A 129028-nucleotide genomic window follows, 5' to 3' on the forward strand; every position below is an offset into this window, starting at 1 on the left:
GCCAAATGACCAATTTTTTTTAATTTTTTTTTTGTATACAAGATCGAGGCTCGTGAAAGAGCTAACATTAATCACACAAAAAGTCAACCGACACATAAAACACAAAATAAGGGGAGTGGAACACAAGATGGGGAGAGAGGGGGAAGGACACAAACACAACATTTGAGAGCAAGGACATCGAGAGAAATGTGAGAGGAGGAGGGCTTGGGGGGAGGGGGAGAGGTATAAAACATATGAACACTGCAAGGACTTCCAGGAAAGAAGTTGGAATTTAAAAAAAAGTGTATCTGGGGTGAATTAGCGGGGGTGGAAAAGATCAAGGTTTTGGATGGGGGAAGACAAGAGATGGTGGTGAACAGCTGTTGAAGAGACCTTGAGGGAGGAATGGGATTGAAGGGAGTGGGGGAGTTTGTTCCAGAGGCGAGAGAAAAGGGGAATGAAAGAGTGAAGGTGAGCAGAGAGCCCAGATTTTGGCAGTTCAACCAAAAGAGGGTTGCTGGCAGATCTTGTGAGACCTGTGGGAATATTAGGGGGACAGAGCACAGAGAGAGCTGGGGGAGCAAGGCCGGAGAGGAGGCGGTAGAAGACAGAAAGACCACCAACCTGCCTGCGGTGAGTGAATGAAAGGCCCTTGGAGTTAGCTTCATCGCAGGAGATTCCAATAGTTAGGCAGTTAAGAGGAAGCATCGTTCATTTTTTCAGGAAAGCACCAAATTTGGCACAGATGTAGTATGGACCTATACAATTGTTTTCCTGAGGGCGCCCAAAAATTCAGAAAATTCAAAAAATCCAAAAAAATGTCCTGGGTGCCGTGAAAAAGGGGAGAAAACGGGTATTGATTCGAACTGTAGATTCTGATATTGTGGTCTTGGCAATAGCACACTACTTTACCTACCAGTCACACGGTGTGGAGGAACTCTGGATTGCCATTGGCACTGGTAAAAGCTACCGCTACCTTGCCATCCATAAAATTGCCACCGGCCTTGGCCGCAGGAAGTCCGAGTCTAGAAAGATATGTTGCCATCCTCTATGACCGGACTACCGAGATAAAGACAGTGAATGACATGCGCCGACACTTGTTCACGAAGAAGGCAAGAACAATTGATCACATTCCCCCAACAGCAGATGCCTTCGAGCAACACCTAAAACATGCATGTTTTCAGGCTGGACACGTATGGAGTCAGGCACTTGTGCCCTACCCAGAACTTCCATCACCAGCTGATTGGGGCTGGATGAAAACAGGGACTTCTTGGACACCAATTTGGACCACAATACCACTGATACAGGAGGCATGTTCAGAGCTTACAAGCTGCCATTGTAAGTCGGCCTGTAAAGGCAACTGTAAATGCTCCAGGGCAAATCTCCCCTGCACATCACTGTGTGACTGCGATGGACAGTGCTTGTAGTACTACGCGTCTGTGCGAGAGCCTCCACCTTTCAAGTGCCCACAATATTTTAAGTTAAAACTGCAACTGTGTGTAACTTTGATTAATTAATACCATTTCATTGTTATCAGAGACCAATAAAACAATGTGTATCACTTGGAATTGAAATTTTACCGAAAATACTATGAGAGATTCAAGGAAAATGGAAACACCATGGCGGCCATCTTGAAATTAAAGATGACGGATGCCAATCTTTATGCAATTGATCCCATTGGATTCAGAGACCATGAAAACATGGGGTAAGACACTGGAACTGTGGTGTTATCGCTCATAGTATAGAAGTTATTGAGGGAAATAGGTCACAGAGGGCGGTCATGTTGAAATTCAATGTGGCGGCCACCAGGGGTTTAGAATTTTTGGGCGCCCCTCAGGAAAACAATTGTATAGGTCCATACTACATCTGTGCCAAATTTGGTGCTTTCCTGAAAAAATGAACGATACGCCCTATTTTTCAGTCTTAACCGCCTAAGTACAATGATTCTGAAAGCTTTGGTTTCAACAGCGTGAAGCCAAGCTATGTATGAGGGAGGAGCACCGGTGTAGGAGGATAGAATCACTCCCAGGGATAAAATTCACTCGAGAGTGGTGTTATCCTAGGACAGAATCACTCTAGAGTGAGATTTTAGGGGAGTGAGAGAATCCTGCTACACCGGCACGTGTGGGCGCTGGACACCTTCCTTCCTGCGCTACTTCCTCCATAACTTCTTTGACCTCACTTCAAACAACATGCCTTTTGCGGTGCGTTGTTATTATGTGACCTTTTACACCAGTGGTTCTCAAACTTTTTTGGACTACCGCCCCCTTCTGCCATCTTGGACCGGCCCAATGCCCCCCTTGTCCTATCGTTCGTGGTCGGACACCTGGAATTTATGTAGATAGGAAACAAAAATAACAGAAGCCAAATATTTTCTGAATAATATTTTACTTTATTTTACTTTACTTTTTATTTTATTTTGCACGACCTACAATGTTTCAGCAGAAGAGGTCCAGGTGAGGCAAACTGGGATTCTGTTATCACAGGCCCAAATACCGTTAGTGTGAAGGGTGGGCCTGGTGACTCGCTGCGAGATTACGAACGTCTGGCTCCATCTCAGAGAGGTGGAGATGCAGATCGCCCTCTTGGTAATTTCAAGGCGGTTTCGATACTTGGTCAGCAGCATCATCACAGTGCTGAAGCCTCTTTCAACGAGGTATGATGTGGGGAACGCCCTCAGCAGCAGTTCTTCCTCTGTCCACATTGCGGGGTATTCGACCAGCTCCAGAATCCAGAATTTGCTGTATTCATGCTGCGAGAATCTTGCCTTCGCCTCATCATCATTGTGGAGGTTGATAATTTCGTCCTGTAATTCGCGCTTCACATCTTGAATGTCACATTTGAATGGGTTGATCACCCATGCTGGCACCGACAGTTCTAGCATGTCTCTGAAACGCTGCTCCATATCTCCACGAATCTTCTCAAGGTGATTGCAATAAACGAGCAGCTCTTCATCAGAAACAGCAGTTTCCTTTGCCAACCGGGGAAAGTGGTACATCTCTACGGCCGAGGGTTTTCCTGTGCAGAGTCGCCTTGGTTACGAACGCGCCGATCACTTTCTTTGCTTTAATCAGCGTCATATGGTCACCCTGGAGTTGTTTGTTGACATCATTCAGTGTACTGAATATGTCCGTGAGGTAAGCCACATCATGGTCAATCGCATTCACTTTCTCCGATAGCTCCGTATCAATTTCCGCCAGAAACTCGACCACTGTTGAGAAGAGGGCATGGAAACGGGTCAAACAAGCGCCTTTGGACAACGATCGAACTTCGGTATGAAACAGCCGCTCAGATGCCTCATCATTCTCCTTTCAAAGCTGACGAAACAGCCGATCGTGCAGAGACGACACCTTGATTTTATTCACTGCTTTGATTACTGTTTGGAATGATGTATGAAGTCTGGTGCTGAGAGCTTTTGCTACAAGATGCTGGCGGTGCATAACACAGTGAATGGCGAACACGGACGGTACCTGGTTCTTCAGAAGCGCAATAAAACCACGCTGGCGGCCAACCATCGCTGGGGCCCCGTCCGTCGCGCAAGCGAGAATGTTCTCCATCGGTATGTTCTTATCAGTAAAGTACTTCTCCAACGCTTGGAAGATGGAAGAACCCTTCGTATCGGTCTGGAGAGAGCGGGCAAACAACATTTCTTCCACCATTTCCTGATCACGGATGAAGCGAACGTTGCAGAGTAACAGGGCTTCACTGTCACGCAAAGTGGACTCATCCAGCTGGATAGCGAAGTGCGTGCTTCTCAGCTCACGACACAGCTTATCTTCTACATCTGATGACATTTCATCAATCCGCCTGGCCACGGAATCAGTGCTGAGCGCAATCGACGAGAGAACTGGTTTCGGATCCTGGCCCATAACGGTTTTTATCACTTCCCCAACAGCTGATTTGATCAACTGCTCGCCGATTGAATACGGTTTTCCAGATCTGGCGATGAGCAATGACAGCTTATACGACGCTTCCAGTCCTTTATCCACGAGCTTTTGGCTGGCTTTGAACATCGTCGTTACCGTGGATCGCTTCTCAAATTTCTCTTTCAGCGATTGGAAATAGCTGACCTCTGCGCGAGCCTTATCACTGTGCTTTTTACTCAGGTGCTCGCTCAGTCGAGATGGTTTTATTGCTTCATTGGACAGCGTGATACCACACAACAAACACATTGGTAACTGTTTGTTCGTCGGAGATGGAATGAATCCATACTTGATGTATTCAACGGAATACTGATGACACTTTTTCTTTGAGGCCGACATCTTGAAGCCGACGGGACGTGAAGCTTTTTTGAATAACGAAATCAACACGCCAAAATGTCGAAAGACTAACACCAGCACTAACACTGACTGTTCATACCTGCCCAATGTCTGTGCTGATCAGGCCAGGCTGTAAAGTTGAACCAGGCACGTTGAATAGTCCAGCACGAATGTATTATATCCCGCATCCCGCAAGAGTGTATTATATCCCGCATAAAAAGATTCTTGCAAGCCGATTGGTTGAAATGGCACCACGTGAAAAAATTAATGTTGTACTATTGGCCGCATTGGTGGCCAATAGTATTTCGCTGGTGTCATACACTATCATGTTTGTTGCGTGAGCATGTATGGACAAGAAAATACCGACACGACATCAGCGAATATGTGATCATAAAAACCATGCGGAGGGGGAAAGAATGTGGTCGTTGATTGGATGGCCAATTTGCCGAATGGCGCCGGGTAACCTGTTCAGACTGCAGGAAGCCCAAAGAGCGCTCCAAATCGCCGCTGCGCCTCTAAATCGACAGTGCCCCCCAAATCATTGCCAATGCCCCCCTAACACCCGTGGACTCTGGAGCGCCCCCAAGAAAGTTCCCAGGTAGGGACCACTTGGGGAACCTATATTTTACACCATGCTTAAAACGCAATGTTTCCTCAAAAGTTGTACAGCAAAGCAACTTGCAATCTCCTGTCTGGCATGCACACCGTCCTCTGTACTATCTCCTCCAACATGCGTCCACACCCGCTATACTCTATGTGCTCCCAAATGCGTCGACACCGTGCTGTCTGACACCAGTGTCCTGCGTGCTGTGCGCTGCCTCTTTCGTGGTGTTTCCATGTTGTTGTCAGGCCGTTCAACAACTACATTGAACATGTTGCTCTTACGTTTCTTTATCAGGCGGAAGAAATAAAAAATTCCCCGCATTCCAATCCTAAAACTGAAAGAGCACCGAAAAGTCCTTGCCTCTCTCAATGATAGGTTCAAGCGCATTCTAAAATGGTACAACAAGTGCACGGCCACTCCACCAGACTAAGTAACACACAAGTACAAATACATTCAAAGTACACCGCCCCATGCCAAATAATTAAATATGCTGCAGAGCGGCATTGCCGGGGCGCCTCCGGCACCCGGCAATACCGCAGTGCAGCTCATTGAGGCTGCATTGGGAGGGAGAGGTGTACACTAATTGATTGATTAATTGTATAATTAAAATCAATAAAAGATTATCACAAAATATTTTCATAATCAATTGGCTAATCGCATAACTAAACCAGTAGTGCTTCAGCCGAAGATGTATCTTTTAGAAATTTAATTAAATAAGTCATTTATAAAAAATTAAATAATTAATTGATTACTCAATAAATAATTAATCGATTAATCAATAAATACTTAATAGATGAAATGATTAATCAATAAATCAAAAATATCCTTGATAGCCACATCACTTGGTCACTCATGTCCAAATATTAAATTCCCAGCTCAAAAGGTGCCTGAGATATTGGCCAAATGAGAAAGAAAATAAATAAATGATTAATAATGAAAATAAATAAATAATAATCATAAAAAAATTAAATTATTAATCAATTTGGTCAGAGAACACATAAACTACCACTATTTCATCAGAATCTGTAACTTAAAAAAAAAAATTTTTTTGTCATTAATCGAATAATTAAATAATTAATCGATTAATTGATTAATTAATAAATCAAAAATATCCTTTGCAGCCAAATCACCTGGTCATTGGCATGTCCAAATATCAGCTTCCTAACTCAAAAGGTGCCTGAGTTAATAATGGTCAGCAGAGAAATGAAATTTAATTAATTAAATAAGTACTTAATTAAACGCTAATAATTAAATAACTCCTCAATTAATTGATTATTCAAAAAACAAAAAATATCGTATTTGACAAAGGACTTGCTCACTACTGTGCCGAAATTTCAGCTTCCTAGCTCAAAGGATGGCTGAGATATCGTCCGGACAACCAAGAAAACAAGAAAGAAAACAAGAAAACAAGAAACCAGAGTGAAAACTGAGTACTCTCTTTCAGCGTGCGTCACTGCCGAGCCCCCTTCGGTGCCCAGCAATGACGATTTGCAATGCCTGGAGATGGCATAGGAAAGGAGCGGTGTACAACAAGAAAGCAAGAAAACAAGTACACATACACTCAAAGTACACCGCCCCATGCCAAATAATTAAATATCCTGCAGCGCGGCATTGCCGGGGCGACCCCGGCGCCCGGCAATACCGCAGTGCAGCTCATTGAGGCTGCATTGGGAGGGAGAGGTGTACACTAATTGATTGATTAATTGTATAATTAAAATCAATAAAAGATTATCACAAAATATTTTCATAATCAATTGGCTAATCGCATAACTAAACCACTAGTGCTTCATCCGAAGATGTATCTTTTAGAAATTTAATTAAACAAGTCATTTATAAAAAATTAAATAATTAATTGATTACTCAATAAATAATTAATCGATTAATCAATGAATAATTAATAGATGAAATGATTAATCAATAAATCAAAAATATCCTTGATAGCCACATCACTTGGTCACTCATGTCCAAATATTAGCTTCCCAGCTCAAAAGGTGCCTGAGATATTGGCCAAATGAGAAAGAAAATAAATAAATGATTAATAATGAAAATAAATAAATAATAATCATAAAAAAATTAAATTATTAATCAATTTGGTCAGAGAACACATAAACTACCACTATTTCATCAGAATCTGTAACTTTAAAAAAAGAATTTTTTTGTCATTAATAAAATAATTAAATAATTAATCGATTAATTGATTAATTAATAAATCAAAAGTATCCTTTGCAGCCAAATCACCTGGTCATTGGCATGTCCAAATATCAGCTTCCTAACTCAAAAGGTGCCTGAGTTAATGGTCAGAAGAGAAATGAAATTTAATTAATTAAATAAGTACTTCATTAAACGCTAATAATTAAATAACTCCTCAATTAATTGATTAATCAAAAAACAAAAAATAGCGTTTTTGACAAAGGACTTGCTCACTATTGTGCCGAAATTTCAGCTTATTAGCTTGAAGGATGGCTGAGATATCGCCCGGACAACCAAGAAAACAAACAAACAAGAAACCAGAGTGAAAACTGAGTACTCTCTTTCAGCGTGCGTCACTGCCGAGCCCCCTTTGGTGCCCGGCAATGACGATTTGAAATGCCTGGAGATGGCATAGGAAAGGAGCGGTGTACAACAAGTACACATACATTCAAAGTACACCGCCCCCATGCCAAATAATGAAATATCCTACAGCGCGGCATTGCCGGGGCGCCTCCGGCGCCCGGCAATACCGCAGTGCACCTCATAGAGACTGCATTGGGAGGAAGAGGTGTTCGCTAATTGATTGATTAATTGTATAATTAAAATCAATAAAAGATTATCACAAAATATTTTCTTAATCAATTGGCTAATAGCATAACTAAACCAGAAGTGCTTCATCCGAAGACCTATCTTTTAGAAATTTTATTAAATAAGTCATTTATAAAAAATTAAATAATTAATTGATTAATCAATAAATAATTAAGCAATTAATCAATAAATAATTAATAGATGAAATGATTAATCAATAAATCAAAAATATCCTTGATAGCCACATCACTTGGTCACTCATGTCCAAATATTAGCTTCCCAGCTCAAACGGTGCCTGAGATATTGGCCAAATGAGAAAGAAAATAAATAAATGATTAATAATGAAAATAAATAAATAATAATCATAAAAAAATTAAATTATTAATCAATTTGGTCAGAGAACACATAAACTACCACTATTTCATCAGAATCTGTAACTTTAAAAAAAAAAATTGTTTGGTCATTAATCGAATAATTAAATAATTAATCGATTAATTGATTAATTAATAAATGAAAAATAGCATTTGCAGCCAAATCACCTGGTCATTGGCATGTCCAAATATCAGCTTCCTAACTCAAAAGGTGCCTGAGTTAATGGTCAGAAGAGAAATGAAATTTAATTAATTAAATAAGTACTTCATTAAACGCTAATAATTAAATAACTCCTCAATTAATTGATTAATCAAAAAACAAAAAATACTGTTTTTGACAAAGGACTTGCTCACTATTGTGCCGTAATTTCAGCTTCTTAGCTTGAAGGATGGCTGAGATATCGCCCGGACAACCAAGAAAACAAACAAATAAACAAACAAACAAGAAACCAGAGTGAAAACTGAGTACTCTCTTTCAGCGTGCGTCACTGCCAAGCCCCCTTCGGTGCCCAGCAATGACGATTTGCAATGCCTGGAGATGGCATAGGAAAGGAGCGGTGTACAACAAGAAAGCAAGAAAACAAGTACACATACACTCAAAGTACACCGCCCCATGCCAAATAATTAAATATCCTGCAGCGCGGCATTGCCGGGGCGACCCCGGCGCCCGGCAATACCGCAGTGCAGCTCATTGAGGCTGCATTGGGAGGGAGAGGTGTACACTAATTGATTGATTAATTGTATAATTAAAATCAATAAAAGATTATCACAAAATATTTTCATAATCAATTGGCTAATCGCATAACTAAACCACTAGTGCTTCATCCGAAGATGTATCTTTTAGAAATTTAATTAAACAAGTCATTTATAAAAAATTAAATAATTAATTGATTACTCAATAAATAATTAATCGATTAATCAATAAATAATTAATAGATGAAATGATTAATCAATAAATCAAAAATATCCTTGATAGCCACATCACTTGGTCACTCATGTCCAAATATTAGCTTCCCAGCTCAAAAGGTGCCTGAGATATTGGCCAAATGAGAAAGAAAATAAATAAATGATTAATAATGAAAATAAATAAATAATAATCATAAAAAAATTAAATTATTAATCAATTTGGTCAGAGAACACATAAACTACCACTATTTCATCAGAATCTGTAACTTTAAAAAAAGAATTTTTTTGTCATTAATAAAATAATTAAATAATTAATCGATTAATTGATTAATTAATAAATCAAAAATATCCTTTGCAGCCAAATCACCTGGTCATTGGCATGTCCAAATATCAGCTTCCTAACTCAAAAGGTGCCTGAGTTAATGGTCAGAAGAGAAATGAAATTTAATTAATTAAATAAGTACTTCATTAAACGCTAATAATTAAATAACTCCTCAATTAATTGATTAATCAAAAAACAAAAAATAGCGTTTTTGACAAAGGACTTGCTCACTATTGTGCCGAAATTTCAGCTTCTTAGCTTGAAGGATGGCTGAGATATCGCCCGGACAACCAAGAAAACAAACAAACAAGAAACCAGAGTGAAAACTGAGTACTCTCTTTCAGCGTGCGTCACTGCCGAGCCCCCTTTGGTGCCCGGCAATGACGATTTGAAATGCCTGGAGATGGCATAGGAAAGGAGCGGTGTACAACAAGTACACATACATTCAAAGTACACCGCCCCCATGCCAAATAATGAAATATCCTACAGCGCGGCATTGCCGGGGCGCCTCCGGCGCCCGGCAATACCGCAGTGCACCTCATAGAGACTGCATTGGGAGGAAGAGGTGTTCGCTAATTGATTGATTAATTGTATAATTAAAATCAATAAAAGATTATCACAAAATATTTTCTTAATCAATTGGCTAATAGCATAACTAAACCAGAAGTGCTTCATCCGAAGACCTATCTTTTAGAAATTTTATTAAATAAGTCATTTATAAAAAATTAAATAATTAATTGATTAATCAATAAATAATTAAGCAATTAATCAATAAATAATTAAGCAATTAAATGATTAATCAATAAATCAAAAATATCCTTGATAGCCACATCACTTGGTCACTCATGTCCAAATATTAGCTTCCCAGCTCAAACAGTGCCTGAGATATTGGCCAAATGAGAAAGAAAATAAATAAATGATTAATAATGAAAATAAATAAATAATAATCATAAAAAAATTAAATTATTAATCAATTTGGTCAGAGAACACATAAACTACCACTATTTCATCAGAATCTGTAACTTTAAAAAAAAAAATTGTTTGGTCATTAATCGAATAATTAAATAATTAATCGATTAATTGATTAATTAATAAATGAAAAATAGCATTTGCAGCCAAATCACCTGGTCATTGGCATGTCCAAATATCAGCTTCCTAACTCAAAAGGTGCCTGAGTTAATGGTCAGAAGAGAAATGAAATTTAATTAATTAAATAAGTACTTCATTAAACGCTAATAATTAAATAACTCCTCAATTAATTGATTAATCAAAAAACAAAAAATACTGTTTTTGACAAAGGACTTGCTCACTATTGTGCCGTAATTTCAGCTTCTTAGCTTGAAGGATGGCTGAGATATCGCCCGGACAACCAAGAAAACAAACAAATAAACAAACAAACAAGAAACCAGAGTGAAAACTGAGTACTCTCTTTCAGCGTGCGTCACTGCCAAGCCCCCTTCGGTGCCCAGCAATGACGATTTGCAATGCCTGGAGATGGCATAGGAAAGGAGCGGTGTACAACAAGAAAGCAAGAAAACAAGTACACATACACTCAAAGTACACCGCCCCATGCCAAATAATTAAATATCCTGCAGCGCGGCATTGCCGGGGCGACCCCGGCGCCCGGCAATACCGCAGTGCAGCTCATTGAGGCTGCATTGGGAGGGAGAGGTGTACACTAATTGATTGATTAATTGTATAATTAAAATCAATAAAAGATTATCACAAAATATTTTCATAATCAATTGGCTAATCGCATAACTAAACCACTAGTGCTTCATCCGAAGATGTATCTTTTAGAAATTTAATTAAACAAGTCATTTATAAAAAATTAAATAATTAATTGATTACTCAATAAATAATTAATCGATTAATCAATAAATAATTAATAGATGAAATGATTAATCAATAAATCAAAAATATCCTTGATAGCCACATCACTTGGTCACTCATGTCCAAATATTAGCTTCCCAGCTCAAAAGGTGCCTGAGATATTGGCCAAATGAGAAAGAAAATAAATAAATGATTAATAATGAAAATAAATAAATAATAATCATAAAAAAATTAAATTATTAATCAATTTGGTCAGAGAACACATAAACTACCACTATTTCATCAGAATCTGTAACTTTAAAAAAAGAATTTTTTTGTCATTAATAAAATAATTAAATAATTAATCGATTAATTGATTAATTAATAAATCAAAAATATCCTTTGCAGCCAAATCACCTGGTCATTGGCATGTCCAAATATCAGCTTCCTAACTCAAAAGGTGCCTGAGTTAATGGTCAGAAGAGAAATGAAATTTAATTAATTAAATAAGTACTTCATTAAACGCTAATAATTAAATAACTCCTCAATTAATTGATTAATCAAAAAACAAAAAATAGCGTTTTTGACAAAGGACTTGCTCACTATTGTGCCGAAATTTCAGCTTCTTAGCTTGAAGGATGGCTGAGATATCGCCCGGACAACCAAGAAAACAAACAAACAAGAAACCAGAGTGAAAACTGAGTACTCTCTTTCAGCGTGCGTCACTGCCGAGCCCCCTTTGGTGCCCGGCAATGACGATTTGAAATGCCTGGAGATGGCATAGGAAAGGAGCGGTGTACAACAAGTACACATACATTCAAAGTACACCGCCCCCATGCCAAATAATGAAATATCCTACAGCGCGGCATTGCCGGGGCGCCTCCGGCGCCCGGCAATACCGCAGTGCACCTCATAGAGACTGCATTGGGAGGAAGAGGTGTTCGCTAATTGATTGATTAATTGTATAATTAAAATCAATAAAAGATTATCACAAAATATTTTCTTAATCAATTGGCTAATAGCATAACTAAACCAGAAGTGCTTCATCCGAAGACCTATCTTTTAGAAATTTTATTAAATAAGTCATTTATAAAAAATTAAATAATTAATTGATTAATCAATAAATAATTAAGCAATTAATCAATAAATAATTAAGCAATTAAATGATTAATCAATAAATCAAAAATATCCTTGATAGCCACATCACTTGGTCACTCATGTCCAAATATTAGCTTCCCAGCTCAAACGGTGCCTGAGATATTGGCCAAATGAGAAAGAAAATAAATAAATGATTAATAATGAAAATAAATAAATAATAATCATAAAAAAATTAAATTATTAATCAATTTGGTCAGAGAACACATAAACTACCACTATTTCATCAGAATCTGTAACTTTAAAAAAAAAAATTGTTTGGTCATTAATCGAATAATTAAATAATTAATCGATTAATTGATTAATTAATAAATGAAAAATAGCATTTGCAGCCAAATCACCTGGTCATTGGCATGTCCAAATATCAGCTTCCTAACTCAAAAGGTGCCTGAGTTAATGGTCAGAAGAGAAATGAAATTTAATTAATTAAATAAGTACTTCATTAAACGCTAATAATTAAATAACTCCTCAATTAATTGATTAATCAAAAAACAAAAAATACTGTTTTTGACAAAGGACTTGCTCACTATTGTGCCGTAATTTCAGCTTCTTAGCTTGAAGGATGGCTGAGATATCGCCCGGACAACCAAGAAAACAAACAAATAAACAAACAAACAAGAAACCAGAGTGAAAACTGAGTACTCTCTTTCAGCGTGCGTCACTGCCAAGCCCCCTTCGGTGCCCAGCAATGACGATTTGCAATGCCTGGAGATGGCATAGGAAAGGAGCGGTGTACAACAAGAAAGCAAGAAAACAAGTACACATACACTCAAAGTACACCGCCCCATGCCAAATAATTAAATATCCTGCAGCGCGGCATTGCCGGGGCGACCCCGGCGCCCGGCAATACCGCAGTGCAGCTCATTGAGGCTGCATTGGGAGGGAGAGGTGTACACTAATTGATTGATTAATTGTATAATTAAAATCAATAAAAGATTATCACAAAATATTTTCATAATCAATTGGCTAATCGCATAACTAAACCACTAGTGCTTCATCCGAAGATGTATCTTTTAGAAATTTAATTAAACAAGTCATTTATAAAAAATTAAATAATTAATTGATTACTCAATAAATAATTAATCGATTAATCAATAAATAATTAATAGATGAAATGATTAATCAATAAAGCAAAAATATCCTTGATAGCCACATCACTTGGTCACTCATGTCCAAATATTAGCTTCCCAGCTCAAAAGGTGCCTGAGATATTGGCCAAATGAGAAAGAAAATAAATAAATGATTAATAATGAAAATAAATAAATAATAATCATAAAAAAATTAAATTATTAATCAATTTGGTCAGAGAACACATAAACTACCACTATTTCATCAGAATCTGTAACTTTAAAAAAAGAATTTTTTTGTCATTAATAAAATAATTAAATAATTAATCGATTAATTGATTAATTAATAAATCAAAAATATCCTTTGCAGCCAAATCACCTGGTCATTGGCATGTCCAAATATCAGCTTCCTAACTCAAAAGGTGCCTGAGTTAATGGTCAGAAGAGAAATGAAATTTAATTAATTAAATAAGTACTTCATTAAACGCTAATAATTAAATAACTCCTCAATTAATTGATTAATCAAAAAACAAAAAATAGCGTTTTTGACAAAGGACTTGCTCACTATTGTGCCGAAATTTCAGCTTCTTAGCTTGAAGGATGGCTGAGATATCGCCCGGACAACCAAGAAAACAAACAAACAAGAAACCAGAGTGAAAACTGAGTACTCTCTTTCAGCGTGCGTCACTGCCGAGCCCCCTTTGGTGCCCGGCAATGACGATTTGAAATGCCTGGAGATGGCATAGGAAAGGAGCGGTGTACAACAAGTACACATACATTCAAAGTACACCGCCCCCATGCCAAATAATGAAATATCCTACAGCGCGGCATTGCCGGGGCGCCTCCGGCGCCCGGCAATACCGCAGTGCACCTCATAGAGACTGCATTGGGAGGAAGAGGTGTTCGCTAATTGATTGATTAATTGTATAATTAAAATCAATAAAAGATTATCACAAAATATTTTCTTAATCAATTGGCTAATAGCATAACTAAACCAGAAGTGCTTCATCCGAAGACCTATCTTTTAGAAATTTTATTAAATAAGTCATTTATAAAAAATTAAATAATTAATTGATTAATCAATAAATAATTAAGCAATTAATCAATAAATAATTAATAGATGAAATGATTAATCAATAAATCAAAAATATCCTTGATAGCCACATCACTTGGTCACTCATGTCCAAATATTAGCTTCCCAGCTCAAACGGTGCCTGAGATATTGGCCAAATGAGAAAGAAAATAAATAAATGATTAATAATGAAAATAAATAAATAATAATCATAAAAAAATTAAATTATTAATCAATTTGGTCAGAGAACACATAAACTACCACTATTTCATCAGAATCTGTAACTTTAAAAAAAAAAATTGTTTGGTCATTAATCGAATAATTAAATAATTAATCGATTAATTGATTAATTAATAAATGAAAAATAGCATTTGCAGCCAAATCACCTGGTCATTGGCATGTCCAAATATCAGCTTCCTAACTCAAAAGGTGCCTGAGTTAATGGTCAGAAGAGAAATGAAATTTAATTAATTAAATAAGTACTTCATTAAACGCTAATAATTAAATAACTCCTCAATTAATTGATTAATCAAAAAACAAAAAATACTGTTTTTGACAAAGGACTTGCTCACTATTGTGCCGTAATTTCAGCTTCTTAGCTTGAAGGATGGCTGAGATATCGCCCGGACAACCAAGAAAACAAACAAATAAACAAACAAACAAGAAACCAGAGTGAAAACTGAGTACTCTCTTTCAGCGTGCGTCACTGCCAAGCCCCCTTCGGTGCCCAGCAATGACGATTTGCAATGCCTGGAGATGGCATAGGAAAGGAGCGGTGTACAACAAGAAAGCAAGAAAACAAGTACACATACACTCAAAGTACACCGCCCCATGCCAAATAATTAAATATCCTGCAGCGCGGCATTGCCGGGGCGACCCCGGCGCCCGGCAATACCGCAGTGCAGCTCATTGAGGCTGCATTGGGAGGGAGAGGTGTACACTAATTGATTGATTAATTGTATAATTAAAATCAATAAAAGATTATCACAAAATATTTTCATAATCAATTGGCTAATCGCATAACTAAACCACTAGTGCTTCATCCGAAGATGTATCTTTTAGAAATTTAATTAAACAAGTCATTTATAAAAAATTAAATAATTAATTGATTACTCAATAAATAATTAATCGATTAATCAATAAATAATTAATAGATGAAATGATTAATCAATAAATCAAAAATATCCTTGATAGCCACATCACTTGGTCACTCATGTCCAAATATTAGCTTCCCAGCTCAAAAGGTGCCTGAGATATTGGCCAAATGAGAAAGAAAATAAATAAATGATTAATAATGAAAATAAATAAATAATAATCATAAAAAAATTAAATTATTAATCAATTTGGTCAGAGAACACATAAACTACCACTATTTCATCAGAATCTGTAACTTTAAAAAAAGAATTTTTTTGTCATTAATAAAATAATTAAATAATTAATCGATTAATTGATTAATTAATAAATCAAAAATATCCTTTGCAGCCAAATCACCTGGTCATTGGCATGTCCAAATATCAGCTTCCTAACTCAAAAGGTGCCTGAGTTAATGGTCAGAAGAGAAATGAAATTTAATTAATTAAATAAGTACTTCATTAAACGCTAATAATTAAATAACTCCTCAATTAATTGATTAATCAAAAAACAAAAAATAGCGTTTTTGACAAAGGACTTGCTCACTATTGTGCCGAAATTTCAGCTTCTTAGCTTGAAGGATGGCTGAGATATCGCCCGGACAACCAAGAAAACAAACAAACAAGAAACCAGAGTGAAAACTGAGTACTCTCTTTCAGCGTGCGTCACTGCCGAGCCCCCTTTGGTGCCCGGCAATGACGATTTGAAATGCCTGGAGATGGCATAGGAAAGGAGCGGTGTACAACAAGTACACATACATTCAAAGTACACCGCCCCCATGCCAAATAATGAAATATCCTACAGCGCGGCATTGCCGGGGCGCCTCCGGCGCCCGGCAATACCGCAGTGCACCTCATAGAGACTGCATTGGGAGGAAGAGGTGTTCGCTAATTGATTGATTAATTGTATAATTAAAATCAATAAAAGATTATCACAAAATATTTTCTTAATCAATTGGCTAATAGCATAACTAAACCAGAAGTGCTTCATCCGAAGACCTATCTTTTAGAAATTTTATTAAATAAGTCATTTATAAAAAATTAAATAATTAATTGATTAATCAATAAATAATTAAGCAATTAATCAATAAATAATTAAGCAATTAAATGATTAATCAATAAATCAAAAATATCCTTGATAGCCACATCACTTGGTCACTCATGTCCAAATATTAGCTTCCCAGCTCAAACGGTGCCTGAGATATTGGCCAAATGAGAAAGAAAATAAATAAATGATTAATAATGAAAATAAATAAATAATAATCATAAAAAAATTAAATTATTAATCAATTTGGTCAGAGAACACATAAACTACCACTATTTCATCAGAATCTGTAACTTTAAAAAAAAAAATTGTTTGGTCATTAATCGAATAATTAAATAATTAATCGATTAATTGATTAATTAATAAATGAAAAATAGCATTTGCAGCCAAATCACCTGGTCATTGGCATGTCCAAATATCAGCTTCCTAACTCAAAAGGTGCCTGAGTTAATGGTCAGAAGAGAAATGAAATTTAATTAATTAAATAAGTACTTCATTAAACGCTAATAATTAAATAACTCCTCAATTAATTGATTAATCAAAAAACAAAAAATACTGTTTTTGACAAAGGACTTGCTCACTATTGTGCCGTAATTTCAGCTTCTTAGCTTGAAGGATGGCTGAGATATCGCCCGGACAACCAAGAAAACAAACAAATAAACAAACAAACAAGAAACCAGAGTGAAAACTGAGTACTCTCTTTCAGCGTGCGTCACTGCCGAGCCCCCTTCGGTGCCCAGCAATGACGATTTGCAATGCCTGGAGATGGCATAGGAAAGGAGCGGTGTACAACAAGAAAGCAAGAAAACAAGTACACGTACACTCAAAGTACACCGCCCCATGCCAAATAATTAAATATCCTGCAGCGCGGCATTGCCGGGGCGACCCCGGCGCCCGGCAATACCGCAGTGCAGCTCATTGAGGCTGCATTGGGAGGGAGAGGTGTACACTAATTGATTGATTAATTGTATAATTAAAATCAATAAAAGATTATCACAAAATATTTTCATAATCAATTGGCTAATCGCATAACTAAACCACTAGTGCTTCATCCGAAGATGTATCTTTTAGAAATTTAATTAAACAAGTCATTTATAAAAAATTAAATAATTAATTGATTACTCAATAAATAATTAATCGATTAATCAATAAATAATTAATAGATGAAATGATTAATCAATAAATCAAAAATATCCTTGATAGCCACATCACTTGGTCACTCATGTCCAAATATTAGCTTCCCAGCTCAAAAGGTGCCTGAGATATTGGCCAAATGAGAAAGAAAATAAATAAATGATTAATAATGAAAATAAATAAATAATAATCATAAAAAAATTAAATTATTAATCAATTTGGTCAGAGAACACATAAACTACCACTATTTCATCAGAATCTGTAACTTTAAAAAAAGAATTTTTTTGTCATTAATAAAATAATTAAATAATTAATCGATTAATTGATTAATTAATAAATCAAAAATATCCTTTGCAGCCAAATCACCTGGTCATTGGCATGTCCAAATATCAGCTTCCTAACTCAAAAGGTGCCTGAGTTAATGGTCAGAAGAGAAATGAAATTTAATTAATTAAATAAGTACTTCATTAAACGCTAATAATTAAATACCTCCTCAATTAATTGATTAATCAAAAAACAAAAAATAGCGTTTTTGACAAAGGACTTGCTCACTATTGTGCCGAAATTTCAGCTTCTTAGCTTGAAGGATGGCTGAGATATCGCCCGGACAACCAAGAAAACAAACAAACAAGAAACCAGAGTGAAAACTGAGTACTCTCTTTCAGCGTGCGTCACTGCCGAGCCCCCTTTGGTGCCCGGCAATGACGATTTGAAATGCCTGGAGATGGCATAGGAAAGGAGCGGTGTACAACAAGTACACATACATTCAAAGTACACTGCCCCCATGCCAAATAATGAAATATCCTACAGCGCGGCATTGCCGGGGCGCCTCCGGCGCCCGGCAATACCGCAGTGCACCTCATAGAGACTGCATTGGGAGGAAGAGGTGTTCGCTAATTGATTGATTAATTGTATAATTAAAATCAATAAAAGATTATCACAAAATATTTTCTTAATCAATTGGCTAATAGCATAACTAAACCAGAAGTGCTTCATCCGAAGACCTATCTTTTAGAAATTTTATTAAATAAGTCATTTATAAAAAATTAAATAATTAATTGATTAATCAATAAATAATTAAGCAATTAATCAATAAATAATTAAGCAATTAAATGATTAATCAAAAATATCCTTGATAGCCACATCACTTGGTCACTCATGTCCAAATATTAGCTTCCCAGCTCAAACGGTGCCTGAGATATTGGCCAAATGAGAAAGAAAATAAATAAATGATTAATAATGAAAATAAATAAATAATAATCATAAAAAAATTAAATTATTAATCAATTTGGTCAGAGAACACATAAACTACCACTATTTCATCAGAATCTGTAACTTAAAAAAAAAAAATTGTTTGGTCATTAATCGAATAATTAAATAATTAATCGATTAATTGATTAATTAATAAATGAAAAATAGCATTTGCAGCCAAATCACCTGGTCATTGGCATGTCCAAATATCAGCTTCCTAACTCAAAAGGTGCCTGAGTTAATGGTCAGAAGAGAAATGAAATTTAATTAATTAAATAAGTACTTCATTAAACGCTAATAATTAAATAACTCCTCAATTAATTGATTAATCAAAAAACAAAAAATAGTGTTTTTGACAAAGGACTTGCTCACTATTGTGCCGTAATTTCAGCTTCTTAGCTTGAAGGATGGCTGAGATATCGCCCGGACAACCAAGAAAACAAACAAATAAACAAACAAACAAGAAACCAGAGTGAAAACTGAGTACTCTCTTTCAGCGTGCGTCACTGCCGAGCCCCCTTCGGTGCCCAGCAATGACGATTTGCAATGCCTGGAGATGGCATAGGAAAGGAGCGGTGTACAACAAGAAAGCAAGAAAACAAGTACACATACACTCAAAGTACACCGCCCCATGCCAAATAATTAAATATCCTGCAGCGCGGCATTGCCGGGGCGACCCCGGCGCTATTTTTTGCAGCTCATTGAGGCTGCATTGGGAGGGAGAGGTGTACACTAATTGATTGATTAATTGTATAATTAAAATCAATAAAAGATTATCACAAAATATTTTCATAATCAATTGGCTAATCGCATAACTAAACCACTAGTGCTTCATCCGAAGATGTATCTTTTAGAAATTTAATTAAACAAGTCATTTATAAAAAATTAAATAATTAATTGATTACTCAATAAATAATTAATCGATTAATCAATAAATAATTAATAGATGAAATGATTAATCAATAAATCAAAAATATCCTTGATAGCCACATCACTTGGTCACTCATGTCCAAATATTAGCTTCCCAGCTCAAAAGGTGCCTGAGATATTGGCCAAATGAGAAAGAAAATAAATAAATGATTAATAATGAAAATAAATAAATAATAATCATAAAAAAATTAAATTATTAATCAATTTGGTCAGAGAACACATAAACTACCACTATTTCATCAGAATCTGTAACTTTAAAAAAAGAATTTTTTTGTCATTAATAAAATAATTAAATAATTAATCGATTAATTGATTAATTAATAAATCAAAAATATCCTTTGCAGCCAAATCACCTGGTCATTGGCATGTCCAAATATCAGCTTCCTAACTCAAAAGGTGCCTGAGTTAATGGTCAGAAGAGAAATGAAATTTAATTAATTAAATAAGTACTTCATTAAACGCTAATAATTAAATAACTCCTCAATTAATTGATTAATCAAAAAACAAAAAATAGCGTTTTTGAAAAAGGACTTGCTCACTATTGTGCCGAAATTTCAGCTTCTTAGCTTGAAGGATGGCTGAGATATCGCCCGGACAACCAAGAAAACAAACAAACAAGAAACCAGAGTGAAAACTGAGTACTCTCTTTCAGCGTGCGTCACTGCCGAGCCCCCTTTGGTGCCCGGCAATGACGATTTGAAATGCCTGGAGATGGCATAGGAAAGGAGCGGTGTACAACAAGTACACATACATTCAAAGTACACTGCCCCCATGCCAAATAATGAAATATCCTACAGCGCGGCATTGCCGGGGCGCCTCCGGCGCCCGGCAATACCGCAGTGCACCTCATAGAGACTGCATTGGGAGGAAGAGGTGTTCGCTAATTGATTGATTAATTGTATAATTAAAATCAATAAAAGATTATCACAAAATATGTTCTTAATCAATTGGCTAATAGCATAACTAAACCAGAAGTGCTTCATCCGAAGACCTATCTTTTAGAAATTTTATTAAATAAGTCATTTATAAAAAATTAAATAATTAATTGATTAATCAATAAATAATTAAGCAATTAATCAATAAATAATTAAGCAATTAAATGATTAATCAATAAATCAAAAATATCCTTGATAGCCACATCACTTGGTCACTCATGTCCAAATATTAGCTTCCCAGCTCAAACGGTGCCTGAGATATTGGCCAAATGAGAAAGAAAATAAATAAATGATTAATAATGAAAATAAATAAATAATAATCATAAAAAAATTAAATTATTAATCAATTTGGTCAGAGAACACATAAACTACCACTATTTCATCAGAATCTGTAACTTTAAAAAAAAAAATTGTTTGGTCATTAATCGAATAATTAAATAATTAATCGATTAATTGATTAATTAATAAATGAAAAATAGCATTTGCAGCCAAATCACCTGGTCATTGGCATGTCCAAATATCAGCTTCCTAACTCAAAAGGTGCCTGAGTTAATGGTCAGAAGAGAAATGAAATTTAATTAATTAAATAAGTACTTCATTAAACGCTAATAATTAAATAACTCCTCAATTAATTGATTAATCAAAAAACAAAAAATACTGTTTTTGACAAAGGACTTGCTCACTATTGTGCCGTAATTTCAGCTTCTTAGCTTGAAGGATGGCTGAGATATCGCCCGGACAACCAAGAAAACAAACAAATAAACAAACAAACAAGAAACCAGAGTGAAAACTGAGTACTCTCTTTCAGCGTGCGTCACTGCCAAGCCCCCTTCGGTGCCCAGCAATGACGATTTGCAATGCCTGGAGATGGCATAGGAAAGGAGCGGTGTACAACAAGAAAGCAAGAAAACAAGTACACATACACTCAAAGTACACCGCCCCATGCCAAATAATTAAATATCCTGCAGCGCGGCATTGCCGGGGCGACCCCGGCGCCCGGCAATACCGCAGTGCAGCTCATTGAGGCTGCATTGGGAGGGAGAGGTGTACACTAATTGATTGATTAATTGTATAATTAAAATCAATAAAAGATTATCACAAAATATTTTCATAATCAATTGGCTAATCGCATAACTAAACCACTAGTGCTTCATCCGAAGATGTATCTTTTAGAAATTTAATTAAACAAGTCATTTATAAAAAATTAAATAATTAATTGATTACTCAATAAATAATTAATCGATTAATCAATAAATAATTAATAGATGAAATGATTAATCAATAAATCAAAAATATCCTTGATAGCCACATCACTTGGTCACTCATGTCCAAATATTAGCTTCCCAGCTCAAAAGGTGCCTGAGATATTGGCCAAATGAGAAAGAAAATAAATAAATGATTAATAATGAAAATAAATAAATAATAATCATAAAAAAATTAAATTATTAATCAATTTGGTCAGAGAACACATAAACTACCACTATTTCATCAGAATCTGTAACTTTAAAAAAAGAATTTTTTTGTCATTAATAAAATAATTAAATAATTAATCGATTAATTGATTAATTAATAAATCAAAAATATCCTTTGCAGCCAAATCACCTGGTCATTGGCATGTCCAAATATCAGCTTCCTAACTCAAAAGGTGCCTGAGTTAATGGTCAGAAGAGAAATGAAATTTAATTAATTAAATAAGTACTTCATTAAACGCTAATAATTAAATAACTCCTCAATTAATTGATTAATCAAAAAACAAAAAATAGCGTTTTTGACAAAGGACTTGCTCACTATTGTGCCGAAATTTCAGCTTCTTAGCTTGAAGGATGGCTGAGATATCGCCCGGACAACCAAGAAAACAAACAAACAAGAAACCAGAGTGAAAACTGAGTACTCTCTTTCAGCGTGCGTCACTGCCGAGCCCCCTTTGGTGCCCGGCAATGACGATTTGAAATGCCTGGAGATGGCATAGGAAAGGAGCGGTGTACAACAAGTACACATACATTCAAAGTACACCGCCCCCATGCCAAATAATGAAATATCCTACAGCGCGGCATTGCCGGGGCGCCTCCGGCGCCCGGCAATACCGCAGTGCACCTCATAGAGACTGCATTGGGAGGAAGAGGTGTTCGCTAATTGATTGATTAATTGTATAATTAAAATCAATAAAAGATTATCACAAAATATTTTCTTAATCAATTGGCTAATAGCATAACTAAACCAGAAGTGCTTCATCCGAAGACCTATCTTTTAGAAATTTTATTAAATAAGTCATTTATAAAAAATTAAATAATTAATTGATTAATCAATAAATAATTAAGCAATTAATCAATAAATAATTAATAGATGAAATGATTAATCAATAAATCAAAAATATCCTTGATAGCCACATCACTTGGTCACTCATGTCCAAATATTAGCTTCCCAGCTCAAACGGTGCCTGAGATATTGGCCAAATGAGAAAGAAAATAAATAAATGATTAATAATGAAAATAAATAAATAATAATCATAAAAAAATTAAATTATTAATCAATTTGGTCAGAGAACACATAAACTACCACTATTTCATCAGAATCTGTAACTTTAAAAAAAAAAATTGTTTGGTCATTAATCGAATAATTAAATAATTAATCGATTAATTGATTAATTAATAAATGAAAAATAGCATTTGCAGCCAAATCACCTGGTCATTGGCATGTCCAAATATCAGCTTCCTAACTCAAAAGGTGCCTGAGTTAATGGTCAGAAGAGAAATGAAATTTAATTAATTAAATAAGTACTTCATTAAACGCTAATAATTAAATAACTCCTCAATTAATTGATTAATCAAAAAACAAAAAATACTGTTTTTGACAAAGGACTTGCTCACTATTGTGCCGTAATTTCAGCTTCTTAGCTTGAAGGATGGCTGAGATATCGCCCGGACAACCAAGAAAACAAACAAATAAACAAACAAACAAGAAACCAGAGTGAAAACTGAGTACTCTCTTTCAGCGTGCGTCACTGCCAAGCCCCCTTCGGTGCCCAGCAATGACGATTTGCAATGCCTGGAGATGGCATAGGAAAGGAGCGGTGTACAACAAGAAAGCAAGAAAACAAGTACACATACACTCAAAGTACACCGCCCCATGCCAAATAATTAAATATCCTGCAGCGCGGCATTGCCGGGGCGACCCCGGCGCCCGGCAATACCGCAGTGCAGCTCATTGAGGCTGCATTGGGAGGGAGAGGTGTACACTAATTGATTGATTAATTGTATAATTAAAATCAATAAAAGATTATCACAAAATATTTTCATAATCAATTGGCTAATCGCATAACTAAACCACTAGTGCTTCATCCGAAGATGTATCTTTTAGAAATTTAATTAAACAAGTCATTTATAAAAAATTAAATAATTAATTGATTACTCAATAAATAATTAATCGATTAATCAATAAATAATTAATAGATGAAATGATTAATCAATAAATCAAAAATATCCTTGATAGCCACATCACTTGGTCACTCATGTCCAAATATTAGCTTCCCAGCTCAAAAGGTGCCTGAGATATTGGCCAAATGAGAAAGAAAATAAATAAATGATTAATAATGAAAATAAATAAATAATAATCATAAAAAAATTAAATTATTAATCAATTTGGTCAGAGAACACATAAACTACCACTATTTCATCAGAATCTGTAACTTTAAAAAAAGAATTTTTTTGTCATTAATAAAATAATTAAATAATTAATCGATTAATTGATTAATTAATAAATCAAAAATATCCTTTGCAGCCAAATCACCTGGTCATTGGCATGTCCAAATATCAGCTTCCTAACTCAAAAGGTGCCTGAGTTAATGGTCAGAAGAGAAATGAAATTTAATTAATTAAATAAGTACTTCATTAAACGCTAATAATTAAATAACTCCTCAATTAATTGATTAATCAAAAAACAAAAAATAGCGTTTTTGACAAAGGACTTGCTCACTATTGTGCCGAAATTTCAGCTTCTTAGCTTGAAGGATGGCTGAGATATCGCCCGGACAACCAAGAAAACAAACAAACAAGAAACCAGAGTGAAAACTGAGTACTCTCTTTCAGCGTGCGTCACTGCCGAGCCCCCTTTGGTGCCCGGCAATGACGATTTGAAATGCCTGGAGATGGCATAGGAAAGGAGCGGTGTACAACAAGTACACATACATTCAAAGTACACCGCCCCCATGCCAAATAATGAAATATCCTACAGCGCGGCATTGCCGGGGCGCCTCCGGCGCCCGGCAATACCGCAGTGCACCTCATAGAGACTGCATTGGGAGGAAGAGGTGTTCGCTAATTGATTGATTAATTGTATAATTAAAATCAATAAAAGATTATCACAAAATATTTTCTTAATCAATTGGCTAATAGCATAACCAAACCAGAAGTGCTTCATCCGAAGACCTATCTTTTAGAAATTTTATTAAATAAGTCATTTATAAAAAATTAAATAATTAATTGATTAATCAATAAATAATTAAGCAATTAATCAATAAATAATTAAGCAATTAAATGATTAATCAATAAATCAAAAATATCCTTGATAGCCACATCACTTGGTCACTCATGTCCAAATATTAGCTTCCCAGCTCAAACGGTGCCTGAGATATTGGCCAAATGAGAAAGAAAATAAATAAATGATTAATAATGAAAATAAATAAATAATAATCATAAAAAAATTAAATTATTAATCAATTTGGTCAGAGAACACATAAACTACCACTATTTCATCAGAATCTGTAACTTTAAAAAAAAAAATTGTTTGGTCATTAATCGAATAATTAAATAATTAATCGATTAATTGATTAATTAATAAATGAAAAATAGCATTTGCAGCCAAATCACCTGGTCATTGGCATGTCCAAATATCAGCTTCCTAACTCAAAAGGTGCCTGAGTTAATGGTCAGAAGAGAAATGAAATTTAATTAATTAAATAAGTACTTCATTAAACGCTAATAATTAAATAACTCCTCAATTAATTGATTAATCAAAAAACAAAAAATACTGTTTTTGACAAAGGACTTGCTCACTATTGTGCCGTAATTTCAGCTTCTTAGCTTGAAGGATGGCTGAGATATCGCCCGGACAACCAAGAAAACAAACAAATAAACAAACAAACAAGAAATCAGAGTGAAAACTGAGTACTCTCTTTCAGCGTGCGTCACTGCCGAGCCCCCTTCGGTGCCCAGCAATGACGATTTGCAATGCCTGGAGATGGCATAGGAAAGGAGCGGTGTACAACAAGAAAGCAAGAAAACAAGTACACGTACACTCAAAGTACACCGCCCCATGCCAAATAATTAAATATCCTGCAGCGCGGCATTGCCGGGGCGACCCCGGCGCCCGGCAATACCGCAGTGCAGCTCATTGAGGCTGCATTGGGAGGGAGAGGTGTACACTAATTGATTGATTAATTGTATAATTAAAATCAATAAAAGATTATCACAAAATATTTTCATAATCAATTGGCTAATCGCATAACTAAACCACTAGTGCTTCATCCGAAGATGTATCTTTTAGAAATTTAATTAAACAAGTCATTTATAAAAAATTAAATAATTAATTGATTACTCAATAAATAATTAATCGATTAATCAATAAATAATTAATAGATGAAATGATTAATCAATTAATCAAAAATATCCTTGATAGCCACATCACTTGGTCACTCATGTCCAAATATTAGCTTCCCAGCTCAAAAGGTGCCTGAGATATTGGCCAAATGAGAAAGAAAATAAATAAATGATTAATAATGAAAATAAATAAATAATAATCATAAAAAAATTAAATTATTAATCAATTTGGTCAGAGAACACATAAACTACCACTATTTCATCAGAATCTGTAACTTTAAAAAAAGAATTTTTTTGTCATTAATAAAATAATTAAATAATTAATCGATTAATTGATTAATTAATAAATCAAAAATATCCTTTGCAGCCAAATCACCTGGTCATTGGCATGTCCAAATATCAGCTTCCTAACTCAAAAGGTGCCTGAGTTAATGGTCAGAAGAGAAATGAAATTTAATTAATTAAATAAGTACTTCATTAAACGCTAATAATTAAATAACTCCTCAATTAATTGATTAATCAAAAAACAAAAAATAGTGTTTTTGACAAAGGACTTGCTCACTATTGTGCCGAAATTTCAGCTTCTTAGCTTGAAGGATGGCTGAGATATCGCCCGGACAACCAAGAAAACAAACAAACAAGAAACCAGAGTGAAAACTGAGTACTCTCTTTCAGCGTGCGTCACTGCCGAGCCCCCTTTGGTGCCCGGCAATGACGATTTGAAATGCCTGGAGATGGCATAGGAAAGGAGCGGTGTACAACAAGTACACATACATTCAAAGTACACCGCCCCCATGCCAAATAATGAAATATCCTACAGCGCGGCATTGCCGGGGCGCCTCCGGCGCCCGGCAATACCGCAGTGCACCTCATAGAGACTGCATTGGGAGGAAGAGGTGTTCGCTAATTGATTGATTAATTGTATAATTAAAATCAATAAAAGATTATCACAAAATATTTTCTTAATCAATTGGCTAATAGCATAACTAAACCAGAAGTGCTTCATCCGAAGACCTATCTTTTAGAAATTTTATTAAATAAGTCATTTATAAAAAATTAAATAATTAATTGATTAATCAATAAATAATTAAGCAATTAATCAATAAATAATTAAGCAATTAAATGATTAATCAATAAATCAAAAATATCCTTGATCGCCACATCACTTGGTCACTCATGTCCAAATATTAGCTTCCCAGCTCAAACGGTGCCTGAGATATTGGCCAAATGAGAAAGAAAATAAATAAATGATTAATAATGAAAATAAATAAATAATAATCATAAAAAAATTAAATTATTAATCAATTTGGTCAGAGAACACATAAACTACCACTATTTCATCAGAATCTGTAACTTTAAAAAAAAAAATTGTTTGGTCATTAATCGAATAATTAAATAATTAATCGATTAATTGATTAATTAATAAATGAAAAATAGCATTTGCAGCCAAATCACCTGGTCATTGGCATGTCCAAATATCAGCTTCCTAACTCAAAAGGTGCCTGAGTTAATGGTCAGAAGAGAAATGAAATTTAATTAATTAAATAAGTACTTCATTAAACGCTAATAATTAAATAACTCCTCAATTAATTGATTAATCAAAAAACAAAAAATACTGTTTTTGACAAAGGACTTGCTCACTATTGTGCCGTAATTTCAGCTTCTTAGCTTGAAGGATGGCTGAGATATCGCCCGGACAACCAAGAAAACAAACAAATAAACAAACAAACAAGAAACCAGAGTGAAAACTGAGTACTCTCTTTCAGCGTGCGTCACTGCCAAGCCCCCTTCGGTGCCCAGCAATGACGATTTGCAATGCCTGGAGATGGCATAGGAAAGGAGCGGTGTACAACAAGAAAGCAAGAAAACAAGTACACATACACTCAAAGTACACCGCCCCATGCCAAATAATTAAATATCCTGCAGCGCGGCATTGCCGGGGCGACCCCGGCGCCCGGCAATACCGCAGTGCAGCTCATTGAGGCTGCATTGGGAGGGAGAGGTGTACACTAATTGATTGATTAATTGTATAATTAAAATCAATAAAAGATTATCACAAAATATTTTCATAATCAATTGGCTAATCGCATAACTAAACCACTAGTGCTTCATCCGAAGATGTATCTTTTAGAAATTTAATTAAACAAGTCATTTATAAAAAATTAAATAATTAATTGATTACTCAATAAATAATTAATCGATTAATCAATAAATAATTAATAGATGAAATGATTAATCAATAAATCAAAAATATCCTTGATAGCCACATCACTTGGTCACTCATGTCCAAATATTAGCTTCCCAGCTCAAAAGGTGCCTGAGATATTGGCCAAATGAGAAAGAAAATAAATAAATGATTAATAATGAAAATAAATAAATAATAATCATAAAAAAATTAAATTATTAATCAATTTGGTCAGAGAACACATAAACTACCACTATTTCATCAGAATCTGTAACTTTAAAAAAAGAATTTTTTTGTCATTAATAAAATAATTAAATAATTAATCGATTAATTGATTAATTAATAAATCAAAAATATCCTTTGCAGCCAAATCACCTGGTCATTGGCATGTCCAAATATCAGCTTCCTAACTCAAAAGGTGCCTGAGTTAATGGTCAGAAGAGAAATGAAATTTAATTAATTAAATAAGTACTTCATTAAACGCTAATAATTAAATAACTCCTCAATTAATTGATTAATCAAAAAACAAAAAATAGCGTTTTTGACAAAGGACTTGCTCACTATTGTGCCGAAATTTCAGCTTCTTAGCTTGAAGGATGGCTGAGATATCGCCCGGACAACCAAGAAAACAAACAAACAAGAAACCAGAGTGAAAACTGAGTACTCTCTTTCAGCGTGCGTCACTGCCGAGCCCCCTTTGGTGCCCGGCAATGACGATTTGAAATGCCTGGAGATGGCATAGGAAAGGAGCGGTGTACAACAAGTACACATACATTCAAAGTACACCGCCCCCATGCCAAATAATGAAATATCCTACAGCGCGGCATTGCCGGGGCGCCTCTGGCGCCCGGCAATACCGCAGTGCACCTCATAGAGACTGCATTGGGAGGAAGAGGTGTTCGCTAATTGATTGATTAATTGTATAATTAAAATCAATAAAAGATTATCACAAAATATTTTCTTAATCAATTGGCTAATAGCATAACTAAACCAGAAGTGCTTCATCCGAAGACCTATCTTTTAGAAATTTTATTAAATAAGTCATTTATAAAAAATTAAATAATTAATTGATTAATCAATAAATAATTAAGCAATTAATCAATAAATAATTAAGCAATTAAATGATTAATCAATAAATCAAAAATATCCTTGATAGCCACATCACTTGGTCACTCATGTCCAAATATTAGCTTCCCAGCTCAAACGGTGCCTGAGATATTGGCCAAATGAGAAAGAAAATAAATAAATGATTAATAATGAAAATAAATAAATAATAATCATAAAAAAATTAAATTATTAATCAATTTGGTCAGAGAACACATAAACTACCACTATTTCATCAGAATCTGTAACTTTAAAAAAAAAAATTTTTGGTCATTAATCGAATAATTAAATAATTAATCGATTAATTGATTAATTAATAAATGAAAAATAGCATTTGCAGCCAAATCACCTGGTCATTGGCATGTCCAAATATCAGCTTCCTAACTCAAAAGGTGCCTGAGTTAATGGTCAGAAGAGAAATGAAATTTAATTAATTAAATAAGTACTTCATTAAACGCTAATAATTAAATAACTCCTCAATTAATTGATTAATCAAAAAACAAAAAATACTGTTTTTGACAAAGGACTTGCTCACTATTGTGCCGTAATTTCAGCTTCTTAGCTTGAAGGATGGCTGAGATATCGCCCGGACAACCAAGAAAACAAACAAATAAACAAACAAACAAGAAACCAGAGTGAAAACTGAGTACTCTCTTTCAGCGTGCGTCACTGCCGAGCCCCCTTCGGTGCCCAGCAATGACGATTTGCAATGCCTGGAGATGGCATAGGAAAGGAGCGGTGTACAACAAGAAAGCAAGAAAACAAGTACACATACACTCAAAGTACACCGCCCCATGCCAAATAATTAAATATCCTGCAGCGCGGCATTGCCGGGGCGACCCCGGCGCCCGGCAATACCGCAGTGCAGCTCATTGAGGCTGCATTGGGAGGGAGAGGTGTACACTAATTGATTGATTAATTGTATAATTAAAATCAATAAAAGATTATCACAAAATATTTTCATAATCAATTGGCTAATCGCATAACTAAACCACTAGTGCTTCATCCGAAGATGTATCTTTTAGAAATTTAATTAAACAAGTCATTTATAAAAAATTAAATAATTAATTGATTACTCAATAAATAATTAATCGATTAATCAATAAATAATTAATAGATGAAATGATTAATCAATAAATCAAAAATATCCTTGATAGCCACATCACTTGGTCACTCATGTCCAAATATTAGCTTCCCAGCTCAAAAGGTGCCTGAGATATTGGCCAAATGAGAAAGAAAATAAATAAATGATTAATAATGAAAATAAATAAATAATAATCATAAAAAAATTAAATTATTAATCAATTTGGTCAGAGAACACATAAACTACCACTATTTCATCAGAATCTGTAACTTTAAAAAAAGAATTTTTTTGTCATTAATAAAATAATTAAATAATTAATCGATTAATTGATTAATTAATAAATCAAAAATATCCTTTGCAGCCAAATCACCTGGTCATTGGCATGTCCAAATATCAGCTTCCTAACTCAAAAGGTGCCTGAGTTAATGGTCAGAAGAGAAATGAAATTTAATTAATTAAATAAGTACTTCATTAAACGCTAATAATTAAATAACTCCTCAATTAATTGATTAATCAAAAAACAAAAAATAGCGTTTTTGACAAAGGACTTGCTCACTATTGTGCCGAAATTTCAGCTTCTTAGCTTGAAGGATGGCTGAGATATCGCCCGGACAACCAAGAAAACAAACAAACAAGAAACCAGAGTGAAAACTGAGTACTCTCTTTCAGCGTGCGTCACTGCCGAGCCCCCTTTGGTGCCCGGCAATGACGATTTGAAATGCCTGGAGATGGCATAGGAAAGGAGCGGTGTACAACAAGTACACATACATTCAAAGTACACTGCCCCCATGCCAAATAATGAAATATCCTACAGCGCGGCATTGCCGGGGCGCCTCCGGCGCCCGGCAATACCGCAGTGCACCTCATAGAGACTGCATTGGGAGGAAGAGGTGTTCGCTAATTGATTGATTAATTGTATAATTAAAATCAATAAAAGATTATCACAAAATATGTTCTTAATCAATTGGCTAATAGCATAACTAAACCAGAAGTGCTTCATCCGAAGACCTATCTTTTAGAAATTTTATTAAATAAGTCATTTATAAAAAATTAAATAATTAATTGATTAATCAATAAATAATTAAGCAATTAATCAATAAATAATTAAGCAATTAAATGATTAATCAATAAATCAAAAATATCCTTGATAGCCACATCACTTGGTCACTCATGTCCAAATATTAGCTTCCCAGCTCAAACGGTGCCTGAGATATTGGCCAAATGAGAAAGAAAATAAATAAATGATTAATAATGAAAATAAATAAATAATAATCATAAAAAAATTAAATTATTAATCAATTTGGTCAGAGAACACATAAACTACCACTATTTCATCAGAATCTGTAACTTTAAAAAAAAAAATTGTTTGGTCATTAATCGAATAATTAAATAATTAATCGATTAATTGATTAATTAATAAATGAAAAATAGCATTTGCAGCCAAATCACCTGGTCATTGGCATGTCCAAATATCAGCTTCCTAACTCAAAAGGTGCCTGAGTTAATGGTCAGAAGAGAAATGAAATTTAATTAATTAAATAAGTACTTCATTAAACGCTAATAATTAAATAACTCCTCAATTAATTGATTAATCAAAAAACAAAAAATACTGTTTTTGACAAAGGACTTGCTCACTATTGTGCCGTAATTTCAGCTTCTTAGCTTGAAGGATGGCTGAGATATCGCCCGGACAACCAAGAAAACAAACAAACAAGTACACATACATTCAAAGTACACCGCCCCATGCCAAATAATTAAATATGCTGCAGCGCGGCATTGCCGGGGCGCCTCCGGCGCCCGGCAATACCGCAGTGCAGCTCATTGAGGCTGCATTGGGAGGGAGAGGTGTACACTAATTGATTGATTAATTGTATAATTAAAATCAATAAAAGATTATCACAAAATATTTTCATAATCAATTGGCTAATCGCATAACTAAACCAGTAGTGCTTCATCCGAAGATGTATCTTTTAGAAATTTAATTAAATAAGTCATTTATAAAAAATTAAATAATTAATTGATTACTCAATAAATAATTAATCGATTAATCAATAAATACTTAATAGATGAAATGATTAATCAATAAATCAAAAATATCCTTGATAGCCACATCACTTGGTCACTCATGTCCAAATATTAGCTTCCCAGCTCAAAAGGTGCCTGAGATATTGGCCAAATGAGAAAGAAAATAAATAAATGATTAATAATGAAAATAAATAAATAATAATCATAAAAAAATTAAATTATTAATCAATTTGGTCAGAGAACACATAAACTACCACTATTTCATCAGAATCTGTAACTTAAAAAAAAAAAATTTTTTTGTCATTAATCGAATAATTAAATAATTAATCGATTAATTGATTAATTAATAAATCAAAAATATCCTTTGCAGCCAAATCACCTGGTCATTGGCATGTCCAAATATCAGCTTCCTAACTCAAAAGGTGCCTGAGTTAATAATGGTCAGAAGATAAATGAAATTTAATTAATTAAATAAGTACTTAATTAAACGCTAATAATTAAATAACTCCTCAATTAATTGATTATTCAAAAAACAAAAAATACCGTATTTGACAAAGGACTTGCTCACTACTGTGCCGAAATTTCAGCTTCCTAGCTCAAAGGATGGCTGAGATATCGTCCGGACAACCAAGAAAGAAAGAAAACAAGAAATCAACCAGAGTGAAAACTGAGTACTCTCTTTCAGCGTGCGTCACTGCCGAGCCCCCTTCGGTGCCCAGCAATGACGATTTGCAATGCCTGGAGATGGCATAGGAAAGGTGCGGTGTACAATAAACAAACAAACAAGAAACCAGAGTGAAAACTGAGTACTCTCTTTCAGCGTGCGTCACTGCCGAGCCCCCTTCGGTGCCCAGCAATGACGATTTGCAATGCCTGGAGATGGCATAGGAAAGGAGCGGTGTACAACAAGAAAGCAAGAAAACAAGTACACATACACTCAAAGTACACCGCCCCATGCCAAATAATTAAATATCCTGCAGCGCGGCATTGCCGGGGCGACCCCGGCGCTATTTTTTGCAGCTCATTGAGGCTGCATTGGGAGGGAGAGGTGTACACTAATTGATTGATTAATTGTATAATTAAAATCAATAAAAGATTATCACAAAATATTTTCATAATCAATTGGCTAATCGCATAACTAAACCACTAGTGCTTCATCCGAAGATGTATCTTTTAGAAATTTAATTAAACAAGTCATTTATAAAAAATTAAATAATTAATTGATTACTCAATAAATAATTAATCGATTAATCAATAAATAATTAATAGATGAAATGATTAATCAATAAATCAAAAATATCCTTGATAGCCACATCACTTGGTCACTCATGTCCAAATATTAGCTTCCCAGCTCAAAAGGTGCCTGAGATATTGGCCAAATGAGAAAGAAAATAAATAAATGATTAATAATGAAAATAAATAAATAATAATCATAAAAAAATTAAATTATTAATCAATTTGGTCAGAGAACACATAAACTACCACTATTTCATCAGAATCTGTAACTTTAAAAAAAGAATTTTTTTGTCATTAATAAAATAATTAAATAATTAATCGATTAATTGATTAATTAATAAATCAAAAATATCCTTTGCAGCCAAATCACCTGGTCATTGGCATGTCCAAATATCAGCTTCCTAACTCAAAAGGTGCCTGAGTTAATGGTCAGAAGAGAAATGAAATTTAATTAATTAAATAAGTACTTCATTAAACGCTAATAATTAAATAACTCCTCAATTAATTGATTAATCAAAAAACAAAAAATAGCGTTTTTGACAAAGGACTTGCTCACTATTGTGCCGAAATTTCAGCTTCTTAGCTTGAAGGATGGCTGAGATATCGCCCGGACAACCAAGAAAACAAACAAACAAGAAACCAGAGTGAAAACTGAGTACTCTCTTTCAGCGTGCGTCACTGCCGAGCCCCCTTTGGTGCCCGGCAATGACGATTTGAAATGCCTGGAGATGGCATAGGAAAGGAGCGGTGTACAACAAGTACACATACATTCAAAGTACACCGCCCCCATGCCAAATAATGAAATATCCTACAGCGCGGCATTGCCGGGGCGCCTCCGGCGCCCGGCAATACCGCAGTGCACCTCATAGAGACTGCATTGGGAGGAAGAGGTGTTCGCTAATTGATTGATTAATTGTATAATTAAAATCAATAAAAGATTATCACAAAATATTTTCTTAATCAATTGGCTAATAGCATAACTAAACCAGAAGTGCTTCATCCGAAGACCTATCTTTTAGAAATTTTATTAAATAAGTCATTTATAAAAAATTAAATAATTAATTGATTAATCAATAAATAATTAAGCAATTAATCAATAAATAATTAAGCAATTAAATGATTAATCAATAAATCAAAAATATCCTTGATAGCCACATCACTTGGTCACTCATGTCCAAATATTAGCTTCCCAGCTCAAACGGTGCCTGAGATATTGGCCAAATGAGAAAGAAAATAAATAAATGATTAATAATGAAAATAAATAAATAATAATCATAAAAAAATTAAATTATTAATCAATTTGGTCAGAGAACACATAAACTACCACTATTTCATCAGAATCTGTAACTTTAAAAAAAAAAATTGTTTGGTCATTAATCGAATAATTAAATAATTAATCGATTAATTGATTAATTAATAAATGAAAAATAGCATTTGCAGCCAAATCACCTGGTCATTGGCATGTCCAAATATCAGCTTCCTAACTCAAAAGGTGCCTGAGTTAATTAATGGTCAGAAGAGAAATGAAATTTAATTAATTAAATAAGTACTTCATTAAACGCTAATAATTAAATAACTCCTCAATTAATTGATTAATCAAAAAACAAAAAATACTGTTTTTGACAAAGGACTTGCTCACTATTGTGCCGTAATTTCAGCTTCTTAGCTTGAAGGATGGCTGAGATATCGCCCGGACAACCAAGAAAACAAACAAATAAACAAACAAACAAGAAACCAGAGTGAAAACTGAGTACTCTCTTTCAGCGTGCGTCACTGCCGAGCCCCCTTCGGTGCCCAGCAATGACGATTTGCAATGCCTGGAGATGGCATAGGAAAGGAGCGGTGTACAACAAGAAAGCAAGAAAACAAGTACACATACACTCAAAGTACACCGCCCCATGCCAAATAATTAAATATCCTGCAGCGCGGCATTGCCGGGGCGACCCCGGCGCCCGGCAATACCGCAGTGCAGCTCATTGAGGCTGCATTGGGAGGGAGAGGTGTACACTAATTGATTGATTAATTGTATAATTAAAATCAATAAAAGATTATCACAAAATATTTTCATAATCAATTGGCTAATCGCATAACTAAACCACTAGTGCTTCATCCGAAGATGTATCTTTTAGAAATTTAATTAAACAAGTCATTTATAAAAAATTAAATAATTAATTGATTACTCAATAAATAATTAATCGATTAATCAATAAATAATTAATAGATGAAATGATTAATCAATAAATCAAAAATATCCTTGATAGCCACATCACTTGGTCACTCATGTCCAAATATTAGCTTCCCAGCTCAAAAGGTGCCTGAGATATTGGCCAAATGAGAAAGAAAATAAATAAATGATTAATAATGAAAATAAATAAATAATAATCATAAAAAAATTAAATTATTAATCAATTTGGTCAGAGAACACATAAACTACCACTATTTCATCAGAATCTGTAACTTTAAAAAAAGAATTTTTTTGTCATTAATAAAATAATTAAATAACTAATCGATTAATTGATTAATTAATAAATCAAAAATATCCTTTGCAGCCAAATCACCTGGTCATTGGCATGTCCAAATATCAGCTTCCTAACTCAAAAGGTGCCTGAGTTAATGGTCAGAAGAGAAATGAAATTTAATTAATTAAATAAGTACTTCATTAAACGCTAATAATTAAATAACTCCTCAATTAATTGATTAATCAAAAAACAAAAAATAGCGTTTTTGACAAAGGACTTGCTCACTATTGTGCCGAAATTTCAGCTTCTTAGCTTGAAGGATGGCTGAGATATCGCCCGGACAACCAAGAAAACAAACAAACAAGAAACCAGAGTGAAAACTGAGTACTCTCTTTCAGCGTGCGTCACTGCCGAGCCCCCTTTGGTGCCCGGCAATGACGATTTGAAATGCCTGGAGATGGCATAGGAAAGGAGCGGTGTACAACAAGTACACATACATTCAAAGTACACCGCCCCCATGCCAAATAATGAAATATCCTACAGCGCGGCATTGCCGGGGCGCCTCCGGCGCCCGGCAATACCGCAGTGCACCTCATAGAGACTGCATTGGGAGGAAGAGGTGTTCGCTAATTGATTGATTAATTGTATAATTAAAATCAATAAAAGATTATCACAAAATATTTTCTTAATCAATTGGCTAATAGCATAACTAAACCAGAAGTGCTTCATCCGAAGACCTATCTTTTAGAAATTTTATTAAATAAGTCATTTATAAAAAATTAAATAATTAATTGATTAATCAATAAATAATTAAGCAATTAATCAATAAATAATTAAGCAATTAAATGATTAATCAATAAATCAAAAATATCCTTGATAGCCACATCACTTGGTCACTCATGTCCAAATATTAGCTTCCCAGCTCAAACGGTGCCTGAGATATTGGCCAAATGAGAAAGAAAATAAATAAATGATTAATAATGAAAATAAATAAATAATAATCATAAAAAAATTAAATTATTAATCAATTTGGTCAGAGAACACATAAACTACCACTATTTCATCAGAATCTGTAACTTTAAAAAAAAAAATTGTTTGGTCATTAATCGAATAATTAAATAATTAATCGATTAATTGATTAATTAATAAATGAAAAATAGCATTTGCAGCCAAATCACCTGGTCATTGGCATGTCCAAATATCAGCTTCCTAACTCAAAAGGTGCCTGAGTTAATGGTCAGAAGAGAAATGAAATTTAATTAATTAAATAAGTACTTCATTAAACGCTAATAATTAAATAACTCCTCAATTAATTGATTAATCAAAAAACAAAAAATACTGTTTTTGACAAAGGACTTGCTCACTATTGTGCCGTAATTTCAGCTTCTTAGCTTGAAGGATGGCTGAGATATCGCCCGGACAACCAAGAAAACAAACAAATAAACAAACAAACAAGAAACCAGAGTGAAAACTGAGTACTCTCTTTCAGCGTGCGTCACTGCCGAGCCCCCTTCGGTGCCCAGCAATGACGATTTGCAATGCCTGGAGATGGCATAGGAAAGGAGCGGTGTACAACAAGAAAGCAAGAAAACAAGTACACATACACTCAAAGTACACCGCCCCATGCCAAATAATTAAATATCCTGCAGCGCGGCATTGCCGGGGCGACCCCGGCGCCCGGCAATACCGCAGTGCAGCTCATTGAGGCTGCATTGGGAGGGAGAGGTGTACACTAATTGATTGATTAATTGTATAATTAAAATCAATAAAAGATTATCACAAAATATTTTCATAATCAATTGGCTAATCGCATAACTAAACCACTAGTGCTTCATCCGAAGATGTATCTTTTAGAAATTTAATTAAACAAGTCATTTATAAAAAATTAAATAATTAATTGATTACTCAATAAATAATTAATCGATTAATCAATAAATAATTAATAGATGAAATGATTAATCAATAAATCAAAAATATCCTTGATAGCCACATCACTTGGTCACTCATGTCCAAATATTAGCTTCCCAGCTCAAAAGGTGCCTGAGATATTGGCCAAATGAGAAAGAAAATAAATAAATGATTAATAATGAAAATAAATAAATAATAATCATAAAAAAATTAAATTATTAATCAATTTGGTCAGAGAACACATAAACTACCACTATTTCATCAGAATCTGTAACTTTAAAAAAAGAATTTTTTTGTCATTAATAAAATAATTAAATAATTAATCGATTAATTGATTAATTAATAAATCAAAAATATCCTTTGCAGCCAAATCACCTGGTCATTGGCATGTCCAAATATCAGCTTCCTAACTCAAAAGGTGCCTGAGTTAATGGTCAGAAGAGAAATGAAATTTAATTAATTAAATAAGTACTTCATTAAACGCTAATAATTAAATAACTCCTCAATTAATTGATTAATCAAAAAACAAAAAATAGCGTTTTTGACAAAGGACTTGCTCACTATTGTGCCGAAATTTCAGCTTCTTAGCTTGAAGGATGGCTGAGATATCGCCCGGACAACCAAGAAAACAAACAAACAAGAAACCAGAGTGAAAACTGAGTACTCTCTTTCAGCGTGCGTCACTGCCGAGCCCCCTTTGGTGCCCGGCAATGACGATTTGAAATGCCTGGAGATGGCATAGGAAAGGAGCGGTGTACAACAAGTACACATACATTCAAAGTACACCGCCCCCATGCCAAATAATGAAATATCCTACAGCGCGGCATTGCCGGGGCGCCTCCGGCGCCCGGCAATACCGCAGTGCACCTCATAGAGACTGCATTGGGAGGAAGAGGTGTTCGCTAATTGATTGATTAATTGTATAATTAAAATCAATAAAAGATTATCACAAAATATTTTCTTAATCAATTGGCTAATAGCATAACTAAACCAGAAGTGCTTCATCCGAAGACCTATCTTTTAGAAATTTTATTAAATAAGTCATTTATAAAAAATTAAATAATTAATTGATTAATCAATAAATAATTAAGCAATTAATCAATAAATAATTAAGCAATTAAATGATTAATCAATAAATCAAAAATATCCTTGATAGCCACATCACTTGGTCACTCATGTCCAAATATTAGCTTCCCAGCTCAAACGGTGCCTGAGATATTGGCCAAATGAGAAAGAAAATAAATAAATGATTAATAATGAAAATAAATAAATAATAATCATAAAAAAATTAAATTATTAATCAATTTGGTCAGAGAACACATAAACTACCACTATTTCATCAGAATCTGTAACTTTAAAAAAAAAAATTGTTTGGTCATTAATCGAATAATTAAATAATTAATCGATTAATTGATTAATTAATAAATGAAAAATAGCATTTGCAGCCAAATCACCTGGTCATTGGCATGTCCAAATATCAGCTTCCTAACTCAAAAGGTGCCTGAGTTAATGGTCAGAAGAGAAATGAAATTTAATTAATTAAATAAGTACTTCATTAAACGCTAATAATTAAATAACTCCTCAATTAATTGATTAATCAAAAAACAAAAAATACTGTTTTTGACAAAGGACTTGCTCACTATTGTGCCGTAATTTCAGCTTCTTAGCTTGAAGGATGGCTGAGATATCGCCCGGACAACCAAGAAAACAAACAAATAAACAAACAAACAAGAAACCAGAGTGAAAACTGAGTACTCTCTTTCAGCGTGCGTCACTGCCAAGCCCCCTTCGGTGCCCAGCAATGACGATTTGCAATGCCTGGAGATGGCATAGGAAAGGAGCGGTGTACAACAAGAAAGCAAGAAAACAAGTACACATACACTCAAAGTACACCGCCCCATGCCAAATAATTAAATATCCTGCAGCGCGGCATTGCCGGGGCGACCCCGGCGCCCGGCAATACCGCAGTGCAGCTCATTGAGGCTGCATTGGGAGGGAGAGGTGTACACTAATTGATTGATTAATTGTATAATTAAAATCAATAAAAGATTATCACAAAATATTTTCATAATCAATTGGCTAATCGCATAACTAAACCACTAGTGCTTCATCCGAAGATGTATCTTTTAGAAATTTAATTAAACAAGTCATTTATAAAAAATTAAATAATTAATTGATTACTCAATAAATAATTAATCGATTAATCAATAAATAATTAATAGATGAAATGATTAATCAATAAATCAAAAATATCCTTGATAGCCACATCACTTGGTCACTCATGTCCAAATATTAGCTTCCCAGCTCAAAAGGTGCCTGAGATATTGGCCAAATGAGAAAGAAAATAAATAAATGATTAATAATGAAAATAAATAAATAATAATCATAAAAAAATTAAATTATTAATCAATTTGGTCAGAGAACACATAAACTACCACTATTTCATCAGAATCTGTAACTTTAAAAAAAGAATTTTTTTGTCATTAATAAAATAATTAAATAATTAATCGATTAATTGATTAATTAATAAATCAAAAATATCCTTTGCAGCCAAATCACCTGGTCATTGGCATGTCCAAATATCAGCTTCCTAACTCAAAAGGTGCCTGAGTTAATGGTCAGAAGAGAAATGAAATTTAATTAATTAAATAAGTACTTCATTAAACGCTAATAATTAAATAACTCCTCAATTAATTGATTAATCAAAAAACAAAAAATAGCGTTTTTGACAAAGGACTTGCTCACTATTGTGCCGAAATTTCAGCTTCTTAGCTTGAAGGATGGCTGAGATATCGCCCGGACAACCAAGAAAACAAACAAACAAGAAACCAGAGTGAAAACTGAGTACTCTCTTTCAGCGTGCGTCACTGCCGAGCCCCCTTTGGTGCCCGGCAATGACGATTTGAAATGCCTGGAGATGGCATAGGAAAGGAGCGGTGTACAACAAGTACACATACATTCAAAGTACACCGCCCCCATGCCAAATAATGAAATATCCTACAGCGCGGCATTGCCGGGGCGCCTCTGGCGCCCGGCAATACCGCAGTGCACCTCATAGAGACTGCATTGGGAGGAAGAGGTGTTCGCTAATTGATTGATTAATTGTATAATTAAAATCAATAAAAGATTATCACAAAATATTTTCTTAATCAATTGGCTAATAGCATAACTAAACCAGAAGTGCTTCATCCGAAGACCTATCTTTTAGAAATTTTATTAAATAAGTCATTTATAAAAAATTAAATAATTAATTGATTAATCAATAAATAATTAAGCAATTAATCAATAAATAATTAAGCAATTAAATGATTAATCAATAAATCAAAAATATCCTTGATAGCCACATCACTTGGTCACTCATGTCCAAATATTAGCTTCCCAGCTCAAACGGTGCCTGAGATATTGGCCAAATGAGAAAGAAAATAAATAAATGATTAATAATGAAAATAAATAAATAATAATCATAAAAAAATTAAATTATTAATCAATTTGGTCAGAGAACACATAAACTACCACTATTTCATCAGAATCTGTAACTTTAAAAAAAAAAATTGTTTGGTCATTAATCGAATAATTAAATAATTAATCGATTAATTGATTAATTAATAAATGAAAAATAGCATTTGCAGCCAAATCACCTGGTCATTGGCATGTCCAAATATCAGCTTCCTAACTCAAAAGGTGCCTGAGTTAATGGTCAGAAGAGAAATGAAATTTAATTAATTAAATAAGTACTTCATTAAACGCTAATAATTAAATAACTCCTCAATTAATTGATTAATCAAAAAACAAAAAATACTGTTTTTGACAAAGGACTTGCTCACTATTGTGCCGTAATTTCAGCTTCTTAGCTTGAAGGATGGCTGAGATATCGCCCGGACAACCAAGAAAACAAACAAATAAACAAACAAACAAGAAACCAGAGTGAAAACTGAGTACTCTCTTTCAGCGTGCGTCACTGCCGAGCCCCCTTCGGTGCCCAGCAATGACGATTTGCAATGCCTGGAGATGGCATAGGAAAGGAGCGGTGTACAACAAGAAAGCAAGAAAACAAGTACACATACACTCAAAGTACACCGCCCCATGCCAAATAATTAAATATCCTGCAGCGCGGCATTGCCGGGGCGACCCCGGCGCCCGGCAATACCGCAGTGCAGCTCATTGAGGCTGCATTGGGAGGGAGAGGTGTACACTAATTGATTGATTAATTGTATAATTAAAATCAATAAAAGATTATCACAAAATATTTTCATAATCAATTGGCTAATCGCATAACTAAACCACTAGTGCTTCATCCGAAGATGTATCTTTTAGAAATTTAATTAAACAAGTCATTTATAAAAAATTAAATAATTAATTGATTACTCAATAAATAATTAATCGATTAATCAATAAATAATTAATAGATGAAATGATTAATCAATAAATCAAAAATATCCTTGATAGCCACATCACTTGGTCACTCATGTCCAAATATTAGCTTCCCAGCTCAAAAGGTGCCTGAGATATTGGCCAAATGAGAAAGAAAATAAATAAATGATTAATAATGAAAATAAATAAATAATAATCATAAAAAAATTAAATTATTAATCAATTTGGTCAGAGAACACATAAACTACCACTATTTCATCAGAATCTGTAACTTTAAAAAAAGAATTTTTTTGTCATTAATAAAATAATTAAATAATTAATCGATTAATTGATTAATTAATAAATCAAAAATATCCTTTGCAGCCAAATCACCTGGTCATTGGCATGTCCAAATATCAGCTTCCTAACTCAAAAGGTGCCTGAGTTAATGGTCAGAAGAGAAATGAAATTTAATTAATTAAATAAGTACTTCATTAAACGCTAATAATTAAATAACTCCTCAATTAATTGATTAATCAAAAAACAAAAAATAGCGTTTTTGACAAAGGACTTGCTCACTATTGTGCCGAAATTTCAGCTTCTTAGCTTGAAGGATGGCTGAGATATCGCCCGGACAACCAAGAAAACAAACAAACAAGAAACCAGAGTGAAAACTGAGTACTCTCTTTCAGCGTGCGTCACTGCCGAGCCCCCTTTGGTGCCCGGCAATGACGATTTGAAATGCCTGGAGATGGCATAGGAAAGGAGCGGTGTACAACAAGTACACATACATTCAAAGTACACTGCCCCCATGCCAAATAATGAAATATCCTACAGCGCGGCATTGCCGGGGCGCCTCCGGCGCCCGGCAATACCGCAGTGCACCTCATAGAGACTGCATTGGGAGGAAGAGGTGTTCGCTAATTGATTGATTAATTGTATAATTAAAATCAATAAAAGATTATCACAAAATATGTTCTTAATCAATTGGCTAATAGCATAACTAAACCAGAAGTGCTTCATCCGAAGACCTATCTTTTAGAAATTTTATTAAATAAGTCATTTATAAAAAATTAAATAATTAATTGATTAATCAATAAATAATTAAGCAATTAATCAATAAATAATTAAGCAATTAAATGATTAATCAATAAATCAAAAATATCCTTGATAGCCACATCACTTGGTCACTCATGTCCAAATATTAGCTTCCCAGCTCAAACGGTGCCTGAGATATTGGCCAAATGAGAAAGAAAATAAATAAATGATTAATAATGAAAATAAATAAATAATAATCATAAAAAAATTAAATTATTAATCAATTTGGTCAGAGAACACATAAACTACCACTATTTCATCAGAATCTGTAACTTTAAAAAAAAAAATTGTTTGGTCATTAATCGAATAATTAAATAATTAATCGATTAATTGATTAATTAATAAATGAAAAATAGCATTTGCAGCCAAATCACCTGGTCATTGGCATGTCCAAATATCAGCTTCCTAACTCAAAAGGTGCCTGAGTTAATGGTCAGAAGAGAAATGAAATTTAATTAATTAAATAAGTACTTCATTAAACGCTAATAATTAAATAACTCCTCAATTAATTGATTAATCAAAAAACAAAAAATACTGTTTTTGACAAAGGACTTGCTCACTATTGTGCCGTAATTTCAGCTTCTTAGCTTGAAGGATGGCTGAGATATCGCCCGGACAACCAAGAAAACAAACAAACAAGTACACATACATTCAAAGTACACCGCCCCATGCCAAATAATTAAATATGCTGCAGCGCGGCATTGCCGGGGCGCCTCCGGCGCCCGGCAATACCGCAGTGCAGCTCATTGAGGCTGCATTGGGAGGGAGAGGTGTACACTAATTGATTGATTAATTGTATAATTAAAATCAATAAAAGATTATCACAAAATATTTTCATAATCAATTGGCTAATCGCATAACTAAACCAGTAGTGCTTCATCCGAAGATGTATCTTTTAGAAATTTAATTAAATAAGTCATTTATAAAAAATTAAATAATTAATTGATTACTCAATAAATAATTAATCGATTAATCAATAAATACTTAATAGATGAAATGATTAATCAATAAATCAAAAATATCCTTGATAGCCACATCACTTGGTCACTCATGTCCAAATATTAGCTTCCCAGCTCAAAAGGTGCCTGAGATATTGGCCAAATGAGAAAGAAAATAAATAAATGATTAATAATGAAAATAAATAAATAATAATCATAAAAAAATTAAATTATTAATCAATTTGGTCAGAGAACACATAAACTACCACTATTTCATCAGAATCTGTAACTTAAAAAAAAAAAATTTTTTTGTCATTAATCGAATAATTAAATAATTAATCGATTAATTGATTAATTAATAAATCAAAAATATCCTTTGCAGCCAAATCACCTGGTCATTGGCATGTCCAAATATCAGCTTCCTAACTCAAAAGGTGCCTGAGTTAATAATGGTCAGAAGATAAATGAAATTTAATTAATTAAATAAGTACTTAATTAAACGCTAATAATTAAATAACTCCTCAATTAATTGATTATTCAAAAAACAAAAAATACCGTATTTGACAAAGGACTTGCTCACTACTGTGCCGAAATTTCAGCTTCCTAGCTCAAAGGATGGCTGAGATATCGTCCGGACAACCAAGAAAGAAAGAAAACAAGTACACATACATTCAAAGTACACCGCCCCATGCCAAATAATTAAATATGCTGCAGCGCGGCATTGCCGGGGCGCCTCCGGCGCCCGGCAATACCGCAGTGCAGCTCATTGAGGCTGCATTGGGAGGGAGAGGTGTACACTAATTGATTGATTAATTGTATAATTAAAATCAATAAAAGATTATCACAAAATATTTTCATAATCAATTGGCTAATCGCATAACTAAACCAGTAGTGCTTCATCCGAAGATGTATCTTTTAGAAATTTAATTAAATAAGTCATTTATAAAAAATTAAATAATTAATTGATTACTCAATAAATAATTAATCGATTAATCAATAAATACTTAATAGATGAAATGATTAATCAATAAATCAAAAATATCCTTGATAGCCACATCACTTGGTCACTCATGTCCAAATATTAGCTTCCCAGCTCAAAAGGTGCCTGAGATATTGGCCAAATGAGAAAGAAAATAAATAAATGATTAATAATGAAAATAAATAAATAACAAGTACAAATACATTCAAAGTACACCGCCCCATGCCAAATAATTAAATATGCTGCAGCGCGGCATTGCCGGGGCGCCTCCGGCGCCCGGCAATACCGCAGTGCAGCTCATTGAGGCTGCATTGGGAGGGAGAGGTGTACACTAATTGATTGATTAATTGTATAATTAAAATCAATAAAAGATTATCACAAAATATTTTCATAATCAATTGGCTAATCGCATAACTAAACCAGTAGTGCTTCATCCGAAGATGTATCTTTTAGAAATTTAATTAAATAAGTCATTTATAAAAAATTAAATAATTAATTGATTACTCAATAAATAATTAATCGATTAATCAATAAATAATTAATAGATGAAATGATTAATCAATAAATCAAAAATATCCTTGATAGCCACATCACTTGGTCACTCATGTCCAAATATTAGCTTCCCAGCTCAAAAGGTGCCTGAGATATTGGCCAAATGAGAAAGAAAATAAATAAATGATTAATAATGAAAATAAATAAATAATAATCATAAAAAAATTAAATTATTAATCAATTTGGTCAGAGAACACATAAACTACCACTATTTCATCAGAATCTGTAACTTTAAAAAAAAAAATTTTTTTGTCATTAATCGAATAATTAAATAATTAATCGATTAATTGATTAATTAATAAATCAAAAATATCCTTTGCAGCCAAATCACCTGGTCATTGGCATGTCCAAATATCAGCTTCCTAACTCAAAAGGTGCCTGAGTTAATAATGGTCAGAAGAGAAATGAAATTTAATTAATTAAATAAGTACTTAATTAAACGCTAATAATTAAATAACTCCTCAATTAATTGATTATTCAAAAAACAAAAAATACCGTATTTGACAAAGGACTTGCTCACTACTGTGCCGAAATTTCAGCTTCCTAGCTCAAAGGATGGCTGAGATATCGTCCGGACAACCAAGAAAGAAAGCAAGAAAACAACCAGAGTGAAAACTGAGTACTCTCTTTCAGCGTGCGTCACTGCCGAGCCCCCTTTGGTGCCCGGCAATGACGATTTGCAATGCCTGGAGATGGCATAGGAAAGGAGCGGTGTACAATAATCATAAAAAAATTAAATTATTAATCAATTTGGTCAGAGAACACATAAACTACCACTATTTCATCAGAATCTGTAACTTAAAAAAAAAAAATTTTTTTGTCATTAATCGAATAATTAAATAATTAATCGATTAATTGATTAATTAATAAATCAAAAATATCCTTTGCAGCCAAATCACCTGGTCATTGGCATGTCCAAATATCAGCTTCCTAACTCAAAAGGTGCCTGAGTTAATAATGGTCAGAAGATAAATGAAATTTAATTAATTAAATAAGTACTTAATTAAACGCTAATAATTAAATAACTCCTCAATTAATTGATTATTCAAAAAACAAAAAATACCGTATTTGACAAAGGACTTGCTCACTACTGTGCCGAAATTTCAGCTTCCTAGCTCAAAGGATGGCTGAGATATCGTCCGGACAACCAAGAAAGAAAGAAAACAAGAAATCAACCAGAGTGAAAACTGAGTACTCTCTTTCAGCGTGCGTCACTGCCGAGCCCCCTTCGGTGCCCAGCAATGACGATTTGCAATGCCTGGAGATGGCATAGGAAAGGTGCGGTGTACAACAAGAAATCAACCAGAGTGAAAACTGAGTACTCTCTTTCAGCGTGCGTCACTGCCGAGCCCCCTTCGGTGCCCAGCAATGACGATTTGCAATGCCTGGAGATGGCATATGAAAGGTGCGGTGTACAATAAACAAACAAACAAGAAACCAGAGTGAAAACTGAGTACTCTCTTTCAGCGTGCGTCACTGCCGAGCCCCCTTCGGTGCCCAGCAATGACGATTTGCAATGCCTGGAGATGGCATAGGAAAGGAGCGGTGTACAACAAGAAAGCAAGAAAACAAGTACACATACACTCAAAGTACACCGCCCCATGCCAAATAATTAAATATCCTGCAGCGCGGCATTGCCGGGGCGACCCCGGCGCTATTTTTTGCAGCTCATTGAGGCTGCATTGGGAGGGAGAGGTGTACACTAATTGATTGATTAATTGTATAATTAAAATCAATAAAAGATTATCACAAAATATTTTCATAATCAATTGGCTAATCGCATAACTAAACCACTAGTGCTTCATCCGAAGATGTATCTTTTAGAAATTTAATTAAACAAGTCATTTATAAAAAATTAAATAATTAATTGATTACTCAATAAATAATTAATCGATTAATCAATAAATAATTAATAGATGAAATGATTAATCAATAAATCAAAAATATCCTTGATAGCCACATCACTTGGTCACTCATGTCCAAATATTAGCTTCCCAGCTCAAAAGGTGCCTGAGATATTGGCCAAATGAGAAAGAAAATAAATAAATGATTAATAATGAAAATAAATAAATAATAATCATAAAAAAATTAAATTATTAATCAATTTGGTCAGAGAACACATAAACTACCACTATTTCATCAGAATCTGTAACTTTAAAAAAAGAATTTTTTTGTCATTAATAAAATAATTAAATAATTAATCGATTAATTGATTAATTAATAAATCAAAAATATCCTTTGCAGCCAAATCACCTGGTCATTGGCATGTCCAAATATCAGCTTCCTAACTCAAAAGGTGCCTGAGTTAATGGTCAGAAGAGAAATGAAATTTAATTAATTAAATAAGTACTTCATTAAACGCTAATAATTAAATAACTCCTCAATTAATTGATTAATCAAAAAACAAAAAATAGCGTTTTTGACAAAGGACTTGCTCACTATTGTGCCGAAATTTCAGCTTCTTAGCTTGAAGGATGGCTGAGATATCGCCCGGACAACCAAGAAAACAAACAAACAAGAAACCAGAGTGAAAACTGAGTACTCTCTTTCAGCGTGCGTCACTGCCGAGCCCCCTTTGGTGCCCGGCAATGACGATTTGAAATGCCTGGAGATGGCATAGGAAAGGAGCGGTGTACAACAAGTACACATACATTCAAAGTACACCGCCCCCATGCCAAATAATGAAATATCCTACAGCGCGGCATTGCCGGGGCGCCTCCGGCGCCCGGCAATACCGCAGTGCACCTCATAGAGACTGCATTGGGAGGAAGAGGTGTTCGCTAATTGATTGATTAATTGTATAATTAAAATCAATAAAAGATTATCACAAAATATTTTCTTAATCAATTGGCTAATAGCATAACTAAACCAGAAGTGCTTCATCCGAAGACCTATCTTTTAGAAATTTTATTAAATAAGTCATTTATAAAAAATTAAATAATTAATTGATTAATCAATAAATAATTAAGCAATTAATCAATAAATAATTAAGCAATTAAATGATTAATCAATAAATCAAAAATATCCTTGATAGCCACATCACTTGGTCACTCATGTCCAAATATTAGCTTCCCAGCTCAAACGGTGCCTGAGATATTGGCCAAATGAGAAAGAAAATAAATAAATGATTAATAATGAAAATAAATAAATAATAATCATAAAAAAATTAAATTATTAATCAATTTGGTCAGAGAACACATAAACTACCACTATTTCATCAGAATCTGTAACTTTAAAAAAAAAAATTGTTTGGTCATTAATCGAATAATTAAATAATTAATCGATTAATTGATTAATTAATAAATGAAAAATAGCATTTGCAGCCAAATCACCTGGTCATTGGCATGTCCAAATATCAGCTTCCTAACTCAAAAGGTGCCTGAGTTAATGGTCAGAAGAGAAATGAAATTTAATTAATTAAATAAGTACTTCATTAAACGCTAATAATTAAATAACTCCTCAATTAATTGATTAATCAAAAAACAAAAAATACTGTTTTTGACAAAGGACTTGCTCACTATTGTGCCGTAATTTCAGCTTCTTAGCTTGAAGGATGGCTGAGATATCGCCCGGACAACCAAGAAAACAAACAAATAAACAAACAAACAAGAAACCAGAGTGAAAACTGAGTACTCTCTTTCAGCGTGCGTCACTGCCGAGCCCCCTTCGGTGCCCAGCAATGACGATTTGCAATGCCTGGAGATGGCATAGGAAAGGAGCGGTGTACAACAAGAAAGCAAGAAAACAAGTACACATACACTCAAAGTACACCGCCCCATGCCAAATAATTAAATATCCTGCAGCGCGGCATTGCCGGGGCGACCCCGGCGCCCGGCAATACCGCAGTGCAGCTCATTGAGGCTGCATTGGGAGGGAGAGGTGTACACTAATTGATTGATTAATTGTATAATTAAAATCAATAAAAGATTATCACAAAATATTTTCATAATCAATTGGCTAATCGCATAACTAAACCACTAGTGCTTCATCCGAAGATGTATCTTTTAGAAATTTAATTAAACAAGTCATTTATAAAAAATTAAATAATTAATTGATTACTCAATAAATAATTAATCGATTAATCAATAAATAATTAATAGATGAAATGATTAATCAATAAATCAAAAATATCCTTGATAGCCACATCACTTGGTCACTCATGTCCAAATATTAGCTTCCCAGCTCAAAAGGTGCCTGAGATATTGGCCAAATGAGAAAGAAAATAAATAAATGATTAATAATGAAAATAAATAAATAATAATCATAAAAAAATTAAATTATTAATCAATTTGGTCAGAGAACACATAAACTACCACTATTTCATCAGAATCTGTAACTTTAAAAAAAGAATTTTTTTGTCATTAATAAAATAATTAAATAACTAATCGATTAATTGATTAATTAATAAATCAAAAATATCCTTTGCAGCCAAATCACCTGGTCATTGGCATGTCCAAATATCAGCTTCCTAACTCAAAAGGTGCCTGAGTTAATGGTCAGAAGAGAAATGAAATTTAATTAATTAAATAAGTACTTCATTAAACGCTAATAATTAAATAACTCCTCAATTAATTGATTAATCAAAAAACAAAAAATAGCGTTTTTGACAAAGGACTTGCTCACTATTGTGCCGAAATTTCAGCTTCTTAGCTTGAAGGATGGCTGAGATATCGCCCGGACAACCAAGAAAACAAACAAACAAGAAACCAGAGTGAAAACTGAGTACTCTCTTTCAGCGTGCGTCACTGCCGAGCCCCCTTTGGTGCCCGGCAATGACGATTTGAAATGCCTGGAGATGGCATAGGAAAGGAGCGGTGTACAACAAGTACACATACATTCAAAGTACACCGCCCCCATGCCAAATAATGAAATATCCTACAGCGCGGCATTGCCGGGGCGCCTCCGGCGCCCGGCAATACCGCAGTGCACCTCATAGAGACTGCATTGGGAGGAAGAGGTGTTCGCTAATTGATTGATTAATTGTATAATTAAAATCAATAAAAGATTATCACAAAATATTTTCTTAATCAATTGGCTAATAGCATAACTAAACCAGAAGTGCTTCATCCGAAGACCTATCTTTTAGAAATTTTATTAAATAAGTCATTTATAAAAAATTAAATAATTAATTGATTAATCAATAAATAATTAAGCAATTAATCAATAAATAATTAAGCAATTAAATGATTAATCAATAAATCAAAAATATCCTTGATAGCCACATCACTTGGTCACTCATGTCCAAATATTAGCTTCCCAGCTCAAACGGTGCCTGAGATATTGGCCAAATGAGAAAGAAAATAAATAAATGATTAATAATGAAAATAAATAAATAATAATCATAAAAAAATTAAATTATTAATCAATTTGGTCAGAGAACACATAAACTACCACTATTTCATCAGAATCTGTAACTTTAAAAAAAAAAATTGTTTGGTCATTAATCGAATAATTAAATAATTAATCGATTAATTGATTAATTAATAAATGAAAAATAGCATTTGCAGCCAAATCACCTGGTCATTGGCATGTCCAAATATCAGCTTCCTAACTCAAAAGGTGCCTGAGTTAATGGTCAGAAGAGAAATGAAATTTAATTAATTAAATAAGTACTTCATTAAACGCTAATAATTAAATAACTCCTCAATTAATTGATTAATCAAAAAACAAAAAATACTGTTTTTGACAAAGGACTTGCTCACTATTGTGCCGTAATTTCAGCTTCTTAGCTTGAAGGATGGCTGAGATATCGCCCGGACAACCAAGAAAACAAACAAATAAACAAACAAACAAGAAACCAGAGTGAAAACTGAGTACTCTCTTTCAGCGTGCGTCACTGCCGAGCCCCCTTCGGTGCCCAGCAATGACGATTTGCAATGCCTGGAGATGGCATAGGAAAGGAGCGGTGTACAACAAGAAAGCAAGAAAACAAGTACACATACACTCAAAGTACACCGCCCCATGCCAAATAATTAAATATCCTGCAGCGCGGCATTGCCGGGGCGACCCCGGCGCCCGGCAATACCGCAGTGCAGCTCATTGAGGCTGCATTGGGAGGGAGAGGTGTACACTAATTGATTGATTAATTGTATAATTAAAATCAATAAAAGATTATCACAAAATATTTTCATAATCAATTGGCTAATCGCATAACTAAACCACTAGTGCTTCATCCGAAGATGTATCTTTTAGAAATTTAATTAAACAAGTCATTTATAAAAAATTAAATAATTAATTGATTACTCAATAAATAATTAATCGATTAATCAATAAATAATTAATAGATGAAATGATTAATCAATAAATCAAAAATATCCTTGATAGCCACATCACTTGGTCACTCATGTCCAAATATTAGCTTCCCAGCTCAAAAGGTGCCTGAGATATTGGCCAAATGAGAAAGAAAATAAATAAATGATTAATAATGAAAATAAATAAATAATAATCATAAAAAAATTAAATTATTAATCAATTTGGTCAGAGAACACATAAACTACCACTATTTCATCAGAATCTGTAACTTTAAAAAAAGAATTTTTTTGTCATTAATAAAATAATTAAATAATTAATCGATTAATTGATTAATTAATAAATCAAAAATATCCTTTGCAGCCAAATCACCTGGTCATTGGCATGTCCAAATATCAGCTTCCTAACTCAAAAGGTGCCTGAGTTAATGGTCAGAAGAGAAATGAAATTTAATTAATTAAATAAGTACTTCATTAAACGCTAATAATTAAATAACTCCTCAATTAATTGATTAATCAAAAAACAAAAAATAGCGTTTTTGACAAAGGACTTGCTCACTATTGTGCCGAAATTTCAGCTTCTTAGCTTGAAGGATGGCTGAGATATCGCCCGGACAACCAAGAAAACAAACAAACAAGAAACCAGAGTGAAAACTGAGTACTCTCTTTCAGCGTGCGTCACTGCCGAGCCCCCTTTGGTGCCCGGCAATGACGATTTGAAATGCCTGGAGATGGCATAGGAAAGGAGCGGTGTACAACAAGTACACATACATTCAAAGTACACCGCCCCCATGCCAAATAATGAAATATCCTACAGCGCGGCATTGCCGGGGCGCCTCCGGCGCCCGGCAATACCGCAGTGCACCTCATAGAGACTGCATTGGGAGGAAGAGGTGTTCGCTAATTGATTGATTAATTGTATAATTAAAATCAATAAAAGATTATCACAAAATATTTTCTTAATCAATTGGCTAATAGCATAACTAAACCAGAAGTGCTTCATCCGAAGACCTATCTTTTAGAAATTTTATTAAATAAGTCATTTATAAAAAATTAAATAATTAATTGATTAATCAATAAATAATTAAGCAATTAATCAATAAATAATTAAGCAATTAAATGATTAATCAATAAATCAAAAATATCCTTGATAGCCACATCACTTGGTCACTCATGTCCAAATATTAGCTTCCCAGCTCAAACGGTGCCTGAGATATTGGCCAAATGAGAAAGAAAATAAATAAATGATTAATAATGAAAATAAATAAATAATAATCATAAAAAAATTAAATTATTAATCAATTTGGTCAGAGAACACATAAACTACCACTATTTCATCAGAATCTGTAACTTTAAAAAAAAAAATTGTTTGGTCATTAATCGAATAATTAAATAATTAATCGATTAATTGATTAATTAATAAATGAAAAATAGCATTTGCAGCCAAATCACCTGGTCATTGGCATGTCCAAATATCAGCTTCCTAACTCAAAAGGTGCCTGAGTTAATGGTCAGAAGAGAAATGAAATTTAATTAATTAAATAAGTACTTCATTAAACGCTAATAATTAAATAACTCCTCAATTAATTGATTAATCAAAAAACAAAAAATACTGTTTTTGACAAAGGACTTGCTCACTATTGTGCCGTAATTTCAGCTTCTTAGCTTGAAGGATGGCTGAGATATCGCCCGGACAACCAAGAAAACAAACAAACAAACAAACAAACAAGAAACCAGAGTGAAAACTGAGTACTCTCTTTCAGCGTGCGTCACTGCCGAGGCCCCTTTGGTGCCCAGCAATGACGATTTGCAATGCCTGGAGATGGCATCGGAAAGGAGCGGTGTACAATAGCAAATGCAACACCAATTTCATTTATCCTACCTTTGGTGTCATCGGTATATGTAATAAATTATTCATGCCAAGGAGAGGGAATTGCATTTGAGTCTGTTTGTTACTTGGCAGGTTTTGTACACCGCTCCTTTCCTATGCCATCTCCAGGCATTGCAAATCGTCATTGCTGGGCACCGAAGGGGGCTCGGCAGTGACGCACGCTGAAAGAGAGTACTCAGTTTTCACTCTGGTTTCTTTCTTGTTGTACACCGCTCCTTTCCTCTGCCATCTCCAGGCATTGCAAAACGTCATTGCCGGGCACCGAAGGGGGCTCGGCAGTGACGCACGCTGAAAGGGAGTACTCAGTTTTCACTCTGGTTTTTTTCTTTTTTCTTTTTCTTGTTTTCTTGTTTTCTTAGTTGTCCGGGCGATATCTCAGCCATCCTTTGAGCTAGGAAGCTGAAATTTCGGCACAATAGTGAGCAAGTCCTTTGTCAAAAACGCTATTTTTTGTTTTTTGATTAATCAATTAATTGAGGAGTTATTTAATTATTAGCGTTTAATGAAGTACTTATTTAATTAATCAAATTTCCTTTCTCTTCTGACCATTAACTCAGGCACCTTTTGAGTTAGGAAGCTGATATTTGGACATGCCAATGACCAGGTAATTTGGCTGCAAAGGCTATTTTTGATTTATTAATTAATCAATTAATCGATTAATTATTTAATTATTCGATTAATGACAAAAAAAAATTTTTTTTTAAAGTTACAGATTCTGATGAAATAGTGATAGTTTATGTGTTCTCTGACCAAATTGATTAATAATTTAATTTTTTTATGATTATTATTTATTTATTTTCATTATTAATCATTTATTTATTTTCTTTCTCATTTGGCCAATATCTCAGGCACCTTTTGAGTTCGGAAGCTAATATTTGGACATGAGTGACCAAGTGATGTGGCTATCAAGGATATTTTTGATTCATTGATCAATCAATTAATCGATTAATTATTTAATTATTAGATGAATTACTTAAAAAAAAATTTTTTTTTCAGTTACAGATTCTGATGAAATGGTGGTGGTTTCTGTGTTCTGTGACCGAATTGATTAATAATTTAATTTTTTAATGATTATTATTTATTTATTTTCATTATTAATCATTTATTTATTTTCTTTCTCATTTGGCCAATATCTCAGGCTCAGGCACCTTTTGAGCTGGGAAGCTAATATTTGGACATGACAGTGACCAAGTGATGTGGCTATCAAGGATATTTTTGATTTATTGATTAATCATTTCATCTATTAATTATTTATTGATTAATCGATTAATTATTTATTGAGTAATCAATTAATTATTTAATTTTTTCTAAATGACTTATTTAATTAAATTTCAAAAAGATACATCTTCGGATGAAGCACTCGTGGTTTAGTTATGCTATTAGCCAATTGATTATGAAAATATTTTGTGATAATCTTTTATTGATTTTAATTATACAATTAATCAATCAATTAGTGTACACCTCTCCCTCCCAATGCAGCCTCAATGAGCTGCACTGCGGTACTGCCGGGCGCCAGAGGCGCCCCGGAGGGGCCGGCAATGCCGCGCTGTAGGATATTTAATTATTTGGCATGGGGGCGGTGTACTTTGAATGTATGTGTGCTTGTTTGTTTTCTTTCTTGTTTTCTTTCTTGTTTGTCCGGGCGATATCTCAGCCATCCTTTGAGCTAGGAAGCTGAAATTTCGGCACAATAGTGAGCAAGTCCTTTGTCAAAAACGGTATTTTTTTTTTTGATTAATCAATAAATTGAGGAGTTATTTAATTATTAGCGATTAATTAAGTACTTATTTAATTAATCAAATTTCCTTTCTCTTCTGACCATTAACTCAGGCACCTTTTGAGTTAGGAAGCTGATATTTGGACATGCCAATGACCAGGTGATTTGGCTGGAAAGGATATTTTTGATTTATTAATTAATCAATTAATCGCTTAATTATTTAATTATTCGATTAATGACAAAAAAAAAATTTTTTTTTAAGTTACAGATTCTGATGAAATAGTGGTAGTTTATGTGTTCTCTCACCAAATTGATTAATAATTTAATTTTTTTATGATTATTATTTATTTATTTTCATTATTAATCATTTATTTATTTTCTTTCTCATTTGGCCAATATCTCAGGCACCTTTTGAGCTGGGAAGCTAATATTTGGACATGAGTGACCAAGTGATGTGGCTATCAAGGATATTTTTGATTTATTGATTAATCATTTCATCTATTAATTATTTATTGATTAATTGATTAATTATTTATTGAGTAATCAATTAATTATTTAATTTTTTAGAAATGACTTATTTAATTAAATTTCTAAAAGATACATCTTCGGATGAAGCACTAGTGGTTTAGTTATGCGATTAGCCAATTGATTATGAAAATATTTTGTGATAATCTTTTATTGATTTTAATTATACAATTAATCAATCAATTAGTGTACACCTTTCCCTCCCAATGCAGCCTCAATTTTTTTTTTTTTTTTTTTTGTATACTGAATCGGGGCTCGTGAAAGAGCTAACATTTACTTCACAAACAAATCAACCAGACAAACAAAATACACAAAAAGAGGGAGCGGAAGACAAGATGGGGAGAGAAGGGGAAGCACACAAACACAACATTTGAGAGCAGGGAGATGTGTGGAAGGGAGAGGGCTTGGGGGGAGGAGGCGTGGGAAGGGGGGGGGGGGTGGGAGAAGTATAAAACACAAGGACACCAAGGACTTCCAGGACTGAAGTTGTTATTTCAAAAAAGTGGAATTGGGGTGAAATTAGTGGGGGTACAGAAGATCAAGGTTTTGGATGGGGGAAGATAACAGATGGTGGTGAACAGCTATTTTAAAGACTTGGAGGGTGGAGTGGGATTGAAGAGAGTGAGGGAGTTTGTTCCAGAGGCGGGAGAAAAGAGGAATGAAGGAGAGCAGAGAGTCTTGATTTTGGCAGTTTAACCATAAGAGGGTTGCAGGCAGATCTTGTGCGACCTGTAGGAATATTTGCAGGACAGAGCCCAGAGAGAGCTGGGGGGGGGGCAAGGCCAGAGAGGAGTCGGTAGAAGACGGAAAGTCCACCAACCTGCCTGCGGTGAGTGAGTGAGAGGCCCTTGGAGTTAGCTTCATCGCGGGAGATTCAAATTATTCCAATTGGTAGATATATCCCCTGAGGACGATTCTTAGTGACCATCTCTTTGCAATCATACATAAGGCAAATGTATGTATGTACACACAAAATTCCCCCTATCTCCCCTCACCCATCTCCCCGGTGCCAGAGAGAATGGGGAGACAACTTGCGATTTTTGCCTGTCCACAGAAAATAGTTGAGCCGCACTGCAGCATATTTAATTATTTGGCATGGGGCGGTGTACTTTGAATGGATGTGTACTTGTTTTATATTTTTTTGCAAGTATCTGGATCACTCCGGTTTGTGTATGTGTGTGTGTGTGTGTGTGTGTGTGTGTGTGTGTGTGTGTGTGTGTGTTTGTTTGTGTGTGTGTGTGTGTGTGTGTGTGTGTGTGTGTGTGTGTTTGTCTGTCTGCTCATTTATACTTGCCTCCAGGTTACAGTTTTTAACCGATCTTCACGAAATTTCACCAAATCGTAGAGTTCGTGGACGACAAATTCCTATATCTTTTTGAGGTCAAAAGGTCAACCACTTTTTTCGAATTTCTAAAATCCTCAATTTTCATCCGATTGACTTGAAATTTGAATACGATTTACATATCGGCGAACTGAATTCAACCACCATCTATTTTTGAGATCAGCATAGGCGAAAAGGTCAACATAGGCCAAAGGTCAACAACCATTTCAAATTTCTAAAATCCTAAATTTTCATCTGATTGACTTGAAATTTGAATAGGATTTACATATCAGCCAACTGAATTCAACTACCAACTATTTTTGAGATCAGCTTAGGCCAAAAGGTCAACATGGGCCAAAGGTCAACCACTTTTTTTGAATTTCTAAAACCCTCAATTTTGATCCAATTGACTTGAAATATGAATGGGATTTACATATCTGTGAACTTAATTCAACCAACAACTATTTGAGGTCCAAATGGGTCACAAGGTCAACATAGGCCAAAGGTCAACCACTTTTTTCAAATTTGTGAAATCCTCAATTTTCATCCGATTGACTTGAAATTTGAAAAGGATTTTCATATCAGCTTACTGAAAGAAAGCACCAACTATTTTTGAGGTCAACATAGGCCAAAATGTCAACATAGGCCGAATTTCTAAAATTGTCACTTTTCATCCGATTAACTTAAACTTTGAAGACGATTTGCATATCAGGTCACAGAATTCAACCAATAATTATTTTTCAGGTCAAAAGGATGCTCCACTGTGTGCCATGCTACTTTGGTCTGTTTTGCCAAGTGTCAATCTTTGAGTGATTTTTCATTACTTGGCAAAAAAAAAAAAATTATTTGCAAGTTTGTTGATCACTGCGGTTTGTGTGTTTGTTTGTTTGTCTGTCCGCTCATTTATACCTGCCTCCAGGTCACAATTTTAAACCGATCTTCACGAAACTTCACCAAATGGTAGAGTTTGTGTTCCGACAAAATGCTATATATTTTTGAAGTCAAAAGGTCAAAAGGTCAACATAGGCCAAAGTCAGCCTTTTTTTTTTCTAATTACCAAAATCCTCAATTTTAATCCGTTTGACTTGAAATTTGAATAGGATTTACATATTGGTAAAGTGAATTCAACCACCAACTATTTCTGTGATAAGCATAGGCCAAAAGGTCAACATAGGCCAAAGGTCAACCACTTTTTTTTGAATTTCTAAACTCCTGAATTTTCATACAATTGACTTGAAATGTGAAAAGGATTTGCACATCAGCTAACTGAATTCAACCAACAACTATTTTTAGATCAGCGTAGTCCAAAAGGTCAACATTGGCCAAAGGTCAACCACTTTTTTATAATCTCTAAAATCCTCAATTTTCATCCGATTGACTTGGAATTTGAATGTGATTTTCATATCAGCTAACTGAATTCAACTACCAACAATTTTGAGATCAGCGTAGGCTAAAAGGTCAACATAAGCCAAAGGTCAACCACTTCTTTTTCATTTTTCTAAAATCCTCAATTTTCATCCAATTGACTTTTTTGTTCGTCATGCGTATGCGACTCTGCCTGCAAAGTTTGGCCTCGATCTGTTCAGTCGTCTTGGAGAAAATTTGATTATAGTGGTTTTAAGGGTTTTCACTCAAAACAAAATGGCGTCCGAACCACGGGACCTACGACGTCATTTTAATTTTATGTCTGTATAAATGTATACCGAGAAGATGCTGAAGAAATTTCATCCTGATCGGATAAAGTTTTTTACTTGTCGAGTTATGACGTCATAACGGCGGAACCTATGACGTCATCATTCACCTATGTTATTCCGCATGGAGAGTTCTTTGCAATGAGACCTGTTTCAATTATTTCTGTGCAGCGGTTTTTTGAGATATCGAGCTGCAAAGTTTTTTGGTTTTTCCAAGATGGCGCCCGTACCACGTGACCTATGACGTCATAATATCCACTAAAATATTATACAGGAGGGCGCCCTCCGATGGTGGAAATTTCAGGTCAATCGGACAAACGATTGCCGAGAAAATGAATTTTTAAATGCAGACACGCACGTACGTATGTACGCACGAACCCGGATGCTTAACCCTGCGTTTCGCTTCGCAAGGACAGGGTAAAGATGACGTGGAATTTCCACAAGTGTTTGTTAAAGAATGAAGTGAAAGGTGAGAGAGAGTATGTGATGGACTTGAAAACTGTAAGATCGAATAGTCACTGCAAGTAAATGACGTCATGCATTCTTCCGAAATGACATAACAAAACGTATAAACCTGCTTTGCTTCCTGGTTGGTTGTCTGATCGTGGTCCAGATTGAACGCATCTTCGTCACGAGAGGTAAGGGATATATGGTTGTGTTACTGTATTGTGAAATAAATAGCAAATTATGTTTTGTTTTAATTTGAAATGTTGATAACCATGTTTGTTGCATCATAAAGGAGAAGATACATTTAAAAATAATTATGACCACATTATTTAAATATTTTTTTCCAGAGTCTTTTTGAAAAGATCTTTTTTCCAAGTGTATCAAGGAAATAATCCACAAAGTTGGGAATGTCGAACTCGGTGGTGTAATGGAGCGTCGGCTCTGAGTCTGGGAGGTGGGAAGTTCAACCCCGTCCGAGTCATACAAAGAGTTTATAATTGGTACGAGCTGCTTCCTTGCTTGGCGCTCAGCATTTAAAAGGATAGAGCATGGACAACGTTGGGAAGGCAATGGCAAACCACCCAGGATACACGAGCTGCTTCCTTTCTTGACGTTCAGCATTTAAAAGGATAGAGCATGGACAACGCTGGGAAGGCAATGGCAAACCACCCAGGATACACCTGGCCAAGAATCTGTCCCGGCATCACCCAATCACCCATGCTCTGTAAAACGTGTGGGACACAAATCAAAAAAGTGGGAAATCTTACATTGGTGTAAATCCGTGTAAAGATTGATTAACATCTGATTCCTCACACAAGAAAGTTCATAATTGGTTGGAAACAACGACTGGAGTGTGTGAGGGTGTGTGAGGGTGTGTGAGCGTGTGTGAGGGTGTGTGAGGGTGTGAGACAGTGTTGTTAAACTATGTAAGTGGCAATGGGAGTTTTTCTGGTTTTCCTTGTTTGTGTTTCTTTTTTTAAATTTATTTTTCCATTTGGTTCCTGAGGCTGATTTATAACTCACTGTTTATGCCAAATGTCTCCTTCACTCAACTTGTATGTGAGGATCACACAATGCCTAACACAAGGAATTGCAACAAAGGAGGAGGCCTTGAGGCCCATGAAGCCTGCACAATCGTGCCAATATCCTTGTACCACTCGACCTATCTACCACTTCATTTGGTTGTTGCCACAGTAGTCGTTCATTTGGTTGTTGTGGACAACAACACAGAACTAATGGAGGTCACGATCTATTTCCAACCTGGGGGAATGCCACTTGTTTTCCAGCTCTCTGAGTTTTTGTTTCTCACACTTCATTTAGTGAAAATACCAAAGAGTGTGCGAACGAATCTTCACAGATTGTGACGTGGCAGGTACATGGACGTTCAACAAGGTGCTAAGAACATATTTGTAGCGGTCAGCATGGTCATTAACACTGCTAGTGAAAGCTGCAGTGAGATCTCTGTTCATTTTATCTCTTGCAAATAATACTCTGTTCATTGCCCTCATGTTTCGCAGGACACATTGATGAACAATGAACTGAGGTTTGTGCAAATATATGTCACAAGTAATCCCAGAAACGTCCGAAATACCTGGAATGACTTGAAGGTCAGAAAATATTTTCCTGTGGGTGTTGCAGCAAAATACCTTCGATTCGCCTCCAGTCTCGCTTTCATCACGAACCAATCTCCTTGTGCTATTAATCAAAACATCCAAACTTCGTGTAACCTCTTATGTACTTAATAATGCCTGTTATTATGTTTAACATTGGCCATATACTTATCATATCTCCCACATAAAGCACAATGTCAGTTTGTGTGTTTGTGCAGATGTCTGTTCCCCTTCATAAGGGAAGCTTGTAAAGCCCAATCTTTTAACACGAATGTGTGTTCACTGGGGTCTATTTTTGAAGAGAAAACAAACTCGCAAAGCATTTTCCATCAAAGAGTAATTATGTCTCTTCTCCAAGAATTGTAGACGGTGGCCTCAACACTGGGGCTCAATGGCGGTGTACAAAAGTGTTATTTTAAACAATAAATACAAGGCGTGCAGAGCTAAAAGAATGTTCATTTACGTCCGTATTGTGATGAAACGAAACGCTTAACCAGGAAAACTCCGAGCATGAGCTTTTATTCACTTGAATGCAACTCATCTACAAAGAGAACACAAAAGCTGATAAGCAAGCATCCCAGAGCACCTTCATTAACATTACGGCATTACAGGGATATTCGCAAATATATAAAGCGCGTCCTTTAGCAATCTTACCAACTTGAAGGCACAGAACAGCTGAATGAAACCCCCTTAAGCACAGGTGGTATGATGAATCCCCCCACCACCCCCCCTCCCCCGTGTGGTGGACACAGGAATAGCATCATGAGTAGTGCCGGTGCGTGATAGGCCATTACTCAGATGGAACCAATGATTCACGACATGTATGATGTTTAATACGTAAAAAGATGCAAGAACACCTTGACACTAGGCCGAGGCTTCAGACTTTGGCACACTCATGAGGCTGTACCGTTGAATAAACTGTTCCAACCCATTATTTTTGATGGGCTTTTATACTCGTACATAATAAATCCCTTCTGCTTTTCATTGATAGCATTCGTTCCCTCCCTGCTCCACCATCCTGTTCTCTCTGCCTCTGGATTATACTTAACACCATCCATATTTGCTCTTTGAAGGTTGCCCTTTTCTCTGAAGCTAACTTACCTCGAGTTAGCTTCTCCAAATCAACAGGTACCCAGCTCTCTCCTCATTCCCTGAAAGTTTGCCTTCCTTAAATCCAACAGCCCGAGTCTACTATCCTGAACTCCAACACTGAACAGTATAGTTACATACACCATGTTGTGGTTACTTTTCATCAAATGATCTCCTCCCTCCTCCTTTATATTTTTTATATTCATGGTCAAGGCTCGTGGAAGGGCAAGAACACTGAACGGATCATGATGCAACAGAACAAAAAGAAGAGTAGAAAGAGGGGGGATACACAAACAGCAGGGTTGAAGGATAAAATAGAAAGAGACTTGGACAAATACTGGGAAGTGGGGAGCAAAGAGGGAGTCGGGGAGGGTGCATGGGGTGGACAAGATGGATAGTAAAAGTCTTTTTGGTTTTTGAAGCAAGCTGGGGGACTGGTATAACATTAAAGAGACAGAAAAGCCAAAATTGAGAGGATTGGGGAGAGGGGGGAGGGGTGGGAAGGCACCTCAAAAACGAGATGATTTTGCTCCCAGCGATCCAATATGTAGGCCTGAGCTACATGAAAACCAATTCGACATTACAGACAGGAAGGTACGATTTACCACGAGAAAGATTGATGAAAACACAAACAGCAAAGCAGGGATGAAAATATCACAGAAAAACACGACAGTTACAGTTTGGAAATCTTCGTGTTGATTGAGGGGGAAGGAGCAGCCGCAAATTTAACTGAGATGTCGGGCAATCTCAAGCTGGAAAATAACTTCTACCTCCTCCATAATGTTGGAATGGGAATATGGGATCATTATATTATGACCCAAGACTTTACAGACAAAAAAAAGATGTCGAAATCCTGTAACTTACTTGATGTAGACAAATTTATCTGAAAGGTCATCCCACAAAGTAGTTCAAATAATATGCACAAAACAGTTCTTAAATATTTTCGTTGCTGCAACTACAAACCGTATGATAATTTGTCCTTGCTTCTAAAAAGTAAAAAGTAGCAACGATGAATTGATTTGATTTTAGTGAAAATCCAGATCTGGATCCAGATCTGAGAATGTTTCCAGTGATTCTTCACCACTGAGTGAAAGGGGCAAAATCCATATGGAGCATGGTATCGCAAAACAATAAGGATGGATTTGGACAGGTTGAGTGTTTGTCAAAGACGCATCGAGACAATTTTGGTGAAAATCCAGATCTGGGTTCGAGAATTTTCTGAAGGATTCTTCACCATTGAGAGATGTACCCAAAATGACATATTGCGCACTGTAACATGATGTTTCACAAAGTTGTGGACAGATTATAACAAAACTTGGTGGAAGAATGTGGTAGGTGGCAATAACGAGCCAATTAGATTTTGGTTCAGGTTCAGATGCAGATCCGGCCTCTCAATGGAATACAAAACACAAACTTTTCAGCCTGGCGGAGGTGTGCACTCCACCGAGAGCCGTTCTAGTTCCTCCACCACCGAAGGGGGAAGGAGATTGTTTTCACCCCTATCTGTCTGTCTGTCAATGAGCACGATATTTCAAGAAGGAATGGACGGAATGAGACAAAACTTGCTGGACAGGTTGCGTGTGTGACAAGGACGAATTGATGAGATTTTGATTAAGATCTGGATCCGAGAAGTTTTTGAGCGATTCTTCTCTATTTAATGTTAAGGCCAAAAACCATGGACAGAATGATGCCTCAAAAAAGTTATGGATGCATGCATTCCAAGTAATGCTCGGGAAAAGTTCATATACAGTAAAGGGGTACCAGTTCCCTTGATTGTACCATATCAAATAGCTTATTGTATGGAAATCAAGGGAGGCGAAATGTGTGGGATCGTTTCTCTGGATGCAACTTTAACATGGCGGCTGAAAATTCGTTTCTTGGCTTCAACTAGATGAAATTGCCTGCAAATTGCAGAAGTAAATGCTTTGTACGTTGAGATAATATGTTGCAAGTTTCAGCAATGAGTAAACATTGAAGGCACAGAACTATTTGAATCCACTCAATGAGTTGGGTGTTAAGTATTCTTGAATTCAGTTAAGAAAACCCCCAAATTCACGATGGTGTCCGTCCGTCCATCCGCCTGTCTGCCCAAAATGTGTTGTCGCTCATATCTCAAAGGCTATACATTGAAACAAGCTGAAACAGGGTCTGGCGAATAAGGTGGATGAGGATGTCACTCAAAATGCAGGTCCTCGATTGTTGCAGCTGTAATGCGGGCAGTATGGGGCTGAGAATTGTCATGCTGGAGTAAAACACCAGTCGTGAGTAGTCCAAGACGTTTTGATCTGATTGCTGGTTTCAGATGATTTTTAAGGAGGTCCCAGTATGATGCACTGGTGACCGTGGTCCCTCTGGGCATGTAACGCCCGACAAGTGGACGTCGGCTATCCCAAAAGAGCATCAGCATCACTTTTCCAGTGAACGGCTGTGTGCGGAATTTTTTTGGCTACTGTGAAGTTGAATGGCACCACTCCTTGCTTGCCCTCTTCGTTTCTGGCTGAAAGTAGTGGACCCAGCTTTCATCCCCAGTCACTACACGCTGTAAAGCGTTGCCTTCTGTTTCATAACGTCGCAGAAGTTCTTCACATGCGTCCACTCGTCGTTCTTTCAGTTCGGGTGTGAGTTGGCTGGACACCCATCTTGCAGACTCTTTGCTGAACCCAAGCACGTTGTGAATGATATGGTATGCTGAACCATGGCTAATGTTCAATTCGGAGACCACTTCATCCAGCGTAATGCGACGGTTTTCCCTTAGAACGTGCTCAACTCCTGCAACCAATACCGGTGTGTTGGCTGTGTGAGGCCGGCCCGAGCGAGCAGCGTCTGCCACACTGGAAACTCCACTTTTAAACCTCCTGTCCCAGTCGTACACCTGCTGCAGCAAGCCCCCTCTTAACACTATTTTACCCATCACGATGGCATCAGTGGGTTAGGTAGTTGGTAGTAGGTAGGTGTAGTCGGTACCATACCGAGTAAGACTTGGTAAAAGAGAAGAGCAGACAGTCCTCCCCAATACCTACCAACAATAAATGTCACAAGAAGCTGAAGGAAGTAACTATACGATGTGCTAGCTTAGGGCCTATTTTAAGAAATTTTAACTGCCCTTAATATACGTTTTCACAGTATTTGTGTAGTCTTCTAACTTCAGTCGCTGGCAGGGCTGGTTCTCTCCGGGCACTGCCTCTTCCTCCACCAGAAGAAGTTAGCTTGCAGTAAGATCAGTGCTGACAGATCAGACGATAGCGCCGTTATTTCTAAAAAATAATTCTTCGGCAATTTTAGAATATTTGACGCCGTTTTCACCCTCCGAAATGCGTAATAAGATTTAATAAATGTTTTTTTCAAATGCTCGAATCTCATTGGTTCCGGTGTTTGGTGACGATTTTCGTTGAAGATAACCAGGCCCATGCGGGCCCGGGGAACGACGTTGGTCTTAACGTATTTTAATTACAAATTAGAGGTGCATTAGATTGTGAATCAAAGAAAGACGGGTGAAACAAACTCCAATTGAACTTTTTCGCAATTGTTTTATGCAAACTTCCGCATCCCGTCGATGGCGGCCTCCATTGCGTGATTTGGTTTTAGAAATATTTTTTCAAATGCTCGAATCTCATTGGTTCCGGTGTTTGGTGACGCTTTTCGTTGAAGATAACCAGGCCCGTGCGGGCCGAGGTTGGTCTTAAAGTATTTTAATAATAAATTAGAGGTGCATAAGATTGTGAATCAAACAAAGACGGGTGAAAGAAACTCCTATTGAACGTTTTTCAATTTGTTATGCATACTTCCGCATCCGCAGGATGGCGGCCTCCATTGCGCTTCAGAATTCTCAAGCGAAGGCATAATCTGGTTTTCGACATAATACGTACGCGTTTATTGACAACACCGGCTTCGCCGGCTATATCGTTAGTTTTTTTTTATTGGAAACGGACTTGGAAAAACACCGCGATAAAGCTAACTTACCACGGATATAGGCCTACACCTCAACTTGCAACCCCGTTGACGGCAATGGTGGGGAAAACCTGCTCGGGGGAGAAAACCCCCTTGGAGAGGGGGACAAATGAATGCGATAACCCTTACTCATCCTGTCAAGTTTGGTTGAGATTGAATAAGTAATGACGAAATATATTGCGGTCAATCGTTCATCAGTCAGACAGACACCAAAAGGCGTATTTTAGTATGATGATGGGGAAGATGATACACCTTTACTATCTCCATTATCAACATACAACTTGATTTATTTATTTATTAAATACACTTATAACATCTCCACAACCAACACACAACTTTGAATTACTTATTTACTAAGTACACTTTTACCATCTCCACGACCAAAACACAACATTGAATTACTTATTTACTAAATACACTTTTGCCATCTCCTTGACCAAAGCACAACTTTGAATTACTTATTTACTAAATGCACTTCCACCATCTCCATGACCAGCATACAACTTTGAATTACTACTTTACGAAATACACCTTAACCATCTCCACTGCTAACACAAAACTTTAAACTGCTGTATATATTTATTTATATCCCCATTCCTATGTCCACTGTGTACTTACATTAATTTAGTTGTTTAGGTGGTGATTTACATGTAAAATCTACACGTCCCATTTTAAGGTGTGGTTGGGGGGTGTGTTCTATGTGGATTTGCATTCTTGCTCATTTTATTTTCCCTCATTCTACCTTTTAATTTATTATTACCTTTAAATGATAAAATCGACATCGTTCAGGAGAAACTGAGAATGAGACTGAGAAAAGAGAGGAATGAGTCAATTGATGTCACAACCATCTTTTCTCCATCTTTGTTACTTTAGACAGGGAAAACAACTTCAAAGGATGATGTGTAATTTCCACAAGTGTTTATTTATGATAGAACCAAGTGGCTGAGAGTTTGTGGTGGACTTGAAAACCGGAATAACATTGAATAGTCACTGCAAGTAAATGACGTCAATGCATTCCCACGTGACGTAACAAAACTGAAATACCTGTTTTGCTTCCTGGTTGGTTATCTGATCGTCGTGCAGTTTAAAAGCAGCTTCGTTACGAGAGGTAAGGGGTTACTTTAAGGTTACTGGATTGTGAAATAAATAACAAATTATGTTTTGTTTTAATTTGAAATGTTGACAACCATGTTTGTTGTATCACAAAGGAGGAGATACATTCATAAATATTTTTTTCCAGGAGTCTTTTCAAAAAGATTTTTTCCCAAGTGTATCAAGTAAATAATCCACTGGTGGGGAATGTCAAACCTGGTGGTTTAATGGAGCGTCTTCTTTGAGCCTGGGAGGGTCGGAGATACAAACCCCATCCGAGTCATACAATGACTTTTTTATAAATGGTACGAGCTGCTTCCTTGCTTGGTGCCCAGTATTTAAAAGGATAGAGCATGAACAAGCAACGCTAGGAAGTCAATGGCAAACCACCCAGTTTAACCTTTGCCAATAATCGGTTTCGGCATCACCGACACTGCAGAGTATGGGACACAAATCAAAAAAGAACATCGAGTATAAAAAGTGAGAAATCTTACATTGGTCACTACACACTGGCGAGGCTCTGACTTGTTCAAAGCTCCATCTTGATTTATGTTTGAGTCAGGGACCCAGAGTCCTTGGGAGGAGAAGGGGAATTGCTAGATTGCTATCACAATTTTGGCCTGGAGAAAGGTACACCTCAAGATACACACTTCAAACAACTCTCCCAATAATACAATCCATTTGGGCAATTTTTTATTCAGGAGTACAATAGGATTGTGAAAACATGTCACTGAGTATGAATCCTCACAGCAGGTGAGGCCTGATGGGATCCCAGTCCGTTTGATTTGTGAATTTGCTTGTGAATTCAGTACCCCATTAACGATATTGTTACATTTGTGGGGGTAGGGAAGGAATACCACAGTGGAGTTCAGATCGTATAGGTTTTAGCATGGACCGTGTACGCAAAGAAGAAGAACCTTGATAGAATAGGAAAGGAACCTGTCAGGTTAAGAGTGTTTGCATGTCACCACACGGAGGGTGGTTTTGTGTTAACTATATAGGGCTTAAGGATAATTCCCAGTATGTAATTGCCTCCTGTGATTTTCCCTTCTGTTTTTTACAAGTAAAAAGGCCGGCCATAAAAACCCTGGTTCACCAACAACAACAATAACAACAACGGCCATTAAGCCGACATTGCCAACAGAAAGACGAACATTCCCGAACGACTGCTAGATTCTGCCTGCAAGGGATCATGACCGATCGGCCACACCACGAAGTTCGTCGTTGGTCAAGAGCATATAGAATGATTTAATGGCGCATGGGGATTGGTCGGGGAGTGACTTCAGCGATGAAAAAAGGAGGGTGTGTCCCTGCCCCTCTCTCCCTCTTTGGTGCTGGCTTCGTGGTGGGTGGTTGCGTTTTCTCATGTGTGCTTGAGGAGAACTGCTTGGAGCCGAGAAAACCTTGCAGCGTTGAAGCCAGGGGTGTTGTTTTGACTCGGAACTCTTCCAGGGAGCAAAGGACCGGGTGGTTCTGGCTGGGCCTGGATCGAGCGGGGGAACGTTTGGTTGCCTGCTGCATGGCTCGGTGTGCTGGTGTGTTTGACCGCCCCATTGTTTGGGCGCTTTGATGCGCGGTCCTCTCGTAGACTGACCCCACCCAAGTGCTCAACGAGGCCAGAGCTGAGTGCCAAATAAAAGAGGGGATTTTCTTTTTATTTTCTTTCATCATTCCCCTGTCTATATTCAAGTCTGAGTAGAGACGTCTCAAATTACAATATTCGTTTTTACCTCACCTTTCATTCCTATCATATTGCACTTATTTTCATTAAACCATTATTTATTGTATTTCTTTGTCATGCCTGTGTGTTCGTTTCTTTGTTTGTGGGGTTCGGATAACCCCCCTCGTGCTGATCGGCCCAGGTAAGGACCTCGTGACCTTCGGTTCCACGCACACCATAAAAGGAACTGACATTAATTTGGTTGGACGTCTCGGGAGTAGCAACGATCGGCCACCCATCATCTTGAGGTGTTTACCCCGGTGACGCGACAATATCTTAAATTCTTCATTCAAAGAGGAAACTTTTCCAGCACAGTGGAAAAAAGCAATTGTTGTCCCAATCCCGAAGACATCTAGGCCAGTTTGAAACCAATATCGTTGACTGATCACTTTGCCAAATTAGCTGAAACCTTTTCAACATGATGCATACTCAGTGACATTAAGGACAATGTTGACATCAAACAGTTTAGTAACCGAGCAGATTATTCCACCTCACACTTCCTTGTTAAGTGTTTTCATTAATTAACTTGTTAATTGTTAACAATCTATGTGAGCATGCTGACAAACAGCTAAGTCACAGCTCGGTGGTTGTAAAAGATTTCTCTAAAGCTTTTGATATAATATGTACAATGTGGTTGTAACATCCTTAATTCAAATGGGTGTCGGGGCCTGCCTTATTTTTCTGGATATGAGGTTTCTTGGATAAAAGAGTTCGATATGTTAGATACAAGGGTACCTTGTCTGTAAATCAAATCCTTGCATGAAAGGGTACCACAGGGTACCAAATTGGGCCCTCTCTGTTGTTTGGCTCAAATCAATGATGCAACGACTCAGCTTGAGGACTATGCTCATATTTTAACCTTCAAGTATGTTGATGACATGATATTGTTTGAGGATTCAAGGGGCAGGAACCTAATGTGGCACTACAATCTGCCTTGAATGTTTTTACTCAATGGGCAATTAAAATAACATGAATTTGAGCACTGATAAGTGTGTGCTTATGGAAGTTTGTTTCATGAAGCAACCTCCACCAAAGCCTCAATTTACTTTCCAAGCGACTTTACTGCAGATGTTTGATCATATGAAAATACTGGGTATTGTCATCTGATCTGATCTGGAGTGGAATCTTCACATTAGCAATATTGTCACCAGGGCAAATGGAAAGTTGTTTATTTTGAAGACGCTGAAAATGTTTAACTTAGCTGTGGAAGATTTTTGATTTGAAATTTTTTAGAGTATGCTGTGCCAGTTTGGAATGCTGGTCTCACAAACCGCCAAGATAACGAACTGGAACAGTTTCAGAAAAGGGCTCTCCGAATCATTCTAGGACAATCATACAATCATATAATCAGGCCCTTCAGTTTTGTGATATTCCACCCTTGAAACAACGTAGGTTTGAAACTTGTCTGAGATTTTCAGGCCAATTACTAACATCTAATGAGTTTAGACATTGGTTTCCAGACCTCAGGCAGGACAGGACACAATATTCTCTCAGAAATTCATCTCAACTCTCACAAATCACATGTAAAACCTAAAAGTACAAAAACAGTGCTGTGCCATACTTTAATATTGTTGCGGATCTCCAACGTCGGCTTCCCCCTTATCAAGGGGGGATTAATCCCCTTGTCTTTTTACTAGCCGACATGATCCGGGGCTATCACGTTCCTTCCGGTCGGTGTTAAATAGGGTTGTAAGCCGAATTAGTCTTATTACCGAAGTACTAACACCGGCCGTGAAGCAAGGAAATAACCCCACCCGAACCACGGTTTCAGTGGACATGCCGAGCGATAGCGAGCTGCGATTCGGGCCGTTAACGGGAACTAACCTGATTGGAGCGGTTCCTGATCATGCCACGCTTACCCAATGGAGAAATCACTAAGACGGTCGAATTAAGAGGAAAACAGGAAGAACAAGGAATTTATTACACACTTTGTACAAATAAGAAGAGGAAGAGAAGAAGAAATGTACAGTGAAGAGGAAGAAGCAGATACACATGGCAGCCTTATACAGTCTTATACTTATCCCCTGGACATGGGCCCGTTCGCACTCAGACTCATTCTCAGACTCACTCACACGGGGTTGTAGATGGTCGGGTTGAGGGTCCACCGATGGCGTCCACAGCTCGCTCCTTTCCCCGACTCGTACCACGAAGCAGATGGTGATGGTAGACGGCAGGCAAGATCATCCCATGTCGGTGGCGCGGATCGGACAATTAAACTGGGGGGGGGGGGGGGTCGGTAAGCTGGCGATTATACTGGCGTATGTAGTAGTTGTAGCGGCGCCTTATACGCGCTCCCGGTATAGCTTTGTACAATGTGCCACTCCCACAAGTCCTCTGCAATGCGCCGCTCCGGCAATGCTTTCTCAATGATGTCACCAAAGCCAAGCCAAGTCCCAGTTCTTTGCCACTGCCATATGCACGTGAGTCCTTCAATACCACGTAAGTCCTCGAATACTGGTGCCTTCCACAAAAGTCCTTCTGCACGAATGCCAAACGTGACAATCCTTTCACACGAGTCCTCACACAAGTCCTTCAGAGGGCTTTGTGCTCGCGGTTATATAGCACCGCTTAGCGAACCCTCTCGAGTCTGGGAGATGCGCACTCACCACGCCCCTTAGCCATGCCCACTCAAGCCCTGGTTGGTTGATGGGGTCTTACCGGCTCCGCCCTTGATGTCTGTTTGACGTGGCCACACCCCCGACCTCACGCTCCACCCCCTTTTTGGGCCTTACCTCATGGCATTTGGGCTGGTTTGAGCGAGCAACTGGCAGCTGACGCTGCCGGCCCAAAGCGTAACAAACTGCGAGCATCCTAATGCGAGGGGCAATGGGGTGCAGACTGGATGGTGTGCAATGGAGTCGATGGGAGGGAGGGCTGCAGAATGAACGGGGCCTACTCTTATTTGTTTTACACAACGCAGATGATAACTATTGGAAATGGCCTTATCTCACATATACGAAGAAATCACTAACGTTCTAAGGTGGAACCTTTAACCTTTAATGATGTTACCTGTGTGGGTTCTCAAAACTGCAACAATATTATTAATGAATAATATACATTGTACTCCCTTTTTTAACGATGTCCTCTTTTAATATTTTTTCAGTAGAAAGTAATTACATGTTTATCTTTTTATACCATTCTGCTGATTCTGATGCACCAATTCTTAAACATTCCCCTGCTTTTCGTTGTAGTTACCCTCCTCTAGTTTATCCTGCCTAATGATCATGTTATTTTTAAATAAAATTTGTTTTTATTTTTTGTCATTCCTCAGTATATGCAGATGAGAGACCGTTCAAGTGCACTTTCTTTTTTAAATTGTTAATGTCGCATGTATAATGTCGATGGTTTCGCCTTTTTGACTTGCAGTGATCAAATCAGTTTGTGATTTTGTCTGTTCTTTGTTATAATGCCCTTTTTCAGCGTGTTAACTCGTATACAATTTAATTATATTAAAATGTACTATTTTGCTGCCATTTCTGTTTTTTTCTGTTTGAATGTTTATGATTGATTGAATAACACCATTTACGACTACTAGTACTACTACTACTACTACTACGCCACACCACGCCATTTTGCTGCTCCTCGAGCCGTGCTATTTTCGACATTTCCTCCTCATCCTCCTCCGTTTTCGTTTGTATTTTTGGTTTATTTGGGTTATCTGAACTGAGTTGGTTCATTTTGTTATTATATTTTGACATCCCGTTTGAGTTATTAGTCCTTTTGTGTTCGGGCCTAGCCGCGGCGTGCGGCCGCGCCTGTGTGGGACTAGTTTTGCCGCCCCCGATTTGTGGCGTATCACAAAACTGTTTGACTTCCTTGTTTTTGCTTCATGACCCTTGACTTTCTGTGCTAAATTTGCATCGTTTTGGCAATTAAGCCGATAAGTTATTTGCTCAATGCGTGTTTGATTATCCTTTTGAGTAAATCATTAGCATACTGGTACACTGGTACAGTCATGCTAAAATAAGCAAAAGCTCACGAACGAGCTAATTGGTATTTTTTTTTCATTTTCATTTGACGGGAAATATACCGTCAATAGTAATGATGCCTCTGGAGGGTGCATGGGCAAGAATGGCCGCTAGTACCTCTGGTGCAGGTGGGAACCGCCCTGCCCACCCGTTTAAGGCATTAACAAGGAAGCACGGGGTGAAATGCGAGTTGGGACAAATCACCCAAATAGAGGCCGATGTAAAAGCACTCGCGAGTGTGGTTGATCCAGCAACGATAGTTGCAGCCTCGAAAATGTATGGACAAGCTGTGTTCTTTCTTAACTCAGAGGCTTTAGCAAACAAGGCCATTGAGAAAAGGATTTGTGTGGGAGGACTCTTTGTACAAGTCGAGCCGCTCTCAAGTCTTGGTACAAGGATAATTATATCCAATATACCCCCTTACGTGCCTGACAATGTCGTGGTGCCTTTCCTGGAACAACTGGGAGTGTTGAGATCACCCATCAAGTCTGTGTCTTTGGGCTGTCATGAGCCCTCCCGACAACATGTCTGGTCTTTTAAAAGACAAGTCTCCATTTAATTGGGAAAGGATGCTGAATGTGAGGGGTCGTTTGTTATTCCTTTTGACGGAAATAATTACAGGGTGTTATATATGACAAACGAACCCCGTTGTTATGTATGCAAAGCGAAGGATCACAGGAGAGCAGACTGCCCCACTATCATTAAAGAGGTTGCAGCTCCTCAACGCCCAGATCAGCCTCGAGAGGACCCCAGCGTCACTGAAGGTATCCTAAGAGAGGCGGCTGCTCCTTTGTGCTTGAGGGCAGTGGCCCCTCAATAAAGTTCTATACCAGCTTCTCATCCCATCTCTTCCATTGCCATAAATCAATGGCAGACAGTGGGAGCAGGGAAGGCAAAGAGAGCACAGAAGAGGAAATCAGAACCCGCAGAGGATGGGACCACGGAACACCCTGGTACAATTGACGATGACACGGGAATTAAAGTGTCAAAGGGATCCGTAAAGCCGAGTGTTCTGAAGGAGAAAAGAGTGGTAACCCAATCTGAAGAAATGGAAGAAGAAGAAGAGGAAACTATTCATCAAACGACAGGTTATGGGGAGTCTTCTCTCCCAGATCCACCCAAAGACAGTTTGAAGAATGAACAGGAAGGGAGACCGTCAGGTAGTAAACCCTGCATGGTAAAGATAAACAACCTAGAGGTATCTGACTTGACAGGGCCAAACGATACTGTGATGTCGGTTCCTGAGAAAATGCATCCAATAATAACAACTGCAACGAAGCTTCAAAATACCCAGGGATTGAAACAACTACAAGAGCAGTTCTGAACCGAAGGATTAACACTAAAGTTTCAATGGATGCTGAAGTAGCATTCATCGGTGGGATAGACAGACAGATGGAACCAGACACACTAACATCACTGAAGTTACTGGCACTGACCGACATCTCAGGTGATGTCACTTCACTCACTGTTGGCGCAGAAAGGGGAATAGTTAAGCACATCTCGAGTTTACCACCCCAAAAGGTTGGATCTCCTATACCAACTGAGGAAGAGGCATCCATTCCCACAAGTGAAGCAACGTCTGCCGTATCAGAGCCAAAGGAGCATTCCTCTGCGCCAGAAGACTATGCCAAATCAGCCTTGAGAGACGACATGGCAGAAGACCTGACACATTGTACAAGTACACCAAAGGAGAAGGATGTTGAACCTCCAGACAGCGATGATGAGGAAAGTATTGGTGATGGGGAAGACTATCAAGGGTCACTGACTGGTTTAGAGGCAGACCTACCTGCAGGACACCATTCCTGCATTCCCAGGCAGGAGATACTCGGGTTCCTGGAACAAAGCTTGCATAGCAGGAAGAAAGTGGAAAATGCGCTGAAACGATGGAAAGATTATGACATGCTTGTGCATTCCTTGTATGTATTAAGGAGAGAGAAGGTATCCTTCGGTGGGAGGGACATAAAAAAAAGACTTCAGGCTCGGCCGAACAAGCCCGAGTCAGGAAGTTTCTTGCAAAGCTGTTGAGTTACGGGCCTGAATATAAATTGGTTTAAGATGATGAATTTCACAGGAACAAAACTCTCAATACAATAATGACATCAAACTTACGAATAGGATCATTGAATGTCAATGGCTGTAAGGATGCATTCCGTATGCACCAGGTATTGTCATTCTGTGTGAAGGAAAAACTTGAAGTAACCTTTCTGCAGGAAACCCACACGATCCCAGAGGCTGCATCCCGATGGGAAAACCAATGGGAAGGCTTGGCCTTTTTCAGTCACCTAACGGACACATCTTGTGGAGTGGCTACCCTCTTTTCACCAAAGAGGAAACCTGAAATACTTGTCGAAAAGGAAGCCAGTGTGGGGCGGTTGCTACATATCAAAGCAAAGTTTGAAGAATTTGTTGTCAATTTCGTCAACATTTATGCACCTTGTGTAGGAGTTGCAAGGTGGATTTTCTTCAACCAGTTGCAGAGATTCATGCTCACCTTGCCTGGTGAAGAGTGTGTAATTCTTGGAGGAGACTTTAATTGCACTCTAAGCCCTTCCCTTGATCAGATAGGTCAGTAGCCACATAATCCCTCTGTAAGAATATTACAACAAACCATAACACTGTTAAACTTGAGATACTTGGCACATACAACACCCCACAGACAGAACATTCACGTATATGAGTATCAGAGGTGGTCATATATCACAATCCCGGCTCGATAGAATTTACGTGTCTCACCGTTGGTGTAAGAGTGTCAGTGACTCCGGCATAAAAGTTGCCCATTTCACAGATCACAACTTGGCCTGGATCAAGTTTTCCCTGGCTGAAACAAGGCGAGGCCCTGGCTTGTGGCACCTGAACAATGCTTTAAGTCAGGATGAAGCCTTTTTGTCAATATATTTGAATTTTTGGCAAACCTGGAGGAATAAGAAAGGAGATTTTTGCTCACTTAGAATCTGGTGGGATGTAGGCAAGGTACGATTGAAATTGCTATGTCAGGAATACTCGTATGGATCGAGCAAAACATTTGGGGTAGGGATCAAAAGACTGCAAGAGGAACTGCTGCACCTTGAGAAACACCTGACCACACTTACCTCTACTGAACTGCAGGCATACGAAGAAAAGAAGAGCACCCTTAAAGCATGTAGTCTTGTGAAGGCAAGAGGGGCGTATGTGCGCTCTCATTTGCAGTTTATTTCTGAGGATGAATATGTCCTGAATTATCTCAAAGGGGTGGAAAAACACAAAGGTCAATTCAGGACTATATTGAGTGTTCTCGCAGAAGATGGTCTCTTGCTCAATGGTTCGGAGGGTGTTCAAAAACGAATTAGAGCCTTTTACACTCAGCTATATTCGGGTAAGAGCACAGATGCAGGTGCAGGTGGCACTTTGTGGAGTAGTCTTCCTGAAGTCTCTGTAGAAGACCGGAGCAGCTGGAGACTCCACTATCTCTGGAAGAATTGAAAACCACCCTGCACAGCCTATCAAGAGATAAATCCCCCGGCATGGATGGCTTATTATGTGAATTCTATACAAAAGTATGGGACTTGGTTGGACCTGATTACCTAAGCGTAGCTCAGGAAGCATGTGATACAGGTATAATGCCCCTTTCTTGGCGTCGAGCGATTCTGGTCTTGATCCCCAAGGAGGGTGACTTGAGAAACATGAAGAAGTACCGCCCTGTGTCTCTGCTGTGTGTGGATTATAAGGTCATGGCTAAAATGTTGTCACTCCGTCTCGGACCAGTCCTGACAAAATTAGTCAGCCCGGACCAATCTTATGCCATTCCAGGCAGGACAATACATGACAACATATCCCTTGTCAGAGACCTGATACAGTATGTGGACATGACTCGGACTCAAGTCGGATTCCTTTCCTTGGATCAGGAGAAAGCCTTTGACCAGATGAACCATGAGTATCTCTTTGAAACCTTGCTAACTTTTGGGTTGGGGAGGAGATTTGTAGGCATGATTCAGACGTTGTACATGTCGGCAGAATGCCTAGTTAAAGTCAACGGTTTCTTGCTCGTGCCCTTTCCATTTGAGAGAGGAATAAGACAAGGATGTCCCCTGTCCGGCCAATTATATTCCCTATGTATTGAACCCTTCCTTTGTTTGATGAGAAGAAGGCTAACTGGCATTGTGGTGCCACACAACAGGGTCAACCTCATGCTTTCTGCATATGCAATTGACGTTCTCGTGTTTGCCAGTAATGCAAGGGATATGCAAGTAGTTTATGATTGTCAGCAGGTCTATTCAGCAGCATCGTCTGCTACAATCAATCGGAGGAAAAGCTCTGGGCTTCTAATTGGACAAATGCAGGTAAAGGAGTTACCAACACTTTTTCAGAAATTGACCTGGAGTCACAATGAGGTCAAATATTTGGGGGTGCACCTGTCCACTTCCCATGGGTACTCATTAACTGGAACACTTTAGGGGACAAGATCGAAGCAAAGTTGAGAGACTGGAGTGGACTACTAAAAGTCATGTCTCTGAGGGGAAAAACGCTCCCTATTAAACAGTTTATAATTCCGAAGTTAGTATTCAGGCTCTCTTGCATAAGCACTCCAGAGGAATTTCTGGTTAAGATGCAGAGGAAGCTATTGGACTACTTTTGGAATGGTAAACACTGGGTTTCCCTGGGCATTCTGAGCTTGCCTTTTGCAGAAGGTGGACAGTCTTTTCCCTGCCTTCGAAGCCACTACCACGCATCCAGGCTGAAGACCATACAACGTTACCTACATGTGAACCCTGCACCGCAATGGTGCTCACTGGCATCATACTTCTTCAGCAAAGTGCTCAATCTTGGGTACAAAAGGAACCTTATCATCATTACATCTCCGAGCCTGTCTAGCGCTACATTGCCTCTTTTTTATCATGAAATGCTGAAGGCTTGGAATATAGTCGACGTACAAAGAACAGTTCCTTATCCAGGCAAGGACCTGCTGGAAGAACCGCTCATTCTCAACCCTCTTCTACAGGGCCCAACTCCGGCTTCCTTTTCAGTAAGAAGGAACCTCTTAGCTGGTAGCATATCCACAGTGGGAGACCTTCTGAACGATGGGAAGACAAGGCTTATTTTACCTAAGGAACTCACAGCGAAAATGGGCCTAAGGACAATCAGGATCCCCTCCAGGATACTTGAAGAGGTCAAAAGCTCCTTGCCTCCCGATTGTCTGGAATATCTAGGGAATCCCAAAGAGGGTGATGGATCTGGACAGATGTCCATCGGTCACTCCATGGATTTTAAAATCAGACCACGATGTTGCGAGCTCTCTCAGCCAATACCTGCAAACAATATGAGTAAGACCCCTGACACAGTGGGAATGTCGTTCTGTGGGCTATCAAGGAAAAATATATACCTGCTAGTGATCCACTCGCTCCATTATATAGCTCTTGCAACCCGCCTGGATACTCCCTGGCATGTGATTCTTCCACTTCCTTCGACTGTTCATCCACGTTGGGATTCACTCTATCTCTACCCAACGCCAAGAATGATGGCAGACTTAAGTTGGAGGTTGCTACATGGTGCACTGAGCTCTGGATCTATGATGCGCCATTTCACTAACTCTCCAGAGGAATGCTGCTTTTGTGGTGAAAGGGAAACTATATTTCACATATACCTTCAATGCCACTGTCTTGAACCAATGTTCTTACTGATGAAAAATCTTCTCTTGCGCTTCTGGCTTCACTTCTCTCCAACACTTTTTATCATCGGGCACCTGGTAAAGAAACTAAGCAAGTCACGAGATCTCCTTGTTAACTTTATTTTAGCCTGTGGGAAAATGGCAATATATAAAACCAGGAAGGCAAAACATGAGAGAAATGTGGTGGAACACAGTTCTGTATGTCTGAAGGGCTTAATACGCTCACGCATTATTTCGGAGTACAAGGCGGCAGAATATAGTAACACTGTTCAAAAGTTTAAGGAAACCTGGACTATAAATGATGCACTTTGTACGGTCTTCCCACAAGATACTTTGCTCTTATTTGTATAAATGTGTTATTTGGCATTCTTTTTTGGTGTTCTTTGGCGTTCTTTTACCTTTCCCTTATCTGTCTTGGTAGTGCTTTCTCTTCAAAATGCTCTACCTTGTCTACTATAGTTCAAACCATGGACTTGCAGAGATGAGGAATTGAGCGACATTAAACTGGGAACATATGTTTGGTTTGCCTGAGCTTGCATGAGCTCTGAACGCAAATCTCTATAGCCTTTCCAACAAAAGCACTACTACTAATACTACTACTACTACTACTACTACTACTACTACTACTACTACTACTACTACTACTATTAATTTCTGCTACGATTACTACTACCACTGCTACTACTACCACTATTAATATTACTACAACTACCACCACTACTACTACTACTACTACTACGTCACGCCATTTTGCTGCTCCTTGAGCCGTGCTATTTTCGACATTTCCTTCTCAGCCGCTTCCGTTTTCGTTTGTATTTTTGGTTTATTTGGTTTATTTGGGTTATTTGAACCGAGTTGGTTCATTTCGTTATTTTACTTTGACGTGCTGTTTGAGTTATTAGTCCTTTTGTGTTCGGGCCTAGCCGCGGCGTGCGGCCGCACCCGTGTGGGACTAGTTTTGCCGCGCCCGATTTGTGGCGTATCACAAACTGTTTGAATTCCTTGTTTTTTCTCAATCACCCTTGACTTTCTGTGCTAAATTTGCATAGTTTTGGCAATTAAGCTGATAAGTTATTTGCTCAATGCGTGTTTGATTATCCTTTTGAGTTAATCTTTAGCATACCGGTACGGTCGTGCTGAAATAAGAAAAAGCTCGCGAACGAGCGAATTGATTTTTTTTTCATTTTCATTTGACGGGAAATATACCGTTAATAGTAATCATGCCTCTGGATGGTGCATGGGCAAGAATGGCCGCTACTACCTCTGGTGCAGGTGGGAACCGCCCTGCCCATCCGTTTAAGGCGTTAACAAGGAAGCACGGGGTGAAATGCGAGTTGGGACAAATCACCCAAATAGAGGCCTTTGTGAAAGCACTCGCAAAGTGGGGTTGATCCAGCAACGACAGTTGCAGCCTCGAAAATGTATGGACAAGCTGTGTTCTTTCTAAACTCAGAGGCTACAGCAAATAAGGCCATAGAGAAAGGGATTGGTGTGGGAGGACTCTTTGTACAAGTTGAGCAGCTCTCAAATCTTGGTACAAGGATAATTATATCTAATATACCCCCTTCTGTGCCTGACAATGCCGTGGTGCCTTTCCTGGAACAACTGGGAGTGTTGAGATCACCCATCAAGTCTGTGTCTTTGGGCTGTCATGAGCCTTCCAGACAGCACGTCTGGTATTTTAAAAGACAAGTCTCCATTGAATTGGGAAAGGATACTGAATGTGATGGGTCGTTTGTTATTCCTTTTGACGGAAAGAATTACAGGGTGTTTTATATGACAAACGAACCCCGTTGTTATGCATGCAAAGCGAAGGATCACAGGAGAGCAGACTGCCCCACTATCATTAAAGAGGTTGCAGCTCCTCAACGCCCAGATCAGCCTCGAGAGGATCCCAGCGTCACTGAAGGTATCCTAAGAGAGGCGGCTGCTGCTTTGTGCTCGAGGGCAGTGGACCCTCAAGGGTCTCATCCCGTCTCTTCCACTGCCATAAATCAATGGCAGACAGTGGGAGCAGGGAAGGCAAAGAGAGCACAGAAGAGGAAATCAGAACCCGCAGAGGATGGGACCACGGAACACCCTGGTACAATTGACGATGACACGGGAAGTAATGTGTCAAAGGGATTCGTAAGACCGAGTATTCTGAAGGAGAAAAGAGTGGTAACCCAATCTGAAGAAATGGAAGAAGAAGAAGAGGAAACTATTCATCAAACGACAGGTTATGGGGAGTCTTCTCGCCCAGATCCACCCAAAGACACTTTGAAGAATGAACAGGAAGGGAGACCGTCAAGTAGTAAACCCAGCATGGTAAAGATAAACAACCTAGACGGCCAAACTTGACAGGGCCAAACGATACTGTAATGTCGGTTGCTGAGAAAATGCATCCAATAATAACAACTGCAACGAAGCTTCAAAATAAACCAGGGATTGAAACATCGACAAGAGCAGTTCTGAACCGAAGGATTAACACCGAAGTTTCAAAGGATTCTGAAGTAGCATTCTTCGGTGGGACAGACAGACAGATGGAACCAGACACACAAGCATCATTGAAGTTGCTGGCACTGACCGACATCTCGGTTGATGTCACTTCACTCACTGTTGGCACAGAAAGGGGAATAGTTGAGCACATCTCTATTTTACCACCCCTAAATGATGGATCTCCTATACCAACTGAGGTAGAGGCATCCATTCCCACAGGTGAAGCAACGTCCGCCGCATCAGAGCCAAAGGAGCATTCCTCTGCATGCTCTGAACGCTCTGAACGCAAATCTCCCTGGCCTTTCCAACAAAAGCACGACTACTACTACGACTACTAGTACTACTATCATTATTACTTCGACTACTACTACTACTACTGTTATCGGCTGCAGCGTCGATGCATTTTTGCCACCAAAGCTTTCCAGCGATTTCTTGCAAGTTACAACTGGACGAAAAGACGCATCTCAACAAAATATTTCACAAGATTTTGACAAACGCTGAAACGCTTTGAGAGCAAAGTGTAAAGAACGCAGATTTTAAACAAATGCTTTAAATGTGAAATCAATTAACTTTACGAACCAAAGCATTAATGTTCGGGTATTTCACAAACACTGATCGCAACGTTATTTTTAGTCCATCTCCCACACAGCAGGGTTTTGCACGTGTGTGTGTGTGTGTGTGTGTGTGTGTGTGTGTGTGTGTGTGTGTGTGTGTGTGTGTGTGTGTGTGTGTGTGTGTGTGTGTGTGTGTGTGTGTGTGTGTCTGCACGGGCTGTAACCTTCGGAACATTTCAGCTTTTGTCATGGAAATTTTCAACAAAGCTTTATTATGAGAATACGGAGAAGAGAAATTAATAATTTGGTCAAAAGGTCAAAGGTCAGTGTCGCATAAAATCATCATTTTTCATCCAATTCACCTGAAATTTAAAGAATTTGCATGTTGGTCCCTGAATTGGTTCACCAATCAAAGGCTAAAAGCCGATTGTCTTTTTAATCACAAGGTCAAAGGTCATGGTTGTATAAAATCGTCAATTCTCATCCGATTGGTTTGAAATTTGACCAGGTTTTACATATTGGGTCGTTGAAGCCTATTCATCTTGAGGTCAAAAGGTCAAGGTCGCCTAAATCGTCAATCTTTTGTATTTTTTTTTACCTCTGCCACCAAAGGTGGATGGAGGTTATGTTTTTACCCCTGTCTGTTTGTTTGGCTGTGAACAGGATATCTCAAAAACTTGTGGATGGATTCGGACGTAATTTGGTGGAGAGGTTGTGCATGTGACACGGAGGAAATGGTAACATTTTGGAGAAAGTTCGAATCTAAGAATACCATCACACCTTGGCATGAGGGACCCCCTCCTTCCAGGATAGAGCCGGATTATAGGCCGAGCATAACTAGTCGCGTTTTCAACATGAGTCAAAATTTGAAGTCGATACTTCTTTTCTACCCGGTTACCATCGGAGTGATTGGCTTATTATTGGCTTATTACTGACGCACACAAACACACATACCCCAAATTGAGGCTCTTGTATTGATGCCAGGACCAGGACCAGGACCAGTCAGACCCTCTTTTTCAGGGCATGAAGGTCAAAGTGGAAAAGCATCAGGACATGCGGAGAGGAAGAATTAGGCAGGTTCAGTATGTCCAGATTTAAAGTTTCGTTGTATTTTTTGGGGGATTTGGAAAATTATATATTTTTGGAAACTATATTGTATAGTCAGTCAGAAAACTAATGTTGCTATTTGCACAGACTCCTGTATGGCGGCCATCTTGGATTTTCAAAATTGCCACCGTCGAACTCATTTTTCTCAATATCTCAGCTTCTAAATAACATAGAGCTTTGATTCTAACGGCTAAACATACATTTTCAAGGGCCCCGAATCCAATGGTGACAAGTTCGATAAGCTAGACATGACCATAGAGCTCTTATGTGGCGGCCATCTTGGATTTTTCAAACTGGCCGCCGTAAACTTGATGTTTCTCAATATCTCAGCTTCTAAACAACATAAAGCTTTGATTCTAACGGCTAAACATTCTGGAGGAGTTCTTGAAGGACAACCCACAAGTAAAGGATGTGTGTTTCGAGGCAACAGAGGGAGTAGAAGCTGCCTGTGCTGAGACGAACAAGTGCACGAAAGCTGAATCTGTAAAACAAGCAAACACCAAACTCCTTCAAGTCTTGACATCTGATGGGGTGGTGACGGCACTTGAGGAGTGGGAAGCACGGAGATCCAAGAATGCAATGTTCAAGTCAATGATGAACTATCTACATCAGGTGGAGACAATCCTGTTATTCGTGGCAGCATCACGGAGTGCTGACCTGGTGCTTCACCTCCAAGCTGGAGAAGAACTGAGCAAGTTATTCTTTGCCATGGACCGGATCAAATACAAGCGGCTCTGGCCCCGATACATCGCAGACATGTATGACCTAAGAACCAATCACCCTAGGACCTGGGAAGAACTAGGAGCTGGCAATCTATCAGTAACCAAGAATGACATCCCGTTTGTATCCATTGGACCAGATCATGCATGTGAACATCTGAACAAGCTGATGAAGATTCACTCTGGACTGATTGGCATCTCTAACAATGCCAATGCTAGACAGAGATTCTTCATGGCTACACCAGAATTATCATGTCTGTCAAAAGACTTCAAGAGTCAGTTTGGCCTGGAAGGTGACAAGATCACAAAACATCATGACCTTGGTCAAAGTGTAGTCAAGAGGAAGCATGAAACAATCAACAAAATGAAGGCTGCGATACTGAGTCATGGGAATCCATTTGACACTGAAGGTGACAAGCTGCACAATGTGATAACGAATGCTTACATCCCAGACGAGTATGTACCACAGATCTTGAACATTGATGTCACTGGTCAGAAGTTGTATGAAGACTACGTGTCGGAGCGTATCAATGGAGATGTTAGCCTCTGGGCACCAGTCAAGAAGGAGAACAACAAGATGTTCACGTCTGGGAACAAAAGAACCACAGTGAAACTCAGAGACAGGACTGTGGATCTGAAGGAGACTAAGGAACTGTACGGAAGGCTCATGGTCCTTGCCAAGTCAAACAGAGACGTCAACCAGAAATATGCCATCGGAAATTACGAGTTCACTGTGACACCAAGAGCACTGTTCGCTCCAGATGGGACAATTCTTCCATGCACTGACAAGTCGAAGTTAATTCATCTCCTCGACAAGTTAGCAAGAGCAGAAATTCACCCCGAAGATCAGCAGCAGACACCAGCTGCAAGTGTTCTACAAGAAGATCCAATGGACACAAGAACTATGGCATCCACATCTAGTAAACCTACAACTCCGAAGATTGCACTGGTGGATGGGATGGCACTTGTGCATAAGCTGACAAAGAAACCAGCCACTGTAGTGAAAGTCAACGATCTGGGTGAATGCTTCAATGACAGACTCATGTCTCTAACAAAAGATTGTGATGAGATCATACTGGTCTTTGACACGTACAAAAAGGATTCTCTGAAGAGTGCTACCAGGGCTAAAAGAAGGCAAGGAAAGGATGCAGTACAGTATCAAGTCAGAGATGACACCAACATCAAACACATCCCAATGAGCAGATTCCTTTCTCATGACAAAACAAAGGCTGATCTGACTGACTATCTGGCAGCGAAAACTCTAGAATACAACAGTCACTCATCCAAGTTGATCATCACGTCTGCTTCAGGGCGTACTAGGAGCAACAGTGACCTGCTCTTCGAGGACAACAACCATGAAGAAGCTGACACCCTGTTGATCCACCAGGCCGTGCTGGCATCCCAGCGAAACCCACATGATGCGCAGTTGGTGTTCTTCTCTCCCGACACAGATGTCCTGGTACTAGTCATAGCAAACTATGACCTACTGCTGAGGAATACATCCATTTCCATGGCCTCTGGAATACTTCAAATAGAGCCACTGTGGACAGCTCTAGGGGTCGAAAGAGCAAAGGCGTTGCCAGCCTTTCATGCTTTCACAGGGGCAGACAACACTGGGAGGTTCTCTCGACTAGGCAAAGCAACCTGGCTGCATGTCTACCTCAAAGCAAGTGAAGATGTCATAGACACCGTGCGAATGCTTTCAGATGCAACTGAAGTGACGGAGGACATGTTGTCCACACTAGCTAACTTTGTATGCGCTGCTTACTCTCCAAATGGCATCCACATCGACAGCATCCCCGAACTACGATGGTATCTCTTTTGCAAACACATGGCAGAAAGTGACAGGCTTCCTCCTACTCTTGAAGCTCTCAAGCAGCACATCCTTAGAGTCCATATCCAAGCCAGAGTGTGGGGTCAGGCAAGCATTGCTCAACAGGATCCTCAGCTGAATCCCCTGCAAAACGGCTTTTACAAAGACACGGATGGACAAGTGAAACCAACCACAACTGAGGAGCCTCCAGCCCCCAAGGCCATCATTCAAATGGTTAGATGTCAGTGCAAAACAGACTGTTCTTCATCTAGATGTTCCTGCAGAACAAACAACTTGGCTTGTACAGACCTTTGTCAGTGTGACATCCAGTGCCAAAATGATGAGGACTCTCAAGATGTGATGAACGAAAGCGATGATGAGGATGACGATGACTTTACTCAATGATGAATCAAAGCTCTGTGCTCTTTAGAAGGTGAGTTACATCAGTTTTACGGCGGCCAGTTTGAAAAATCCAAGATGGCCGCCACATAGGAGCTCTATGGTCATGTCTAGCTTATCGAACTTGTCACCATTGGATTCGGGGCCCTTGAAAATGTATGTTTAGCCGTTAGAATCAAAGCTCTATGTTATTTAGAAGCTGAGATATTGAGAAAAATTAGTTCTACGGCGGCAATTTTGAAAATCCAAGATGGCCGCCATACAGGAGTCTGTGCAAATAGCAACATTGGTTTTCTGACTGACTATACAATATAGTTTCCAAAAATATATAGTTTTCCAAAGCCCCCCCAAATTCCAACGAAATTAGGCCTACATAGTGAACCTGACGAAATGAAGGACGGGTCATGGAGCATTGCCACGCAGATACTTCAGATCATCTTGTTAAATAGAAAGATAAACTAAGAGATCGAAGTATAGCTCCGCTGATTGGATGCTTGCCATTGTTCTGTCTGTTTTGTCATCGATCACAATCGATGTTCGATTTCAAGAAAATTGCTCTCCTGGTGCGGCCATGACATGGGAGGGGCGGGGGTGGGGAGGGGTGGATTGGGGGGAGTGGGGCGGGGTGGTAGAGTGGATTTGGGGGTGGGGCCGGGTGGGAGGGGTGGATTGGGGGGTGTGGGGCGGGGTGGGAGGGGTGGATTGGGGGGGGTGGGGGGGAAATTGCCTCGGCCTGTCATCATTCTGAGGTCTGCAAAATGAGTACCAGCTTACTGGAATCGGAGCAATTCATCAGGGGCACAGCCACGCTCCCAGCAATGATGCAATCAGCAGCCTCAGTCGACTCCCGAAATCTATATTATAAAAGGAGCCGTCGGTCTTGTTTGTTTGTTTGTTTGTTTGTTTTTCATGTTATAACTTGAGAACGAATTAATGGATTTCAAGAAATTCAACTACGTGGGATTCGAGTAACTCCCGGTAACTCCCGGGAAAAAACTTTTTCTTTGTGGGTGCATGGACACGCGTGTCAAAACTGCAAATGGCAACACGTGATGTTGGTTATCCCTGCACGGAGAGCCCAGAAATCCTTTGTTTGTTTGTTTTTCTTCCCCCATAGATTCGCCATTGCAGCAAAGATTGGTCTTTCCATCAGAGAAGCGACGGGTCTTATATTCTCGGAATAATAATAATAATAACTCAGGAAAATACACTTTATTTTATGTTCTTAATACAGGAAAATAATACTTTATTTTTAATCCAAACAGCACAAAAACAATGCACCAACATGTTAATTAATGGTACAGTTTGGACAATTTTATAGTTAAAGTGCCAAACCATATTTTCCACATTACCTCCTAAGTTTGCGGTTCACGGGGATTTTCAGCACCTCGTGAACGACAAGGCATTCCTGTATAGACGTTAACACTGAGTGGGGTAACGTGTTGTATGACCTCTCTTGTTTCTGAGGTAATTGTGCTCCATAGTAATTTACCTGATGTTTTCTTACCTCTAACGTTTTGTTTTTATAACTACAGGTTTCAACACTACTCCACTTCCTTCTCTGATACAAGAAAATGGCGTCTTCTTCGATGACTGGAGTTTGTGCAGATGAACTTCAATGCATTGTGTGCCTTGAACTGTACAAGGAACCTATTACTCTGCCATGTGGCCACTCATTTTGTAAAGTCTGTATCAAGAAATGCTGGGAAAGCAGGGAAGAGGCCACAGTCTGTGATTGTCCGAATTGCCGTGAGATATTTCCGATAAAACCAAAATGTCAAAAGAATGTGGCCCTTGCCAAATTGGTGGAGCAGATGAAATTGACGTCAGTCGTAAACGTGGAGGAGCGAAGATGCACCGAGCATGGCAAGCCAATACTACTCTACTGCAAGGATGATGAAAGCTTGATGTGTGTGATGTGCATGGTTGGACAACATAAGAACCATGAAGTTGTTCCCGTGGAGATTGTTCATGATGAACTCAAGGCAAGTACATAAGTGAAAATGTTTTTTTGTTCATGTAAATTTTATCCATATGAGTTTATCTCCAAGAATATAGAAACTTTTCTCAAAGGAAGTTGAAAGAACAAAGTGTCAAAAGATATAAGACATTGATAAATTGCAAGTTCTGTAATCGTGAAAATTTGTCTCAATTTTCACTTCACTCAGGACGATCAACTGAAATTATTGTGATGTTGGAGCAACAGAACATTCCTCACAAGTGGAGGTTATTTTATGGAAAGACTACCTTCTTATGATACTTTCCCCGACACTGCTGTAGATCAATTGGTTGTAGAATGAGCGAAGTGTCAAAAACAAGTTTTTTTTAATTGAACAACTGACAGAAAAAGGTAGTTATTGATTTTTCAGGTAAAAAGGTATGCTGGAGAGCTCACCAAATTAACAATTTTGTGCTGAGATTGTTTATAGCCCTGGGCCTAAGGATGTAGACCCAAAGCTCTGAAAAAGCTTGGAGATGAAATGTCAAGCGATGCTCAAGAATAATGTGTGTCAACAGCATTTTGAGATGTTGAATAAAGGGAAGTGTTTGCTAATAAAAGATACAGGTGGAGACCACTTTACCATCCCAGGTATATTCGTGACAACCACACAAACCAACCTGTTATTGTTAAACTTCATATGGCACCACCTTTAGAGGCCATTTTTCCCCGCAGAGCAGGGTTGGACCATTTTCGTGCACCGTAGTCCCCTTTTTGAAGCAATGTTTTATGGCCGGATGCCCTTCCTGTTGTCAACCCTGTTAGTCACCTATTCCAACACACAGGGAATTACGAGTAAACTGGTAGTCAATTTGCCGACCTCAGTAGGATGACAGGCTGAGTCAGCCCCCCTGGTGTTAATTCAGCAATTGACCAGGATTCTAACCCAGGATCCAAGGATCCCAAGCCGGCACCCTAATTGCGAAGCCAACACCAGGCTATTGTTAAACTTCATATAAAAGGATTTTTAAAAATACCTCCAGTTATGGCAATTACCAGTAGAACGTAGAGCAGCAACGAAGGCTGGAAAGGGTGGAAATGCGAATGGTTTGGTGGATGTGCGGAGTATCGTTGAGAGAGAGGAAGACAAATGATGAATTGCGAAAGATGATGGGAATAGAGCCTGTGATGGATGCTGTGAAGAGGAACAGGTTCAGATGGTTTGGTCATGTGTTGAGGAAGGATGAAAGTGACTGGTTGAGAAGAGTGATGGAAATGAATGTAGAAGGAAGTTGAGGATGGGGAAGACCGAGAAAGACTTGGCGAAAGATGGTGGACGAAGAAATGCGGGCAAGGGGGTTAACAAGGGGAGATGTAGAAAATAGGGCAAAATGGAGAAGATTGTCATGGGGACCGCAAGGCTAACCCCCGCTCTAGTAGGGAAAATGGCCTTAAAATGCATGTTGTTGTTGTTGTTGTTGTTTATGGCAATTCCCAAGCAGTAATGTACAGGCCTGATATTATCCATCACTGGGGGTTTGTTTTCTTGTGCTTTTACTTCCTTGCATCACAATGTTCACATTCATACTGAGTCTCGGGCCAATGGTCGTCTTATCATGGTTTCAAAGATTTTCAATGATATTTTTGATGACACCACAATCATACTTTAAAAAATTACTCGACTGCTCAAAAGGATGAAGCAACAAATTATGTTGAGTTTTTTTAATGATCTCATTTTAATATTCTGTTCAAGGAGGACCAGCGTATTAATCATGGAAACTCCTTTAAGAAACTATGATGTAACTGGAAACCAAAGTTGAATTGTTCTCCACAAACAAAATGGCTGTTTGAAACGTGCACTGATATTGACAATGACACCAGTCTACAAATGAGCACAGACAGGTTTTTACATTGACAGAAAGGGCCTTAACAATCCAACATTGCAGTTGAAATGAAAACCTTCCTTTTCTCCAATGGCCTGATCTCAAACCATCAGTTTGGTTTCTAACCCCATTCAACCACCCTGGACCTCCATCTCCTGCTCTTCCAACAATGGATTGAGGCTCTGAATTTTAGAAAAGAGATCAATTATGTATCTCCTGGACATGGCTCAAGCATTTATCCAAATCTGGTATTGTGACTTCCTCTCCTCCACTTTCATGGTCATGCCTGAGTCTCAATGAGATCCTCTCCCAGTTGAAAATCTAAGGCCCCAAACCAGTCTCAGGTTAAAATTTTGCTTATAACTCCACCCTTTGCTGCAGCACCACTCATCCTCCAGGAAGGCAGGCATAAGCTTCTTCCCTCTCTGAACATGTGTGAAAAAAGATGAAGCTGGAGCAGCACTTGGAATTGTAAACCCTGGCGTCTCACTTTGTCTCTTTAAAACGACCAACTGGAAAAACATCCAATCTACTCCATTTAAGCAACACTTGCAATTGAGGTCTTCAATCGTGTTAACATCTCCACTAGCCACAATACCTCCTGGACCAACTAAATATCTGAGTTGGCTTGGAAAGCCATTGCCTCATTGGGAATTCTCCATCATGCAAAGACAAATTATAATTTTTAACAACCCACAAGTCTTGCAGCTGCAGCCCAATGGAGTATTGCTTTCCTTCTGAGCTCATGTTCCCATTTCACACCTTTCAACTTGAATCCACGGATATCGAGTCCTTCAAAAGCAGTGGAATCTCCTTCAGCCATACGGCATCCCTGGGCCTGTTACTCCTGCATCGCTGACAGTTTGGTTGGCTCTCTATCTTCTCCTGTGTCCTTGTTAGCCTTTCACCCTCTCCCCTTTCAAAGTTTTGTCTCCTCACCCTTCAACCCCCCATGGGGTTCTGCCACTAACTCACTTCTTGCAAAACTCCCAAAATCCAGACTCACTGCTCACATCAATCAAGGAATGACTTAACACGACAGAGGATGCCCGATCTGTGGTTGCTTTTGCAAACCAACTTTGTAACATGTTCAACCGAAGAGATGTCAGAAGTTAAACACTGAATCTCTTCGACACTCAGTGGTTGAACATGGAAATACGAGGTTTATGTGGGTTTATGTAATGGTCCTTCTGGTGTGAGACTGAGAGATTTGCCAAGAAGGCAAGGTGTGATCCATTTTGTTTGTCCAAACCATTACAGGTCATGAGACAGTGATGCAGCTGCTATATCTGCCTGTCTGCAGGATACAGTACTGTACTATATAATGTGGAATCATTTGTGCAAGTGCTGGAAGTCAAGAAGCCAGGTATGATGGCTTTCTTGTATGCAGCAGTTGGTGAGCTTGACAAGTAGAACAGGATGCTACTTCGTATTGCTTATCTAAAATATTGTTACAGACACGACTTTGATGTTAAAGTGGGCCGAGCGGAATGGCCGTCGTGTCCGCACAAATTACCCGACTATACTCGACGTTGACGAAGTCGCGCGATGCTGGCTCAATAAGAAAAAGAAGACACCCGGCTGGATTACAATAACACAATACGACACCAGGGGTTCAGTTCTCAAGACCTCCGGAGGAGGTTATATTAAGGCGGAAGGTTAGATTACAACTACAAGAGGGACAGCATAGAAAGACAAGCACTTAGACACAATCTTATATTATTCCCAACAGACGACAGATAAACGGGACAACGCTGACTCACACGGGGATTGATGGAAAGGACAGGCGGGTAGCGATGGCTCCAGGTGCACCTGGGCTCAAAGGTCAGAATCGACTCGGTCCGGTCCAGAGATGCGGGGAGGTCGCAGCGCTCGGATGGCGTCTTGTCTGCTCAAGCTGGGGGCGCATGTGACTCAGCGCTCGCAGGTGGCTTTCCTTCTCCAAGCTGGGTGCGCATCTGACTCAGCGCTCGCAGGTGGCTTTCCTTCTCCAAGCTGGGTGCGCATCTCTCTTCACATCCGGCGCGGGGCCGCGTATATCCGGCGGGGAGTGACACGCCCTCGGCTCGTTAGCTCCGCCTCGTGGAATCGGCACGTTGCTTCTCATTGGGTGCGTGCGGGGGGTTTACCAGGCTCCGCCCTTGACGAGGAGCTGACAAGGAGCCCCTTCGTGGTAACCCCGTGGAGCGCATGGTCTATGGCGCTAATCGAGCCGGTGTGAGGACGCATCCTCCCCCGCTCCGCCGCCATCTCCTCTGTTGTTGTTGTAATTGTTGGGGAAGAAGATGGAAGGAGGTATGGGAAAGGTCCTAAACTCACTACTGATGCCATATAATCACATTCTGGTGCAACGAAGAGTCATAATTAATGGAGACGAGGCCTTAACTGACATAGAATAAGAATAACTAGGAAGATGTCCGAAAGTTGTCTACGTGTGGTGCGGTGGACCTGGGCACGACATTTAATGGGGGAATAAGGGGAAGGTCGGCTCTACTGATTGTTATTTACATGCAATGGGACTAGGGAATGGGGGATTGGGGAAAGTTGGGGAGTATTGGAGAAAATAGGGGAATATTTACAAGCGGATATGGAGGCCAAATTCCATATTCGCAACATTGCACCCTTCTCTACCCTCGGGGCGTCCCGACCCGATAAATTTTTACCTACTTTAGTGTGGCACGCAATGTAGTTCCCTCTACTATTAACTCTACCCTGAGTGCGACAGTTTTACAGATATTCACAAATGAGTAAATATGTCCCCCTGCGACGTTGCACCCTTCTCCTCACAGAAACACACCCACAGGATAACCGAATCCGGAAAGAATTCTCAAACTAAACATACAGCCGGTAGGGAGCATTATTTACAAGACTACGCTGCTATTTACACTACGATCCAGGACCTGTTTTTGGAGGGACACATGCAGATGTTATGCATAGAGAGAGCGCGCTTGCCAACATCGATACACCAACCCACGAGTGCTCTGTGGCCGACGGCCTTTAATAACGTGCAGAGCACCCTTTCCCAGCATCAAAAGCACCACCCCACCACACAGTCAGCACCATCCGGTGCAGTCACCATTGTTCATTGGTATAAAAATAAATTCGACAACCCCTAACCCTGCAGGTGTCTCTTGCTCTTCTTGTGGTGCACTTGGTGGTAACTAAAAGTGGTTCACCTGTATGGCATAGGTGCCACGTTGACCCATAGGTCCATCCCCGGGTGGTGCTTGGCCGCAAACGAACTGCGGTCCATTGTGGGTGGCCACAAACATTGCGGTCCATATGGTGTATCGATCCCGGCAGCAAACAGCGAAAGTGCAGGCCCACAACTGCGCAGCCAGCACCTCTCTCTCCTCTCTCTCTACCCCAAAGCCAGATCCTCGGAGGTGGGAGACAAAAGAAGAAACAAGTGAGTAAGGTGGTAAGGGCGCAAAAGTGCACGCAATGTAAGGTGATGCACACTGGGGGCACATGGGAACCAGGTGAGACAGGTACGTTCCTATCGTACGCCCCCCCCCCACCAGGTAACCTACATGGCCCCTCCCTTACCCCTTACTGCATCCACAAAACACAACACTACCCATAAACATCTACTTTACAAATCAACAACCATCCCTACTGTCTTCCCCGTTCCTCCCATATACCAAATTCGTCTTCTCTCCCTCCTAACCAATCAAATTTGCCATTTTCAACTCTCATCAAAATTTGCCATCTCCAACTCAACATCAAAATTTGCCATCACCAATTCATCATCAGTCCCTCCTAGGGAGGGAGAGATGGAATCACCCCAATGTCTCATCCACGTCGTGATGCGTCTCACAAATCCAACAGCAATTCTCATTTCTGCAACACAAACAAAGAAAACACAGGTGTGGAGTCATCATCATCACCACAGGTAAGTGGCTGCGTATGGTGCGACAGGTTCATCAATCCTAACTATCTCCTAAATGACTTTAACAACTTTACACTACCCGGGGGCTTTCTCCGGCCAAACCATTGGCCCTCTTACACTATGGGTTCTAAAAACCAATTCCCATTGGCCAAACTGTGGTGCTCTTCAATTTGGGGTCTCACTCCCCCGATTCATCTCCCGGTGCCCTCGTACAATTTCTGGGCTGCGACGTGTACCTCTCCCAGTGGGTCTACCCACCTGCACACCTCCACCACTGCAGTTGCCTCCGAGCTTACCTGCTCCTTACCCTAACCTAACTACCTGGGGAAGGCCCTCTGGCACTCTCCCCACTCGGTGCCCTCTCTGGCACTGGGCTACCCGGGTCCATCCTCCGGATCCTCGGGCCCCATCCACAACTCTACCGGCTCCCAGAGCCCACCTGCGGCCTCACCTGGCCGACATCCTCACAGTGGTGGAGTGCCCAACCAACTACACACACTAACAGGCTACACGCCCCGCCATTTCCACAACACTACTGCACCCATCCAAAACACCATTCTGCAACCGCACCACAAATGCCAATATCCAACCACAATTTACCTGTACCCTCTACCTAACACTTACACTACCCGCCCCGGGTACTCGTGAAAGGGGTCCACTCTTCCCCCATCCACACCTTCGCACCATGCACACCACTCCGTACCACTTACTCCAACTCTCTCCACACACCTGTACTTGCACACCTGTGCTCTCACACTTGGTGCCACCTGCACCCTTCTCTCCCCAAGCGCATTCGCGCTGATCCACACACTCACTACTCATACACTGCTCCACACACCTGTCCAGTTGCACACCTGTGCAATCACACTTGTTCAATCCTCACACACACAGCATCATCTCAGCTAACTACTCCCTTCTGAAACTTGCGCTTCCCAGTCGTCCCTTTAACTATTGCGCTCCCTCGTCATTATAATCCACACTAATCTACCTGCGTCCCCACTACAGGTATCAGTCACTAACTAACCTTAACGTTACCTAAGGTCATCTTCTCTAGATCCCTACACACAATATCCTAACCCACCCGGGCTAGTTTTCACTGCCATACACCCCATAAGCTATTGCGCATTTGCCCCACCTGTGAGGGATGGTGGATTTGCCATCCCACCACATCGGGGGTCTCTCACTACCAATTTCGCTCGTCCAAATCCAACATTCAAAAATTTTCCATTTACTGCCAATTCTATTCACTTTTCTAAATTTTGTATCAAATCACTACTATCCCTATCACCATCACCCGTCTACTTATTACATCCTCTCGGTGCGCCAATTCACATCTACAGCCCGGCTTCGTAAAGCCAAGCAATGGATGCTGGTTGTTTTGTGCCAGCGGCTGGATGCGTCCGGCACTCGGTGCAGGGACGGGGGCTTACCCGTGCCGAGATCCCACGCACCACCTCGGCACGGAGCCATCCAATGCCCCGCTCTCGACCTGCCGGCACGTCTCACCAAAAAGTGGTCGCCATGACGACCCTTTCTATCGGGCTGCCAGCTCCGCCTAGTGGAGCCTGGACGCGGCCGTTCAAAGCGAGGCCCGGCACGCACCGAGGGCCTGCTTCGGCTAAAAGTCGCTCTAACCTCTAACCCGTTTAATGTCGATGCTTCACCTGCATGCTTACACCCCGAAGCCCGTTCCTTGCTCACACATCCAGCCGTGCTCATGCTCCTCGTCGTACCTTTCCTTACACACCCAGGTACACCCATTCCACTCACAGCTTTGGTCACCCACCTGACCACCGAACACTGTGGCACACATTCGTTGCTCGCACACCTCACCAATACACCTCTTCGCGCCCCCTCCTCGGTCACCTCCTCTGTGACAATCACAGGTGTGCTCTCATTCGCACACCCAACCACGTGCCTCACCACCAACTCCAGCGTGCATTCCCACTCACGCTCTACCATTCCAGGTGTGCATCCTTCCATCCCAGGTGTACATCCTCGCTCACCTGTCACAACTAACTCACGCTCCATGTCACTCTCACTACTTTCACCTCCATTCCTGACAGCGCACTCACCCTTACTCTTGACAGCACACTCTTTCCTCATGCACCTGTCCGTCACACACCTTTCTCGCGCACACTCTCCCGTTACACCCTCTGTAACACTCACCACAGCTGTGCATTCTTCCTTGCCTTTGACAGCGCACTCTTTCCCCATGCACCTGTCCGTCACACACCTTCCTCGCGCACACTCTCCCGTCACACCCTCTGTAACACTCACCACAGGTGTGCATTCTTCCTTGCCTTTGACAGCGCACTCTTTCCCCATGCACCTGTCCGTCACACACCTTCCTCGCGCACACTCTCCCGTCACATCCTCTGTAACACTCACCACACCGCGCTTCCATGTGCCCCCTCGCACACGCGCTACGACCGACTCACTCTCGCCAGCACACTCACTCCTTGGCACGCACTTTTTCCTCACACACCCCAGAGTCGGACTTTCTCGCACACCTCCTTTTTCGCACACCAGACCTGTCGCACACTTCACCAACGGCCTCTCACGAACACCCGGGTCTATCTCGACCCCCAAGCTTCTTAAATCCCCTGGCGCATCATACGCACGACCATATTGGTCACCACTTACACCGGGTCCTCTTCCTCTTCGCTTCTCCTCCATCACCTGCGAATCCCTCATCCGGTTAATGAGCACATCATCACGATCCAAACACAGACTTTGGACCAATTCTTTTATCTCCTCTTTTATCTCTTTCTTATCCCCTCTCCGTCGCTTCTTAATTTCGCTCACCCCTTCTTCCACTTCTTCTAATTTGTGCCTCACCTCTTTTATTCCCCGGTACGTCTCCTCAAGCTCGTCCTCCAAGGCTACCTTGACCGTTTCCATGTGCGTCCTCACCTGCCGGTCCTTCGTCTCCATAACCTCTATCACCTCGTCCAGCCTCGTTGTCAGTCCCTCACGTACCATCTGACATTCCCTCTTTGTCGCTATCAAGTCGTTTTTTATGTCGTTTTGTGTCGCTTTTAACCCTCCTAATACCGCAGTGTTCCTTTGAACCTGCTCCACTAACTCCGTTTGTCCCACCGTCAGCTGCTCCACCTCCTGCGTCAGGTCCTCTATGCCCCCTTGTAACTTTACAGTCCCCTTTCTCACCTCCTTTTCCATGTGCTCCTCACAGTGCCTCACCTCCTCGCGCACTCCTCCGACCTCCTCACTCACTCCTCTTCTGATCTCCTCTCCCATCACTTGCATCTCCTGCCCAGATGCCACCCTCATCTGCTCCATTTCCTCCCTGTGAGCATCCAGTTTGGTTTCTACCCCTATTCTGACCCCCTCTATCTGCTGCTCCATTTGTTTAACTTCCCTTTCCGCTTGGTCCCTCATGTCCCTCAATTTGCCTTCCATACTGTTTTCTAACCCCTCTAACCCATTTTTCACTCCCTCTATCTGATTCTCCTGGGCAGCCATTCTATTTTCTACCCCCATTAACCCATTTTTCACTTCTTTTATCCCGTTGTCTAACCCCTCAAAATTATTGTCTAACTTCCCAAATTTCTTGTCTAACTCCTCAAAATTATTGTCTAACCCCTCACTGGTACCCCTCGCTTCGTCCCTCATTACCCCCATTTGCTCACTCTGAGCCCTCGCTTCGTCCCTCATTACCCCCATTTGGTTTCCCATTACCCCCATTTGGCCCTCCATTCGCCCACTATCAACCCTCATTTGCTCACTCTGAGCATCCATCCGGTTCCCCAATTGGTTACTCTGCAGTTTGAGGGACGCCTGCATTTGCGCCATAAATTGCTCCATGAGGACCTGCATCTGGGCCATCCCTCCCACTTGTGCAGCGGGTGCGGCCGCCGTAGCTATGTGCGAGGCGCCATTTCGCGCGTCTGCTACCCCCGCTGTTTCGCTCTCCTCATGTCCCTCATGTCCCTCAATTTGGTCCTGGACCGATCCTGCTTCACTCTCCCCTACCGGACCCCAGCCGTCTTGATCCGCCATAGCGCGACTTGCAAAATTCGAGTTTCGTAAAACAAAACAAATTTCGGCCGCTCCAAATTTTGACCAAATTTTTTTTTTTCCTCTATTCGTTTTTTTTTTTTTTTTTTTTCAAAATTTGGTCGGGCCTCGAATCTCACTCCCGACACCAATTGTTACTGTATTAACACAATTGGTGTCCAAAATTTGGGCTAAATAAATTTAGTCCCAGGTTCGAATCCAACTCCTGACAACCAATTGTTACAGACACGACTTTGATGTTAAAGTGGGCCGAGCGGAATGGCCGTCGTGTCCGCACAAATTACCCGACTATACTCGACGTTGACGAAGTCGCGCGATGCTGGCTCAATAAGAAAAAGAAGACACCCGGCTGGATTACAATAACACAATACGACACCAGGGGTTCAGTTCTCAAGACCTCCGGAGGAGGTTATATTAAGGCGGAAGGTTAGATTACAACTACAAGAGGGACAGCATAGAAAGACAAGCACTTAGACACAATCTTATATTATTCCCAACAGACGACAGATAAACGGGACAACGCTGACTCACACGGGGATTGATGGAAAGGACAGGCGGGTAGCGATGGCTCCAGGTGCACCTGGGCTCAAAGGTCAGAATCGACTCGGTCCGGTCCAGAGATGCGGGGAGGTCGCAGCGCTCGGATGGCGTCTTGTCTGCTCAAGCTGGGGGCGCATGGGACTCAGCGCTCGCAGGTGGCTTTCCTTCTCCAAGCTGGGTGCGCATCTGACTCAGCGCTCGCAGGTGGCTTTCCTTCTCCAAGCTGGGTGCGCATCTCTCTTCACATCCGGCGCGGGGCCGCGTATATCCGGCGGGGAGTGACACGCCCTCGGCTCGTTAGCTCCGCCTCGTGGAATCGGCACGTTGCTTCTCATTGGGTGCGTGCGGGGGGTTTACCAGGCTCCGCCCTTGACGAGGAGCTGACAAGGAGCCCCTTCGTGGTAACCCCGTGGAGCGCATGGTCTATGGCGCTAATCGAGCCGGTGTGAGGACGCATCCTCCCCCGCTCCGCCGCCATCTCCTCTGTTGTTGTTGTAATTGTTGGGGAAGAAGATGGAAGGAGGTATGGGAAAGGTCCTAAACTCACTACTGATGCCATATAATCACATTCTGGTGCAACGAAGAGTCATAATTAATGGAGACGAGGCCTTAACTGACATAGAATAAGAATAACTAGGAAGATGTCCGAAAGTTGTCTACGTGTGGTGCGGTGGACCTGGGCACGACATTTAATGGGGGAATAAGGGGAAGGTCGGCTCTACTGATTGTTATTTACATGCAATGGGACTAGGGAATGGGGGATTGGGGAAAGTTGGGGAGTATTGGAGAAAATAGGGGAATATTTACAAGCGGATATGGAGGCCAAATTCCATATTCGCAACAATATGTCCAAGCCATGTTATATCGACACGTATCTTGACCTTTTGTTTCAGATTCAAGCCTTCTTACCATTTCTAATGGCGAAGCAAAATCATTTGCAAAGTTGAATGACACAGAATCCAAAATGATGATCCGTGATTAGGTTCTTTGAAAAGACAAAAGACTTTCCATCTATATCGATAATGGTTGACATGATTTTGCTCGCAATGGAAGTATGCTTACCGAAACTACACACACGGTTTTGATGAAACATGTCCACAACCTTCATCACTTGTGATGTTCCAATGTTTGTTCACGGCATAAAAAAGTCAAGGTAGTGGGGCAACTTAACATAACAATTGTGCATTTTGTGAGGAAAGCACCAAATTTGGCACACTAGTAGACTATCATATTATGAAAAGATCTGGATATTGGGCCATCTCAGATTCAGAGATGTGATTTTTGCAAGATTTCGATTCGATTGGGATCGAAGAGAACACCTTCTTCGTCTTCTGTACAGTGAAGTTGCCAGCCCTGAATTCTCTGGCTACATCTGGGTGCTTCATTTGGAGTGCAACCGTGTCCCTCAGGTGAACAGGGACCCAACTGGCATAGTGTGCGTGGTCTAAGGCATGGAACCATGGGACCAGTTCCGTCAGGGCATCAAGGTACATCGTGAATGAAGCCTGCCGCAGAGAACGCACGTAGACCAGTACCAACATCTCTAGTTCCAGCACAGTTGCCCAGTACTGAAAGTTGGGAATGTCTTCTCCTCTCTGGTGACACCAGTCTTCGAACTCAGGCAGGTCTTCTGCATCATCAGCATATGTCATACAGTGGCGTTCATACGCACTGTGTTGCAGGATGTGCAGTGCCGCTGCAGTGATTTGATGAGCTCTTCTTGTGCGGGTGACGTGGGCAGCTCGCAGGAAGGAGTCGGCCGTCCCTGGCGTTGCAATCTCAGCTTGCAAATCTGCAAAATCTGCAAATCTTGCAAAAATCAAATCTCTGAATCTGAGATGGCCCAATATCCAGATCTTTTCATAATATGAAAGTCTACTAGCATGCCAAATTTGGTGCTTTCCTCACAAAATGCACAATTGTTATGCTATATTTAGCTTAGCTGCCGGACGAAGGTCTAAGGTGGTCTGTGGGGCCCCACCCAAAATTGGTATTTGCTCTCTTCTCTGAAACTACACACACGATGTTGATGACACTTGGTTACAAGCTGCATATATGATACCTAACGAAGGTGTATTTTCCGCATCAAAATCTGTGTTCATTAAGGGAGTTTACGGGGGAGAGGATTGTAAGGGTTGACCCCCCCCCCCCCCTAAATACGAATTTGCTCTCTTCTCTGAAACTACACACACAATTTCAATGAAATTTGATCAGAACCATCATCACTCATGATGTACAAAAGATTGTTCACTGCATTAAAAAATATCGTGGTCTGTGGGGGTTTGAGTGATTGTTGCTCTTGATCCAGGTGAGCTTCAGGACCCGCAGTCCTACTTTTGCTGAGCTCATGGGGGCGATCCCCAAAATGTTGGACATATAAATTTTTTGACTCCGGTAGTATTTCTTGGGGAAAATGCCAGGGGTATGGAAAAGGCCTCTTTATATGGTATGTGCCATGCGCATAGTATAGAAAAGAAGCGACATTTCATAGCTTGTAGAAAATCCCAAAGAATAGAAAAGAAAGGACATTCAAAAAATCTCAAGTGCATGCTGGTCTACCCTTATGTTCTGAGGAGGAACCAAGTAATGCTCTCGAAACGTTCATATAAAGGGCGCCAATTTCATTCATACAGCTGCATGAAGAAGTAAATGTATTTTATTTGCCAGATGTAGGGCACCCCTTTATAGTCCACCTCTGCTTCCTTTAACTATCAATTATTCACCATGATAAATAATGTTGATGAGCTCTCTTCTCATACAGTTGTATAAATTAAGAAGAGTCGATATTTAATTTGGAATCTATAAATGTCTAGTCTCCACTTTTTTTGCAAATACATTTTAAAATCATTTTGTGCAGTTTGTGCCTTATCGTTTCCACATACAGATGAACAATTCCCTTTACTTGGACTTATTTATTCTGTGCAGGGCGTTTTGACTGCAAAGTGTCCTGGACTATCAAAGTCAAAGCAGCACCTTGAATCCCAACTCCATCAGCTGAAGCGGGAGGTTGAACAAACACAGGTATGAAGTACCAAGGAATGGACGTGATTGAAGGAAAGAGAATTAGCATCTGGAAAACATATTTGTTCTTCAATGGGTGACATCACCACAGCTCAAACTACACAATCTCACTTGCATCTCAGCCATCTCAGGCCACCTCTGGCCATCTACACACACGAGCCACCAACCACCTGACCCAAAACAATTTCAATCCATGACCATTAATGTCAGATTTATTTTTAAATCGAACTGAACAGACTTTTTTTGAAAGTTGTCTTCTATTGTTTAAATGCTTTTTTTTGGTACAAAAGTCAGCTTATGGAAGAGCAAGATACAGAGTGCAAAAAGGAAATGTATTGACGGTGGGGCAGTGGGGCAAAAGGTGGAATCCGAAAAGGTTAGGGAATTAATTAATTAATGGGCAAAAAAGAAGAAAAAAAACAAGATGTGAAGAACACAGTAATCTACAAGACGATTGGTTTGGGGAAGTGGGGAGAGGTGGTGAAAAGTGGTGAAAATAGTGAAAGTGGTAAAATATTGCAGGTTTGGATGGTTCAGGACGACGGGAGAGGGTAGTGGGATGCCAACATCGAGCCGTGGAGGGTAGAGCGGGATTGAACTTTTTCATGAATATTGTTTCACAAGCCAGAGAAAAGAGTGGAGGTAGGCAGGTATCCTGTAATATTACTGCCCACCTCTGTGCAATTCTCTAGAAACAAACTGTCCATATCTGAACAAGTGTTAGTGTTTTTTTGTGATCAGGAAATCTGAAATTTTATTTTGTTTCTTTCACTTTTAAAGATTTTGACCTTTTCTGGCTAATTCTGTCCATTAAATGCGAACTAGTTAAAATCTCCCCTATCTCGGTTGGGTAAATGTTGAAATTTCCCATCGACCCATCAACTCACCCCAATAAGTGTTGTGGATAAGTGTCCTGTCCAATATATTATGTCCTTCTAAATGCATTCCTGCAATATGTCCTAATCCTTCTTCAGTCGTAATCCATTGTTCTCTTTAGTTTTTACCTTTTTCTGATGGTTTATTCTTGACTTTTAACTCCAATCGCACAATGATTGATTTATTCCAGCATTCAGGCAAAGCGACTGTGGACAGGATGGAGGACAAGCGATTGGCGTTGTACCAATATGTGGATAAATCCGTGGATCTGATGAAGAGTCGGGTGATCAAAAGGCAAAATGAGAAGATTTTTCTCCTTCAGAAGCAGATGGACACGGTGAAGGAGCAGTTGAACTCTCTCCAGGAAACAAATTTCACATTGAAAGCAGCACTCCAGGATCTCGAGACTATTTCTTTTTTACAGGTAGGCATTCTTCTTCACCTTTTACAAAAGTGGTAATGTTTAATTGTCAATATTATTGAATTTAATTTTTTTAGAAGAGCAAAAATGGACTAATCATAAACCTGCAGGACATGAGAGCTCGGACTTGGGGTATTGCTCGGAGAGTGAATTAATGGTACATTGTACTTTAGGAAGGATAATAACACAACATGAATATACCATCAGATGTGGAGATATCGTCCTTGACACAGACCCTGGAAGGTTCATTTATCACTCTTGTTTAGGGATTATAGTTCCACATTTACCACAGCAGTGATTGCTGACAGTTGTCACGCTATTGATGATTGTAAGAACAGTAAGTTACACGTATGATGCTTATATGGGGCTGCTGGTGTGAGGGAAGACCAAGAAAGAAGCATTAATAAGAATTTGAAAGGTAAGTGTTGAGGGAAGATTCATTGATTGGGGGCGGGGAGGATTTACATGTTAATGAAGGTGTGGGTTAAGTTCTCTTTTAGTGATTGTAAGAGTAACCACAACAAATATTCACAAACACGAATGTTAAATTACGATGACGCCTGTTCTGCCATGTCAGAGCGAGGTAGTCTTCCTTTGGTCGTCGCCCTTCATGGATGACGGCGTCATAATGAAGGCACTGATGACATCATCATTAACATATATTATTCCCCATGGGGAGTACTTGACGTCCATGCGTCCATGCCACGTGACCTATGACGTCATAGTTAACAGCAAAAAAATCAACAGGCAGAGGCGCTCCTACGGTAAAAGTTCACGTCAATCGGACCAACAGTTGCCAAGAAAATGTTTTTTTTTAAAATGCAGACATGGCACACGTACGGCACATGGCATACATATGGCACACGTATGCAGGCAGATGAATGCTTAACCCCACTTTTCGCTTCGTGAGCGCAGGTTAATTAGATATTTCTGTGTTGTGCACCGCTCTTTTCCGATGCCATCTCCTGGCGCTGCATGACATCATTGCCGGGCCCCCTTCGGTGCCCGGCAATGGCGCACACTTTGAGAGAGACATCCGTTTTCACCCCGGTTTCTTGCTTTCTTGCTTTATTGTTTTCTTAGTTGTCCGGGCGATATCTCTGAGGTGCTTTGAGCTGGGAAGCTGAAATTTGGACACGGCAGTGACCAAGTGATGGGCTACAAAGGATATTTTTGATTTATTAAGCAATCCATCGATTAATTATTTAATTTGTTCGATTAATGGCTTGATTACTTACTTTTTTTGAAGTTATAGATTCGGATAAAACGGTGGTGGTTTAGGTATTCTATTAGCCAATTGATTATTTATTTAATTATTTTATGATTACTATTTATTTATGTTCATTATTAATCATATATATATATATTTGCTTTCTCATCTTTGCACCTTTTGAGCGAGCAAGCTGATATTTTGACACGACAGTGACCAAGTGCTATGGCTAAAAGGGATATTTTTGATTTAATGATTAATCATGACTTATTGATTGATTGACTTATTTAATTGATTTTGAAAAAATCTACAGCTTCGGATCAAGCACTGTTGGATTACTTATGCCATTAGCCAATTTATCAAGAAAATATTGTATGATCATTGTTTATTAATTTTAGTTCTGCAATTAATGAATCAGTTATTGTACACCTCTCCCTCCCAATACAGTCTCTATGACTGTTTTGCAATTGTTGTTTTCATGTATTGTTATGCATTATGTTTTCCACTCTGTCAAAGCGCCTTTGGGCTTCTGGAAAAGCGCTATACAAAATAAATGAATTATTATTATTATTATTATGACCTGGACGGCGGTATTGCCGGGTGCCGGAGGTGCCCCGGCATTGCCGCGCTGGAGGATATTTATTTATTTGGCATGGGGGCGGTGTACTTTGAATGTATCTATACTTGTTGTGTTTTTATCTTCAAGGGGGTACATTATCCAGCCTGTCAAATGAAAATTAATTTCACGCTTAAATTTGCAAATTCAACATTGTGCATTATTTACATTTATGAAGAGGGCATTCATTTACGAAGAAGTCGTGAGGTAATTCACTGTTTTCTTCCTTTTCAGGGTTATAAGGATGTAATAAAAAGGTAAGACTGTGATGGTGTCCATCACATTGTTTGACACATCATCATGCTTTTATCCTCCTCTCTGTTCCTTCTTTAGAATCATCATCCATTTTCATTCATCTCTAGATATATTTTATTTTCTACTTCTTCCAAAAATATGTAATTCACAAAATTGTCTCAACTCGTTCTCATTTGATGATCTGATATTCCTTGTTATATAATGTAACCTGAGTCCATATTATATGAGAGAACATGAAGAAAATAAAAGTTTATCAAGTCCATTTGTTTTAAACATTCTCCTTTTCATATATTTGTTGAATTATAGATTCTCATCGAAAGATTGGCGCAAATATATATTCCATCTGTCATTCCATTTCAACCACAAGTTTATGGATATCTTCATATTTCAGGCTTTTATAATATAATTTTACAAACCTTGTTCTCCTTCAATGACTTCCTGATCATCCTGAAGTTTTTTCCTTTTCATACAAAGGCTCGAGTCGGTGTCAGATTTTCAATCTCTGAAGATGGCACAACCCACAGTGTTGGACTTCTCCAAGGAGGAGAAGAACATGGCCTCATTCATTGAACTCCATGACAACTTTCTGAAGAATATAATGAGTGAGTGACAAAAATGTGCTATTTTGTAAGGAGAATAATTATTTGGGGAACATAAGATGCGAGAGAACCAGGAAGGATAATAGAAAAGTGAAAAATATATAAATGACAGATCATTGTCCTCCTCTCAAACACAACTTTCAAAAGGACATATTCTGTTCCGATATGCTCAGTGCTCTCGTGCAGAAGCCCTCGGAACAGCGGTGTTTGGGGCACCATAAAGGATGAACCTGGTACCTTCAGAAACCTGGTACCTGGTAACTTCGTACAGTACCTTCAGAAAGTATTCACACCCCTTGACTTTTTTCACATTTTGTTGTTGTTACGGCCTGAATTTAAAATGTATAAAATGTCGATTTTTTTTGGTCACTGATCAACACATAATACCCCATCATGTGGAATTATTTTTTTTAGAATTTCCTATTACAAAATAATTAAAAATGAAAAGCTGAGATGTCTTGAGTCACCAGGTATTCAATACTTTGGCCATGACACTCCAAATTGAGCTTAGGTGCATCCAATTTCCTTTAATCATCCTTAAGATGTATCTACAACTTAATTGGAGACCACTATGGCCAATTCAATCAATCAATCAATCAATCAAAATTGTTTGTTGAAAGCATGTCTGGCAGTGAATGGCTGAATTGCACAACCATAAATATTCATAATGTGCAATCAAAGATTGCTTACAAGAGAAAAACTTATAAAATTAAATTAGTGAATTGACAAAAAAAATGTTAAATTAAAAAAACAAACATGGCATGTTTCAAACAGAGCTCGTGTTGCTCAATTGATTGGAAATTATACGAGAAAGAAACACACCTTTCTATATAAGGTCCCACAGTTGACAGTGCATGTCAGAGAAGAAACCCGACCATGAAGTCCAAGGAACTGTCCATAGAACTCTGAGATAGAATTGTGAGGAGGCATAGATCTGAGGGAAGGGTATCGAGCAATTTCGAGAATGTTGAAAGTTCCGTCCGACCAAACTGAGCAACCTGGCAGGAAGAACCTTGGTCAAGGAGGTAAACAATAACCCAATGACCACTGTGACAATAGTAGAGGTCCTTGGCTGAGATGGGAAAACCAGCTGGAAGGACAAGAGTCTGCAGAAGTTCCCAAATCTCGGGTTTAGTTGGTCTGATGAGATGAAAATTGAACTATTTGGCCTGAATGCAAAGCGCTATTTCTGGCGGAAACGGAGCACAGCTGATTACCTATCTAACGCTATCCCGACTGTGAACACGGTGGTGGCTGGGATAAATATCTTTTGTTTGTTTACTTTTTCCTGTTTCCAGTGGGGGAGGGGGGGGGGGCAAGATAAAGTACACTTTATTTTTGCATTTATTGCTTGAAAGTGAGGTGTGTGTGTGTGTGTGTGTGTGTGTGTGTGTGTGTGTTTGTGTGTGTGATTGTGTGTGCATGTGTGTGTGTGTGTGTGTGTGTGTGTGTTTGTGTGTGATTGTGTGTGTGTGTGTGTGTTTGTGTGTGTTTGTGATTGTGTGTGTGTGTGTGTGTGTGATTGTGTGTGTGTGTGGGTGTGTGTGGGTGTGTGTGTGTGTGTGATTGTGTGTGTGTGTTTGTGTGTGATTGTGTGTGTGATTGTGTGTGTGTGTGTGTTTGTGTGTGTTTGTGATTGTGTGTGTGTGTTTGTGTGTGTGTGTGTGTGTGTGTGTGTTTGTGTGTGTGTGGGTGGGTTTGTGTGTGTGTGTGTGTGATTGTGTGTGTGTGATTATGTGTGTGTGTGTGTGATTGTGTGTGTGTGTGTGTGTGTGTGTGTGATTGTGTGTGTGTGTGTGTGTGTGTGTTTGTGTGTATCCACTGCTACAGCTCGCTTGTATTAACAGGAAATGAACGGAACTAAACACCTCTCGGTCTCATCCACGGATATTTCTCGTATTTCCTATTTTTCCAGGAGTCTGATTTTCATCCAGGAGCAAAACAATTATGGTTGATCATCTATTAATCGCCACTCGTTTAAATGCTGAAAATCATGTTTAACAAGACTATTTGAGTTCCACACTTCTCCCTGGCAGCGGCAGGTTAAAAGTGCCTGATGAGCAGAAGCAAGTCCCAAAATGCACACACAGCACGTGCGGGAAAGGCCTCGTTAGCATTCATACATCGTTCAAATCTGTTCATGTTTTTAAATTGTTCCTTGAAGCAAAAAATATTTACTGTACAAATAAACAGCAGGATATTTACATTGATTGTGATGTTGCTTTATCTTTCCTTCTTTCAACAGAGCCAGTGGAGCTCCAAATGACTGAGCTGGACCAGAGCAGCTTGAGAAGTCTTTGTAAGTGAAATGAAGGGAAATGGGACATGGAGGGTGAAGGGATTGAAGAGAATGATATTTAACGAGGAAATTCAATGTCCTTTTTCTTGGTTTTTCTCTGTTTCTATGATCTTTTTAAATTCCCACTTTCTTGACTTTTATTCCTTCCCTTTCCTTTAATTTTGTTTCCCTTTTTATTCATTCTGATCCACTGGTTTCTTTTCTCTCTTCTTACTTGGTTTATATGTTCAACATAGTTCTCGCTATCTTGTATTTTGAAAGTTCACTTTTGAAATTTTTTCCCCAAAATCATCAAGAACAAAATATAAAGAAATTTCAAACAGTTAATGCATTTTCATCTGATCATGTGCTCGTGAAGATCAACATCTCTTGGGCCATTCTCAGAAAACAGGCAATCCCGACATCACTGCCTCATTTACACTTAATCAATTATTGCTTCAAACTTCTGCAAACACTCCACTGGTTACAACAGTACTTCATTACTCTTGTAGTGTAGCCACATACGGAGACTTTACAAATTAGCAGCCTGAGTAGAATGTTATAATATCAGTACATGATCATCAACAGTACATGATTTCAGTACCTGATCAGTTCTCAGTACATGATCATCAACCTCTTACAAACACCAAGGACATCTCTAAAAACATCATTCTATAATTATCTACATTTGTGATTGGTTACTCGAAGTTGACAAAAAAGAAAAGTAGGAAAGACAACTGAAGTTGCAACAAGTCCCGGAAATTATATAGGAGCTTACCACAGTGCATTCAGAAAGTATTCAGACCCCTTCACTTTTTTCACGTTTTGTTATGTTGCAGCCTTATGCTGAAATCGTTTAAATTCATTTTTTCCCTCATCAATCTGCACTCAATACCCCAAAATGACAAAGAGAAAACAGGATTTCAGAAAGTTTTGCAAATTTATTAAAACGAAAAAATTGAAATATCACATTGACATAAGTATTCATACCCTTTGCTATGACACTTGAAATTTAGCTCAGGTGCCTCCCATTTGTCTTCATCATCTTTGAGATGTTTCTACTCCTTGATTGGAGTCCACCTGTGGTAAATTCAATTGATTGGACACGATTTTGAAAAGGCACACACCTGTCTATATAAGGTCTCACAGCTGACAATGCATATCAGAGCAAAAACCAAGCCATGAGGTCGAAGGAACTGCCTGCAGAGCTCAGAGACAGGATTGTGTCGAGGCACAGATCTGGGGAAGCCTACAAAAAAATTTTCTGCTGCATTGAAGGTTCCCAAGAGCACAATGGCCTCCATAATTCCTAAATGGAAGAAGTTTGGAACAACCAGGACTCTTCCTAGAGCTGGCCGCCCAGCCAAACTGAGCAATCGGGGGAGAAGGGTCTTGGTAATAGAGGTGACCAAGAACCCGATGGTCACTATGGCTGAGCTCCAGAGATCCTGTGTGGAGATGGGAGAAACTTCCAGAAGGACAACCATCACTGCAACACTCCACCGATCTGGGCTTTATGGCATAGTGGCCAGACGGAAGCCTCTCCTCAGTGAAAGACACATGAAAGCCCGCTTGGAGTTTGCAAAAAAGCACCTAAAGGACTCTCAGACTGAGAAACAAGATTCTGTGGGCTTTTTTTATTCACTTGTTTCTGTTATTTTTTACAATGTGGAATAACACAATGGTATGGTACTCAGAGGATACCCAATATTGGAGCAAAAGTGCCATGATATCTTAGTCAGCAATGTCAACAATGTACATGTGTTCCTATATTGTCTTACGTAAGCCTGACTGTATCTTGCAGCTCTGTCTTATTGCTCGTTTCTCAAAGAGTGATGTCTTAATCCAGCCTCAGGCCACACAATGAACTGCACTTATAAATGCCCAAAATAACTGTAGTGGTTTCCCTCTAACCAATAGGGTGAGAACAGATGGGAGGGGCGGAGACTCTTGAGAGGAATTTATGGATGGCGAGACGTGAAAGACACTCTCCTGGTTTTTTACTGTTTTGCTTACTTGAAGTGTCAACAAAACTTATTATACACTCGAACTGCAAGTATCCTCACTAAACTATTGAGAGTACGAAAACATACTCCAACTTTCGTTTTGTATCAGTGGGTGGGGCCAACATTTTTTTATCCGCATCATCCCGACATTAGTACGGAGAGTCGAGAGTGCCAGCGCACACTCTGATAATAGTTTGGTAAAATTAACTTCGTTGAAGAACTTTATCAAGACAAGATATAAGTATTTATCTGTGGTATCCAAATCCTGGTTCCGAGAAATCAGAAGACCTCGGTCATAGTTGAGAAGATTCTCGCCAGACAAATACAGTCACTATAAATCATCAGAAAGACGTTAGTCAAATACACTGTACACGTAGCACGCTTTTTTTTTTTTATCTGAGCATGCGCACAGCAAGGTTCAGGTTTGATCAGTGGAGAAACGAGGATCTTTATATTTAAATATCAATTAGTTGACCATTTACCAGTCCAGTCAATGCATTGTGCCAAAACAAAGATGAAAGGAACACTAAATGTCAATTCAAATATTGATTCAATTCAGAGTTCGTGTTGAACCCTTGTTCAGGATGTTCTATATGACGGCATCAGTGATGCGCCGACATAGCGAATCTGCCGCCGAGAAACCAAGACTCGGGATGGTTATTAATCATGTGGTTCGCGTTTGCCTTGACCCGTGACTGGAGGGTTCATGATCACATGTCCCGTGTGCGGTGCCGGTGTGTCGCTATTATTTCATTTTCATAAGTGTAACACTGAAAAACAAGGCATTTCCCGAGGCATGATATTTCTGCTGATATTATTTGATGCCACATTATCACGCATAACACCGACACTCAGGCAAATGGGTCCAGAGGCCCCGCCTCCATCAAGCTGATCGACAGTCATAGCCACGCCTACCCCGGTCCTATTATTTTGCAAAGGAATGTAGTTTTACATACTTTTCGTCGATTCCTTTCAAGCTATTAGAATTATAACACCAAAGGATGTTGCAGGAAGTAAAACTCAGTCGGATGGTAGACGAATCATTGCCATTGATAGAGGAAGCTCGGAAATACGCCGTCTGAAGAATATTGTTATGTCAGTGAGGGTAGTGATATGTAGAGCCAGATAGATCTGAATAGGTAACGTGCTTCGTCTGTCGCGGTAAGGAAACCATCCTTTAATAAGTTTCATGTGTAGGCGTTTTGCCGGTAAGGAGAATACTTGTGAACATACCAGGATGTTCGTGTGATAAGTAGAGTAGGGATTAAAGAGTAGCGCCCCTGTGTGTCTCACCTGGTCAGCCAAACCTTTGTCCCTTTTGGCACCGCAACCACTTAGACACTTAGTTCGGATATTTATTGCAACACTAAATAACGATTCCCTTTCCCTGACATGACTGTGAAAGACAAACAGTCAAGGAAACCAAGCCAGGGCACCGCCGATGGGCGCTGCCGCCAGTTACACCTCCGACAGGCCTAACCACATTGAGTACCACGCGCTATGACCACGGAACAGGGGACGAGAGTTGGGGTGGCATCGGTAGGCATGAACCTCCAGCCGGCGAGCCAGTGGAGAGCACTGATTGGGTAACGCGCCAAGGCTGACGTGACGTCACCAGAAGGTTATTTAAGAGAGCGCCGAACGCCATTGCTGGGTCTGGCAGTGAGTCTTGAGATGGGGAGGTTGAGTCTTGATAGAGTGAGTCTTGCACAGCCCGAGTTGAGGTGAAATACAGCCCGAGTGGAGTTCGCTTGCTGGCGCGTTTGCTTTGGGGGAGCTGACTGAGACGTGGCAGGCCGATCGTGTGGGAGGACTGGCCTCGCTTGGAGCCGCTAGCCTGCGTTGGACGCGTGGTGCTTGGTGCATGGACCTCGTGGTGCTCGGTGCTGTGGTGCTGGAGTGTGGGACCTCGTGGGTGCATCAGGGCCGAATGAAGCCGCGTGTGGGCAGCGGAGACAAGACGACATGAGCCAGATAAGCCCAAGCTCCGCGTTTACACTTTACATGACGAGACATTTTCTTTCGTATTCATATTCCCTCGTCTTGTTTCTGAAGTCGGTGTGTGGGATCCCAAATTAGTTACTTTTATTTCATTGCTGTCGCGTTTCATTGTTTCGGGGTCCAGGAATAAATCTATATTTTTGTACATTCTGATTTGTGTTTGTCAAGTTCATTAATCCCCTTACAGGACCGGAGCTACGTCGGTGCGCTGAAGGTAAGCCTTTTGCGCAGCTTCCATTTTCCTTCTTCTTCCCACACTTATTATAGCACAATCCGTATTGGTTATCACCTCCATTAAATCCGTTTCGGTCCATCCGCGATCTTCTGGTATTAAGTTAGGGAGTTTAGGGAGTCGCACGACAATATTATTATGAAGTACAAGATGTGGGTGGTTCGTGTGCAGCCACCCGGCTGCTGGTTGCATCATTGTTCTGTGGGTGCGGCTGCCGCTGATGCAATGCCTCTCTACAACCAGTTATCTGGTACTCATTTTTCCAACCTCGGAAGGATAGGATGACAGGCTGAATCAAAGCCGCCCGGCGTTAATTCAACGGGATTCAAACTCAGGACTTTAGGATCCCAAGCCCGCCGCCCCAACCGTTAGGCCAACACCAGGTGATAACGACAAGATGAATTCCCGGAATTCAAGATGAATTCGACCGATCTGGGTTTTTTTGCTTTTTTTGCTTTGGCCGTGGTCTGGAGAACTGAAAGGTGATCCCTGCCTCGACAATCAGCTGAACAGACCAGGTAGGCTCTCATATGTAGCCGAAGCGACATTTTAAAGAAGATGCTCCAACTTTAGTTTTGTATGTAGCAGATGGGACTGACATTTTTTTCCGCGCCATCCCGACATAGAAAGTACCAGCGTACTCTCTGATCTATACACGAGTAAAAAGCTCGTCAAAAATGACGGGTAGGGACAATTTATTCAATGGTGCAGCCTCGTGAGCGTGCCAAAGTCTGAAGCCTCGGCCGAGTGTCAGGTGTACTCGTATCTTTTTTTATTGACCCCCATCGCACCGTGGAGCGAAAGGGGGACTATGATTTTCCCCTCCGTCCGTGTGTGCGTCCGTCCGTGCGTGCGTGCGTACGTGAGTGCGTGCGTGCGTAAGTTAAGGACCGAATTCTAATTTGGTGTGTGGGTGCAACCCACGTCAAAATCGAAGATGGCCGCCGCCATGTATGTCTGAACCTTGTGAGTGGAATATCTTGAAAAATAAGCGAAGTACCAACTTCTAATCTGGTGTGTGGGTGTATATAGGCATAAGGAAGAACGCTATTGAAAATTGGGTCGCCACGTCAAAATCCAAGATGGCCGCCACCATGTATGTCTGAACCTTGTGAGCGAAATGTCTTGAAAAATAAACGAACTACTAACTTCTAATCTGGTGTGTGGGTGTATCTACGCATAAGGAAGAACGCGATTGAAAATTGGGTCGCCACGTCAAAATGCAAGATGGCCGCCTTGCGTCTTCCACTTTGTCAACTCACATCACTTCACCGATGGGGGACCTAGGCGTAACGCTTGTTTATTGGACATCTTACGGATGTAAATGAAAATTTTGTTTTACTTGAAAAAAATTTATTGAAAATGAAAAAGATGTTCGTTTTACTCTGCACACATTGCACATCACGTGCAGCAAATTCCACCTCCCTGCCCCTTGTATTTATTGTTATTTTTTAAAAAATGCTTCTGTACACCGGCCTTGAGGCTTGTTTTGCAAGCCACCACTGACAATTCGAATAGAAGAGACATCATTACTATTCATGGAAAATGTTTTTCATGTTTGATTTGTCCTCAAAAATAGACCGTAGTGAATACATTCGTTTTAAAAGATTGGCCTTTAAAACCTTCCCTTGTGAAGGGGACAGATATCTGTACAAACACACAAACTGGCATTGTGGTTTATATGGTAGATATAGATGTCTGTACTATTTTGAGATATGGGAATTATAAAATCACAAAAATCCCATTTGATTGTAATGTGGTGAAATTGATGTCATGGAAACCGTTAACATTTAAAAACACCTAAATCGATTGTTATCTCCACCACCAAAGGTGGACAGAGGTTAGGTTTTCACCATTTGGACTGTCTGTCTGACCGTTTGTCTATCTGGAAGCAGGATATCTCAAAAGGTTATGCGTGAATACTGACGAAATTTGGTGGACAGAATCTGTGTTTTACAAGGACGAATTGATTTGATTTTCGTGAAGATCCAAATCAAGATCCAGATACGAGAATTTTAAGTGATTCTTCACCATTGAGTGATCGGGAGAAAAGCGATATACAGCACGATATCTCAAAAAGATATGGACGGATTCAGACAAAACTTGGTGGACGGATTGGGTAGGTGACAAGAACAACCCGATTACATTTTGGTTCAGGTCCGAATGCAGATCCGGCCTATCAGTGGGATACAAAACGTAAACTCGCAGGTGCGGTATGTGCTCTCGCGAGTGCCATTCTCGGTTTATCTGTTGTGATGTTTTCGCCGTTTTGATTTTGGTAAACTAATTCAGGGACCAAATCTGCAAATCCTATTCAAATTTCACATGAATCAGATGAAAATTTACCATTTTAGAAAATTTTGACCTTGACCGTTTGAAAACATGGCTGGCGAAAGGTGATCGAGCAAATCCACTGATTTGAAAGTGCTGATGGAGTAGAATGTGGTGATGCAAACCAGAAGTCTCTCAACAACGACTCTGTGCCAAGTTATCTAGCAAAAATTACGTCAGGAAACATGACGTAGCTGTGACCTTGACCTTTTGACCTCAAAAACAACAAGTTATAGCCTTTGACGAGCCTTATCAGATGGTTAACTTTCATTAAGATCGGTGTAGAATTACGGATAACAGACCAACAAACAAACAAAAACATAATAGGTAAACAAATGTACAGTACAGCACTGTACTTGTGAGTCTTTGATTGTGTAAATAGCGAACACTTCTCGATTTGCATATAGTACTCGCATCATAATGATAAACGGGACATTCTCACCATAAATACGGAACAAAATCATTTCATTCTTTCCAAACAGAAAGAGTTGTTCATCCTTCGTGTTTTCTAAGCATTCGTTCATTTCTTGTTTCGAATCATTCGTTCCTCGTTTTCCCACCTGTGAAACCAACTTCCTCATTCTCTTCAATGTCATTCTTCCGTCCAGGTATTTAAGACACCTGTTCACCACCATCTCAATCCCAAATCGATCATTCCCATCCAAAACCATGATCTTTCCTATCCTCGTTTTCCACCCCAGTTCTTCCTCCTTCCAAATTTCCATCTTCTTTTCCTGGGAGTTTCCTTCTGTATCCATCTTGTCCACACCTTGGATCACCTTGTCCATTCTATGCATCCACTCCTGCCTCACATTCCTCCCCATACCCATTGTTTATCTAAGTCTCCCTCCATAGTGGCCTTCAACTAGACCATTGGTGTTTCCCCCTCGCTCTCCACTGTTCCTTGTGCGTCCTGTTAGGTCCTGATTCGTTCATCACACTCAGGCTTCCACGAGCCTCCACGATGTATTATAAAAAGAACGACACTCTCTGACGTCAAAACGTCGATCGATTTGCCTCCACCCACATTATTACCAAGTTTAATTTAAATACCTTCAGTTTTTTTTTACAAGATAACACATTTTCACCTGACATGACATCTGACCTTTGACCTCTTGAAGCCAAAATCTAATCAGTTTATCTTTGCATCATTTATACTTGCACCAAATTTGATAAAAATCCCATGACTGGTTCACAGGTTATCGCGTTAACACATTTTACCTGACGGACGTCTGACCTTTAACCTCTTGACCCCAAAATCTAATCTTTTCATCTTTACCTTATTATGCACACTGTAGCGGCTGCCGCTGGGGTTACACAATCGCCTTGCACCTATCAAGGACGCGGAGCGATCACCATGCCGGGCTCGTCCAGGACGCCCGGGCAGGCCCGCGCTCAACTTGCCAGGCCTCGGTCGGGACGCCCGGGCTTGCCCGGGCATGCCCGGGCAGGCTCGCCCTCAACTTGCCAGGCCGCAGCCAGGACGCTGGGCCACGCCCCCTGGCGCCGGGCCTGGGCCAACCCCCTGGCGGAATAGATATATATTGCTGACGGTTAAACGGGTTTTCCCAGAGTGCCTGAGTGTTTGATTCGATTAAAGCAGCTGAGATGAATTCAAGCTTTTTGTCGCGTCCATTCTTCCGATCGACGTGGGAGCCACAGCTCCTTCAACACCTGCACCAACTTTGACTAAGATCCCTTCAGTTGGTCTTAAGTTATCGCGATAATGAAAACCGATCACGGACGGACAACCCGATAACACAATTTGGCTCCAGTGACTTCGTCGGTGGAGGCACAAAAAAGGATGGAATATTTCACCTTCCACAACTTTAATACAAATGAGACAACCGGCTGTGCTTCTGGGGAAAGGAAAACGTAACTTCCACATCCAGCCACCCCTCCTCCATCCCTCCACCCCCCCCCCCCCCTCCTCCACTTCCCAAATCCCGTGACTGCAATAACGTCAGGTGAAGAAGAATCCCCTTATGTTGAGATCAAACAAGACATTTTAGTAACTTCACGGTGAGCTCCAGATGAAATGATTAGATCACTTAAACTCATTCATAAGATGTTACTTCTGTTGTTGTTTCGTATCCAGCCTTTGGCTGCTGGTTGCATCATTTTCTGTAAGTGTGGCTGTGCTTCAGACGCAGTACCACTGTTTACAGTATTAAGTACAAGGGCACTCGGTAGAGTGTATACCTCTGGTAGAGTGCATACCTATGGAAAAGTGCATACCCCTGGTAGAGTGCATACCTATGGAAAAGTGCATACCCCTGGTAGAGTGCATACCCCTGGTAGAGTGCATACCTCCGGGAGAGTGCATACCTATGGAAAAGTGCATACCCCTGGTAGAGTGCATACCCCTGGTAGAGTGTATACCAGGCTGATTCATTCCATTTTTATCCCACTGATCGAATCCGGATTCGAACCTTCACCAAAATCGAATCACCTCTTCCTTGTCACACACCCAACTTATCCACCAAGTTTCGTCCGAATCCTTCCATAACTTTTTGAGATATCGCGCTGGAAATCATTGTTCTCCCGATCATTCGATGGTGAGGTTGGTGTTTGTTCCCGGTTAAGGTGGCTGCCTTTAAATGTTGGGGTCCTGAGTTTGAGCCCCTGCCATGATGTTAATGTAACACCAGGTGGGCTGACACAGCCTGTCATCCTTTTGAGGTGGGCAAAATGAGTACCTGCCGACAGGTTATGGGGGCATTGCATCAGTGGCACAGTCCTGCCCCCAGAAAATGATGCAGCCAAACAGCCACAGGCTGCACATGAACCACCACCAATCAATGAAGAAGAATCCCGACAATAATTCTAGTATCCGGATCCGGACCTTCACCAAAATCGAATCATTTATTTATTGTCACCTACCCCACCGGTACACCGAATTTCGTCCGAATCCGTCCATACCTTTCTGAGGTATCCTGCACACAAACAGACAGGGGTGAAAACATAACCTCGGTCCACCTTCGTTGGTTGGAGGTAACAATAAAATTCCTTTCACGTCATTTCATTGGCTAAGGAGTGCAGTCCTGGCCAGGTCGCCACTCCGACGCAGGACACTCGAATGTTTATTACTCCCAGTAAGCTGGTACTCACCTGGTCCACCTCGGAAGGATGACAGGTTGAGTCAGCCCACCTGGGCCCGGTTGCTCGAAGCTCTCCAGTGGATAAATATGTGATATCCTTCCAGAAACCGGGCCCAGGTGTTATTTTAAAGGTCCGACAGGTGCTCAAACTCAGGACCTGAAGATGTTAAACCAGACACCTTAACCGTTAAGGTAACACCAGGTTTATGTTACCCCATAACCCATTCACAAGATGTTACAATTTCCGTGAAACGTCATTATTTTTATTTTAAAAGAAAATCGAACGGAGACTCAAATTAAATAACCGGATGTTCGTGGGAGGGTTTTGTTATATGGGAACAAGAGGATGGTCGGGGAGGGTTTTGTTATATGGGAACAAGAGGATGGTCGGGGAGGGTTTTGTTATATGGGAGCAAGAGGATGTTCGTCGGAGGGTTTTGTTATATGGGAACAAGAGGATGGTCGGGGAGGGTTTTGTTATATGGGAACAAGAGGATGTTCGGGGAGGGTTTTGTTATATGGGAACAAGAGGATGGTCGGGGAGGGTTCTGTTATATGGGAACAAGAGGATGTTCGTCGGAGGGTTTTGTTATATGGGAACAAGAGGATGGTCGGGGAGGGTTTTGTTATATGGGAACAAGAGGATGTTCGGGGAGGGTTTTGTTATATGGGAACAAGAGGATGGTCGGGGAGGGTTTTGTTATATGGGAGCAAGAGGATGTTCGTCGGAGGGTTTTGTTATATGGGAACAAGAGGATGGTCGGGGAGGGTTTTGTTATATGGGAACAAGAGGATGGTCGGGGAGGGTTTTGTTATATGGGAACAAGAGGATGGTCGGGGAGGGTTTTGTTATATGGGAACAAGAGGATGGTCGGGGAGGGTTTTGTTATATGGGAACAAGAGGATGGTCGGGGATTCCGAACCAGGTAAAGAGAAGGTGAATTGTGTTTCGTAAAGAAGGTGAAATGAAAAATGTATTTAATATTTCAAATGTGATGAAAGAGATTAATGTGTTTGTGTTTCTGTCCGTTTGTCTAACAAAGTATGTGACCCCGTGTCGTTGTGTCCACAGATGGACGGAGCCCGAGTCTGGACCCAAACTCTGCACATCGACGGATCAAGATCTCCCGGGATCTCAGGACGGCGACTCAAACCGAGACCGACAATCCGTACCCGGAACATCCTGATCGGTTTGATCGTTATGGACAAGTTCTTTCCTCTGATTGTTTCTCCTCGGGTCGTCATTACTGGGAGGTCGATGTGGGGTCGAGTCGTTGGTGGGGAATCGGGATCTGTTTAAACTCCATGGGGAGGAAAGGGGGAGGGAAAGAGTGCGGATTGGGAGGGAATCCCGAGTCTTGGTGTTTGGTGAAATATAAAAACGAATACTACACACGGCACAACAATCAACAAACCCTCCTGTCCATGCCGGGGGATCCCGAACGTGTTGGGTTCTTGTTGGATTGTGAGGAGGGAGAGTTTACGTGTTTCGGGGACTCGCGGGTTCTGCACGTGTTCAGGGGGAACTTCCGGGTCCCCGTTAAACCCGCGATTGGGGTTTATGATGTTGGTCACTCCGTGCGGTTTTGCTCGTTTTAAAGATTTCCTTCATTCCGTTTTGTTCATTCATTCCATTGTGTTCGTTCATTCATTCCATTGTGTTCGTCATTCTCTTCTGATTATTTACTTTGTGATTATAACAATATATTTACAATCTGATTGTTGATTTGGGAATAAAGTTTATGAAATTAAATACATTTGTTGTTTTTCTAATTTAGTGTTTGATGAAAATGCATTTATTTCCTTCACATTCCTCACAATTTACACCAATATCTGGGCATGACGTACGTCTAATGATTTTGGGATGAGAGAAGAAGTCATGGGACGTGGTTTTCTGAATTGTTCGAGTGAAAAACCCCAAGAATCACGTCAGACTCCATCCTCCTCCTGTCAGACTGCCGTCTCCACCACCAACACACAACTAGTAATTATTTAGTCGAGGGTCGAATCTTCCTCTTTCTTCCTGCTGCCCGGATTCTTCAAGTGCTGATCGGTCCCCATGGACCGGCCCTTTCCCTCTTGTCTCTCTCGCTCACTCACACTATCTCCCTCTCAAACTATCTCCCTCTCCCTCTCACACTATCTCCCTCTCAAACTATCTCCCTCTCCCTCTCACACTATCTCCCTCTCCCTCTCTCTCCCTCTCCCTCTCACACTCTCTCCCTCTCACACTATCTCCCTCTCCCTCTCACACTATCTCCCTCTCAAACTATCTCGCTCTCCCTCTCACACTATCGCCCTCTCTCTCTCTCTCACACTATCTCCCTCTCCCTCTCACACTATCTCCCTCTCCCACTCACACTATCTCCCTCTCCCTCTCACACTATCTCCCTCTCCCTCTCTCTCCCTCTCCCTCTCACACTCTCTCCCTCTCACACTATCTCCCTCTCCCTCTCACACTATCTCCCTCTCAAACTATCTCCCTCTCCCTCTCACACTATCTCCCTCTATCTCCCTCTCTCTCACACTATCTCCCTCTCTCTCACACTATCTCCCTCTCCCTCTCTCTCCCTCTCACACTCTCTCCCGCTTCCTCTCACACTATCTCCCTCTCCCTCTCACACTATCTCCCTCTAGCTCTCACACTATCTCCCTCTCCCTCTCACACTATCTCCCTCTCCCTCTCTCTCCCTCTCACACTCTCTCCCGCTTCCTCTCACACTATCTCCCTCTCCCTCTCACACTATCTCCCTCTCCCTCTCACACTATCTCCCTCTCACACTATCTCCCTCTCTCTCTCACACTCTCTCCCTCTCATACTCTCTCCCTCTCATACTATCTCCCTCTCACACTCTCTCCCTCTCACACTATCTCCCTCTCTCTCTCCCACACTCTCTCCCTCTCCCTCACACGATCTCCCTCTCACACTCTCTCCCTCTCTCTCACTATCTCCCTCTCTCTCTCACACTATCTCCCTCTCTCTCTCATACTCTCTCCCTCTCCCTCTCATACTATCTCCCTCTCACACTCCCTCCCTCTCACACTATCTCCCTCTCACACTATCTCCCTCTCACACTATCTCCCTCTCTCTCTCTCCCACACTCTCTCCCTCTCCCTCACACGATCTCCCTCTCACACTCTCTCCCTCTCTCTCACTATCTCCCTCTCTCTCTCACACTATCTCCCTCTCTCTCTCACACTATCTCCCTCTCACACTATCTCCCTCTCACACTCTCTTCCTCTCTCTCTCACACTATCTCCCTCTCACACTATCTCCCTCTCACACTATCTCCCTCTCTCTCACACTATCTCCCTCTCACACTCTCTCCCGCTCCCTCTCACACTATCTCCCTCTCCCTCTCACACGATCTCCCTCTCTCTCACACTATCTCCCTCTCCCTCTCACACTATCTCCCTCTCCCTCTCTCTCACACTATCTCCCTCTCACACTCTCTCCCTCTCTCTCTCACACTATCTCCCTCTCTCTCTCACACTATCTCCCTCTCCCTCTCACACTATCTCCCTCTCTCTCTCGCACTATCTCCCTCTCTCTCTCTCACACTATCTCCCTCTCCCTCTCACACTATCTCCCTCTCCCTCTCACACTATCTCCCTCTCTCTCACACTATCTCCCTCTCCCTCTCACACTATCTCCCTCTCTCTCTCTCACACTATCTCCCTCTCTCTCTCACACTATCTCCCTCTCTCTCTCTCACACTCTCTCCCTCTCACACTATCTCCCTCACACTATCTCCCTCTCCCTCTCACACTATCTCCCTCTCCCTCTCGCACTATCTCCCTCTCCCTCTCACACTATCTCCCTCTCCCTCTCACACTATCTCCCTCTCCCTCTCACACTCTCTCCCTCTCACACTATCTCCCTCTCCCTCTCACACTATCTCCCTCTCCCTCTCAAACTATCTCCCTCTCCCTCTCACACTATCTCCCTCTCACACTATCTCCCTCTCCCTCTCACACTATCTCCCTCTCTCTCACACTATCTCCCTCTCACACTCTCTCCCTCTCTCCCGCTCCCTCTCACACTATCTCCCTCTCCCTCTCTCTCACACTATCTCCCTCTCACACTCTCTCTCTCACACTATCTCCCTCTCTCTCTCACACTATCTCCCTCTCACACTATCTCCCTCTCTCTCGCACTATCTCCCTCTCTCTCTCACACTATCTCCCTCTCCCTCTCACACTATCTCCCTCTCCCTCTCACACTATCTCCCTCTCTCTCACACTATCTCCCTCTCCCTCTCACACTATCTCCCTCTCTCTCTCTCACACTATCTCCCTCTCTCTCTCACACTATCTCCCTCTCTCTCTCTCACACTCTCTCCCTCTCACACTATCTCCCTCTCTCTCTCACACTATCTCCCTCTCCCTCTCAAACTATCTCCCTCTCCCTCTCACACTATCTCCCTCTCACACTCTCTCCCTCTCACACTATCTCCCCCTCACACTCTCTCCCTCTCACACTATCTCCCTCTCCCTCTCACACTATCTCCCTCTCCCTCTCAAACTATCTCCCTCTCCCTCTCACACTATCTCCCTCTCACACTCTCTCCCTCTCTCTCTCACACTATCTCCCTCTCCCTCTCACACTATCTCCCTCTCTCTCACACTATCTCCATCTCACACTCTCTCGCTCTCTCTCTCACACTATCTCCCTCTCCCTCTCACACGATCTCCCTCTCTCTCACACTATCTCCCTCTCCCTCTCACACTATCTCACACTATCTCCCTCTCCCTCTCACACTCTCTCCCTCTCCCTCTCACACTATCTCCCTCTCCCTCTCACACTATCTCCCTCTCTCTCACACTATCTCTCTCACACTATCTCCCTCTCCCTCGCACACTATCTCCCTCTCACCCTATCTCCCTCTCCCTCTCACACTATCTCCCTCTCCCTCTCACACTATCTCCCTCTCCCTCTCACACTATCTCCCTCTCCCTCTCACACTCTCTCCCTCTCTCTCACACTATCTCCCTCTCTCTCACACACTATCTCCCTCTCCCTCTCACACTATCTCCCTCTACCTCTCCCTCTCACACTATCTCTCTCACACTATCTCCCTCTCACACTATCTCCCTCTCACACTATCTCCCTCTCCCTCACACACTATCTCCCTCTACCTCTCCCTCTCACACTATCTCTCTCACACTATCTCCCTCTCACACTATCTCCCTCTCACACTATCTCCCTCTCTCTCACACTATCTCCCTCTCCCTTTCACACTATCTCCCTCTCTCTCACACTATCTCCATCTCACACTCTCTCCCTCTCTCTCACACTATCTCCCTCTCTCTCACACACTATCTCCCTCTCCCTCTCACACTATCTCCCTCTCCCTCTCACACTATCTCCCTCTCCCTCTCACCCTATCTCCCTCTCCCACTATCTCCCTCTCCCTCTCACACTATCTCCCTCTCCCTCTCACACACTATCTCCCTCTCTCTCACACACTATCTCCCTCTACCTCTCCCTCTCACACTATCTCTCTGTCTCTCTCACACTATCTCTCTGTCTCTCTCACACTATCTCCCTCTCCCTCTCACACTATCTCCCTCTCCCACTATCTCCCTCTCTCTCACACTATCTCCCTCTCCCTCTCACACTATCTCCCTCTCCCTCTCACACTATCTCCCTCTCACACTATCTCCCTCTCACACTATCTCCCTCTCCCTCTCACACTCTCTCCCCCTCCCTCTCTCTCACACTATCTCCCTGTCCCTCTCACACTATCTCCCTGTCCCTCTCACACTATCTCCCTCTCCCTCTCACACTATCTCCCTCTCACACTATCTCCCTCTCTCTCTCACACTCTCTCCCTCTCATACTCTCTCCCTCTCATACTATCTCCCTCTCACACTCTCTCCCTCTCACACTATCTCCCTCTCTCTCTCACACTATCTCCCTCTCACACTATCTCCCTCTCACACTCTCTTCCTCTCTCTCTCACACTATCTCCCTCTCACATTATCTCCCTCTCTCTCACACTATCTCACTCTCCCTCCCTCTCACACTCTCTCCCGCTCCCTCTCACACTATCTCCCTCTCCCTCTCACACGATCTCCCTCTCTCTCACACTATCTCCCTCTCCCTCTCACACTATCTCCCTCTCCCTCACACTATCTCCCTCTCACACTCTCTCCCTCTCTCTCTCACACGATCTCCCTCTCTCTCTCACACTATCTCCCTCTCCCTCTCACACTATCTCCCTCTCTCTCTCGCACTATCTCCCTCTCTCTCTCACACTATCTCCCTCTCCCTCTCACACTATCTCCCTCTCCCTCTCACACTATCTCCCTCTCTCTCACACTATCTCCCTCTCCCTCTCACACTATCTCCCTCTCTCTCTCACACTATCTCCCTCTCTCTCTCACACTATCTCCCTCTCTCTCTCTCACACTCTCTCCCTCTCACACTATCTCCCTCACACTATCTCCCTCTCCCTCTCACACTATCTCCCTCTCCCTCTCGCACTATCTCCCTCTCCCTCTCACACTATCTCCCTCTCCCTCTCACACTATCTCGCTCTCCCTCTCACACTATCTCCCTCTCCCTCTCGCACTATCTCCCTCTCCCTCTCACACTATCTCCCTCTCCCTCTCACACTATCTCGCTCTCCCTCTCGCACTATCTCCCTCTCCCTCTCACACTATCTCCCTCTCCCTCTCACACTATCTCCCTCTCCCTCTCACACTATCTCCCTCTCCCTCTCACACTATCTCCCTCTCTCTCACACTATCTCCCTCCCTCTCACACTATCTCCCTCTCACACTATCTCCCTCTCCCTCGCACACTATCTCCCTCTCACCCTATCTCCCTCTCCCTCTCACACTATCTCCCTCTCCCTCTCACACTATCTCCCTCTCCCTCTCACACTATCTCCCTCTCCCTCTCACACTCTCTCCCTCTCTCTCACACTATCTCCCTCTCTCTCACACACTATCTCCCTCTCCCTCTCACACTATCTCCCTCTACCTCTCCCTCTCACACTATCTCTCTCACACTATCTCCCTCTCACACTATCTCCCTCTCACACTATCTCCCTCTCTCTCACACTATCTCCCTCTCCCTCACACACTATCTCCCTCTACCTCTCCCTCTCACACTATCTCCCTCTCCCTCTCACACTCTCTCCCTCTCTCTCACACTATCTCCCTCTCTCTCACACACTATCTCCCTCTCCCTCTCACACTATCTCCCTCTACCTCTCCCTCTCACACTATCTCTCTCACACTATCTCCCTCTCACACTATCTCCATCTCACACTCTCTCCCTCTCTCTCACACTATCTCCCTCTCTCTCACACACTATCTCCCTCTCCCTCTCACACTATCTCCCTCTCCCTCTCACACTATCTCCCTCTCCCTCTCACCCTATCTCCCTCTCCCACTATCTCCCTCTCCCTCTCACACTATCTCCCTCTCCCTCTCACACACTATCTCCCTCTCTCTCACACACTATCTCCCTCTACCTCTCCCTCTCACACGATCTCTCTGTCTCTCTCACACTATCTCCCTCTCCCTCTCACACTATCTCCCTCTCCCACTATCTCCCTCTCTCTCACACTATCTCCCTCTCCCTCTCACACTATCTCCCTCTCCCTCTCACACTATCTCCCTCTCACACTATCTCCCTCTCACACTATCTCCCTCTCCCTCTCACACTCTCTCCCCCTCCCTCTCTCTCACACTATCTCCCTGTCCCTCTCACACTATCTCCCTGTCCCTCTCACACTATCTCCCTCTCCCTCTCACACTATCTCCCTCTCACACTATCTCCCTCTCTCTCTCACACTCTCTCCCTCTCATACTCTCTCCCTCTCATACTATCTCCCTCTCACACTCTCTCCCTCTCACACTATCTCCCTCTCTCTCTCCCACACTCTCTCCCTCTCCCTCACACGATCTCCCTCTCACACTCTCTCCCTCTCTCTCACTATCTCCCTCTCTCTCTCACACTATCTCCCTCTCTCTCTCATACTCTCTCCCTCTCCCTCTCATACTATCTCCCTCTCACACTCTCTCCCTCTCACACTATCTCCCTCTCACACTATCTCCCTCTCTCTCTCTCCCACACTCTCTCCCTCTCCCTCACACGATCTCCCTCTCACACTCTCTCCCTCTCTCTCACTATCTCCCTCTCTCTCTCACACTATCTCCCTCTCTCTCTCACACTATCTCCCTCTCACACTATCTCCCTCTCACACTCTCTTCCTCTCTCTCTCACACTATCTCCCTCTCACACTATCTCCCTCTCTCTCACACTATCTCCCTCTCCCTCCCTCTCACACTCTCTCCCGCTCCCTCTCACACTATCTCCCTCTCCCTCTCACACGATCTCCCTCTCTCTCACACTATCTCCCTCTCCCTCTCACACTATCTCCCTCTCCCTCACACTATCTCCCTCTCACACTCTCTCCCTCTCTCTCTCACACGATCTCCCTCTCTCTCTCACACTATCTCCCTCTCCCTCTCACACTATCTCCCTCTCTCTCTCGCACTATCTCCCTCTCTCTCTCACACTATCTCCCTCTCCCTCTCACACTATCTCCCTCTCCCTCTCACACTATCTCCCTCTCTCTCACACTATCTCCCTCTCCCTCTCACACTATCTCCCTCTCTCTCTCACACTATCTCCCTCTCTCTCACACACTATCTCCCTCTCTCTCTCTCACACTCTCTCCCTCTCACACTATCTCCCTCACACTATCTCCCTCTCCCTCTCACACTATCTCCCTCTCCCTCTCGCACTATCTCCCTCTCCCTCTCACACTATCTCCCTCTCCCTCTCGCACTATCTCCCTCTCTCTCTCACACTATCTCCCTCTCCCTCTCGCACTATCTCCCTCTCCCTCTCACACTATCTCCCTCTCCCTCTCACACTATCTCGCTCTCCCTCTCACACTCTCTCCCTCTCACACTATCTCCCTCTCCCTCTCACACTATCTCCCTCTCCCTCTCACACTATCTCCCTCTCCCTCTCACACTATCTCGCTCTCCCTCTCACACTATCTCCCTCTCACACTATCTCCCTCTCCCTCTCACACTATCTCCCTCTCACACTCTCTCCCGCTCCCTCTCACACTATCTCCCTCTCCCTCTCTCTCACACTATCTCCCTCTCACACTCTCTCTCTCACACTATCTCCCTCTCTCTCTCTCTCTCACACTATCTCCCTCTCACACTATCTCCCTCTCTCTCGCACTATCTCCCTCTCTCTCTCACACTATCTCCCTCTCCCTCTCACACTATCTCCCTCTCCCTCTCACACTATCTCCCTCTCTCTCACACTATCTCCCTCTCCCTCTCACACTATCTCCCTCTCTCTCTCACACTATCTCCCTCTCTCTCTCACACTATCTCCCTCTCTCTCTCTCACACTCTCTCCCTCTCACACTATCTCCCTCTCTCTCTCACACTATCTCCCTCTCCCTCTCAAACTATCTCCCTCTCCCTCTCACACTATCTCCCTCTCACACTCTCTCCCTCTCACACTATCTCCCCCTCACACTCTCTCCCTCTCACACTATCTCCCTCTCCCTCTCACACTATCTCCCTCTCCCTCTCAAACTATCTCCCTCTCCCTCTCACACTATCTCCCTCTCACACTCTCTCCCTCTCTCTCTCACACTATCTCCCTCTCCCTCTCACACTATCTCCCTCTCTCTCACACTATCTCCATCTCACACTCTCTCCCTCTCTCTCTCACACTATCTCCCTCTCCCTCTCACACGATCTCCCTCTCTCTCACACTATCTCCCTCTCCCTCTCACACTATCTCACACTATCTCCCTCTCCCTCTCACACTCTCTCCCTCTCCCTCTCACACTATCTCCCTCTCCCTCTCACACTATCTCCCTCTCTCTCACACTATCTCCCTCTCACACTATCTCCCTCTCCCTCGCACACTATCTCCCTCTCACCCTATCTCCCTCTCCCTCTCACACTATCTCCCTCTCCCTCTCACACTATCTCCCTCTCCCTCTCACACTCTCTCCCTCTCTCTCACACTATCTCCCTCTCTCTCTCACACTATCTCCCTCTCTCTCTCACACTATCTCCCTCTCTCTCTCACACTATCTCCCTCTCTCTCTCACACTATCTCCCTCTCTCTCTCACACTATCTCCCTCTCTCTCTCACACTATCTCCCTCTCCCTCTCACACTATCTCCCTCTCTCTCTCACACTATCTCCCTCTCTCTCTCACACTATCTCCCTCTCTCTCTCACACTATCTCCCTCTCCCTCTCACACTATCTCCCTCTCCCTCTCACACGATCTCCCTCTCTCTCACACTATCTCCCTCTCCCTCTCACACTATCTCCCTCTCCCTCTCACACTATCTCCCTCTCCCTCTCTCTCCCTCTCCCTCTCACACTCTCTCCCTCTCACACTATCTCCCTCTCCCTCTCACACTATCTCCCTCTCAAACTATCTCCCTCTCCCTCTCACACTATCTCCCTCTCTCTCTCTCTCACACTATCTCCCTCTCCCTCTCACACTATCTCCCTCTCCCACTCACACTATCTCCCTCTCCCTCTCACACTATCTCCCTCTCCCTCTCTCTCCCTCTCCCTCTCACACTCTCTCCCTCTCACACTATCTCCCTCTCCCTCTCACACTATCTCCCTCTCAAACTATCTCCCTCTCCCTCTCACACTATCTCCCTCTCTCTCTCACACTATCTCCCTCTATCTCCCTCTCTCTCACACTATCTCCCTCTCTCTCACACTATCTCCCTCTCCCTCTCTCTCCCTCTCACACTCTCTCCCGCTTCCTCTCACACTATCTCCCTCTCCCTCTCACACGATCTCCCTCTCTCTCACACTATCTCCCTCTCCCTCTCACACTATCTCCCTCTCCCTCTCACACTATCTCCCTCTCCCTCTCTCTCCCTCTCACACTCTCTCCCGCTTCCTCTCACACTATCTCCCTCTCCCTCTCACACGATCTCCCTCTCTCTCACACTATCTCCCTCTCTCTCTCACACTATCTCCCTCTCACACTATCTCCCTCTCCCTCTCACACTATCTCCCTCTCCCTCTCACACTATCTCCCTCTCCCTCTCACCCTATCTCCCTCTCCCACTATCTCCCTCTCCCTCTCACACTATCTCCCTCTCCCTCTCACACACTATCTCCCTCTCTCTCACACACTATCTCCCTCTACCTCTCCCTCTCACACTATCTCTCAGTAGATGATAAATGTTGCTTCTGGGACACCTCCGTTTAACATGGGAAATCCCTATCTAATGTCATTTACCCCCCTGTCTTTTTCAAAAATCATAAACACCTCTATTTCTCCCTCTATGAACCTATAATCCTTCTCGCCTTATGAACCTATAATCCTTCTCGCCTTATGAACCTATAATCCTTCTCGCCTTATGAACCTATAATCCTTCTCACCTTATGAACCTATAATCCTTCTCACCTTATGAACCTATAATCCTTCTCGCCTTATGAACCTATGATTTTCTTCCTTTATGAACCTATGATCCTTCTCGCCTTATGAACCTATGATTTTCTTCCTTTA

General features: G+C 40.2%; 1 protein-coding gene and 1 long non-coding RNA gene across 3 annotated transcripts; one reads left to right on the forward strand and one right to left on the reverse strand.

Annotated features, from left to right (window-relative positions):
• The first annotated feature begins 60256 nt into the window (after positions 1 to 60256).
• On the forward strand, positions 60257 to 119235 carry LOC137412470 (E3 ubiquitin-protein ligase TRIM7-like). 2 transcript variants are annotated; one of them, XM_078768786.1, is made up of 9 exons: positions 60257 to 60293; positions 61620 to 61645; positions 87776 to 88225; positions 101461 to 101556; positions 102623 to 102856; positions 104914 to 104936; positions 105409 to 105536; positions 107779 to 107832; positions 118555 to 119235. In XM_078768786.1, the coding sequence occupies exons 3-9, from the start codon at positions 87815 to 87817 to the stop codon at positions 119079 to 119081; spliced, it is 1473 nt and encodes a 490-aa protein (XP_078624912.1). In that variant the 5' UTR covers positions 60257 to 60293; positions 61620 to 61645; positions 87776 to 87814; the 3' UTR covers positions 119082 to 119235. The 2 variants fall into 2 exon arrangements, with proteins under 2 accessions (XP_078624912.1, XP_078624911.1); XM_078768785.1 differs by lacking the exons at positions 60257 to 60293; positions 61620 to 61645 and adding an exon at positions 67767 to 67857.
• On the reverse strand, positions 117238 to 117876 carry LOC144888987 (uncharacterized). The gene is made up of 2 exons (XR_013621518.1): positions 117493 to 117876; positions 117238 to 117317 (listed from the first exon to the last, which is right to left on the reverse strand). It is a non-coding gene; the product is annotated as an uncharacterized LOC144888987 (long non-coding RNA).
• Positions 119236 to 129028: the final 9793 nt, after the last annotated feature.

The sequence above is a fragment of the Myxine glutinosa genome, unplaced genomic scaffold (assembly GCF_964187855.1).
Source record: "Myxine glutinosa unplaced genomic scaffold, kmMyxGlut1.1 SCAFFOLD_471, whole genome shotgun sequence".
In the NCBI taxonomy this organism is placed as follows: domain Eukaryota; kingdom Metazoa; phylum Chordata; class Myxini; order Myxiniformes; family Myxinidae; genus Myxine; species Myxine glutinosa.

Coding starts and splice junctions, on each gene's coding strand:
- LOC137412470 (XM_078768786.1), top strand. CDS start 87,815: ATGGCGTCTTCTTCGATGACTGGAGTTTGTGCAGATGAACTTCAATGC. Junction 88,226..101,460: donor TTGTTCATGATGAACTCAAG/GCAAGTACATAA, acceptor TATTCTGTGCAG/GGCGTTTTGACTGCAAAGTG. Junction 104,937..105,408: donor TATAAGGATGTAATAAAAAG/GTAAGACTGTGA, acceptor TTTCATACAAAG/GCTCGAGTCGGTGTCAGATT.